This window comes from Nyctibius grandis, chromosome 2 (assembly GCF_013368605.1).
Source record: "Nyctibius grandis isolate bNycGra1 chromosome 2, bNycGra1.pri, whole genome shotgun sequence".
NCBI lineage: Eukaryota > Metazoa > Chordata > Aves > Nyctibiiformes > Nyctibiidae > Nyctibius > Nyctibius grandis.
This window is the reverse complement of record NC_090659.1, coordinates 51556154-51696499: the sequence shown is the minus strand read 5'-3', so window position 1 is coordinate 51696499 and position 140346 is coordinate 51556154. Positions and strand designations below refer to the sequence as shown.

Sequence of the window (140346 nt, the reverse complement as noted above, 5' to 3'; positions counted from 1 at the left end):
CTCCATATCCCAGGTGAGCAGGTGTCCTGTTTCCTTCTGGAGAGGGCCCACATTTTCCCTAGTCCTTTTACCACTGACATACCTATAGAAGCTTTTCTTGTTGTCCTTGACATCCTTGGCCAGATTTAATTCTATCAGGGCTTTAGCTTTCCTAACCTGATCCCTGGCTGCTTGGACAATTTCTCTATATTCTTCTCAGGCTACCTGCCCTTGCTTCCGCCCTCTGTAGGCTTCCATTCTGCTACCTGATCACTCTAGATATATATTCATATATGTTTCCATCCTTAAGTGCTGCTGAAAATTTCCCGCTTTGAGAAAACCATCTTTTCTTCCATAGAATGGTATGTGACAGGCTCAGGGGGGTGGTGTGGACTGGAGAATTAGGGATTTTCTTATTGTCCCACAAATAACTGCAGTTAGGCATGTAAAGTGGACTGGCAAAAACTTTCAAGTAAATTTTCCCAATCTCCTTTTTTACCAGGCCTGCTCTTCATTCTTCGCTGTCATGATTTTGTTCTCTCCCCAGGTACCTTGCTTTTTTGAAGTGAATTCTAAGTACAGTACTTTTCAGTTAGAGCAATCAATTGAATAAATTACTTCCAAAAGTGAATTGACATCACTTGTGTACACTGACAATCTCAGATATTCTTAAGACTGTATCAGGGCCCAGAAATACTGAGAAAAGTTTTAAAATTCTGATTTTTTACAATTTGGGTTCTTTTAATTTACCTTATGGGCTGCAGGCTTTTTGCTTTTAGCAGATGCATCTTAAAGTGTTTTTTTTCCAGACACATCTTAAGGTTTTTTTCAGCAGCCACAAGGATTTGAATTTTTATTTAAATAAACTCTGGATGTGCATCTAAGCCCATGATTCTGAGAGCTGAGGCTTTAAGAAAAAATAACGAGTGTCCTGAAGCTTCTGACAAAATTAGTAAAGCTGGCAACATTGTTGATCCTTTTTATTAGACTTTATAGTTAGCTTATAGGTTGGTGGGACTGTAGTTATTCTGCCTAAATAGCAGACATATCACTCTAGGAAAGTACCACGTTTCCAAGTTATGGCACTGTAGCAGTCAGTCACTGTTTTCTGCTGGTTTACTGTGATCACTTGAAATCCATATTTTGTGAACCACTGTTTTCAAGAATTACAAGGTACATAAAGATACAGAATGGGATGTAACAGAAAAGCTGGAAGTTCTTTTAGACTTTCAAGCTGCCCTCATTCTGGCCTATACTTATGGGCAGAGGTATGTTTTTCCCCATGTGCTTCTGATGTATGTCCTTTTCTTAAATACACCTCAACAGTACAAAGACTTCCATGTATAGTGAACCTTTTATTATATATCTTGTAAATTCAGTATGTGCATAATGAATGTCACCAAACAAATCTATCTGTATTTTCAGCAGCAATCAAAAAAAAAAAAAAGCTGTTTATTTTACATGAAGAGTTAAGAGTTGTAAAAATACATCTTCATCCAAGAGAAACGTTGCCCATCCATTTTCAAGATTTACAGCTCAGGAAAGAAATTACTCATGTAAGGTATTAGGGAGTATGCTTAAGAAAAAATAAACTTAAGGCAATCCAGCAAATTCCCATAGGTATTGGATAGCTCGATAATGAGTAAATTAGACACTTGAGAGAAGGAATATTTGTATCATGTGAATTCCAATGTCTAACTTTTTTGCTTCTTTTAGGAGCCTTTGCTCCCTGTAGAGCGAATACAGCCCTCAGTGGGTGATTCTGGAGACACCCTTGGCTATGCAGGAAACCTGCGTTGCCCTCAGGCACCTACTTTAAATAAGGAGTTAAATAAGAGACACTTCTAAGTTAGAGACTGTGGATATTCTCTCTTGAGCAAACTTTCTTCCAGAGCATTGACAGTTTTCATGTCAGACTCATGATACGCTTTTTGATTATTCATATGCAATAGCCTACTGGATCAAATTTTGGTTCCAGTTAAGAAAATTAGGGGACTTTTCACATTAGCTTCTGTGGGGTTAGGTTATGGCTGGCCATCTACACTAGCATTTATTTCTTTGGGGGTTTTTTGCCTTTCCTCTTCATTTTATTACATTCAAATTACTGATTGCAAGAAGCACTAGAAAACACTTGCACATTGTTCTGAAATAACATTGTCTGAGCTGTGGTTATATTTGAAATCGTAATTACCCCACTTCTTTACTGTCCAAACACAATTATATTTTAGATGCTCTCTTATAACTTGATCATGTTGTGACAGGAACAAAGAGTAAAACTAACAGCCGCACAACACTCACAAAATGAGCACCTGACACTACCACAACACAAAAAATGGTTGTGGGATCTCACAGGATTATAACATCAATACCAGACAGATTATACAAACCACCTGGTTAGCCCTCCAGCTACCCACTACATGCCTCCTTGTATGCTTTTTTAAACATTTTTTGGTGCAGGACACAAAATACATATCCCTAGCTTTCCTACTAGCTATCCTTCTTTAGCCTTAGCTGTACCCCTGCCTTGTTTTCCTCCCTTCCTATCACCATTATATTTTCTTCTATTTGGAAACTTGGGAACATTTCCCAGTAAAGCCAATGCCAGTAGCACTGCGTGATTCATCCTTAGAAATGATGAATCACGGAAGCCGTCCTCCTTCCCAACCTCATTTAAAAACCAAAAATATCCCCACTTGTGTGCATCTTCCATCCCACCACACAGGACCAGGGACAGGGGGTTGCCACGGCTCGGGGGCAGCTCCTTGACCAAAGGAAAATCTCTGTGATACCAGGAGGGACCTGGCGTTTTGGTGTCCCTGAGGGGTCCCTGAGGTGCAGGCAGCAGGGTCTGGGCACTAAGCTCTTTTCCATCTGTTTCCCTTTCAGCCTGAGCCACCCTCGTCCAACAAGTGGCAGCTGGACAAGTGGCTGAATAAAGTCACCCCGCACAAAGCACCCATCCTGACCCACCATGATGGCCCGGCACTGGAGGCCCATCCCTACTACGGTCGCGTGAAGGCGGAGAGGCAGGAAAGCGAGAAGACCCCAGCTGCCGGCCCGGTTGAGCACCGCAGTGGGGAGGGCCACGCCACCACCACCGTCGGGGACGGACCACGGCCCAGGACCGCCAACAAAGCACCAGGCAGCAAGGGCAGCAGGCAAAAGTCACCCCCCGCCGCTGACGGCGGGCCTCCAAGACGGGCGGCAGGGAAGAAGGCACCGCGGCGGGCTGAGAGGACCTCTGCCGGGGACGGCCCCCACTGCCACGGGGCAGAGGAGCCCCCCGGGCGCCACAGCTTTCCGGAGAGCACTGCTGGCGAGGAGCCGAGGGCCCGGCCAGGCGGCAGCAGCAGTGGCAGCAGCGGCAGTGGCTGCAGAGCGGGGCACCGCCGGGAGCCCCGCTCGGCTGTGGCTGGCGAGAAGCGTCGGGCCCGGGGGCCGACCAAAACGGCACCCAAATCCAAGGAGTTCATCGAGACTGAGTCTTCGTCCTCATCATCCTCTTCTGACTCGGGCTCTGAGTCCGAGCGGGAGGAGCACCCGCTGCCCAAGGCACAGGCGGTGTCCGGGGCCGAGCCGCGTGCCAAGGACGTGGGAACCAGCGCCGCCAGCAAACCCCACGGCGGCTGCAGTGCCTTTGGCTCCATTAATGCCAGGACTAGTAGTGAAATAGCAAAGGAGCTGGAGGAACAGTTTTACACCCTGGTTCCTTTCGGTAGGAATGAGCTCCTGTCTCCTCTGAAAGACAGTGATGAGGTAAAGTCGCTGTGGGTCAACATTGACTTGGCTCTTTTGTCCAGGATTCCAGAGCATTTGCCTGAAGAGCCGCTGGCCATGAGTGCTGGAGCAAGCCAGGTGGCCAGCCTCCCGCAGGGTAGTAGTGCTGACACCCCCGCAGAGAAGGGTTTACCAAAATCTAGAAGGAAACGCAAGGTGAGCTTCGGGGGGACCGATCGGGGTGGGTAGGGGGGCCTCTGGCAAGCATCGCTTGCATCCACATCCAGTGCTCGATGGCAGTGTCTTCTTTGGGCCGGCACTTCAGAGCTGGGATTTGTCCCCGCTCACCATGTAGGAACCAGCCAAGCCCCAGGGGAGATGCCATCCTAGGGGGTGAGGAAACTCCTGGCTGTGAGGGATCACAGGCCCTTGGAGATGGCGTTCACTGCTGGCATGCAGCTTTCCACGCCTTAGCGAAGGCACTGCCTTTTTAGTAGGATAGTTTTCTCCTGTGGCTTCTCTCAAAACCTGAGCATTTGGAGGTGATGCTTATGTTGGCAAAGGGAATATAAACAGCTATCATGGTCTGCACGTGTGGAAAAAAGAGAGGCAGCATCTTTTTTCCCCTCCAATTGTCAACAAGAGGCAAGCCCTTCAGTCCCCACAAGGAGCCCAAGCTTCACAGGGGACACGCTCACAGAGACTCAGAACCTGCCTGGCTCTGCAACCTGCCTCCCTCACACTACTGCGGCCCCCTTTTACCTCAGGGCTCTCACACAGCTGTAAGAAGTTGGAGTGTAGTCCATTAGCTGCCCACTCCCCAGCAGCACTGTCACAACAGCCAGGTGGGCACAGCCCTCTGGTCACATCCACCCCTCCATCCTACCTCTGAGCCGTCAGTAGTGCCAGAGAGAAAGCCCCCTCCACTCCATGGCCACAGCTGTCCAACAAGGAGGCTTTCTGGTTTGTTTGTACTGGTCTGACCCCAAAAGTCACTCTGAACTGGAATCACCATCTGCCCAATTTCTGGACAGTTTTACTGTGCAGTCATCTGTTGCCCCCTGAGCTACTGTACATGTGCAGATTGATCTGTATATTTTTGGGGACTGTTTATCTAAAGCAATCTTTCCTTTTTTTTATCTTTTTTCATTTTTGGTTCTTTTTTTAGTATCTGAAAGGTGGCAACCCTGTTCTGGCCACTGGTAGAGCCATAACAGAGACCCTTGATAAGCTTTGAGATGCATTTGTTTGCACTTTCTTTATGAAGTAGCATGGAAGTAACTGCACAGTAATGGAAAACAAGTCAAGAAAGAGTGGCAGAAGCAAAATATTTATGTTTTAGGCCATAGGAGATGCCAGTGTTATAGTGCCAGGCTGTACACCCAGAAGGAAACAGGGGGAGATGATAGAAGAGCAAAATTAATGCAGTCATTCTAGAAATGCTTAACCTGACTTTCTGTGGCACGTATTAACTTTTACTCTTCTGTCTTAAAGCACTGCTGTTGGTGGTGGTTTTAGTGATAAAATAAATACAAGGCATTCCTGGAGTACCAAATTGCCCCTCAGCCTGGAATAAGACCCTCAATGGGACAGCTGCTGTTCAAACTCACAATATGTGATCCCCCTTCCCAGAAGACTTTATGAATAAGAGTAATAAGAACGGATTATCAGGCATAACTGCTAAATTAGAAAGAGGTCCTTATCACTTCCACCTCTGTCATGATCTCAAGAAGATAGGCAAAGTAGAGACGGAGGAGAATGGTTAAGCACTGAGGTGTGAGAAGCCCTTCAGTCCCTGCAACGAGCCCCAGTTTCACGGGGGATGTGCTCGCAGAGACTCAGGACCTGCCTGGCTCTGCTACAACCTGAACCCCATAGCAGCAGCCACAGTGGCAGTGGATAACACAGCAAATGTTGTTGCCATGCAGCAAGGCAATAAATACAGCAGAATCAAAACATCACAAGTAAAACTTAGCCAGCACTGAGCTGTGTTAGAGAAACTGGAGAAAGGTTAGAAGTGGAAAAGGATGTGGACTTTGCAGCAGGTTGGGAAAGCAGAGCCTTTGGGAGCCAATGATAGAACCTAAGGAACATAACATGAAATTAAATAGTGGCAGGAAACATTGGCTATGTTCACATTAGCAGGCCAGATAGGGCCAGGGTGCAGTGTCAAGTGGTGGCACATAGTCAGCCGCTTTGTTTAACTGTTAACGTGCTTACTAACATGGTTTTGGCCTGAGTCAACTTCTGTTCTTCCAGACAGTGTCTGGCCCTCGCTCAGCACCAGACTAAGATCCCTTCCCAAAAGGCAAGCTGAATGTGGCATACCCTGATTTGAAGGAGGAGTGAGATGAGTACATGGGTGCGAGCTGTGCCATACCAGTTGGCCTCAACACCAGTTGCTCTTCTGTCGTGTTTACTAGTATAGGCACAGTCACTGATGCCAAGAAAAGAGAGGGAGAGACAAAAGAGGTATGAGATTGAGGACTAGGCAAGAGAAAAGTGCACGGGAGAGGGGCAAAGAGGGCAATATAAAGAAAAACTATGCCGAGGCGCAAGTGGGGAAGTGGTTGAAACCAAGTTTTATATTTGACTCCTTTGTTTACACATTGCCTGTTTAGATTTTGTTTTTTTAAGACATGGACTAATCATCTCTGATCCATGTTAGGTATATGCTCAAAGAAAGTGTCATCATTAATACCAAACCACCACAAAATACCAGCCCCTGACTTGTTGAAATACTTTTGGATCTGTAGTAAATCCAAAGCCTACAAGATTATTATTTTTCTCTTCTTACAGTGTGAGAATGAGGAAGAGTGCAGAGACATCAAGAAGACTCACTTAGAGCGAGAGAGTTCTTCACGATTAGCTGCCTCTGCCCACAGCATCACAACAGCAAATCACTGCAATATGAATGAAAACAGGTAAGCATTTTCCTTCTTATTTACCACTAAGTCATACAACTAGTTGCAGTTTAATGCTGTGTGTTATTTTTTCCTTTAATAGGATTTATTTTTTAATTATCACATTTTATGTTGAAAAATTACCCTCTGCATTCTCCTTTCTTCTGGTTTAATGAACAAGTTAGCAGCTCCTGACACATTTATATACTTGCATTTTTGTCCTATTGCACAAAGAAGTTGTGAGTTCAAGTGTGAGGCTCATGGAATGAGTAATTATAGCTAGAGCAGTGTGATCATCTGAGACATATTCCCAAACACTGTGTTGTAGGTACCAATTCACATAGGCAACCATCTTATAGCCTTTTCTTCCCTTACAGTGTTACGAGCTTCAAACTTAAAGTTTGACTGTATAAATACAATTATCTATAAACTCTATGGAAAAGACTGAGAAAAATACTCGTAACAATGCCTTCAATGCTCAGTTCCAGAATATACTTGAGATCCACTAATTCTGAGATTACAAGCAATCTATTCTGTGTAATTAGTAGGTATTTCAGGACAAGGAACTCAGACTTTAAAACCAATGAGATTTTCAAAGGATGCAGGGCATGAAACAAATGATGAATATTTAGCATTTGCTGGCATGGTTTATGCACACAGACCCCTGTCAATGTCAGATCAATCGTACTGAGTTTCTCTGGAGGCTTCCAGCAGTCAAACTTAGACATGCATCTTTTCAGAGTTCAGCTGCATCCTGCTTAGTACATGCTGGTCATCAGTATTTAAAAAAAAAAATCATTTTCTGGTAGTATCAGGGTATCTCTTGGGGTGGAACTGCTAAAATTAGAGAATATATCTATTTATTGTAGTAGGCTTTTCTGTTGTGCATATCACTGATGAGTTTGAGCAATTCTTGTCATTAAAACTGGAAAAAATCATGGAGAAAACTAATATATATAGTGCTTATTCAAAAATATGCATTCAATTTCTTTGTCCTGACATGTCACATATGTTTCATAAAGTGAAAACAATACACAGAACTGTTTGTTTTATTGTGGGTGATTGCACGCAGGCATGCCATTCCTGTTACCGCAGTGTCATATGTTTTACATCGCATTCATTTTCAGAGAATAGAATGGCTGTCATAGCTTGCTGTGTCACAGGGTTAATTCTATGCTTCCTGGAAGCAGGACAATAATTTATGTTTTGCTTGACATTATAGTCAGTACTCCTGGTAGCAACTGTACATTAAAGAAACAAAGAAGAAGGTCTTAAGTATATATTTGCCTCCTAATTCTTCCCTGGTCTGCCCTGCTTCCAAGATGTTTCTGTGGTTTATGCTACTGTAGGACATGATATCAAATGCTATTATTCCCACAGCTGAGGATGGGCTGCTGAGGCTGTGGCTAAACCAGCAGTGCAGATGTCAGGACCTCCTGTCCCTCTTGCAACCAGCAGCTGCTCATGCTGGCACATCCCCTCTCCAGCTGTGCCACCATAGCTGCCTGTGAGGCTCTCCTGTAAATTCACTCAAGCAACTTGTCTGAAACAAGAACTCTTTCTTTTTTGGTTTTTTTTTTTTTTTAGGCCAAGCTATTATTATTCAGTTCCCAGCAGAGCTACACAGACAGTTTTGTCAGCACTGCTGAGGGCTGGTAGCAATGAGAGGAGCAAAACCACCTTTTGACATGAGCATTTTCTACTGTGGAATTACAGTCTGGGGTGCAGACTAAACAAGGCCCTGTTTGACAAGAAAGGCTACAGCGTCAAGAAACGTCAAAACCCCCAATATCTTGCACCTATGTCGGGTGCCACAATCTGCCCACTCCCAGCAGACCAGAGCTCACTGCAGGTTGTTCTTCAACAGCTTCTCAGTAGAAGATGATCGTGCTGCTGCAATTTGACTGCTCACAGAACACTTAGGTGGGCCCTACGCGATGTGCCAAAGGCCATGTAGAAGGTCTGCAGCACAGCTAGAAATTGCAGCTACTCCTCACAATCTCTGGGCCAAGCTTTTGAGGCTTGGGTATGCTTCCAAAGAGCTATGGCTTCTGTTGGATGCATTAGGCCTGCACTTTGACAATGACGCATAAGTATGGCTAGTCAAGGCATAGGTTTATGTTTTTAAAAGAGGAAAAGAAATGACAGCATCAACCTGCACGTTCAAAATAGTGCTAAAGATCTTATTTTTCTTAGGGGGAGAAGAAGGGCACAGTTGTCCATCTTACGTACCCTGATTCTTGCTTTCGTAAACAGCATTGGTCATTAAAGCAAAACAGTTCACATTGCGTTTTAAAGGTACTATGCTGTGGGAAATGGGAAAGGTTCTGAACTACAATTCATGGCTTCTTTCACAGCTAGTTTTTAAAGACTTGCCAGATAAATGGACAAATGTATGATAAGAGCACTTTTAATTAGCTCTGTTCCCTGAAATTATGTGCAGAAATAAAGCATGGTTTGTACCATATTCTTTTTTGCGATTCCATTAAGTGTACACTGTCTGATACAGTAACTATAAAGAAGAGAGAATTGTCCATAAAAAAGTAATAAGCTGAATAAAGGGGAATGTGACAGGGAAAGGTATTGTGTTAAAATTGTCTCTCTGACCTTAATCACACTTTTAGTCTTAACACAAACTGTCTCCTTAAAACACCTTTTATTTTGTGTGTGCTGCTTTAAGATTTTCAGCTAAATATTTGCTTCAAATTAGTGCATCTGAAGTTTATTTCTGGGCATATTTTTACAGTCTGTCTCACTTCTCTTCATCTGAAGCTTCCCCCAAATAAATGAAAGCTGAAAATACTGCCTGTGTTATAGCTTTCTTCTTTAGAAGACGAAGCTCACATTTCTCTGTGTCTACTGTTTGCATATGTTTCCTTTTGTCTGCACTACCAGCCTATCTTTCTTTGTCTTCAAAATCTGTATTAGATTAGTATAAACAGTGCTACCAAAGGCTGGGTATTGAGCACAAAGACAAGCCAGTCATCTTTAAACACATTTCCTGTTTTAGTTCACATATGGTTTTATTGCCATGGCTTATAAATTGTCACCTGTAATGGTGAAATAGGGCTCCATAACCTGAACTTACACTTCAGAGCCTAATCTTCGTCTCCAGCTATCCCTTAAGAAATGGTGAGCAAGTGGCCATTTATCTCTGTATTTTTTTTTCAAGTACTCTGATACAGACTTTATATTAACTCCAGAATTACAATTTGCCTTGATGGGAAAGAGGAGGAACATGATACAAATTTGTAAATGAGCTCTTGGTCCCAATACTGTAAGCTTGTTTCCAGATACCAATAGACTTTATCCTGCCAGCAGGTTTTAAATTCAAAGTTTTGGTAATATATAAAACATTTACCTTTCTCCAAGCCGGCTTTGTGACACTCCATTACTGTAATTTCCATTTCCAGCTTGGCAATACCAATAAATAAAAATGAGAAAATGCTTCGGTCACCCGTCTCTCCTCTCTCTGATGCATCAAAACACAAATACTCCAACGATGATTTAACTTCCTCCTGCAGACCTAATGGCAGCAGTCTATTACCTTCCATCTCCTCCAGCAAAAAACATAAGGGTGAAATCCAGTCGCAGCCACATCCCGGAGACTTCAATGTAAGTTTATGCTGTTGTTCACAATATAAAGCCTAGCTGTATATTTTTCACTTTGTATTGCAGTCCGTGATAGTTTTGCAGTATGTTTTGCAAAAAAAAATGTAATAATGAATGTTGTATTATAAGTTCAGTTTTTCTGGTTTGGAGTTGGCAAGGCACAGAAGAAAGGAAAGAGGGCAGGCTGTAAAGCAGGCAAATACCAAAGGCTACATAAGCAAAAGGTAAAAGCTAGTGGCCCAAAACGAATGGCCTTAGGCCTCCAGAGTATTGCTTGGGCACAATGCAAGCTCCTTACATCCAAGAGTGTGGTGCATAAGGCCTCTACTGTATGAGGTGTCTTCTCAGCCACTACCTAACTGTCTGTGCCTGCAGACAAGTTCTCCTACATGTCTTACAACCAACTTTCTCAGACACTTCTACTTACTCTTGACACCGGTGAACAGCTTAGCACCAGCCTCACAACTCAGTTCCATCAGAGCCCAGGTAATCAGATACCAATAAGAGAGTCTTGATCACACTAAACATGTCCAGAGCATGCTTCCAGAAAAGGCCATTTTACTACACCAGCTGGTAGCCACTGTCTTCAGAGCACAGAGAGAGAGGAGTAGATGCTGCCTGCCATTTATGTATGAGCTCTGTGATTAGGACGATGGAGCAAAGAGCCTGTTAGCTCTTCTGGTTGAGGGAATTCACATATCTCTCTCTCTCACCTCTAAAAATCATACCCTACCCTCCAGCCTACAGGATACTGCAGGTAGAAGATCAAGGGAAGAATATTGTCACATCCTCCCCTTGAACCTCTTCTGTTTTGTGTGAAAAAACTAGAAGAAGCAATTTGGGTACCATCATATTGATGTCCACTGCTGGAGCATCTAGTCAGGCTATTAGGGCACTCGTCTGCTGCTACAAAGGCCAATGCTCCTCTCCTTGCTACAAAAACCTTTTATATATTTTATCTTATATCTATTTGTTGTATTTGTTATCTGATACATAAGAGGCTTTAAAAGCCAAAGTATTAGTGCCTAAGCAACTTTCAGGAAAACAAACTACCTGAGCTGTAGCAGTGGTCTCTTCCAGCCGTTTTTGCTGTGGGGATAACTGGTCCCACAGTATATGTTAAGTACATATGTATGTACTTAAATATATTTATTTTTTGAGAGTGGAGGGGGAAGTAGTAACTATAATCTTAATTTTGGACACTTTTTAAAAAACAATTTCTCATAAATTTTGTGTTTCAAGAATATCTCACAGATGGTAAATTGAAATAAAATTGATTACATAAAAATATTCCAATAAAAAGGCATTTTAACATATCATAGCTATTAATTTATTTTTTCATGGATTAAATGTAAATTTTTAAACATTTTAGCTTCTAAAACATAAGTTTAGAGGTTTATAAACCGTTCAGAATTATAATGATATGAGTCTTCACTGGATATCTTGAAAACAATTTAAATTCCTTCACAGGCAAATGTGCTGGAATCAAAAGTAAAAGGTGATTGCTTTATGATCCACACCCTTAGCAACTGCATTTCACTGAGATTTTCTGCATAGCCTAGCAATGCACCATTTGGTCAACACTTTAACAACCCTTGCAATAAAATTCTTACGTATCTGGTTATTCATCTGAAAACTTTAGCCTGCTAAACTAAACTGGATGTGCCACATACACAGAAGATGAGAGCTCATGAACCATAAATGTTAAAGTTAGCTTTGTTTTAGCCCATCTTCCCGTCTGGCACCTAACTGGCATGCCCAAGTGGTCCTTTGAATTTCTGTCAGAGACCGCAAGCCAGGGAGTGGCTTTTATCTGTTTGAGCTTTTTGTCCATTTTATCCATATTGTATTTCCATCTGTCACCTGACAGAGAAGGAATGGTGTTTTCTGGCAGTGATTATCAGCCAAAACCAACCCAGGGCACTCTCTGCTTTGCACTGTACCGGTGTGTTGTGGCCTACACAGGAGGTCACTTGGTGGGACAAAAGGCTCATGAGGCCACATGAAGAACAGGGCTGCAGCTGAGGGAATGCATGAGACCCTGCCAAAAGACATGTGCTTCCACTGTAGCATAGAGCAGTGATCTTTCAAGCTGATCAGGGACCTACGGCAGAAAGAAACCTGGACCTTGGGCTGCAAATTCATAGCACATAGGCACATCAGTTGTGCAGTGTGAAACGAGTCAAACAAGTGAGCCTTGCTCTCCCAAGGCAAGGTACAATGCTAGTTCAGAAGATGAAGACTGGAGATATAACTCGATCTTCTAAATGACCATGATAGATCTATTCTTTAATAATTTCACTTACTGTGTTTCAGAGTGTTTTGATAGTTACTAATAGTTCAGCTCAATTTCTTCTGTATATCACATTGAAACTCGAGCCCTTTAGGAAGTGCTCTGAGCAGTATCTGTGAATTTCTGGCTATCAATCAGTGACAGGACAGTTATACATACTGCTTGCTGAAACAGTAGGGAAACTAAGTGCCCATTTCCAACACAGAGCAAAGATGCTCTGTTGTTTATTAGTTGCTTTTTTGAAGTTAGTAGCCAGTTCCTCAATGTCTTCTCTCTTGTTTGTTGTCTAGAAAGCAATTCACGTCAATTCAGAAAATGTTCTCTGCAATAAGCCCCAGTCCCAAACAGAGCCTTGGTCACCTCTGTCCAGCACACCCAGGGACTGCAGAAGGACAAAGCTTGTCTTTGATGATATGTAAGTACAGATGACTTTAAAATAAAGAAAACAATCTAATTTCCTGCATTTAAAGACAGAAAAATACAATTTGTCCAACAGGAACTGAGACATGACCAGAAGTATTATAGTAATACTGTACATATTGAGAAATAAATGAGACATACTATATAAACTCTTTAATTTTTTATCATAAATTAAGCCTCATCATCAGGGAGCAGTGAGGACTGGCTGTTCCCTGAAGGATGGGGAGCCAGTAGCCAAGGGGCAGAACGTGGCTGACAGGGCAGGGGCCGTGCCAGCGGGGGGTCCAGTCCCACAGTACCCAAGCAAGGTGAGCAGGGCAGGCTCGGGGGTGGCAGTCATGTTCAACCAAGAGCCCAGATCCTCAGACAAGTCCATGGTGATGAGGCAGGTCCAAGGTCAGGTCAGGAATCAGGTCAGGATCAGGTCCAGTGAGGGTCAGACACACCCCAGTGATTGCCAGACATGCATAGTGACGAGGCAGGTCCGAGGTCCAGCCAGGAAGACATTCCCCAGGTCAGGGTCCAGATCAATGGGGGCCATGGCCAGGCACAAGCATGGCTGTGAAAGGGCTGAAGACAGGCACACTTACAATGAGTTGGACAGGGAGTAAAGGCCCAAACCTGAGCTTAAGTGGATTTCTTTAGCCCATGGGAAGAGGGAGGAGGCTCCACATGAGGCAGGTCAAGGCCATTAAGGCTTTATTAGTACCCCTGGGGCTCTGGCATTAATTATGCACACATCAGACTATTAATATATACAGAACCATAGCAAGGTGGGGTGAGAGGGGCACGCTTCTTGTGCACACTTTGGAGCAAGGGAGAGGACATATGGGAGCCTTGCATCCCTGAGACTTGACAGCTGCTACTGTCGTTGCTACTGCTGCTCAGAAAAAGGTATCACAAAGGCAAGGCAAGTAGGAAGCAGCAGTAGTTAGCATGAGTACCTGGAGGGATACCTGGCCCTCCCCATCTCGTCTGCATCCTTCATACGTCCCCTGCTCTCTTCCGCCGAAACTAATTTCATCTTGTAATTGTCTTTCTTTTCTTTTTGGTAAATTAAAATTGAGTTTTGTTTCCCAAGGTCATTTAGGATGTGATATTATTTAAATAAGGTACAAAGGTGAAACTGAAGATTGAAATCCTCGTATCTAGAAAATCCAGATTCTTTTTGACTGGTAATGTTCTGGCCTGAAAAATACTGATTTTTTCTGGCTAGTGTAGAAGAGGTTCTGTTCAGGCTATGCCTCAGACTGCCCGGAGCTCTGTAAGCAATGTGAACTTGACACGCCTTTTGTACTCCCAGATTTTCACTCACAACATCTCCAACTCTTTTATACCAAAGAAAACCCTGGGACAACAGCCCTGTTTCCTCAGAAACTGCTTTTTACCAGAACTGGGATTTTTAAACAATAGCAATAATAATAATAATAGTAATAATAATAGTAGTAGTAGTAGTAGTAATAATAATAATAATAATAATAATAATAATAATAATAATAGTAAGGTTTGTTCACACTACCTGGTCTCAGGGACAACTAGAGGGATGGCAGCCTCTCATAAAGAATCATAGAATCATAGAATGTTAGGAGTTGGAAGGGACCTCTGGAGATCATCGAGTCCAACCCCCCTGCCAGAGCAGGACCAATCTAGGGCAGGTTACACAGGAACGCATCCAGACGGTAAAGTCTCCAGAGAAGGAGACTCCACAACCTCTCTGGGGAGTTTGTTCCAGTGCTCTGTAACCCTTACGGTGAAGAAGTTGTTCCTCATGTTGAGGTTGAACTTCCTGTGCTCTAGCTTGCATCCATTGCCCCTTGTCCTGTCGCAGGGCACAAGTGAAAAGAGGTTGCCCCTTTCCTCTTGACACCCAGACCTCATATATTTATACACATTAATCAGATCCCCTCTCAGTCTTCTCTTCTCCAGACTAAAAAGCTCCAGGTCTCTCAACCTTTCCTCATAAGGCAGGTGTTCCAGTCCCTTAATCATCCTCGTAGCTCTCCGTCGGACTCTCTCCAGTAGATCTCTGTCCCTCTTGAACTGGGGAGCCCAGAACTGAACGCAGTACTCCAGGTGAGGTCTCACCAGGGTAGAGTAGAGGGGGAGGAGGATCTCCCTCAATCTGCTGGACACAATCTTCTTAATGCACCCCAGGATACCACTGGCCTTCTTGGCCACAAGGGCACATTGCTGTCCCATGGATAACTTGTTGTCCACCAGGACTCCAAGGTCCCTCTCCACGGAGTTGCTTTCTAGCAGATTGCCTCCTAACCTGTACTGGTGCATTTTATTACTCTTTCCCAGGTGCAGGACTCTGCACTTATTCTTGTTGAACCTCATTATGTTCCTCTTTGCCCAGCTCTCCAGTCTGTCCAGATCATGCTGAATGGCCGCACAGCCTTCAGGTGTATCAGCCAAACCTCCCAGCTTCGTATCATCAGCAAACTTGCTGAGAAGACACTCTGTCCCTTCGTCAAGGTCGTTGATGAAGATGTTGAACAGGACTGGACCCAGCACTGATCCTTGGGGGACTCCACTAGTTACAGGTCTCCAGCTGGACGTGGCACCATTGATTACCACTCTTTGGGCTCTATTGTGTAGCCAGTTCTTAATCCATCTCACTGTCTGTTCTTCTACCTCACACTTCCTGAGTTTGCTCACAAGGATGTCATGGGAGGGAATCCAGGTTTCCTACTATAAGGTATAAATAATTCTCATAGACTTTAAAAGGATGAAACTTTCTTAAGTCAAGAAAAGAAGACTTGTGAGGTTACTTTCTCTGTGTATTCATGGCAGTCATAAGGAGATGTAAGTTGAATAAATATAATCAAATTTTCTTCCCCTTTTGTAGAAAACTCTCCCCTGTGTATATCCTTATTTTCCCTCCTTCTCCACTTCCCTCCATGTTATTTTTTAACTCTTCCAGTGCATTTATTCAACAATCTCCACTGAGGAAATCTGAAACTGTTTAGAAGTACTACCTAACTCTTCATATCTCTTGAAATACTTTACCATCTGTAATTTACTTGCAACTGTTCAATTTTTCTGCAGTTTAAACATGTACATATAAGGCAGAAAAGTATCAGTGTGCATGATAAAAGTCAAAATTGTAGGACATGCTCATCTGTTTGGATTAGAAAAAAATGCAATCAGAAACAGCTACAACAGAACTATTGTATCTTCATCTGATTTTCCCTCAAGATGCTGACAAAAAACAGGGGGACTGGTTTGTTCCATTTTTTCCCTAGAATACTGTAATAGGAAAACTGCTTTTTTTACTGTCTGTCACGGTTTAAAGCTGGGCCGGCTATTAAACCTGTGGTAGACGCTCTCTGTTAACCCTCCCCCCCCCCCACCCAAAGAGAAAGGGAAAGGGAAAAGGGAGAGAGACTTACGGGTTGGAAAGTTAAAACAGTTTTAATAAACTATAATAATGAAAAAGAGTATAATAGTAATAATAGAAATAATCAAATATATACAAATATATACAAAACCAAGATCGAGCTCCCCCGATGTCGGCCACGTCACCACCGGCACTGCAGGGCAGGCTCCGGGAAGGCCCAGGCTGGGCCTAGCGACGGTCGAGAGCTGGATTCAGGGATGCACGGATCGGGATCGGGGGCAGCAGGAAAACAGACAGAGTCCTCCTTGGACATTGGCCAAAGGCTCAAGCCGCAGAAGCAGCCCGAAGCAGCAGCAGCACCCAAACACAGCAGAGGAAGCAAGGGAAGGCGGAAGGGGCAAGAGAGCGAGACCCTCGTGATCCCCCCACTTTATACTGAGAATGACGTGTATGGGATGGAATACCTTCGTTGGTCAGTTTTGGGTCACCTGCCCTGTCTGCTCCTCCCTGCAGGTGCAACCCCCCTTCAGCTCTTCACTCATAAGCAGTGAGGAATTTAGCAGTGACCTTGGTTTCTCTAAGACTAAGTACAGCAAGAGCCTTTCTGAATAACATCCCTACTGGTGCCTCAGTGATAACTACAAACTTCGAGCGTTATCAGTCCTAGAAGCAGACACTGTCTGCAAAACATGCAGTTACTTTCAGAAAGTGCAGTTACTTAGCAGAGACTTAGCTGAAAGTAAAAGTCACTGAAAGGAAAATTGGCCTGGTTTAGGCCAAACCAGGACACTGTCTCTATCATCTAAGAGGCTTTTATCACTTGCTTTCTCCATTAGTGATACATGTGATTTCTCTGGCAGGCATCTTCAATAAAACTGTTTCACCTTTTCAGAGAGAGACACAATTAAACTGTTCATGTATAGCGCCTTCCATGTAGAATGTCCCCAAGCAACTTGTGGCTCATTAAAAAAAAAACAATCTAAAAAGCCAAAGAAGATAAAACATAGAATCAAATATGTCTTAATTTCCCCTTATAAACCAGAAATAGTTAAATGCCTGTTGTGTTAACTAGAGGAAGGAGATTTTCATGTACTACAACTGTCATACACAACCTGTATCTAGGAAACTGCACCAGAATACCAGCTATACTAGACCTTGGCTCTGAAATTACTGTGTAGAGAAGTCACTGAAATGCAGCAGATTTGACTGGCTGCAAATGTTAAATGTCAACAAATTTGACTCACATGTTAGAAGGATCAAATTAAACATGGCAGCGAGTGTCTTTCAAATTCTTGCAGCACCACAGCAGAGGATTTGAAGAAATGCAATACAATAGATCTAAAATTATGTAGTAATCCTGATGGCAGCATTTTGTCCAAAATGATGCCTATGAAGTATTTCATCCCATAATCCATGAAGTTCGGAATTACTGTAATCCAGCCATGGTTTTAAAGTCTTCATTTTAATCAGAATCTATAGTTTTTAAGAGACTAAATCCCTTATATTTGATTTAAAACAACTCATTTTTTTGACTAATCAATGTCTCTTTGCTTTATTTTCAATTTATTTTCTCCAGATCATTGACAACAGCTGTCACTAGCAATAAACTAGAACACAAGTAGGTCAATAAAAAGTATATCTTGCTTGGCAGAGTGCTGGATACACATACATCACAATATAAAAGTAAATATAGCTAACAGTCTTCAAAAGGCAGGCAAAACCCTACTCCCCTGGTTTGCCATTGTTTACTGCTTGTTCTAAATATGCTTCAAGGTACCCAGCATGCCACATGTATAAGTGACATCAATGCTGTTTCCAGTATTAATTCCTAACAAGATTTCCTGGATTTTTGGACATTTCTGACTCTATGAAGAGAACATTTTCAAGGCTACATAATAATGCTTCCAGCCAAATTCAGTCCTGCTGCAATTTCACTGAATGATAGAATTCCCAATAACCGCATTTAGGAACAAAGTCTGTTGTCCTTGAAGTGATAAGCACAGACGTGCTGTGGGTGCCCGAGGGCACAGTCCCACAGTCCTCAAAACACTGCATGTGTGGTATAAAAAGAGCAGACCATACCCAGCTTCCTAGTTGTCCTCATGGCTACATCATAATTGCTCTTCAGGATTATTTTCTCACTTGCATTGTGGGTTACCCTTTTAAACTTGGGGTGTGGTTTTTTCACTTATATTTATTTTTCTTTTTTCCTGGCCTAATAGGAGCAAGACAATATAACTTCTTCAACTTTTTTTTTTAATTCATATTTTGTTGAATGTTTGTTCCACCTTTATGGATTCAGGTGCTACACACACCCACCAGCTTTACATTGTCCAAGGGACATATCCTGCTGTGAGACAGCATTCCTCTGTTTGTCAACCAGTAAACCACATACCCAGAAAATATTCAACCTGTAAAGGTATTATGCATAGAGCTCATAAAGAGCTCTAAAGAGAACTTCTTGGCACATCTCTTTGTTTTGGCTTGAACCCCAAGTCTCTCATTTTCAGTCTCCTCTTCCTTGTTCTTCTGCCTCAGAGTGGAAAGGAAAAGGTGCTCTTGGGTTGTGACTCCCATACAACATCTGGAAGTCATCTCGCTTTGCATTGCTCAAAATGCCTCAAGGACTCCTTGTCTTCTGAAGTATTTAGAGAGACTTTGTAGTGCTGAGCACATCCTCAGGAGCACAGTTAAGGAAAAGAGCTTGGCTCCTCTTTCTTCTCATCAGCAATTTAAAAAATCACTTGGTCAGATAGACCAACATCTGCTACACTAAGTTTCTCACAAATTCATATGCTTACTTTGGGCTGCTCCCAGTTTCTTGGCTTTGGGGGATTTCAAGTCTTCATCTGACCACCCCATTCTTCTGCTCCTTCCCTTCTTGTGGCACTGAATTTCCTCATGTGTACACTGACCATGAGAAAATAACATTAGACACTGCCTCCCATGATTAGGTAATTAAGCTGCCTGTTGTCTGCAAGACCACCTACCCCCTTTCTTTTTAGGGACACTTTGTGAGAGCTTGGTCTGGTGGGAAATAGATGCTTAATCCACCCTAACAGGAGCTTCTCACGGGGTAAAGAATTTATAGCCACTATTCCCTGTCATCAAAGAAAAGCCAGAGCTGTGGACCTCATTTGAACTTACAGGCTACATCCATGCCCCTCCTCTGTTCCTATGGGCAAGTGGTCCATCACTGCTTATGTTTATATGATTAAACTGTCTTCACTCCCCGAAACAAAGAACACTCACTGCCTCCTGAGAACAGTCCCTGGCCTGTGCTGCCCCCAGCTGTGCCCAGGCATTGTCTGGGACCGAGCTCAAAACTATGCCAGGGAGAGTATTAGCAATTAAACAGCACAGATGATCAAATGATAGAGCTGGTATCCTTGCCCTTCTTATGTCACTTACACAGACATAGCCAAGGAATCATTTTATTGACAGACTCAGATCTGAAATAGCCTCTGATAATTTTGCCACTCAGGGAAGAGGATTTATTTGCATCAATTGATTTTGACATGCCTTTTTCTTACTCTATAGCTTGACTAGAAAATATCTTTCGTCCACAGTGAATCACAACAGTGAGTTGGACAAGGGTCTTCTAATCAGGCTCAGCAAACCCTCTTCCAGGTCCCAGCAGCAGAGCTGAATCTCTCAGATAGGAGAGGACAGTCTCTCCCATCTCCCACCAGTCTCTCCCAGTCTTTCCTCACTCTGCAACGGGTGACCAACAAGCAGATGCCTACAGAAGGTGATGAGCACCCCCCAATGTCCTTTGCAGCTCTTCGACTAGTCTAGGTCTCGTACTGAATATGAGGAAGTCTCATCTAACCTCCCATGGTGTTTACCGTTCTACCATACCTCTGGCTCTTGACAGAGCTTTTTTTCCTCAGGTTTGATAGCAAACATTGGTTCCTCCTTGAAGAGCTAGAATTCCATCCCAGTGTAACTCAGGTTTTGTCTTGCGCTGGATCACAGAGCAGCGCAGGTTTTCATCACTCTCAATGCCGGGATTCACAGGTGTGGTGTGTGAGAGATATTCTAATGACTTTATTTGCAGCTTAATTCCTAAATCAGCTTTACTGTCCCTGTGGCAGTGGTAAATATCTTTACATATGTTTGAAGAACGTGCTTCAAGTCCATTTTCCACAATATGGACATTTCCCTTTTGGACTAGAAGGCTCGCTGTAATGGCCCTAGGGTGCAAAGGCTGTGATCCCCCAATGAAACCTGGGACCTTTCCTGATCATTCCTTCAATATATTTTCGTCTTCCACTGATAATGAACCATACTAGCAAATGATGATAACCACTTTAAGCCTAGAGAATCACAGACAGATAGACTGTCCAAACTCATTTTTAGCCTGGGAATACCCTGTTCATCTTGAGAACCAACAATGAGTCATGGAGCTGGAGAGGGTTTGTGATGACTTAATGCACATGAGGAATATGAATTCCCCAAATCCCTATCAGATTCTTTCCTGGTCTTCTAGTTCCTGATTATGATTTCTTTCAAATCCTAGAATTACTGAAGTTTCTTAGAAAGGCGTTGCAGGACAGACCCCTGGACAAAGTCTCTGTTTCAGGATCACCTGCTCCTTTCAGTGTAGATACCCCATTCATTGACTCAAGTTTCACATTTACTGTCACTCAACAGTTTCACCCACACCTTGGTTTCTCACGCATCAGAGTCGGGAACATCAGAGTTGGCTGCCAAGTAGCCCCTCTCCCAGAAAGATCTCTCTGCCTTTGGTTTTCAGCTGCCTCTCGGGAATTCAGGGTGTGATTCCCTGGCATTTTAAAACAATGTAAATCTGAACTGCTGTGGTCCTGCCGTCTCTCACTACTTCTGACTGTAAAGGCTTTCATCACCTCACTTTCTACTAAAATTACTGGATTTCAGAGTATCTGTTTAACATACAAGAAAAGAGACATGATTGTAGTTTATCTGCAAGGACGTGATGCTTTCCCCCTCTGCTTTTAATACAGGAATTCAAGTACCTATTGTTAATACTTCTTTCATTCCTTTCTCTTCACATGTACACTTTACCCTTGCATGTTTTAGTCTAGATACTGATTTCACATGGATATCTTTAAGTCACGAATCTAGGTCGCACCCAGGAATTTGTAGTGGATTTTGACTCTTTCTCATGGTTTCTCACATTTCACTACACTGACATGGTTAGTCTGGGGGTTTTTGTATATTTGCCAAAATTGGAATCCCCACTTATTTTATCTTTCTTCATTTAATTTAAATTAGGTGCAAGGCTTTAATTTTGTCTGCTATTGTTTGCAACAGTAACTCCCTCTCTAGGTATCTGTACTATTCATCTATTCGTCTGATCTAAGCTATTGATCTTGTTATACTAAGCCCAACAAGATAGTAGTTGTGTAGTTGTACAATCGAGTAAATTTTTCTTACATTTGGCCTGACTCCAATCAGATCCTTTGTTCCTGTCTTTCTGAAATGCCTATAGCATTATCATTTAAACAAGTCACAAATACTCTCTCTGCCCTCTCCACTTGTATGCTCCTCTGCTGAACTTCCCAGACCTGCTGGGTCTGCCATAGTGAGCAAGAGACTCCCATAACTGGGTACCCACCTTGTACAGTGCCATGCACCAGACACAGCAGTGCCATGTCCCATAAACCAGCATTTATTTTAAGTTGTGGAATGGGCAGGAGGTCATGATACATCAGGGGAGAATGCTATTTTGTATAGTAATACCTGCTCCCCAGCTTCAGCTCTGTCCTTTACGCCCAAGATGACCACCCTTATCTGTGACCCAACATGTCAGACATGCTCCTGACACACGTCCCAGCAACTAGGCAGGGCTGTAGACTCCTACTTTTCACTTTATGTGGTTTTCTTGCTCTTACAGGATTTTCTTCTCTTCTTGGACTGAAAGTTCAAGGCCTGCTGGCACAGCTTCAAAACTGGACATGGGCTAGCCCTGGCTACACCAGTTTCTTCTGATTTGCCCCTAGCCCTGATCAAATCTTAAAGTTGCTTATTTCTCTGTTCTGCTCCCTTCCAGCACACTCACTTTTTTTGGATCTAGATTACTAAAGTTGTGAAACTGGTCTTATGTTTAGAATTATGATTTAAAGCTGCTTTTATTGCATGCAGTCGTTGTACACTGAGGAAGCACTAGTTTGTTTTTTTATAACACTTCAGCAGCATTATCTCTGAAGGGTATTAAAACATGCACTTGGCTACATTTATGATGTTTAATTGAACTTTTATTAGTTTTTTTTAATGTATCCTCATAAAGCAACATACCACAGTAAGAAATAATGTACAAGTGGTAGATTATGCAAATGAAGCAGAAAATGCTATAGTTTAGTATTTAGTTCGTATGAAATATAAAAATTAGATGAAAAATGTGTTTTCGAATGCAGTTATAATTAAAATTGTATATTGGAGTCTAAACTACATCATACTCTGTAAATACGAGCAGTTGCGCTGAGTTCCAAGGAGATTATGTTGCAGTAGATGTTGATAAATTACTGTACGAAGTAAGGCTTTTATTGATTCACTTTGATTCTCTTCCCTTTTTTTTACTGCATGAGTTTACGTTTTTGCAATTATCTGCTAAAGTGGAGTAAATTAAATTCAGAGAAGGCAGCAAAAGACAAAGGTGGCAGAGATGTGCTGTAATGACATCAAGCTAAATAGGATGAGAGAGAGAGAAACATATACACACACAAGCATTTCACCTGGGTAATGGTAACACCACTCTTAGGAGCTCAACAGCCTGGAAATTTTGAAAGGCTGCCTCTGGAAGGGGAATAATTACCATGCCCGCAGCCATCTCACCTCACGCTGGGATCCCGTGCGACATAGCAAGCAATGGAAATGCTGTCTTTCCTGCTGGTTTTCGACAAGCTCCCAGAGAAAGCGGTGGCAAAGGCGAGTGAGAAAAATTCTGGACAGTAGCGGATTGTTTGATGAATTTCATCCTTGATTCAGCCACAGCCATGCTACTGAGGCTGCCCTTGTCAAAGTCATAAATGGTTTAAATGCCACTGCTGAAAAGGAAGCCTGGCCTTGTTTGTACTATCAGATCTAGCCATGGGGGGGTTATTCTGTAAAAGGCTGGATTCTGTTGCAGTGCCTAGGTGACTGGGTAGTGTTGACTGAGAATGTGTTGAAATGGTTCCAGCAGTACTTGATTGCTTTCCCCAATCAACATAGTAGGGTAAATTCTCCTCGAGAGCAGCCAGTTTCACATAATGACACTTGATCCCAGGGAGAATTCACCAGTGGCCTGACTTAGTTGGCACTGATGCTTTACGCTCTTTCTCTTGCCTTTCAGAAAGATATATGAGATGCATTACAGCAGTGTATTAGAACTCCTTTTTGGCTTTGTTGAAGAGGACTATATTTCTAAAAGTACCAACAATCAGATATTCAGAAACAAAAGACTTTCTTGTGCAGTCAAGATTATTAATAGAGATAAAACACTTGTTCGTACCTGTTAATTTAAAGTCAGACTTCTTTTTAATTTTTTTTTTTAAAAAGAGGCCTGAATTCTGTTTATAAATCTGGAGTGACAGTGCTGACACCAATAGATACATATAGTTGTAAATAACTTAAGAGAAGAATCTGACTCAAACCAGAAGTCACTGAATAACTTTCTGTGGGACTTCAGTTTACATTCATGACCAGTAAGCCTAACAAAGAGACTCCAGTGCTTCTTCCACTACTCACATCCACTCCAGTTCAACCAGTAGTCTGGTATCATTTTAATCCTGTAGAAATTTTCTCTATTCTCTGGCTTCTCAGGCTGTAGTGGGGCTGTGATCTTCAGAGGGACTACAAACCTTAGACCAAAGACCTGAAAAGGGGCTTAGCCACAGATCTTTCTGAATCTCATCAGTGGGAAAACAGATTTCCTTCTCCTCAATATGCCTCTCATCAACAACGTATAGTATCTGAAATTAGCATCCAATGAAATTACCTGCAAATTCTACGATCTGAGATTATCACCAATGTAACTAAATAGGCCAAGCTACAGAGGAAATTTGGATGAACCTTCACGTTTGTAATAGATATGGGTTCTCAGTCATTATAACTTAACAGTCTGTAAAATCAGAATATGATTAACAATCTTTTGTGATCTCAGTTATGGATCTGAGCATGTTCTTATTGCTATCAGCAAGAATGCTTTACTCATCCATCCCACTGACTTCAGTTTTTAGATCTGTATCTTCTCTGACTCACACAAAACATTTTTTTAAACAACTGCACTGAGAAATCACAATTTAAAAAAAAACTAGTTAGGATTGTGTACTGGTTTGGGCTGGGATAGAATTAATTTTCTCCACAGTAGCTTTATGGTGCTGTGTTTTGGACTTGTGCTGAAAACAGCGTTGATAACACAGGGATGTTTTTGTTATGGCTGAGCAGGGCTTACACAGAGTCAAGGCCTTTTCTCCTTCTCACTCCACCCCACCAGCAAGGAGGCTAGGGGTGCACAAGAAGTTGGGAGGGGACACAGCTGGGACAGCTGACCCCAGCTGACCACAGGGATATTCCATACCATATGATGTTGTGCTCAGCACTAAAAGCTGAGGGAACAAGGAGAAAGGGGGGATGTTCAGAGTGATGGGGGAACGTTCGGTTTGTCTTCCCAAGTAACGGTCAAGCGTGATGGAGCCCTGCTTTCCTGGAGATGGCTGAACAGCTGCCTGCCGATGGGAAGCAGTGAATGAATTCCTTGTTTTGCTTTGCTTTACCTATTACTCTGTCTCTGTCTCAACCCATGAGTTTTCTCACTTTTATCCTTCCAGTTCTCTCTCCCATCCTGCTGAGGGGCATAAGCAAGCGGCTGTGCGGGGCTTAGCTGCCTGCCGGGGTTAACCTACAACAGATTTCTGAGTGGCAATAATACCATATCATTTACAACACCAAGCACTTAAAAGCATGAATGGTAAAAACATCAGAATTCATACACTGACTACTCAGGAATATCTCATTTCCATTAGAAAACGGCAAAAGGATGATACTCTAACCAATACTAAGAAACCTATTTTGCAAGGCAAAACTTCATTCTTTGAGAAGGACAAGGACATGGCAGTAACCACAGTATGAGCTAAGAAGAACTAGGACGTGTTTTAGCTGAGTAGAGAAAGAAGGCAGCCATCTCCCACGTATCTGGGACTGGAAGAATCTGCAGGGTCAGGAAATGTGAAGATTTTTATGAGAGGCAACAACTGAAGATGCAAGGTTATGGCCTGAAACGACACCAAGCTGGGTGCGAGTGTCGATCTGCTGGAGGGCAGGAAGGCCCTGCAGAGGGATCTGGACAGGTTAGATAGATGGGCCAAGACCAACGGCATGAGGTTCAACAAGAACAAGTGCCAGGTCTTACGCTTCGGCCACAACAAGCCCATGCAGCGCTACAGGCTGGGGGAAGGGTGGTTAGAGAGCAGCCTGGTGGAAAGAGACTTGGGGGTGCTGATCGACAGCCGGCTAAACATGAGCCAGCAGTGTGCCCAGGTGGCCAAGAAGGCCAATGGCATCCTGGCCTCTATTAGGAATAGTGTAGCCAGCCGGTCTAGGGAAGTGATCATCACTCTGTACTCGGCACTGGTGAGGCCGCACCTTGAATACTGTGTCCAGTTCTGGGCCCCGCACTCCAAGAAAGATGTTGAGGTGTTGGAGCGAATCCAGAGGAGGGCGACCAAGCTGGTGAAGGGTCTGGAGGGTCTGACCCATGAGGAACGGCTGAGGGAGCTGGGGTTGTTTAGCCTGGAGAAGAGGAGGCTCCGAGGTGACCTTATTGCAGTCTACAACTACCTGAAGGGAGGTTGTAGTGAAGTGGGAGTTGGCCTCTTCTCCCAGGCAACTAGTGATAGGACAAGAGGACATAGCCTCAAGCTTCGCCAGGGGAGGTTCAGGTTGAACATTAGGAAGAATTTCTTCTCAGAAAGGGTTATTAGACATCGGAATGGGCTGCCCAGGGAGGTGCTGGAGTCACCATCTCTGGATGTGTTTAAGAAAAGACTGGACATGGCACTTAGTGCCATGGTCTAGTTGACAGGGTGGTGTCAGGGCAATGGTTGGACTCGATGATCCCTGAGGTCTCTTCCAACCTGATTGATTCTGTGATTCTGTGATTCTGTGATCCTGCAAAATTACATGACAAATGGCTATTCTCCACAATGACTGAGAAAGGTGCAATAGGGAGAGCTTGTGGGAGGAGATGATGAAATTTGCTTCAGCCATGAGGAGCTCACTGAGGTGGTGACCAGACATTGCCAAGACGACATCAGTTTGTGTTTTCAGTTTGAATGGAAATGGTCTGGATCAGAAATAGGCTTGTGAATTTCAGCAGAGAGACAGCAGTTGAATTTGTGCCTTGCAGTCAGTAGGTCAGGTAGGTTAAGGAAGGGAGGGAGTCTCCGAGATCTGTTTGAGGAGAAATCAATGGAGAAATTGGCACGAGCAACGCCAGTGGAATTGCAGCAGGCAGCCCAGCACTGAGTCAGAGATGAACTCCAGGCAGCAAAAGTAAACAGCACTCTCAGTGTGCTTACAGATAAGAGGGAGAAAGGGGGTGAGATGGTAGTTGTGGAGGCAAGCAGGTTCAACGTATGTTTTCAAAGCAGAGAGATTAAACACACACTTTTTTTGAGAGGAGGGAGAAGCCAAGGCAAATGACAATGTACAGAGAGGAGTAGAAAAAGAGGTAAGCAAGCATCAGGGAGAGGAGAAGACAGAATTACTTGTTCCGCTTAATGCTTGCATCCATTTTGCAGATCAAAACTGCACTAATTTGGGAAGCAGTTTATATAATCCATAAAAATGCATTTTATTAGCTCTTTTTTTGCTTTGAATCACTGACTTCTAAAGAAAGAGAACAGCCATAAATGCTATTGTCTCCACAGGCAGCAATTTGGAAATAGAAGATGCATGGTTACATGATAAGTGTGTTTTCTTCATAAAAAATGTTTGCAAATCAGGTTTAAAATAAGGGAAAAATAACTTGAAAACATTCTGCACTTCAGAAAATAATAAAATGTCGTCTTATTTTCCCCTGGTAGGCCACGCAATGCAGATTACTTTATGCAGGAAGCTAAACGGAAGAAGCATAAAGCAGATGCAATGGTGAGAACATTTTCTTTCCAGTTATGTTGCTCCAAATTATTTTTGTAATGCAGTTTCTTCATCAGTGCTGTATTGCTGGGGTAATTATAAAATCTATTATAAGGATGGCTAGGCTTGTTAAATTAAGAAATGTTTATATAATCAAATGTTCATAGCCCAATAAACTATGACTTAACAAATAATGACTTACTGAGATAAAGGCCTGGATAAATAAAACTTACTGTTTATTCCTCTGCTCTAATTAGTAGCTGTAGTAATAGGGGCTGTGTGAGGGATCCACATACCTATCTTCTCAGTTTACCCAGCTGGCTAGGTCCTATAATTGTATCCCCAAATTTGGTCTGGTGGCTGAGGTATTTGTACTGTTTTATAAAGAGCTTCAGCTCTCCAGTGCCAAAAGAATCCTGGTTTCATGGCAGACCTCTCCTAACGTAACCAGAAGCACATGAGAAATCTGTGTAACCCTAAAGGAACACCTTGCACACAAAGGACTGTAGCAAGAAACAAGATTCTTGGCCCTGGCTTTGACTTGTCTAAAAATGTCGCTGGTAACACCCGCTTGAAAAAAGGGAATCTGAGGTTATATGGAGCAGTAGAGAGATGCTTGTCTTTCCAGACAGATGAGTGCAATGAAGTACACAGTGCTCCAGGAGAGCTCCGCTTAGCCATCTCTCAGCTTTCTCCAAGGCTACGTTTGTCCACCACGAATAAGCTAGCCCAGCCTTAAAAACATTAGGCCTCTGGGATGGCAGATGCAATATATCGGGGTGGGACCCTGCATTAATATGGCTATCTTGCAGGTGGGAGTAGCTGCAGTCCTGCCTTGCTCTATCAGACAGGCACTTTGTTGTCACAGCAGCAGGAAAGAAGAAAGGTAGCTCAGAGCTTCTGTTTCTTCACCTCCTTTTTCTTGTCCGTGCAGAATGTAAAAAGGCCAAGGAAGCAGAAGCAGACCCTTAATTTAGGACACTAACACTGAATTTTACACTCTATCTGAGTCTATTAGTGCAAATTTCCATGGTTTATTCAGTTCCCGATTACTCTAAAGTGAGTCTTAAATCAGAAAATATTGTGGAAAAGTACAAATGGTGCATTTTAGTGTGTTGCTTTAAACAGAATGGAAACAATCACTTAATATGCAAAGGAAATTCTTAGCCTGAAGAAGAAAGTTTTTATGGTAGACTCCCAGAAACAGGAGGTGCAAGCATTATTCTCTGCTCTGCCACAAGTTTCCTGAATGAAAGTCACTTAGGCACAGTTTAAATAGCCTCCCATCAGTATTATGTGATTGAAACATCCTTCGCATTCAGCTTCCATATACAGTGGACCGCCACCTTACTTAAACCTTACGTATCACTCTTTGCGAGTACTTCCTCTCCCTCATTGACTGTGTAGGCATCCTGGAGGAATTGCCATATTGCCAAAGTGCCTCCAGACACCTTGAATCACCTTGCTGGGCTCAATACCTCCTACTTTGGCACTGCAATACCTAAGAAGCACTTAGAGTAAGCAGCCTGAAAATTACTCTAAGTCTTTCTGCTCCTTAGTCCCCCATCTGTGAAATTGGGATAATAGCACTTCCACCTGCACAAGAACGCTGGGGAGAGAAATATAATAAAAAGTTTGTGAAGTTCTCCAGTATGATCGCAGTGGGAGTCATATAAGAACCTAAAATAGATTGAAGCCAGTGTGCCATTCCAAAGTTACTATTTAAAATCTTTATCCCTTGGAAAAGAATAAGGTCCATTAACCTTTCACTGTGTGCATCAGATTTCAACCAAATGCATCCAGTCCATTAATGGGCTTTATGTACCACAGGAGTTCTGACTGAAGGAAAGAGAAGTCAGAACAGAGACTTATAGTATGATTCATCTCTAGCCACATCAAAAATGAAATTCTGAGAGCAGATAAGTAGTATGAAGTGTACACATATGAACATTATGTGCACGTTTGCATACACACTGTCATTGAGGACATATATGTATGTGTATCTGTATAAGTACAAAAATACACACAGTCAAAGAAGTACTGAAAATAGGAGAAGAAATGAGGTAAGGAAGAAGGATGGCAGGAGAAGCTGAGGGAGCAGAGCAGCCCCTGAAAGAGGAGGAGGATATAGAAAGCAAATTCCTGACAAGAGAGTGTGGTCAAGCAGTGCTGAAAATGGTAGGGATAAAGAAGACATGAGAACAAAGATGAGCCTTTGAACAAGAGAGAGTTAGTAGTCAAAGCATTATTGCTCATTCTCTTAGTTCATGATAATTATTACTTTTCTTTGTCGAGTGATGAAAAACTACATTTGCAAACATGTGTGAAACCCTTTTTAATGAAAGCTGGAACAAAAGGCCTGATGAGTTTGTGGAATTTCCAGCACTGGAAGATCTTTGACAGAGATCTGTCAGGAATGTCCTAGGCAGAGTTGATCCTTCTTTGGACACAAGAGTGTGGATCAAATAACATCTCGTAGCCTTTTTCATCTCTACTTTCTGTATCTTATGATTTTCACAGATGCACAGGTTTTGATGGGTTTTAGCTTTCTCGTAGGAAAATTTATGAATCTGAAGATGTACCAACTTGCGTGAAGTTTACAATTCATGTTGATAAAATCCCATCAAATGTAACCACATCTTGATGATTACACTATTTCTCTGTGTCCTTATTTTTTCCCTCTAGGTGGAAAAGTTTGGAAAGGCACTGAATTATGCAGAAGCAGCACTGTCGTTTATTGAGTGTGGAAATGCAATGGAACAAGGCCCAATGGAATCTAAATCTCCTTACACAATGTATTCAGAAACAGTTGAACTCATCAGGTAGGAAGGAAGGAGATGACCTCACGAGTTACTCTGTGCAACCATGCTCATCTACATTATCATGTAATTTCCTAGATAAAGTAAAAGAGGAGAAGCAAGGTCCTCCCAAGTGCCTGGTCAGTCGTATGTAATATGTATGTATTATATGTTATTTCTATGGAAATTAAATCAGGAAACTGTGTAGAATGCAAAAAATCCCCAAAGCTTTTCGTATTACTTGAGTTGCAAATTACTTCAAGAGTTTCATGGTATAAGTCCCATGCTACTCAAAGGGCAAAAATAATAATACATAATACCAAAATATTCTCATGGAGTGGTAGTTTGCAAAATGTTACAGCATGTTTAAGACTACAGTTTAACGGTTACCTGAAAGAAGATGTGAACAGTGACAGAAAAATGGACACTCAAGGTCCATTTGGTGTGTATGCTCCTACTGTAGTCAGTGGAGTCCCAAAAGCAGTCCAGCTCACGCTAAAGCTACCCCCTACATTTTGTCACCTTCATGGTTCTCCAAACAGGACAGTCTAGAATTCAGTCCCACCCTCAGTCCCTATGAAGAAAGTTTGTCTCTTAAGTCCCTTCCTCCTTTATAGTTAGTACTAATAGTTAACATTGTGGACAGTGTCGGTGGAGAACACAAAGGTCAAAATCATAGAATCATAGAATCATTTTGGTTGGGAAGGACCTTTAAGATCATCAAGTCCAACCACTAACAAGAGAGCAAGCCCAGCCACAGTAGCAGAGAAAGCTGCACTGTCAGTGACCATGGCATCATTCCTCAGGACAGTCAACCATGCAGCTCACATCAGGACTAAGTTCATAGGAAGTAAAACACTTTAATTTTTAATCATATTCATAATGGAGCAGAGCTTCTAAAACAATTGCATTCTTTTGGACTTAGTGTTGATGTGATGATTTTCTCGCATGTTAACAATTCCATTGGCGTTTTATTCCACTTAGGGCTGTCTTCTCACGCATTTCAGTGGATTGAGGCCAGCTTTCTAACTGGAAGGTTATTAAACAAAATCAATTTTTTTTTTTCAGTAAGAGAATACTACATCCCATCTCTGCAATTCTTCCTCTTTTTTTTTCAAAAGGCAGAAAGCCCTTTCTTTGTCTGCCCTGTCTTTTCTCATGATAGCAAATATATGGTCCTAACTCTGGAAATGAATTTTGCTTGCAGATCCATAGCTTTCAATGATGTGTGTAGCTCTGGTTGTGTTGTAGCGTGAATTGCTGTTGATCTCCCTTGCTGCAGCTTGGAAAAATAAGTGGTTTGCTAGGTATGCCTGTTGAAACGAAATGTTCATACCAAATCTTTGCACAGGTATCAGGATTAAAGTTTGAAAGCAAAGACAAGAAAAAACACAAGCAGCTAATTATGGGGAACAGGTATTTTTCTGGAAGCGAGCCCAGAAGTGCTACGTGTTGTCCTGACCTTGTCCATTGTTCAGATATTCAACTGGAAGCTGAGATTTCCAGAAACTAATTTGCGATTACATAGCACATACATACATTCTTGAAACAGCAGTGCTGCCTCGGTGGATGTTTAATATTTATGGAATTTGAATGTAATGTCATATAAGCAAAAATAGCTCTGAGCCACATGTTCCTCCTCTGCTGTGCTCTGCTTGGAGGAGCAAATCTGGGTAGACACACTCAGAACTGGCAGTGTGAGGGCAGCACCAGCTTCAAGGCAGGCTGTCTGCCTTCAAACGCTGTGAAAACCTTTCTGCATGAACTCTTTGTAACTGGGTCTCCACAGTAGCGGAGGTTATTTCGGTAGGACAGCATCACACCTCCAGCTAGGCTCTCCTCTGGACTGAGGGATGTTCAAGGGAGTTACTGCTGTTTGAAGAGTGCAGGGAGGCACTGTTATTGGCAAACTAGCTCTGAAACACAACCAGATAAGCATATGTATGTTTGGTAACTTGAGCAAATACGCATAAGGGGGCAGATCAAATGACATTGGCCAGCCTAGCTCCCTGATCAGTAATATAAAGTCATCTCAGTTAACTCACATTGGCTTTTTTCCTTTTGCTTAAGGTATGCAGTGAGACTAAAAACCCACTCAGGCCCCAACGCCACACCAGAAGACAAACAGCTGGCAGCATTATGGTTAGTAGATCAAGATTTCCTCAAAAAGCTTGTTTTCTACAGTGAGCCACTTTCTTGACAATCAGATGCTGGACACAGCCAGATAGGATTATGTTGTCTATTGAAATTAAGAGAGTACTTTCTGCTCCAGGAAGGTCCAGCCCTTCTATCACTGTACCAGGTCTGCATTCTGTCTCTGTAAATAAGCAATTCATACGTATTGACTGTGACAGGTCAGCTATGGTACAGCAGCGTAATTAATTTTTAAATTCCTGATGGTTTGTTGTTTTTATGAGTGATGTACTTTTGTACCAATAGCTCGGTAATTTCTTTTGTGGCTGACATTTTAGGCTCAATAATCATAAATTATATTTACATTATATGAAGGGAGATACGGTGCTGGTGATAATTAAGCCTCTTGGAATACCTTCTAAATTGAGATTTCTAGATATATATGCATGCACTTTAGATTCTATAGGATGGTTGCTGATTGCTAATAAAATACTAAAATGTTATTAAAATCAAATCTTAATTTAATACCTATGTAGTTAATACATTAAATACCTATTACATGGTTACTGATTCTCAGTAAGTGGACATTTACAATCAGCAAGTGTGTTTTTAACATCTATTAACCATCTGGTAAAAAATCCAAATTAAATGCATCTTCAGCCTCCATAAATAAGAAGCCCTAATTAATTATTTGTAAAAAAAAAGAACAAAATATTCAGAGATGCAAATTTTTTTCACATGCTCTTTCTTTGTCACTGGTTTACTGTGCCATGGGGAGGAGCGTGGAATGCGTGAATGGCAGTTGCTTTGAAAACACTTAGGTGGGAAAACAACTAAAGATCAGTTAATAAAAAAAATAAAGTCATATTTTGAAGGGTTGCTCAGAAAGAACTGACGGAGTGATTCTGTGCATGAGGAATCACATCCAAATTCACGGAGCCACCACATCTGTTTCAGCAGAAAGGTCAACGCGAAGGAAAGCAGACGGTGCCTTCTCTGGGCCATGAAGAGCAATCCTAACTCACCGTGTGCCAGCCAGCAGATGAGCTGACACCATTCGCATAGGCGCTGTACCTGTGAAGGTGACAGAGGGAGAGCTCGGGTGGCTGCCAGGCCACCGCATCCCCTCGGCTGCTCGCAGCGCCCGCCGGGCGGGCTGCCAGGCACCCGGCGCACCCGGCTCTGCTTCTCCTAAGGAGACACTGTCCTCCAGCGGCCAAAGGCAGAACTTCACCTTCTGCTTTCAGCACAGGAGACAAACCGGTTGAGAAACCCTGGCTGGGATTTATTTTTCATAGAACAGTTTGGGTTGGAAGGGACCTTAAAGATCATCTAGTTCCAATCCCCCTGTAACAGGCAGGGACACCTTTCCACTAAACCAGGTTGCTCAAAGCCTCATCCAGTCTGGCCTTAAACACTGACAGGGAGGGGGCATCCATAGCTTCTCTGGGAAACCTGTTCCAGTGTCTCACTGCCCTCACAGGAAAGAATTTCTTCCTAAGATCTAATCTAAATCTACCCTCTTTTAGTTTAAAACCATTCCCCCTTGTCCTGTCACTACTTGCGCTTGTAAAAAGCCCCTTTCCAGCTTTCCTGTAGGCCCCCTTCAGGTACTGGAAGGCTGCTATGAGGTCTCCCTGGAGCCTTCTCTTCTCCAGGCTGAACAGCCCCAACTCCTTCAGCCTGTCTTCACAGGAGAGGTGCTCCAGCCCTCTCATCATCTTCATGGCCCTCCTCTGGACTCACTCCAAAAGCTCCATGTCCTTCTTCTGTTGGGGGCCCCAGAGCTGGACGGCTGGACGCAGTACTGCAGGTGGGGTCTCACAAGAGCGGAGTAGAGGGGCAGAATCACCTCCCTCAACCTGCTGGCCGCGATGCTTTTGATGCAGCCCAGGATACGGTTGGCCTTCTGGGCTGCAAGCGCACACTGCCGGCTCATGTTGAGCTTCTCATCAACCACCACCCCCAAGTCCTTCTCCTCAGGGCTGCTCTCAATCCATTCTCCAAGAGCAATTTGCTAATTCGAGGGTTTTGCTGAGGTTTGGGCAGCTCCTGGGCGCAGGGATATGGGGAGCGCTCTGTGCTTCCAAACTCAAGGCACCTTCTGGTGCTTCAGGTTGGCTCCGACACTAAATCCTGCTATTAAAAGTAAGGCCTCTGCTGCCAAAGGGAAAGGAAAACACACCAGATTTTTGCTTCGAAAGATTTGTTAATGTGGGGCAATCCCACACTTGCCCATCAAAAAGGTTGCTAGGAAGAGGTGGTGGTGAGTCTTAATTCAGAAAATACCCCAGTGCACCTAAAGCCAATAGCAAAGAAAAGAGTTTGCGTGTCCTGAATGCCAGTCATCAGTTATTGTGATGTATAATTATAGTTAATAGCTATTACTCTCATTTAATTACATAGCATTAAAGATGTGTGGCACTCTGCAGACTAATGAGGAGCAGGAAGGCAGACAGTTCCAGTACAGCACGTTGAGTTTTTCAGCCCGCTGCTGGTTTCTTCCATGGAACAAATCAGGCAGGTGACCTAGGAATAGCCTCCAGCCTCCAACACAATCTCCATTCTGCTTTCCCCCAAAGGAGCTTGGCCAGTGAAATCTGGGCAGGCCCAAGGTTTCCCTGTTCCCCAGGTATCTCCAGCTGCTGGAAGAGACCACTGGGTGTACACAAAATATACCCAGGATGACTCTAGTTCATTATACGGGCTCCAGGATGTTGTAATAAAGTCCCAGGATAAGATACTCCAAAAGGCTGCCTTTGCATTTACAACAAGAAATACAAAAAAAAATGCATATGTTGGGTTCCAGGCCTGTAATGACCTTTTCATGGGAGAGGTCTTTGGATAAGCATGCAGACTTCAAGTCAGAGTCAAGGCCTGGGAACCCAACCCTGCAAACCCTTCTGAGTATGGTTTGTTTAGTATCTCATGGGTAGCATTTGTCTGTGTGGCCTGTCCTGGCTGTAACACCTAGTCTCACTCATGAATCCATGGCAAAGTGTGAAGTACTGTAAACAAATGGTGCTAATAACAGTAAGCAAGGTGCTGTCAGCCTTCCACTGCATGTGAGTTTGAGGATTTAAGATAATTAATTGAGATTACTGTTCAGGGGGCACACTTTACCTTCTGCTCTCCTTTTTTTCTAGTTACCGCTGCCTGGCCCTTCTGTATTGGAGAATGTTTCGACTTAAGAGAGACCATGCGGTCAAGTATTCGAAAGCGCTTATTGAGTATTTCAAGGTGCATTGTTTACTACATGTTTTCAAATCAGTGTGTCATTATAGGAAATACAGGTCCTTACTAAAACAGTAGCTGTGCTGGGCTTAGTTCTTCCCCTATGAAATCAGTGTGAGTTTTGCCATAGGCTCCCATGGCAACATCTGATCCCTAGTCAGTTCTGTTGTCTCCACAAGGGCCCCTCCTTGCAATATACAGGTCACATCCCTTCATGAAGGATGAAAAATTTATTATACTAACAAACAGGTATTTTCAGATCATTCTTCGTCGATCGTCTCGTGCTATCCAGCTCTGTTGTGAACAGGTTTTGCAGATTTTGCTCTAAGAATCCCCTCCAGGATTACACTTCCCGCTAGACTACCTGTGAGTTGAAGACTTTGATCTAGATCTGTCCTCAGCTTCAGGGCTTCCACTTAGCAGCGATTGGTAGGACAGTGCAGCAGGACATGTTCTTACCCAAGGAACTGGCAAACAGCCCATGCTGGCTTCAGTGGGAGATGTACGAAAGCATTGGAGGGCAACCAAACTGCCTGCCATTTACTTGACACAGCACTGCTGGCTTCCCCGTCCTGCTTTGCTTTGCCTGCTACTGCTTCCATTTTCCACTCTCTGCCAGGTCCAAACCCTGGTTATTTTGAATAAGACAGATAGTCATTCAAAGTGGTTTAGTATCTTTTATTTGACAGGCAACCTGTCTCTGGAAAGTATCTCAGGAACAAAACCTTTCAGGTGGAGCCCACGTAGCAGTCAGTCCATCCAGCATTTGATCTACAAACACAGAATTGGCCTTTATCTTTCTAATTAAAAAAAAATAATATGAACATACAAGTGCTTTACGACAAACTGCTTTGAGGAACCTGAACAGCCAGTTGTCTTTGAACACAGGGCCCACTGTTGGGGTTTTTTTTTGCAGAGGGAGGTACCTTGAAATGAAAAACATCCATCCTTTGACATTTTGTTAATAAAAAAATTCAAATACAAGCACGAATGCTCATGACCAGATTCTGAACACATGAAGACAGTGAAGGAAATTGACAGATGCGTTATTGTAAAACTGAAATTGAAGTCACTGTAACTGCTTCTAAAAATTTAGCAATATGTAATTCAACATGTTATGTTTCTCTAACAATGACTTGATTTCAGGGGAAAAAAATATGTGCCTATTACAGCCCTTTATTTTTCTTTACCAGTTCAGAGAATACCTGCATTAAGAACAGGATGGTCAGGCTCTCAACCATGTAAAATGTCTCCTAGTAGCAGACAGAAACTGTTTCACAGCAAACATAAAATGGACTTATACTCTGCTATAGCCAAGATGAGCTTGTTTTTTTGCAGAGCTCCTGCTGATATAATGATAGCGTAGTTTCACATTAGAAAGTATTCTTACCTTTGAAAGTAAAAATGGGGAAAAAAAATTCCATTTACTATAATTTTCAGTGGAAAACAAGCCAATTCTCCACTCATTTCATATTTGGTATCTAAAAGCTTTCAAAACCAAGTGACATTAAATGCTGACTGCATTAAGAACTTCCACATGTATTATCAATCAAAGAAAGATTTTAAACCTTGTCACACACATTTGCAGGGAAAATTAGACACACTTTTCTTTTAGAAAATAAAAAAATTATTATTTAAATCTCCTTTTAAGTATTTTGTTTCCATTATAAAAAAAAAATAATGCAGCAGAGAGTTAAAAAGAAGCCACAGATATTCAGTGGCCAGACACATTTGAGAGCATAAAGAAACCAGAAGAATGGGTAGCAGTAAGCAAAGTGGAATAAGAGATGGTCCCTCACAACATTACTCTCTTTAGAATCCTTGCCCCCACCTCTCTGGTGCAGAACTGAGAGGAAGCTGGAGTAATATAGCTAAAACTTGAGAAAAAACGTGTGGGGAGTTGTACGTAACCAGAGGCTGGTTAAATTTACAGCAGAAGTATCCTTGACTCCACTTCGATTTTCATATTTTCCTGCCTCCAATGCTGTAAGTAAATAACATGTACTTAGTTTCCATTACACTAGAAAGATGGAGGCCAGTAGTTCTGAGACAGATCAGAAAAGAAAAGAGAAAGAAACTATTCTGTAAGAGGAGCAAATGCCGAGGATTCCCAGGCTCGTTCTATTTAGGATGCTAAATGACAATTTTTCATTTTTTTCCTTTCACGCCTTAGCCCTTCCTGCCAAAAAAAAAGAAAACCCATTGAAGGAAGAAACCCCTGTGGGACACTCCAAAGCTTATTTTTCATACCACTTACCTGGGATGTAGAAGGCCCAGTGTCAAAATGCAGGAAGAGTGCCAGGGCACACGCAGCACTGATGTGATCACTGCTAAAATACAGCCAGTGTTGGTGTGCGCATGAAAGATGTGGGAACACAAGAGTCAGTTCAGAGGACACGTCAAAACTGAGAAAACAAATTTTTTGAAGAGAGGCTTGGGAGATGTGTCCAGCTTACTGCAGGACAGGTTAAGAGAGGATGTGATCATTGTGTATATGGAAACAGAGCTGATAATACCAGGTGGCATGCAGTATTGCTGGAGCTGGATCCATTTTCCTAACTGTGAGGCCTGCTAAACATTAGACACAGGACACAGGAGAACAAGGAAGATAAATAGTGTCTTAGGATTTCTACATGACTAGCTATCCTTTAAAAAAAAAAAAAACAAAACAATTTAGGTTCTGATAAAAGCTTCCATGATTGGTGGAAAAGGGAAATTGCAGATTGAGTGTCCTGGAGGATTGCTCCTGACCTTGAAATCTGTGAAGCTCTGAAGCCCCTTGTTTATCATTTTTCCTTCCTAAGGGATGGGAGACCAAGAGTACTACTGTACTGCTGTTAATGCTTGTAACTCCTGCAGCTTGCAACACCTGCAGCGTTGCAGTTAAATGATATCCGTAAACAGATTTCAAGCTGCAGGACTTCACTTGGTCTCCCTCCCTTGGTTGTCAGGAAGGGAGGCTTGTTCCCCAGCACACAATTATCTGGATGTATGGTTTCAGGGGACAGTGCGAGGAGGTCACTTTCCTCTGAAGAATTAGAAACTGGCCATTGCTGAATATGAGGCTGCGGATGGGATGGACCAGAAAAGTTTTGTTTCTTAGACTCCTGTTTTTTACACCCTTTTTTCTCACAGGCCGAGGATCAAATCAACCACTGCATTTGGGAGAGGGAGGAGTTTTTCCACAGGTCAAATGGTCAGGAACCTGCCAGTAAATTCCCACCAGCTCTTGTAGATTAACTGCTAGAATCATTTTAGCTATTCAGTTTCCATTATTGTGGACAACTGAATTTCTCCTGCTCTGTAAATGTAGTGCTTGTGCAAGGTAGCCTCTCTTAAAGCAATGAAATTCTTTAGCCTAAGCACAGTATACTAGTAAGAGTCTTTATGACTGCAGGTATACAAGAGATGACACTAAATGATCTAATGTCCCTTTCTGGGGGATTCTGAGGAACCCTTCAGCTAGAAAAACCACCACTCTACAAGGACAGTCTCTCTGGCCCTGTGAATGCTGGAGGGGCAATCATGAGAGAGATTCTTGAGCCTGATGGTTAAAACACCCACTCGAGCTGAAGGAGCCTCAGATTCATGTTCCTGTGGTCAGCCAGGCTGAGCAGACTTGCACAGTCTCGCAGGTCCTGAGAGAATTACATTTGTCTTTGAGGGCAGGAGAGTGAGAGAAAATCTTTCTAGTTTTCTCTATCAAAAGACAATTCCAGCCTAAACCTCACAAAGAGTCCTGGCACCACTTTCTTCTGAACTCCCAGGATTTCTGTGAAAAGTTTCAGTTTCAACTAAGGTATTTTCCTAATCAGCCCCCATCCCAAGATGTTTAATAGACTGTGATTTGAATCTGTGCTGCAGCACTGCTTCAGTTCATAGTCATATCTAAATTATATGCATTCTAAATTATTTTTTCCTTTACAGAATTCATCAAAAGCTGCCCAGAACCCATCTTCTTGGGGTACCAGTGGAAAGTAAGTACACAGGTCACACAGAAGCTTACATCAGATTGGCAGTCAGAAATTATATTTTCTTACCTGCAGTATGTTCTGGTACTGTCATGTTTTTAATCCCAACACCCTTTTAAATAATTGTATTAACATCTGTTTCCAGGAGCACAGGAACTCCATCCCCCATGTCCCCAAGCCCTTCTCCAGTCAGCTCTGTAGGATCCCAGGGGAGCACAGGGGCCCCTTCCCCATCTCCTATCATCAGCATCCCGCAGCGCATTCATCAGATGGCCGCCAACCACGTCAGCATCACTAACAGCATCCTGCACAGCTATGACTACTGGGAGATGGCTGACAACCTGGCCAAGGAAAACAGAGGTGAGTGAGTCAAGGCAAAGGACTTCCAGAAGACTGTCACATGATTTTGATCAGGAAAATAACTATTTTGACAGGAATCCTGTCTGCAAAGTAGGACTGCGGAGGTGATTTTTTTCTTAGTCTGGTCCTAGTCTGTTCCAAAATGGCCCAAAAAGGCAATTTTTATAGCTGTCTCACTCAGAAGCATCTAATTTTTTTCTTTATTTAGCTGGTCAGGACCGGTTACAGACAGGTCACAGACATAGCTGTGGGTAGCATTCACTGCCATCTGTGTCATTCTGGAGAGAAAGGTTAGTGGGAGGCAAGGCAGCTTCCTGCCTCCTAAAGTCGTGGAGCTGGATGGGATGCGTTTAGCCAGACCACGTCAAAAAGCAGGAGCACCCTTCCTTTCTGCAGAAGGAATGAACAGCCCCCAAGTCCTCCCCCAGTCCGAGCAGACACAGATAGGAACAAGGTGCCTCACTCCCTCTTCGGAGCAAACTTTTCTCAGCTGAACTGGTTTCCATGAGCAAGTGCCTCAGCATCTGACTTGATGATAAAATATTTCTTGGTTTTCAGGCTAATTTATATATTTAAGGCAGGGGCATGAGCAGGATTCAAATCAAAATGAGGACACCTCAGTGTAGGTGTGTATATATGAGTTGGGGGGCTAAATCTCCCATTGCAGTTGTCGGAGCTTTGTTCAACACAAACAGCAGAGTTCAGAGAGCTATTCAGTTCACCCTGAAGGGGAGACAGGGATACAATTCAGTTACCTAACCATAGCTGCCAAATGTCATTTGAGGTATCCTTTCCTTCACTGCCACTCCAGAAGTCTCTTGTACGTTCTGTGTTAGATCTGCCAGTCCAGGCTATATGTATCAACTGCCTGAGAGCATCTCAAATGGGCACTACATGCCTCTAAGCAGGCAGCTGAATTAAGTTCCCACTAGCTAGTTAGCCAAATTCCTCTTTAGGCTGAGTTGACCATGTTGTACAGGCCTCTATTTCTCTGTCATGGTAGCTTAAATATCTAGCATATGTATAGATAGACACTTGGGTGTAGACTTTTTGATTTAGTTGTCCTTCATCTCAAAATAAATCTTACCCAGCATCTGTTTGCTTTATCAAGACTCAATGGAAATTAATGAAAAGCAAAGTTGAAGAACTCACTGTTTTGTTCTTTAAAAAGAAAATTGTTGTGCATCAGCCTGTAACATCATGAACCACAGGGCTTTAAAATTAATCTCAGCATAAACTTTCATTCCCATGAAATGTTCAGCTTGACTCAATTTGCAAGAGAATAAAATCTATTAAAGGGTGACAAGCAGGAAATAAAGCTTCACTCTTCTGATGCTGAACCTTTTTTTTCCCCTGTAGATTTTTTTAACGACTTGGATGCATTGATGGGACCTATCACCTTGCACAGCAGTATGGAGCATTTAGTTCAGTACACCCAACAAGGACTTCACTGGGTGCGGAATAGCACTCACTTGTCATAATGACTGTGTGCCATTCACATGGACAGTATACCTTTCATGGATAATTCAGTTATTCTGGACACTGTGCTACAGAAATAGTCAACCACAGCATTGATCCAAACCAACGTGAATATTTCTTCAATACTGAGCGAAATTCTTCTGAGTGTAGACATGTATGTGTGCATATGTACAATATACAATGATGTCTCTTCAGAATGAATTGTTCTGAACCACTCTCCAAACATTTTCATACACGAGAAATACTAGAAAGAACTGATGGTAATGCACAAAACATACCCTTTCTATTCTTATGTTGAAAAACTCGGAAACCAAAATCTCATGGGTTGACTGAACCAAGTGCAATAAGCACAGATCCCTATTCAGGAAAGCTCTCAATAGATTCTTAACTTTAAGCTTGTACTGAAATCCCATTGACTTCAGCAGAGCTTAAGCACATACACAAGGGCTTTCCTGAACTGGAATGAATGAGGGCAAATCATAGACATGGAGAACTTTTACTGCGAGCACGGACACGTCACAGAAGCTTCAACATTAATATGCCATCTCTCTGTTACTTCCCCACTGGGGCACGCAGAGGAGTTGTGTAGTCCTCCTTAAGTTGGAGAAAGATGGCATTCCTTCATCTGCAATAAGTTTCAACAAATTGCATGCATTTCTTTATCTCCTGTCTTTTTAAATAACTTTACCTCTTGTTCAGCTCCTCACCAACACTGTAACCTACAGTATCAAGCAAAAAGCCTGAAAACAGATATGCTGATAGCAAGACCTTAAAAGAGATGGTGGGAAATTGCGTTCTGTTACTAACAGTAAATAGATAAATGAAAAAAATATGGCAAACTGCAATCCACTTAGTAAAGAAAGTGTGTTCATTTCAGCTGTGTACACACAGAGAGACAGAGACATATCTATTACAGTTGTTGGCTTTGCATGGGAAGGCTTCATCCCGCAGATTTTGACTTTCATATCTTTTTCATCTAGCAGAAGCTTGCAGCATTTTCTTCTAGGCTGTATGGGAGCATTACATGCAATTTCCTTTAGCTGGGAAGCTGAGTTTGCTGCTCATCAGGCTAAGAACTGTTTCTTATCATAATCCTCTCATTCTTCATGCGTAATCCTCAACTAGGCTTTAACGTTTCTTGATTTATGGGATGTTTTCAGTTCCTGTTGACAAGCTGTGTTTTTCATGCCAGAAGAATTAATCCCACAATAATTGGAGTTTAATTTAGGTCAGCTGAGGTCAAGGCCAGTTCATCTCTACTGTGCTTGCATTCAGTGCATTTTTTGTTCATTTTCAGTGGTTTTCACACATTTAGGTTTCTTTTTCTGTATCGGAAATGTAATTTTTTTGCAATCAGATTTGCAGCCTTTATTCAAGTCAGCAGCTCCAGTGACTTTCAATGGACTGTTCTTGTCCGAGTCACCCGTTGGACCCTTTGATTGTTGTTTTCTAATCTAATTTACTTATATATTAAGGAAATGTGAGTACAAAAGACTCTTTCAATAGACAATACAAGTAGAAGTAGCCACTGATATCAATGGTTGATTGATTGGTCCTTGCAGCCTTTTTTTCCTCCTCCATTTTTGAAGAGCTGCATTTTGAAAAAAAAAAGATACCAAACAATGTGGCATGTTTTCTCAGTAAAACATCTTTGGTAACACAAGCTGTATTTACCCTGTGGTAAAGAGCAGGCTTGAGAGCACACTGAGCCCCATGTACCTGCATTTTTTGTTGAAGCTGCTTACCATAACTCCAGCTATTGCTCAGACTCAGAGCATTCACCTTGTTCTTTGAAGCAGCTCAGCGGGGTAGCTACCAAGGGATTGCTCAGCCTAAAGCCATCCTGGGCCAATATTTATGTGCCCATTGGTGCTCAGATGCTTCCCTGAAAGAAGTCCTGAGCTCAGGCTGCAGTTACCTCTTAGCACAGACTTGAGTGTTATAGTGTGGCTGGCTTTAAGAGTGAACATGGACCTGGCTTTAAATGACAAAACAGACATCCTCCGAGTCCTCCCGTCACTCTTAGCACTGGCTGTTACCCACCCCAGAAGGAACACAGTTTGTTTGGTCACAAGTATGGTGGAGAACTTGATTGGTGCCTTTCTGTTTATTACTTGCTTGATCTTTGGCTGTGGAAGCCTGCTATGATTTACTAGACTAGTAGCAACGGATTCTGTCAGCTGCTTCAATAACACACAAAGGTACTACGGGATTTCTCCTCAGATCAGGAAAGTGAAATTCCAATTAGATCAGCTTCTGTTTTCTTTGATGGTGCCTATGATGATTATCTTCAGATACATTTGGGGGTTTGGGAGCCCTTACTGCTATTTAATGTTAAGAAATTTTAGAAGTGACATATATTACTTGCCTTAAATGGAGTTTAGTTTTATTGCACATGTGGCATTTGAGTTTCAAGTATGGAACTTCGAAGCATGTTTATTTTACTAAGATCGGGTTATTTTTCTTAATCACGATGAACTCTTTGTATGGATGTAATATGCCAAGAAACTTCAAAGAAATGCAAGAATTAATGCTGTCCTGTTGTAATATTTCCAAGTACTAAGGATGTCTTGTAGATGATTGTCCTTTCTTGTACATTATTCTTGCATTGATTTATTGTAGCTAAAATACCCATTGCTTCCATGGAAAAACATACTGGTTTTTCGTTTTTGTGCTGGCATCATCTGTGTTGTCTGATGAGCACACTGAGCCTTAATTTCTGGTGGTGTAACAAGATGAAATAGCAGCCATTTAAACCAACTAGACACATAAATGGATTAGAGGTTTTGGCCTTCTCTCCATAGGGTTTCTTGCAGCTATACCATTTTGGTGAGGTTACTTAGAACACTCTTCGGTGCAGACTATTTGCTATCTATGGTTGCTTCTGTTTAGACGACTGAATGTGGCATGGTGAGAACAAATCACAGAATCATAGAATGGTAATACTTCGTTTCATCTTCTTAGGGCCTGGTCTGGAAAAGTGCATGTGGTGCTTAGGTCTGGTCCAATTAAGCATATGTTCCACGTTAAGAACCTGAATAGTCTTAGGCACTTCACCGTGAGTCGAAGGTGCTCTGTGTGTTCTGGGTGGGACTAGCAGAGACTGTCATTCTTTGGAGTTCCATGAAAGCCACTTACTTCTTGTAATCTGTTGTAAAAGTCCGGGAACATGCACGCTGCTTTAAGCCATAGCAATGTTCAGGTTCATTTTGTGAAAGTAACAAGTCATTCTGTACAAATCCAGAAGGATTATGCCTGGAGGGAGAGGTTTGCTTACAAACAGAGGCTTTTGAGTCAGTCAGGGTTGGTAAAGCAATGAGAATGCATTCAAAGGAACCATGTATTGCAGGTGGATGCAACAAATGCAGAGCAGCCTATAGGATCCTCAGAGACAGCAAGATCATACAGACCGCTTGGCCTTAATGCTTTATAGTATTCCATGGTGGCATGAATAACAGGTAAGAACGAAGAATATGCAGAGGTTTAAGTGTGGCCAAAAGCCAAGCATAGTCCTCCCTGTCACACAGCAGGATACCCCAACCCCTCGTTTGCCTATTTCTTTGATCCAAATATCACAGGGCTCCAAAGGAAATTATAGTGAACAGAGGACCTTAGGTAAAGGAGGTTAAGAAGATCACGCCCTAAGTGTAGATACAAACACATATGTATATACTGTAAATCTAAATAGTTATAAAAGTCACTCAGTATGAAGGATATTACTAGTGCCTACCATTGATCATCAAGTACTCACCATTGAGCAGCCATATCGCCTCAGAAGTGCAGTAACCATTATCAAAATAATTTGTGCAGCTAATTAATTTATAAGAAATGCACCTTTGGGACTGTGCCATTGTATCTCTTTTGTAATACAAATGTTCAACTATTTTTCATGGCTACTGACTCAAATCTACATCACTGAAATGTCAGGATATCTTTTTTTCCCTAGATGAGGACATATACTTAGACCTGGCTAATCTGTGCTTAGTTTATCTACTCAAGAGACTTTAGTAGCCACCAGCCTTAACGCATGTACAGTATATACTATTCACTGACTTAGTTGTAGGTTTTAATCCAAATGAAATTGGAATTTGCGAAATGACTTGGATTAATGGCATCTGCCTCAGATATCCTGCAGATGTGACATTAAATGATTCATGATTTTAAGCAGGAAAGGTTGAGTTTTATGTAAATAACAGTGGCTGAATTCCTTGATCTTTTTACAAGAAGATTTTTCTTAAATGGAAAGATTGTCAAAGCAATAGGGTTTTTAAGTCTCCTAAATTTTCTGGAGGGTCATGGGTTCACGGTCAAAGCTATATTAAGAACATCTCCTTCTGCAATATGCCTTGCCTTTACATAATCCTCTTAATGCTTAATATGTCAGAAAGAAATGTTTCTTTTTCACAGCGATAGCAACATTTCCCTCCCCCATTCAGGGAGAATCCTCAAACTAAAGAATAAAATCTCCTGGCACAATAGAAATACAAACAATACCTGAAGAATATGGACTTGCTAAGATAACAACAGAAGTTTGGCTGGCGCAGACCTAACATGCCTCTCATTTTGGTATCTTTTTGTTAGCATTTACATCACATATTTGAACTCATTGTGTTTGAAACTAGAGAATTAGTCTGATTTTCATGTCTTAAAAAGGCCTGGTAGGTCTGATCACTATCATAATTATAATTGTTACACTAGCTTATGTGCTGTGCGCTGAGGGCTGGGAAGGCACATAACCATAGACAAATTTGTCAGAATACATTCAGAAAAGCATATGGATCATCTTTTGTCTAGTCTGTCTTGAAAACTGGAGAACAATGTCTCTCACCCAGTATTGTTAGCATGAAAATTTGGCTACTTTGCCGTCAATAAGGCCAGGACTCCATTTCCAGTGTTACTGGTTGCCATGCTGTAAATTGTTCTTAAGATCAATTAAGAAACAAGGAAAGTCACTTTAGGCCCTGTTTGTGCTTACTTCACTAAAGCTACATAGAGGAAAAACACTTAAGATATGGAGCAAGGCTCCATCACTGTTTCAAAAGACTATGGTTTTCCTCAGTGAGACGGGGAGATTCAGCTGGGGCTATTTCTTCAAGTAATCCCTCTGCCTCTGCTTGCTGTCTGGCTCTGTTGCTCTTGGTAGCCCACAAGTATGCCTGCCCCTTCCGGAGTGTTTTCTACTTTGGCAGCCCAAGCTACCTTTCAAAGGGGGTGCTGGAGCATGGAGCAAAAAACCCACAGTTTGCATAAAGGCCCTTGCTTTCCCCCACAAAACCAGCAGCAAATACAGCAAGGCTCCCTCTCTTTTCTGATCTGTGTAGCTTGAATCTCACACGCTGTAGCTTGAATCCCAGCCCCATCCTTGCTGCCCTTGAAGGACTCCAGAGGGTCCAAGGAAAACAAGAGAATGATGAAAAAATGGGGATTTCCTCTGTCCCAAGGTGCATATTCCTTTTCGGGAGTGAATATAGAGAACATCATGGATCATAAGGCACTCAGGTCTCATGCTTCTCGTATGTACTAACACAGGGATACTTAACACTTATCTGCCTCATAGGGCTTTATGAGAATTAATTAATGTTTGCAAATCACTTTGTATCCTCAGAAGGAAAGCGCTGTAGAAGAGCTATGGAAAAAACTGCTAAGTACACTGGATGAATTTCACCCCTGAGTCCAGAGCTACTAGACCCTCAAAATCCTTAAATACCATGTAAGCTCTCAATGTAAGCGCCAGAGTATATAAAACTTGTGCTTAGCGCTGAGGGGAGTCACAGACTAGGTGAAACTGCCATTCCCGGAGTATCTAGAACTTTGATCCTGGTAGAGAGCAAGAATCACAACAGTACATAATGGGACAAACAGCGTAGGGTAACCAACTGCTGTGTAGCCATGCTAAGAATTTCAAATCTTTTTATGTCTTTGAGCCACTTTGTATTTATGTGAAAGAAATTTGCCTCCCCAGTTGTACCAAGTGTGTTTCTCATAACAGCGTCAGAAGTATTCAGATCATTTGTTATTCCAAATCCAGCTTCAAATAACTTCAAATCAATGGATATTTTCTTTTAGAATGGTGCATTGCAGAGAGGACTAGTCACTTAACAAAATATAAAAAAAACACCTCTCTCTCATAACAAAATATGTGTCTGTTTGTGGTGCACATTACCAGTAACTGAGCTGGGAAGTCAGAGATATGTTGGGAGAACAACATCAGGGAGTTACCTTCCCAAGTCAAACCATCATTAGCCAGCACCCCAGGGTCAAACTCCCAGCTCTGTTCTGACACATTACCTCTAGAAGTCATCAGTAATGTACTTCACCAAGGACTGAACACCAGTCAAATCAACAAAATGTTTCTATTGCTGTTTTTCAGGCAATACTAACAAATCCTTCCTTCCTTAGCACTAGTTATCATTTTCTCCTCCACTTGGCATTCTTAGATACATAATTCTCACCCTGTCAACAGACATGAAAGGAAACACTTCCTGCAGGAACAAGCTAGACATAGATAACATTTACCAAAGGACAGGCCCTTCTTAGTCTTTTTCTCACTTCCATTTCAGAAAATAGTTGTATTGAAAAAGGATATTTTCATTTGCAGTTTAGATTTATCATAGAATCACAGAATGGTTTGGGTTGGAAGAGACCTTTAAAATCATCTAGTTCCAAACCCCCTGCCATGGGCAGGGACATCTTTCACTAGACCAGGTTGCTCAAAGCCCCATCCAACCTGGCCTTGAACACTTCCAGGGACGGGGCATCCACAACTTCTCTGGGCAACCTGTTCTGATGTCTCATCCCCCTCACTGCAAAAAAATTCTTCCTTATGTCCAATCTAAATCTATCCTCTTTCAGCTGAAAACTGTTGCTTCTAGTCCTGTCACCACACACTCTGGTAAAAAGTCATTCTTTGTCTTTCTTGTAAGCCCCCTTCAAGTTGAAAGACCAATAAGGTCTCCCCAGAGCCTTCTCTTCTCCAGGCTGAAGAATCCCAACCCTCTCAGCCTTTCTTCACAGGAGAGGTGCTCCAGCCCTCTGACCATTTTCATGGTCCTCCTCTGGACCCGCTCTAACAGGACCGTGTCTTTCTTGTACTGAGGACTCCACAGCTGGACACAGTACTCCATGTGGGGTCTCACCAGAGCACAGTAGAGGGGCAGAATCACCTCCCTCGACCTGCTGGACACGCTGCTTTTGATGCAGCCCAGGATACAGTTGGCTTTCTGGCCTGCAAGCAAACAGTGCCAGCTCACGCCCAGCTTTTCATCCACCAGTCTCTTCAAGTCCTCCACAGGGCTGCTTTCCATCCATTCATCTCTTTGTCTGTACTGATATTGGGGATTGCCCCAACCCAAGTGCAGGACCCTGTACTTGGCCTTGTTGAACTTCATGAGGTTCGCACGGGCCCACTTAAACCTGTCAAGGTCCCTCTGGATGTCAAGGTCCCTTTGGCAGTCTGCCTTCACACTTGACAAACAAGTCCAACTTCCATTTGCATAGGAAGTTGGACTTCCTATGCATGCGAGAATGGGGATTTCCAGCTTTCCCCAGCTAATCACACATGGCTAATTAGTGCCATGATCAAAATATGAATTTTTTTTAAATTTCCTCAGCCTTTCATCTTGCCTTCCTGGTCCCACAGTCGGCTCTTCCTGCAGCTCTAGACATTTTCTTCCTCAATCCCATCTCCCAGCCTGGGTTTGTGACGTACAGGACAAGGGAGAGCTGACGTTACTGACAGAGGGCAGTGCAGAGCTGCTCCGAGCAGCTCAGGACCTTTCTGCTTTCTTCTCATTCCCACGTCACCTATGGACTGGCGCCCACCTTCTCCCATTATTCCTAGCTAGAAACTTGTTTCCTCATGAGGAAGAGACAGTGAGTGCTGATGTCTCCATGCACAATTTCTGATCATCTCTTCTTCTCTGTGTCAGAAGGCGGGTGGGGGAGACCACTAATCTGGGGACCAAAAGTGGTGACTCAAATATCCGTGTGAAACAGTGGTGTAGCTGGAGAGGTTACAGCAGTGTCTCCTGGCCCAGCACCATTGCCTGACATTGTGTTACTGATCTGCTTGAATGAGCATTGCCGCTTTATGGCCCTACAGTAGAACCAGCAGGAACTGGTGGCCCCACACCTGTGCAAGGACCTTTTTTTAGGCCATCGAGGACACACAATCAGCCTTGCAGCAATTCACTGGGGTTAAATAGCAAGAGAAGGTGGAATGGGAGAGAAAAAAGGTCCTGATTGAAACACAGAAGTTGGGATTCACCTCATCTTGCATTGAAGGTCTAAAATAAGCGCAATGAATCACACCCTAGAAGTGCTTGTTTCTGTCCACTGGCTACAAAGGGAATTTAGGTGATGAGCTCAGGTATAAAGAGGATATAAATCCCACCTCAGGATTACAACTGTACCTGTTGCTAACGAGACCGCCTGCTGAAATTGGTAAATATCTTAGGATGCGCTGATGCAGAATGGGGCTGAGATCACGTTGAGAGGGAGCAGATATGCAGGAAAATAGATATGCGGTAAATACATTTATTTCTGAGATGTTTAAAGCATACGTTTTGGACTTGGACCATCCCTTGCCCACTCTCTAATTCACTGGGCCCAAATCCAAAGAAGTAAGTAGTTCCTCAAGGACTGAATGTGCACCTTTCTTCTATTAAGATTACTGAATTATCAAGAAAATATATTTTACAGTTTATTAAACACTCAAAGGCACTTTTTCCATATGTTGTCTGGAAGTAGAGTTGGCTTCCTTTAAACAGAAGAAACAGTTTTTCTGTAGATGGTGAAAGAGATGAGATTGGCCATGAGCCCACGAGGCCAATATTGCTCTTTTTTATGGAAATTCAATGCGTTTTTCTATTCATTATGTGAAAAAGGCAATTTTATCCACGATGGAATGGCCTGTAGGCCACCCAGGGCCACCTAAAGCTCATGGCCTGCCTGCAGACCAGCAGTCCCATAGCAGCTCTTCGGGCTGGCTGGCCAGGCAGCTTCCTTTGCTGTCGGTGTAGGCAGAAGGAGCAGCATTGTGTTGAGAGCTTCAGAGCAGCTGGGTTAAGGTGTGCTTGTGGTGCCATTGGTAGGCTGTCTCTTCCCGTGGATGGCAAGAGGAGGGGTGGGAGCCGAGGCAGAGGAGCGAGCGATGTGAGAGCTGCTCTCTGGGCAGGTCGAGGCTAAGACCCGGTCCTTCTGTGCAGGGACATCGCTCCGAGATGATACCCAGTGTAACAAATCACACACACACTTCACTTACGGCAACTCCCTGCCTTCCTGGACATGTTATTAATGGAAACCTGGACTGCAGTGGTGTCTGCTGAGCAGGGCCTTGTTGCAGTAGACATCCTACAGAGACTCTCTTTCGCAGAGTTGCCACCATGCAGAAGCCAAAATCAAACCACGCTGTGGGTGGGCGAGGGAAACAAATGGGTGGGGAAGACAGTGCAGGGCAGCCAAGATAACAGGATGCTTAAATTTGTCTTTACTTCTCCAGCCCATAGCAATAATCGCAGTAGTCCTAAGTCCCTCCCCATTTCCCATCCTGCACGTAGAAGCAGTGGCTGAAAAGGCAATGCGGCCATCCCAGTGTGGGGTCCAGGCACCGACTGCCTCCTGACGGGCACGCTGGCAGTGCAGACGACGCACAGCACGATACTGCCGCGTTGTGACTCTCCCCCACCTCCCCTTTTCATGCAGTGAACTTCTAAGCGAGGGTCCCTGGCCAGCCGAGGTATGCAAAGATCAGCTTATGACCAGAACTATTTTTGTAACAAATTGCAGAGATTCATTTCCATGTTTCATTTATAGCAACAAACGTCAGAAGATTTTTTTGTAAAATTATTTGAGTCAGGATGGCTTTATTTGCAGCTCATAAAATATCACTCATGTTTCTCTCTGAGGGTGTGCTACCCGAGGCCTCCCCCACCCAGACAAAGCTGTCGTAGTTTATCCTTCCAGTGAGCATAATCCCACAATATGTCCCCATACATCAGGCACTATTGTTTACACAGGTTAATAAACGGAGTATTTTGTACAGTAATTTATGCTGTAAAGTATGTACATATATCACGGTAGCAGTCACAAATGCTTTTAACTGCCTTATTTATTAGATCGGTTAGCATTTCCCCCTTTACTACAGAATACTGTGAATTATTTTTATCTTTTGCGTTAGGTATTTTTTTAGTTACTGCATTTTGACCCAATTATTGACCAAAAAAAATGGTCCTTACAGTAAATAGATATCTAAAATTTAAGTAGAAATAGCAAATTCACTGCCCATCCAACTAATATAGCTCTTATTATGATTAAAAATAAATATGGTATACTCTTATCTGTGTATCATAGTATATGCCAGAAATCATATTCCACTTGTGATCAATGCAAAGAAGAGCTTTAGTAACTTTCACCTATTTCATTCTTCCATTGTGAGACAAAAAAAATAATAAACTACTTAATCTAAAAAGTTCCCCGTGGGAGCCCTGGTCTTATTCCTCCCTCAGGCAAAACTCACATTGGCTTCAGTGGGAGCTTTACCTAAGTAAAAGTACACATAGGGACATTACAAAAATAAATCTATCACATATGAGTAGTACTTGTGCTTGGCAGTCCTTCCTTTTCTCTTTAGTAAGAAACATTGGGTAAATGTTACATCTGTAACGCTCCTCTGTCTCGCTCCTTCTTTTTTTGCTGTACGAGTGAAAAATTGAGATTCAAAAACAATTGTATTTGCTCCATTCACTCAAGCGAAATAGAAATCTTTTGGGGATCAGTTCCAAGTCAAACTAGAAAATACGAGAAAATTTTGCTTTTGTTCATTTTCATGTTAAATTATGTTACACAATTGAACAGGTTCATGGGTACAAAGGCAATGAAATTATTAATGACTTGTTTTACTGTTTGGAGATTTTGCTATGTCCACAGTTCATCTAAAACTCATGTAGCACAGTTTCTGGGATGGTGAAAAATCCTACTGTAATGTAACAGAATGAGCCTTAAGGATTTGTAAGAATAAGCACTTTTATATTAAAAAGCAAATATTAATTCATCAGTAAGATTACTTTTTTAATGTGACAATAAACCATGAAATCAACATCCTTCTGTCTCAATTACGCCTCATCTGTCTCTTTCTTAAACCTTTTTTCTGAGGGAAAAAATTGCCTGGTTTTGTGTTTTGGCTTTCGGGTCCCATCACAGTCACTTGTGCTCCTGCCTGTTTTTAGCGAGGCACAGGATGAGCACATAACCAATCCAAACATTAAATAATGCTGCTTTTAAGTCACAGAATCACAGAATCACAGAATGGTTAAGGGTTGGAAGGGACCTCTGGAGATCATCTAGTCCAACCCCCTGCCAAAGCAGGTTCACATTTCTTTATTTAGATTCAGAAGACAAGCCTGTACCTTAAGACCACTAATGTCTCTAAGTAGTGCCAAGAGAGCCATGACCTCAGCAGTTGTGGAGCAGCAGTTCACAATTTATAGGCCAGTATTATGATAAAACCACAAGAAAAACAAATACCAAGTCACTCTCCATCCTGCCTTCCCCTGTCCACACACACACATTTTTCACCAATTATTTCCCGATTTCTACAGCTCCTTCCCGCATAGGATTGCCATCTCTCAGAATCCCAGAATGCTTTTTTGGGACAAAACCTACATGCTGCTGTTTTAACGTGACCACTTTGCACGTGGTAGATTCTGGTGGTTCTTTTCTGCTGTCAGTACCTGGGGAGGGGTGAGTTGGATGTTTTGCTACTTCTTGCTGGGGAAATCACGTTTTCTCAAGAAGCATCTGACAGCCAGGGCAAGTACTGGCTGAACATCTCAGGGCCAGGCCAGAAGGAATGAGCTTCCCAAGAAATGTTCTGCACTTTTGTGACTCACCACCGTACCTGAACATGTGCCTTTAATGCACTGTAACCATCGCATATTGAAGCACACAAATGGAGAGCTTTTGCTACTGAGGGCAGGGAATGTATTTCAGAAACAAGCTCTGGCTTATGACATGCCATGGTTCATGATGGGCTGACACAAGACATCGCTGCTCCCCATCACTGCCAGGAGTCTCCTGTTGGGACGGTGTCCCCAGGCACTGCCATCGTCAAAGGATGGAGACAGCTTCCCCAGGCATTGCCTGCAGCAGCTGAGGAGCTGACATACCACGCACCAGAGGGACAGTTATGTGTAGCTGTATTTCCAAGACCACCGAGGCTCAGAGTGAGATCACTTCTGCCATCTCCCACACCAGTGCCAGGTCAGTCCTTCATACCACACACAGCTCCATTAACTTCTGCAAGGCTGGGCCTGCTTGCTTCAGCACTGCCTTTCTCCCTCAACGCCTCAGCGGTTTGCTGGTTATCCTGCAAAATAGTCATGCAGAACTTTACTTCCTGACTTGTTCCTTGAAAACCTCCTCTTCTCAGCATAATTCAAGGTCAGGAAAGAAATCAGGCACCACTGAGCTGAAGACCTGGAGGGCCCATTACAATGATGTAGTCTTACTTCCCAGGAAAACACAGGCCATAACACTTCATCAAGGGATTCCTTTATCAAAGGCTAATAACTTGATTAAGAGAAGCCTAACCTTTTATTAAGGCACCCAATCTTGATTTAAAGACACAGAGCAATGAAGAACTTACTGCAGCTCTTGGACTGCTATTTGCTAAAAATTCCGCCCCAGGGCTCCACTTTGAATGATACCAAAGCTAACTGCAAAGCCAAAAAGAAAAAAAAGAAAACTCAAAACCTGAAGATGGAATATGTGTACTGAAAGAAAGGGGAAAATAATTATGGGGAAACTTTGCATTTTAGGGGAGTCTCTGCTCTTAATCTGAAGAAAGTATGCATAGACAGTAGTATTTGCTATTCTGAAATAGAATAGGCTGTGATCATGTTCACTAGATGTGCAAGCCCACAGACAAATCACAAAAGGAAACGTTGCAACAAGTACTGCTGAAACGCAGACCCTGTCATGGTCCTTTCACATTTGCATCAAGCTCATACTCATAATAACATGACTCTTATGTTTTCTTTAAGAATAGGAACCAGCAGCATGTGTGGATGTTTCTTAAAATGAAACCCAGGCTGCCCAACTGTCTGGATAGGGATTATTAGCTTGAAATCTCCTGTACTATAAGGAATTACAAATCAGTAGAGATGTACTGTTATAGTGTCTCCTAGGACCATTTATGCAACTCCTGACAGTGTGAATTTCTACTGATTTGATTTTCTGTAGGCATTTTTCAAACACCAGTATGACAAATCAGCTATGAGAAGCTAAGGTTACGTATGTCAAGAACTATGACTTAATAGCACATATGCCTACATGTAGCTTAAAATAATGAAGAACCCAACCCTACAGATACAGATCTTTCTTTTTTCTTTCCTGTTCCCCAGAGAATAATTTCTCAGACCCACAGTGCTGTGGACAGCTTATGATTTACAAATCCCTCCAGGTAAAGCAGAGAGAGGGGACACTAAGCACAAGGAGTGTATCCATTTTGAAAAGCAGCTGGGGAAACGGTATCTATCTTTAAAAGATTGCCTTGAGAGATATCCCCAGCCCTCTCACTGCTAGCATGCTTCTCAAAAAGTACTAAAAGCAAGCTTTGGCAGGTATGGCTAGTTAAGGGTTTAGGCATTGGAACAAGACACATCATTTTAGGTGCCTGGCCCCAAACAGAGTACAAAACCCTGTGTCAGGCCCAGGCCACCCTAAGCACTACGTGGAGGGATCTGGACAACTTGGATGAACAATTGAAAACCTTCACTTGAGGGAAGAGCTCCTGGATCCAAGCAAGTAGCGGTGCCTGAGCAGGACAATAAACTCCAGTCCCTTCTAAAGCATCAGCACCTGATAGAAGATCCCCGACAAGGCCTTCCACCCAGATGGATCTAGACAAAGTATGTTCCTACAGGCATTCTTCAGGGTACTGAGCAAACGTTTTAGGAAATGAGTGAGCCAGGAGGCAATAGTTCCAGTATTTATTTTTTTTGCAGATCAATATAGCAGGTTATTTGTTACAACCTAGAAGCAAGCCTTTCTTAACATAAATAGGCCCTCTCTCAAGAAAAGACCCTCCTCCAAGCTACACATTGTGACCGACAGATGTGACTGTTCTGACTGAAGCTGTTCAGCCCAGAATGCAACACTCAAAAGGACAGAATGATAGAAAAACAGTGAGAGTTTGACTTTGAGCCTTAACAGCCATGGAAAGCTCCTGAGAGAAGTCTGATTTCTGATCTGCTCCCAAGATGGGCTCCACAGTCCCAGCACCAGCCACAAGGCACCCTCTGCCAAGGGCCTGGGACATGTACCACCACAGCATGTGTGCTCCATCCTTATGCCCATTCTTGCACATCCCACACTGGCAGCAATCAGAAAAAAATCAATTAGGCTAAATGGTCCTTTGATGTGATCAATAGAGTAGTTCTTACTGGCAACCTAAACTCACTGATAACCTGGAAAGAGAGGAAGTTAAGAGTGATAAAAGTTCTTTAAACTTCAAGGACACAAAACAATAAACAAGGTATTATCTGTTCTCGCAAGCAGCTGCCACCTGGCCAACCTGGACTCAGTGGATTGTTTTTATAGCTCTCTTCATGATGCTGCATGGAGTAACAGATTCAAAAAGGTTTAGATGGAGCAGACATAATTTGTTCTTGCTTCATCAGAACACAAATTTTGACTAGGGAGGGATTTAAGGATCTAGGCTTAGGTCCTGTTATCTAGCTTGAGTTAATAGTTTCTAATCAAAACAAGATGAGGTATGCTCTGCTGTGTATTAAGTTGTTTGAGTTAAAACACTGTAAGAGTAAAGGATTTAAGCTTAAACTCAGTGAATGAGGCATACGCAAAAAATGTATTATGTCTTGTCTTGCTGCTTTAGGTCAGTCTCACAAAACTCACCATCATCATCCAGACAAAGCCACAAGAAGAGGATAAAGATATATTGTCTGTCTCCAAGCATAAGATACGGGTAAATTGATACCCACTTCACATGCTTTGATAAAGCTCCCGTGAAAGCATGAATAGGTGCTTTGAGAAGATAGAAGGCAGCTGGAACCCTGAAAGCAATCCAAATTTTACTTTTGATTATACCTTTATTGTGTGTGTGTTCTGAAAATTTTACACTAAAGAAAAAGAAGTGACCCAACTGGGTTTGCTTCTTCAGCTCAGCTATTCTATTCACTTTTCCATTTGCCTTACAAGTGCCAATTTAAAACATGTGGGTCAGGCACAACTGGTTCATAATGAAGGGAAGAGATGACATTCAGATTACACTGCATTTATTAAAGTAATAAAAAGACTCCGCTAACTGGTGTCTTCCTAATTTTAAGTAGTGTTGCAAATTGTTCACCATCTTAGTTGCCCTCTCTAAGATTAACTGGACAGATCCTAATATCTCTACTGCTCCTTTTCAAGCAAGACGACAGAAACAAATTATTTGTGGATTTCAGCACAGTGCATCACGACCTCAGCACTAAATCCTCTCAGTGGCACTTTCCCAGCTAATACTCTTCAAGTACCTCTTCAACTTCACTCAGTCAACTTCTAATTCACTCCCAAGTTTCCAACTTTGAGAATTTAGTCACTTCCAATACTACATACCAATATGAAAGACACCTTGGTTTATCTAGTCAAGACAGCAGAACAGCACTGTAGTATGAAGTAGGCTCAAAAAACAAGAAACATTTGAAAGTCAATTCCTTTTTCTGCTTCAAGAATGTTTGGGATTTTAGCTCTAGAAGACAGGACTTTGCAAACAGGGCTCCTAAAAACACAGCCCACAAGAGCTGCATGGGAGCGACACCTTCAGCTTCAAAACTCCAAGAAAGCTTTTGCACTAAGTCATAACGGGATGGGGAGTGGGATAATAATCCATGTAACTGAGATGCATTGGAGTGCCTGGCTCCCCTGACAGCCCTGGAGGTCACTATCTAATCCTACATTAATTATTTGTGACTTTCCAAGGAGCAATTCACATGAGCAAGGAAGCATAGCCAGAAACTGGAGTGCCTCACCATCAGAGCATTTAGTACATACAGGCAAACACACATACGGTGAAGTAGTTGTGGCTCTTTTGACATGAAAGGCACAAATTGGCTTTGCTTGTGCTACAACGCCGTTATCAACCTGGGCTGAGTGGGTTGGAAGGGATACACCTTCTGCTAAATATCAAGGGGAGCTCCACCTTCATTGTGCTGCATGTGCTTTCACATCTAGGCATGTCTTATAGGCATACCATGGAATTCCAGATGACCCTGCATTACTGCCCTTCACTGCGTCTTGGAGGTATTACCAGAAAACTAGACTTTAAGGATGATCTGAATGACTATGAAGTGGTAATAATAAGAAATCTTGTAGGTCGGCATGGAAAAGCTCTTGCGATGGAGACTGACTGGGCAGTGTGGGCAAAGCATGTCAAAACTACTAATACATGAAAAGGAAGCCACAAACAGCTTGAGAATGGCATAAAAGCAGGCAGATAGCAAAAAGAAGCATTAAAAAGGCCTTTTTAAAATAAGGGTAGGACCTTTCTTCTTGGTGTGGTAGAAAAAAGGACTCAGGAGGGTGAGATAAGGTCAGGTTAGTGGGTAATGCAGACTGCCTGGGTAGCAAGATATCCGCCAAATGAAGTGAGACAACATGAATGTTAGAGATGCCAGAGAGGAACTGGTTACAGTAATTAAGGTCTAAGGTGATAAGCTCAGCACCAACTGCCTAAAAAACATTACAGGCAGCTCAATGAAGACATCTGCTCAGGGTACAGCTGCAATCCAAACGGTTAACAAGATGTTGAGCTACTCAGTGAATGAGATGGTCAATAATCCAGAAAATATTCTCTCTTTATACCAGTCAGTGCTGAATTCTCCTCTGGCATACTGTCCATGCCCTTCCCCAAGCTCTAAAAGACCCTGCAGAAACACATGGAGGTCAGAGAGTAAGAATGAGAATAAGCAAGTGGGGGGTGGAGGCAGAGGCAGGGACTATCACAGGAAGAGACTGAAAAGAATGAGATTTGTTTATCTCAGAAAGGAGACAGATAAGAAGGGACACAGCAAGATAAAATACTAAATACTCCAGAGAAAAAGTCCCTGACACTTCTCTTTACCTTGCTGCATATCACAAGAATAAAGGAACGTTCAATGAAATGAAGAGCTCATGTATTCAAAGCTGATCAAAGGAAATTCTCTTTCACATAATGTGTAATTGGACAGTGGAAGATATCACCACAGGAAGCACTGAGGTCAAGAACTGTACAGGATTCAAAGAAGGATTGGACGGCTATATGGATCACAGGAATATCCAGTCAGAATAATTATGCTAAACTTTGGAAGAAGTATAAAGACAGGCTTTCAGAGTTTAAGCCAGTACTTGACTATGGGAGAATTAAAATTAGGTTTCTATAGGGGTATTATCTCACATCTTTCTCTGAGGTCCTTCTATCTTCCCTGCAAGCAGTTGATGCTGGTCCCTTTAAGGCCAGATCATCAGTCTACGTGAACTACACAATTTCTGTTTTCCCACTTCCACATCAGCTTCAGAGGCACTGAAAAGCTTTGTCTAGCTGCAACAATGCCAGCAAATTCAAGCCTGCATTTTTCCACTAGCGATACAGCTATGGTACCACCTGTAGTAAATCAGCACAAGGCATTTTTATCACAATTTCCTTTAACATAGGGTGGCTACGACTGTGGAAATGCAGCCATGTAGACACAGAGTGACAGAGTTATCTGCCTTCCTCACCTCACCTCAGAGTCAAGCTCAGTCTTCCCTGCTCCTTTTCACTGTCTTCCATTCCCTTTTACAGAAAGGGCAAAGCTTGATCATGACCTAAGTTTAAACCACAGCAAGTAGCTCTCTCTTAGGAGGCTTGTGCAAATGAACCTCCTATTTCCTGACGATATACCGCTAAGAACTAACCTTTTCTAATAGAAGTGGTATATACTGTCTTCTCTGGCCATGGTGCTAAATGAAAGGAGCCCAGGCTTTCTGTCACAGTCCATATAGTTAATTGATATGCCCTAAACCACATCTAACAGCTTCAGGACCTCAGGGCTAAGCAGGAGATGGGGGCTCCACCCAGTTCAGCCCAGCTGCAGTGTCAGCAGTTCTGTATCTGCAGCACAGCACATGTCAGTAGATTTACTTCAAGTGCCTCTCTGATATCTATACAACCAAACACAGATTTTCTACATAGTTCTGGTAGGCTTGGGTGCCTGAAACCTATTGCAGTTTGAATCATAGAATTGTTTTGGTTGGAAAGGACCTTTAAGATCAAGTCCAACCATTAACCCAGCACTGCCAAGTCCACCACTAAACCATGTCCCTAAGCACCACATCTACACATCTTTTAAACGCCTCCAGGGATGGTGACTCCGCCACTTCCCTGGGCAGCCTGGTCCAATGCTTGGTAACCCTTTCAGTGAAGGAATTTTTCCTAATATCCAGTCTAAACCTCCCCTGGTGCAACTTGAGCCCATGTCCTCTGGTCCTATCATTTCTTACTGGGGAGAAGAGACCAACACCCACCTCGCTACAACTTCCTTTCAGGTAGTTGTAGAGAACGATAAGGTCTCCCCTCAGCCTCCTTTTCTCCAGACTAAACAACCCCAGTTCCCTCAGCCGCTCCTCATAAGACTTGTGCTCTAGGCCCTTCACCAGCTTCAATGCCCTTCTCTGGACACTCTCCAGCACCTCAATGTCTTTCTCATAGTGAGGGGCCCAAAACTAAACACAGCATTCGAGGTGTGGCCTCACCAGTGCCAAGTACAGGGGGAAATCACAGAATCACAGAATCAACCAGGTTGGAAGAGACCTCAGGGATCATCGAGTCCAACCATTGCCCTGACACCACCCTGTCAACCAGACCATGGCACTAAGTGCCATGTCCAGTCTTTTCTTAAACACATCCAGAGATGGTGACTCCACCACCTCCCTGGGCAGCCCATTCCAATGTCTAATAACCCTTTCTGTAAAGAAATTCTTCCTAATGTCCAACCTGAACGTCCCCTGGCGAAGCTTGAGGCTGTGCCCTCTTGTCCTATCGCTAGTTGCCCGGGAGAAGAGGCCAACTCCCACTTCACTACAACCTCCCTTCAGGTAGTTGTAGACTGCAATAAGGTCACCTCGGAGCCTCCTCTTCTCCAGGCTAAACAACCCCAGCTCCCTCAGCCGTTCCTCGTAGGTCAGACCCTCCAGACCCTTCACCAGCTTGGTTGCCCTCCTCTGGACTTGCTCCAACACCTCAACATCTTTCTTGAAGTGCGGGGCCCAGAACTGGACACAGTATTCAAGGTGCGGCCTCACCAGTGCCAAGTACAGAGGGACGATCACTTCCCTAGACCAGCTGGCTACACTATTCCTAATAGAGGCCAGGATGCCATTGGTCTTCTTGGCCACCTGGGCACACTGCTGGCTCATGTTTAGCCGGCTGTCGATCAGCACCCCCAGGTCTCTTTCTGCCGGGCCGCTTTCTAACCACTCTTCCCCCAGCCTGTAGTGCTGCATGGGGTTGTTGTGGCCGAAGTGTAAGACCTGGCACTTGTTCTTGTTGAACCGCATGCCGTTGGTCTCGGCCCATCTATCTAACCTGTCCAAATCCCTCTGTAGGGCCTTCCTACCCTCCAGCAGATCGACACTCCCACCCAGCTTGGTGTCATCTGCAAATTTACTGAGGGTGCACTCAATCCCTACATCTAGATCATCTATAAAGATATTGAACAGAACTGAGCCCTGGGGAACACCGCTAGTGACCGGCCGCCAGTTGGACTTTGCCCCATTCACCACCACTCTCTGGGCTCGGCCATCCAGCCAGTTTTTAACCCATTTAAGAGTCCACCCATCCAAGCCCCGGGCAGCCAGTTTGTCTAGGAGGATGCTGTGGGAGACAGTGTCGAATGCCTTACTGAAGTCTAGATAGACTACATCCACAGCCCCTTTTGCAGGTACACATGCTTCCAGTTTTCCCTTCCTTCCCTAGCCTTGTAAACTACCTGCTGACCTCAAATTCAGCCTGTTGTTGTCCTATCTTCTCATAAGCAGCAGCCCAACAACTTTCCTGTCTTAACCAGACCTGAAGCTAGCTTATTTTCACATGGCATGATCCTGAGCAGGATCAAGAGGGCAGGGCAGCATTTACCTTCCCTCTCCCTTTTTCTCCTCTTTGAATGTGGGTTGGGGAACTCACATGCATTATGGCTTGTGTGCAAAGATCTTTCTATTAGCAGAGAGATACACTTTAGGAACCTGCACAAACTGAATCCACATAAAAACAAACCCTGAAACGCTGGGCAGGGATTCTTCCCCTAAACCATTTCACTGTTTTTATTTGGGCCTTTACTCTCCTCCTGCTGCTTGTTCCACAGGACAGTTCCATGTACTGTAATTGTGCATCACTCACTTCACTGAGTTATGTGTTGCTGAAGCTGTATTCACCCTTAGCTAACTCAGTGAAGTCAGAAGGTAACTGTCTTTAATTTATGCAGCAGTTTGTGAAGTTTCTGCCCTCTGCTCAGTACCACTTCCTTAATTTTTATAATCTCATAGCACTATGAGTAACTGTACTGATCATTACTATAATTTTAAAATCTCTTTAAGGTCTCTTTGACCCCTCAGAATGAGCCTCTTAACTTTGCCTCAGAACTGAAATAATCAAAACCATTAGAGTTTAGTTGCTTTATAATGCACCTTTCTCCAAACATAACCTTCCTGAGACACTGGCCCATGCTCCGTGCAGTATTCTGGAGGGGCCTAATAACCATCTTCCAGAGGACTGTATTGCCTCTTTCGTGGTGCATTATAGCTCACTGTTCCATTGGTCTAGTGTCTTGTTTGCCTTTTTTATTGCAGCTGTGCACTAAAGTGACGGTTTCTATGATTTTTTCCCACAGTAACCTCTTTCTCTCTCTGATCCATGTGCTGGTTGTAACACCCATTCCCTACATTTGCTCTTTGTTCCCAGACTAATTACTTTTCATTTTCTATACTAAGCAATATTTGCCATCTGCTGGCTCATCAGCTAAATGATCCAAATCCCTTTTGAATCCACTTGCATTGTTCCTTATCGCTTTCTCTGTGCTTCCAGTTTTACCATCCAACCAGTGGAGATTTCACACACACAGAGCTCAGCTGAGGCACAGGAGCAGAGACACAGGAATCCACGGGATCTTCTCACACCTTGGGCAGAGCATCCTGCCTGGATTTGCCACTTGCTGCATTCATATAGAAAAGAAAGGTTAGCTTTGGCAAAAATTTGGCTCACATATGCTTCAGGCTGCTTGAGATAAAGGACAGCTTTAAGCCCAGGCCCTGCGCTGGAGGACAGTGCAAGGCAGTGTCTTACACCACGGATCCCAAAGATTGTGGATGGGCTGCTGCAGCTTTCAGAGACCCCACCTGGTGTGTCCACACCAAGATATGGCACGTAGTCCACTCCCCACCTCACAGCCCTCACTCCTAGTACTGGAAGGAGAGGCACATGCCACGTCTCCTCCTCGCACCGTGTCCTGTTTGTGTGTGTGAGCGTCTCCACATGTGTGCGCATGGGAAAAGGAAGAAAGGAAAGAGGAACCTGGAAACAAAACAAGACTGCATCCATCCAGAAACCAGCACTGCTATGGCCCCATAGGCAAAAGTATAAATTTCCTCTCAGCCCAACAGCACAATTTCTGAAAACCCAGAAGAAAGAACTTGTTCTGAATCCCCTCAGGAAATGTCCCATGCATGGAAGGCCAGATGTGTGCGGAAGAAGCAGGGGTCAGCTGGGGACACACACTCTTTTCCCAGCTCTGAACACCAGAATACTGCGGGCTAAGCACTGACGGTTTCAAAGCAGGGTTTATGGGCAAGCCTTATGTTGTGCTGATGCGTGTGCCACATGGCATTCTCTTGCAAACTCTTTTCTGTCTCAGCAACAGCAAGTCTGACTAGCTGGTCTATTGCTTTCACCTTATTTTGTTTGTCATTTAAGGAAAAAATTGTCTCGGAATACCCAGAGTGAGTAATCTTTTGGATGATCCTTTCCGGTCTTCCCTTGAAAGCATTGCACACACTTGAGGCATTGCCTACCCAAGATACATTCAGGTAAGAGAAGAGCTAGACAACCTGTGCATTTTCTTGCAAATTTTCTAATCATTTATTTATGTGGAAAATGACCACAGAGTGGTCGGTTCAGAAAGTTAAGATTTTGCAGCTATTCTATGGTCCACATGTAAAAAGAGCTATTTTTTCTTTAAAGTGCATTGACTATTCTGAATGCCAAGTTCAGATAGACTGGGCCTGATTTCAAACAACATTTGCTGCTCCCATTTACAGTGTTTTTACATGGTGATTTGAGTTAGGAGGGCAAAACATTGATAAATCTTTAACAAGCTACAAGCATCAGAGGAAACAACTTGTGCTATGCCTTTCTCAGGCAGGAAACCAGCATACCCAGCCTAACTAACTTGCCCTTGGCTATAATTGTGATTGGAGATACTACATTTTACCCCAAACTTTCCACACACTTAAAATCAGGTGGAGTTCTAGGTGCTCAGTGTTTCTGAAAAACAATTCTTACCTCTATTTGAGCATGGAAAAATCAGCATTCGCGCCATACTACACTCATATCCTCTGTTCTGCTAGGACAGAGTAGTAGGAAAAAAGAGTTTTGCTAATTCATGGCAGCATTCTGTTACTCTTTATCAATACATAAGTCAGAGGAATTCATCACAGGCATGAGTGGAAAGATTTTTCATAGTCCTCCTCTTAGACTCAGGTCTCTAAGAAGAGAATGAAGCTCCAAGCCGAATTTCACTTAGTTTCAATTCTGAAGAGTTTGCATTCCAGGAGAACAGTGACAGCCAAAATTCAGACTTTTTTAACAATAAAACACCTGCAATCTGCTTTAGACCTGTTCCTGTACTTTGCAGCTGTATGATTTGTGCAGCATGCAGCCTCATAGAACTGCCTGGAATTCAGGAGTGTGATTTGAGCATGCATCTGTAATATTATTCAATTCACTGAAACTTTTGAAAACCTCCTCTACCATAACATTTAGACACAGCCTGGCACCTCAGTCTTGCTTTCCCTTCTGGCAAATTTGCATCCAATGAAAGTAAGACAGGAATCTTGCAAAAAGAGAAGGATTCCAATGTTCCCTCAATGAAAGTATGATTTTCCCTATCTCACCATCCAAAGCAATTGCAATTCTCTCCAAGAGCATTGCAGAGGCCTTTGCCTACATGCTAAAAAAAACCTGTATTGATCAGTCTCTTCCTCTGGCTCACAAACATCCTCCAGATCTTTTCCTACCTCTAGCCTCAGCACAAGCTTTTTTCTTTTCTACTACTTTCCACTACTATCTCAGTTGTAACGATCATGCCACTTCATCTTGCTGATGTGCTGTCCTCTTTTCCCCATGTTACCATCCACATTCTACTTGTTTATCCCTTCCTTTAGTGTTGTGGCAATTCTCTCTCTGGGACTCCACACTGGGCTGGGAGCCAGCGCAGGCCAGACCAGTTCAAGAGACTGCTTTCTCAGGAGCTGTCAGTGGGTTTCCCAGTAACCCAGAACAGCCAAAGGATAAAGTGGTCCCTATTGCCTTTGATGCATCTTTGATGCACTGAGACTTGCAGGATTCACAGGAGTGTCCAGAGTTGAGTTTGAAGACGTTGCCTTACTTACCAAGTTTTTCTCATTTCAGACTCATTAATTTATCCCACAGCACATTTCCCAGGTAGCCATTATATGTGATACTTGAATTTGTAGCAAAAACATTTGCTTTGCCTTATCCAATTGTTTCTTTTCTCCCTGCCCCTTTCTTCTCATGTATCTTTTGCAAATAAAACAGAGACAGGTTCTGATCCTGTAGCCCATAATCTGACCTCATGTAAGAAGACTGTGGTGCATGGCAGAAAGGTGAGATGAATATAAGAGACTGACTTTTATGAGCAAGATTCATCTTAGTTAATATCAAACATTCCGGAGCATAGACCTTTACATATGAGATAGTCACCCTAGGGTCTCTTTATAGTCAGTGGAGACAGGTACATTCAAGGGTAGCTCAGCTGTAGGTATCTAAATTAGGAGAAATCAATTCAATCCTTCATTTCTCGTTCCAATTGCATCTTCTGTGTCAGCATTCACTAAATCCACTGCATCCACTTCACTGACGTCAATGGCATTTTTCAACACTCACATTTGTGGAGATACCACAAGATGTATCATGCAAAAATATGCCAGAGTGCAGCTCTGTCTTCCAAATTACCTCAGGATCCTTCCTGACTGTTAACTGGAAGTTGCAATAGAATCTCTGTAACTTGTTTTTCTGGATATGGCACTCACCATTATTCAGGTACCTCAAACCCTGAGAGACAGAACAAAGGTATTGACTAATTTCCACCACTGGAAAGCTGAGCTCTTCTAGGGCTTTATAGAGAAAGAACCCCAGCAATAATGTCTTACCGTCTGTGCAAAGAGAATATGTAAGCCTGTTTGAATGCTGCCAATGGCACCTGTTAAATCCCTGATCACAATGCGAAAAAAAACCCTTGGCAGCACTGAATGGAAGTAAAATGTATGGATTTCCATATAACTGCGATCTCAAACAGTTCTGAGTAGACACTGACCCCAAGTAGACAAAAGGAAAAAAAGTACTGGGGGTAACTGACCTTGTAACAGAAAAATCCTTCCCCTGCCTTAACACAAATACAGACTACCTGGAATTTACAGCAGAGAACTAACATTCAGAGAGTAGGAACTCTCCTCCCATGCAACCTGCAAACAGGCCAACAAGGGTCTGCAAAGTCCTGCAGTCAGCAGGGAGCCCATCTGCTTGGTCACTGCAAAGAGAGATCCACGTCTCTGAATAGAGAAACTGGGGAGTTAGGTGAGAGGCACAGCTTTATTGCAGTGATCCAACACACCTACCTAGTGTTTTGTTGTTGGTTTGGGTTTTTTTCCAGTTGTCTAACAGTGACTTTGCTGTTTTGAATAGACCATCCTGTGTTGTAGCAAGCACCTGCTTTTCACAAAACTCCGTAAGAATCTCTGTGTCCCAACAACGCTCCAAGATCAGTTGGAAATGATGAACAAACTATAATAAGACACACAGCAATTGTAATCAAGGACTCCATCTCAACTTCTCTTTGAAGTGGAGATGCAGAACTGTCGTTGTGTAACCCCAGCCAGCAGCTCAGCCCCACCCAGCTGCTTGCTCACTCCTCGTGGTGGGATGGAGGAAAGTATCGGAAGAGTAAAAGTGAGAAACCTCATGGGTTGAGATAAAGACAGTTTATCAGGTAAAGCAAAAGCAGCACGTGCAAGCAAAGCAAAACAAGGAATTTATTCACTGCTTCCCATCGGCAGGCGGCTGTTCAGCCATCTCCGGGAAAGTAGGGCTCCATCACACATAAAGGTGACTTGAGAAGACAAACGCCATTGCTCTGAACGTCCACCCCTTCCTCCTCCTTCCCCCAGCTTTATATGCTGAGCATGACACCATATGGTATGGGATATCCCTCTGGTTAGTTGGGGTCAGCTGTACCAGCTGAGTCCCCTCCCAACTTCTTGTGCACCCCCAGCCTACTCACTGGTGGGGTGGTGTGAGAAGCTGAGAAGGTCTTGACTCTGTGTAAGCCCTGCTCAGTGATAATGAAAATATCCCTGTGTTATCAATGCTGTTTTCAGCACAAATCCAAAACACAGCCCCATACTAGCTACCATGAAGAAAATTAACTCTATCCCAGACAAAACCAGCACAAGAACTTATAAACGATAAGTGAATATTAGCCTAGAAAGACTATGAAAAGGTCAGCTGCATAAAGGCACTCATTATATCTATCTATATATAGGATATTATTACCTAACAATATCTTTAAGTACTGAGTCACAGTTTCAGATTCATTGAAAACGGAGCTGCAGGTGGCAATCCATTCATGTATATTTGCTCTTCACAAAACCAATTTTGCATTGAGGGAGCTGCTGAAATGGAGATGCCAGAGCACTATCAGGATGATGTAGAAATCTTTGCAGATGTGCAATTTTCATCTAAAATAAGTTCCACTGCAGTGTCCTAGACTGCTTCAGCACAAAATTAGCAAGAATAAAACTTATATTTATGTAGTTTTCCTAGTTCCAAGGGCAGATGCAGCCCTGACGTATGACTGGGGGAGGACTCTTCACCCTTCAGCTGTGATCACAGAATCTGTACCAGTTAGGAGTGCTGCACCCATCACTGGTAATGAGCAAAGGGAGAAGAGGACTGAGGGATCTTTAGACTCTTCAGTATATCCACACTTCATGCAAAATAGGCCTGATGCATTGGTCCATTCTGGCCATTTCTGCACCGCTTCAAAATGATTACTGGGGAGTAAAGTAGACTGGTAAAATAAAGCCATCAGAACAGGCTCACATGCCAGCATTTTTGCTCTTCTTAGCAGGGCAGGTTGAAGACACAGGAGAAGTATCCATTGATGACACTTTTCCCTTCAACCACTCATCTTGTGGACTGCAGCAGTAACTTAACAGCCATATTGCTCCATCATTAGCAAAACGCCCGGAGCTAACTCTTGGCTCTAATTCTTTCATACAGAATCACAGAATGTTAGGGATTGGAAGGGACCTCGAAAGATCATCTAGTCCAATCCCCCTGCCGGAGCAGGATTACCTAGATCATGTCACACAGGAACGCGTCCAGGCGGGTTTTGAATGTCTCCAGAGAAGGAGACTCCACAACCTCTCTGGGCAGCCTGTTCCAGTGTTCAGTTACCCTCACTGTAAAGAAGTTTTTCCTCATATTTATGTGGAACCTCCTGTGTTCCAGCTTGCACCCGTTGCCCCTTGTCCTGTCAATGGATGTCACTGAGAAGAGCCTGGCTCCATCCTCATGACACTTGTCCTTTACATATTTATAAACATTAATGAGGTCACCTCTCAGTCTCCTCTTCTCCAAGCTAAAGAGATCCAGCTCCCTCAGTCTCTCCTCATAAGGGAGATGTTCCACTCTAATCATCTTCGTGGCTCTGCGCTGGACTCTCTCTAGTAGTTCCCTGTCCTTCTTGAACTTGAAATCGAGATAGACCACATCCACTGCTTTACCATCATCTATCCACCGGGTTATGTCCTCATAAAAGGCTATCCAACAGCCTTTCCAGGTTTGTCTGTTCTTCATAATTGTTTTGTCTTCCCAACATTTTTTACCTAGATCTTTGTTCTTGCCTTGAGAGTGCCTTCTGTGCAAAGAGCCCCACAGCCATTTCCCCTAATGCCAGGCCCAAATGTAGACTGCTGCTCTCTGCAAGTTTTGATCTTGTGTTGTTTTATCCTTTCTGAACTGTTCTTAGTAACATAGAATCACAGAATGGTTTGGGTTGGAAGGGACCTTAAAGATCATCTAGTTCCAATCCCCCTGCCACAGGCAGGGACACCTTTCCACTAAACCAGGTTGCTCAAAGCCTCATCCAACCTGGCCTTAAACACTTCCAGGGAGGGGGCATCCACAGCTTCTCTGGGAAACCTGTTCCAGTGTCTCACCACCCTCACAGGAAAGAATTTCTTCCTAAGATCTAATCTAAATCTACCCTCTTTCAGTTTGAAACCATTCCCCCTTGTCCTGTCACTACTTGCCCTTGTAAAAAGTCCCCCTACCGCTTTCCTGTAGGCCCCCTTCAGGTACTGGAAGGCTGCTAGAAGGTCTCCCCGAAGCCTTCTCTTCTCCAGGCTGAACAACCCCAACTCCTTCAGCCTGTCTTCACAGGAGAGGTGCTCCAGCCCTCTGATCATCTTTGTGGCCCTCGTCTGGACTTGTTCCAACAGCTCCATGTCTTTCTTATGTTGGGGGCCCCAGAGCTGAATGCAGTACTGCAGGTGGGGTCTCACAAGAGCGGAGTAGAGGGGCAGAATCACCTCCCTCAACCTGCTGGCCACGCTGCTTTTGATGCAGCCCAGGATACGGTTGGCGTTCTGGGCTGCAAGCGCACACTGCCGGCTCATGTTGAGCTTCTCATCAGCCATCACCCCCAAGTCCTTCTCCTCAGGGCTGCTCTCAATCCATTCTCTGCCCAGCCTGTATTTGAGCTTGGGATTGCCCCAACCCACGTGCAGGACCTTGCACTTGGCCTTGTTGAATTTCATGCTCAGAAAAAGAAAAAAAAAAAAGATTGTTTGCAAGTGTAGATTATCTTGCAGAGGTTTCTTTTTCTTTCTGCAATGTTTAAAAATCATGCAAGTGAGACAGGGATTTCTATCCCCGGCTAGAAATCTTCCTTCGCTTCTTTCACTCTTGAAAGAGCAAGAGCAGCTCTGCTTAGCAGAACTAATTAATTATGATTGTAATAAAACGTATTCCGCCTAAAAATATCTGACTGTACTGTGTTTTAGGAGCTAAGGAAAATTGGCATTATTGTTAAAAAGCGTGTGTATGCAGCTGTAGGCCTTGTGTAACATATTAATGCTAGAACCGAATGCTGCAGATCAGCTTTTACACCAGCAGTTTCACGGGTTACCATGAAACAACAGTGCTTGGTCAGGAAACGACCGCAATAACCCTGCAGCTTTCACACGCCGATGTTTAGGGCATCACTACAGCAGGCTGCGTTACTACGGCATTGCGGGAGCTGCGAAACGCGCCTCCGCCGTTCATCACCTCTACGCTGCGAGAGGCGCGCGACACCGCAGAGCAGCACGGACCCTCCTTTTCCCCTGCCGCTGGCTGACGATTCACCGGCGGGGGGGGCGGGGGCACGACGGGGTTGTCAGCGGGACTGTTCAACCGAAACCCCGCAGCATCGCTAAAGGGCATCAGGGGAACCGCAGCGCCTTGCCCCCGGCCGCCGCCCCTCGCTCTCGCTCCCTCCCGCCCTCCCCTCCGAGGCAGCACCTTGCCAGACCCACCGTACCCGCCCTGCCGCGCCGGAGGGGCTGCGCGCCGCGGGGCCGCCGCCGCGCTGGCGAAGAACGGCGGCCCTGGGACGGGCTGTGCCCGCAATGAAGCACCGCCGCGCCGGGAGAGCCCAGCGCCGCCCGGGCCGCCCCGCCAGGCCAGGCCAGGCCAGGCCGGCGCCGGCCCGTGAGGCGTTGCTGGTGGGAGGCAGCTGCAGCCGCCGGTCCCTCCGCGCTGTGCCGGGGCAGGCCGGGCCTGCGGGACGGGGACTGCGTCCTCCCGCCCGCCCCGCGTGTGCCGACCCGCTTTGGGTTTGGCTGGGGGTCAGAGTCGGTGCAGCCCTACCCGCAGCTGGCTGGTGTGGGACGTGTCTGTGTGTGTGTGTACACGCGTGTTTGCACGTGAAATAGCAGCAGGTTGATGGCCACAGCCTGAAGAGAATCACAGAATCACAGAATCCTCTTGGTTGGAAAGGACCTTTAAGATCATCAAGTCCAACCATTAACCTTGCACTGCCAAGTCCACCACTAAACAATATCCCTAAACCTTGTCCCTAAGCACCACATCTACTTGACTTTTAAACACCTCCAGGGATGGTGGCTCCACCACTTCCCTGGGCAGCCTGTTCCAATGCTTGATAACCCTTTCCGTGAAGAAATTTTTCCTGATATCCAATCTAAACCTCCAGTGGGGCAACTTAAGGCCATTTCCTCTCGTCCTATCACTTGCTACCTGGGAGAAAAGACCAACACCCGCCTCGCTACAATCTCCTTTCAGGTAGATGTAGAGAGCGATAAGGTTTCCCCATGAGTCTCCTTTTCTCCAGGCTAAACAACCCCAGTTCCCTCAGCCACTCCTCATAAGACTTGTTCTCTAGACCCTTCACCAGCTTCGTTGCCATTCTTTGGGCTCTCTCCAGCACCTCAATGTCTTTCTTGAAGTGCGGGGCCCAAAACTGAACACAGTATTCGAGGTGCGGCCTCACCAGTGCCGAGTACAGAGGGACGATCACTTCCCTAGTCCTGCTGGCCAGACTATTCCTGATACAAGCCAGGATGCTGTTGGCCTTCTTGGCCACCTGGGCACACTGCTGGCTCATGTTCAGCCGGCCATCAATCAACACCCCCAGGTCCTTTTCCACCAGGCAGCTTTCCAGCCACTCTTCCCCAAGCCCGTAGTGGTGCATGGGGTTGTTGTGCCCCAAGTGCAGGACCTGACACTTGGCCTTGTTGAACCTCATACAGTTGGCCTCGGCCCATCGATCCAGCCTGTCCAGATCCCTGTGCAGAGTCTTCCTACCCTCAAGCAGATCAACACTCCCGCCCAACTTGGTGTCATCTGCAAACTTACTGAGGGTGCACTCGATCCCCTCGTCCAGATCATTGATAAAGATATTGAACAGAACTGGCCCCAATACTGAGCCCTGGGGAACACCACTTGTGACTGGCCACCAACTGGATTTAGCTCCACTCACAACTCTTTGGGCCCGGCCATCCAGCCAGTTTTTTACCCACCTAAGTGTACAGCCATCCAAGCCACAGGCAGTCAGTTTCTCCAGGAGAATGCTGTGCGAGACTGTGTCAAAGGCTTTACTAAAGTCCAGGTAGACAATATCCACAGCCTTTCCCTCATCCACTAAGCAAGTCATCTTGTCATAGAAGGAGATCAGGTTAGTCAAGCAGGACCTGCCCTTCATAAACCCATGTTGACTAGGCCTGATCGCCTGGTTGTCCTGTACGCGCCCCATGACAGCACTCAAGATGATCTGCTCCATAATCTTCCCTGGCACCGAGGTCAGACTGACAGGTCAGACTGAACACCTCACAAGTTGTTGCACTGGGCGTGTTTGGGGATAATCATGCACATCCATACCCAACAGCATGGCAGGGGTTGTGCTTGGAAACATACCTGGGGAGTGGGGGCAGATATGCTGTGTCAAACTGCTGAATTACAGGGCTGAACCTATTGGTAGTAAAGGGTCCAGAGAGCCAAGCCTGCACTTGGAGGTGAATTCAGTGTCCCCTATTCTCATCTCTGTGCTGCCTGAATAAAAAGCACCCCTGCATTTACTGCTGAAAACTGAACTTGAGTTGTGGCGTCCCCCACCTGGCATGAATTCAACACAGGTGACTCTTCCATGAGCTCCTTGACCAGGAGAGCTACAGGGTGAGAAGGATATACCTATGTACAGCAAGGAAAAAGTCCATTAGCTGTCACACTGCAGCCGTTCTCAACTGGTTATTTGCCTGTTAGGGGACTGCTGCCACAGAACAAGAGCTACAGAAGCTGCAGGCCGGTGACTGGGATGGAAAATTAGAGAGCAGCAGCTGGTTGTCAGCTTCACCTTATTTAGCCTCTCTGTTTGGAGTTGGGATGAGGGTGGTGAGCCTTCTTTTACTATATGAACAGCTCGGCTCTAGTACAGTCAAGCAACTGGCAGTGCTTTTCCCCTTAAACATAACTACCTACAGAGCAGCAAACAAGCAAGCAGCGGAATAGCCAAAGCACAGTTTTCTCCTTTCCCTATGGAATAGCAAAGGATTGACTCTCTGTTGGCCCTCGTGTTTATATGTACTGTGACAGCCCAAGATCACTCTGGGAAATGCACGAGACTAGAAGGAACACACAGAAGTATCAGCACAGGGAGAGATCTTCCGTCAGTAGTTTTACGTGCCTTTTCTGACAATAAGAGACCCAGAGTTGTTCTGTATTTATGACAGCAGCCTTCAGAGGCCATCACAGCCACAATCACTGCTCGGTCATGTCTCCCAGATTATGCTGCAAACAGCATGATGCTGAGCCTCTCGTATTTCACCTGGAAATTCCTTTGTGCTGAAGTTACTGAAATTACATAGGACGTACTTTTTGCAAGTTGGAGCAGATTTGGACTCAGAAAGTGGGATTTGTATGTAAAGGTTGCTCAACAACAATGCTTCCCTCATTGAGATGCCCCAGCTCAGACCATAGTCCCATTGAACTGAGGCCTGTACATACGGTGCCTCCCTCCCCAGCCCCACATTTGAGTCCAAACTCAGTGAAGACAGCAAGAATGCTCTCCCCAAAGTCAGCAGGCTTTGAGCCAGGCTTCACCCTGTAAATATTTACCAGCGAATAAGCATATCTGGGCAAGAACAACCCCATGTACCAGTACAAGTTGGGGACAGATCTGTTGGAGACCAGCATAGGGGAAAGGGACCTGGGGGTCCTAGTGGACAGCAGGATGACCATGAGCCAGCAGTGTGCCCTTGTGGCCAAGAAGGCCAATGGCATCCTGGGGTGTTGTAGAAGGGGTGTGGTTAGCAGGTCAAGAGAGGTTCTCCTCCCCCTCTACTCTGCCCTGGTGAGGCCACATCTGGAATATTGTGTCCAGTTCTGGGCCCTCAGTTCAAGAAGGACAGGGAACTACTAGAGAGAGTCCAGCGCAGAGCCACGAAGATGATTAAGGGAGTGGAACATCTCCCTTATGAGGAGAGGCTGAGGGAGCTGGGTCTCTTTAGCTTAGAGAAGAGGAGACTGAGGGGTGACCTCATTAATGTTTATAAATATGTAAAGGGCAAGTGTCATGAGGATGGAGCCAGGCTCTTCTCAGTGACATCCCTTGACAGGACAAGGGGCAATGGGTGCAAGCTGGAACACAGGAGGTTCCACATAAATATGAGGAAAAACTTCTTTACGGTGAGGGTGACCGAACACTGGAACAGGCTGCCCAGAGAGGTTGTGGAGTGTCCTTCTCTGGAGACATTCAAAACCCGCCTGGACGCGTTCCTGCGTGATATGGTCTAGGCAATCCTGCTCCAGCAGGGGGATTGGACTAGATGATCTTTCGAGGTCCCTTCCAATCCCTAACATTCTGTGATTCTGTGATATGCCCCGGTTCCCAATCTGTCTGCTATAACCTAAGATGTTTCCCTGTCAGCTCAGGAGCCTGCTGGTGCAGATGCGTTGTAACACGAGGGCTTTACAACACATAGAAGAAGATCATTTACTCCTGTTAATACTTGGCCCTTTTCCTAAACTTCCCTATTTTTATCCTCTTTTCAACATTAATTCCTTTCCTTTTTTCCGTTTCTTCTTAAACTAATATTGGCCTATTTTAACTAATTGTATGTAATCTTTGCTGAAAGTATAGTATGGCTACTTCAGGCTTTTTCACTGCCAACTCTTACCCCAGCTTTACTTCACAAAACCGTTGTCCCTGCATGCCTCTCTTAAGTAATTGTTGGTTCCTCTTACAATTTGCTTATATGTCAGCTTCTATTTAAAAATAAAATATAATCATTGACTAACCATTTTAAAGCTGTTCTTGCTAACCTAAATTAATCCCTATTCCACTTGTCTTTCTGCTCCACAACTGCCCCCTAGAGAAATAGCTCTGTAAGGAAAAAATAATACACACATCCAGTCACGCAGTACTTTTAACAGTAAGTTTGCTCCAGGCTGGCAAGGACTGAGATTGGTAGAGGCGTTTCTCAGCAAAACTGGAAAATGCTGGCCCAGTGAAATGGATATACTTCAGATAACATAACTTTTCTGAAAAAAAAGTATTTTTCAGAGCCTTTTTTTTCAGGCAATATAATTGCTGATGAAAATGATCCAGAAAGCAGCCAGACACAATGTCTCTAAAATTTGACAGGTTAAAGCTAGTGAAAACTCTAGTTAGTGCTTCCTTCTGGCAGGGAACACACACATTTTGAAGGAGCTTCATTAAAATACTGAGTGAAAGCCATATATTTGGGGTTTTCTCATGAAGGTGCTAGGTGGTTTCCTACAAATATTTTTCTAAGCAAAATGAAGAAACCACATCCTGGTTAAAATAGCTGCTGGTCAGCCGACCTAGGTAGACCTGAACTTGACTTTTCCTTATCCTACCTGGATACCTTGAGCAGTATGTAACTAGCTATGGGGAAAAGTCTGGACAGTCATAAAGGTCTTGGTTTTATCACACAGTGCAGAGCGTGAAAATACTTGACATTGTAATGTCTTTCACGGAGCAAGACAACTGTTCCTCTGTTCTGGCAATGCAGGTGGAGAAAAGAAGGTTCCACATAAGCACTTTTCTTGCAGAGAGACATGTACAGCTTCATCCCCAAAACTGAGTCCATGTGCACAGGCTGATGTGCTTCTAGCCAAAGTGGAGTTTTGCCCAGTATCAATCGGGACTCCTAGCAGATCTGTCTATGTGGATACAATTGCAGGACTTGGGGTTATTTTCTATTTATAAAATGAATTGCATATAACAGAATTGGAACAAGCAACTCAGTAACAAATAAGTTTTCTGTAAGTAGCACAGCTAATAAGGCCTGGTTTCCTAAGGATTTGTGTCTTATTTCCCCTACCACATGTTGCCATACCACAATAACGCCCACTTTCCTATACAACGATCCACACATACGCTGTCTTCCCCAACTGGTTTTTCCTTCTTTCAGCCTCCCCACAGACACACTTTACAGTATCCCAAATGCTCTCCCATGAGCTGTAGACAGGGAAGAACTGGAGAAGCGCCAACACATGCTGCGATGGTTTGGTACAGGGGCGTGCTGGCTCATGCTAGAAAGCTCAGTGAGGAAATCACCTTGGGCTCTCATGCTACCTCACTGCTGCTCTAATGAAACTTGTAAGCTTCTTATTGTTGTGGCTGAGATCGCTTCGTCAAACTGGGCTGAAATGCCCAGTGGATTCAAAAGTTACCAGGGACCAGCAGGTAGCACCGTTGCACTTCTTTTAGAAACCTGGCTAATTAAAAACGCAGAATCACATGCGAGGAGCCAGTGGGTGTTACTCCCGTACCCAGCGAGTGAGGGGAAGAAGCAGACCTTCTGCCCGCGGGAGAAATCCCTTCCACCGTGAGGCTGCCGGGGCCTGACCCTGGCTCAGCCCCACTTCAGCCACAAGGACCCAGCCAGGGCAGGGACAGGGCTCGGCATTGATTCCCTACCCGCCATCCCCTCCAAGGGTCCCGAGCGGGAGGGGTGGGTGCTGCAGGAGCGCCCCCCGCCACAAGTGCCGCCGCCGCCACCACCCAACTCGGGCCTTCCCGCGCGCTTCTTCCGTGAAGGGGCGGGGGGGGGGGCACGCTGCCCCTCGCCGGAGCAGAGGCTCTCCCCCCTCCGCCCCAGGCAGCGGGCCGTGCCAGTGCCGGGAGCGGCAGAGCTGCCAGCCCCCTCCCCGCAGGCCGCCCGTCCTCACCGGGTCCCGCCCGCCGCCACCGCCTGCTGCTGCGCTGACGAGGAGGCGCGGCAGCACTGCGGGCGGACGCGCACGCCCCTCGCTTCCGCTGGCCGGTGGCTCCCGGCGGCCCTTGGAAGCGGGAGGGCCGGGCTACACTGAGCACAAAGATCCGCTCCCCTCTCTCCTCTCCTCCCCGCTGCCGTCCCGTCCCGTCCCGTCCCGGTGTGAAACGCCTGCCCGCGCCTCCGCTGCAGCAGCCCCGCGCTCGCGGTGCGCCCTTCAGACCAACAGGGGGCGCCGCCGCCCTGCGCCCTCCGCAGCCCACCCAGGCGGGGGGAAGCCGGAAAGGCGCGCGAGCTGCTCGCGCCCGCCACGCCCCGCCGTCACGTGACCGGCGTGAGAGCTCCCTGGCCTTCTCCGGCGGCGCCGCACGCGACTTTCCGCGGGGGCGCGAGCCGCTAGGGGGCGCGCCCGGGGCGGGCCAGGCCGGGCCGGGCGGCTGGCCGGCCTGCCCGGCGCGCGCCGCTTGTTGACCGAGCGGCGGTTGGTGGCGCGAGACTCTCTCGTGACGCGCTCGCAGGAAGGGCGGGGGGAGGAGGGGCTGCTGCTGGGGACACCGAGAGGGGGAGGAGAAGGGGGGGGGAGAGAAGGAGGAAGGAAGGAAGGGAGAAGGGAGAGAGGAGGGAGAGCGCGGCCGGGGCTGAGCGCTGGGGAGGAGAAGGAAGGCGGGCAGGAGGCGGTGGTTGCGTGCGTCCGTGCCGGGTGGAGCCGCGATGTGAAGCCCCCCCACACGGCCCGGCAGGGCAGGCGGCGGCGGCGGCGCCCCGGGAATGTGTGTCTGGGACGCGGCGAAAGGTGAGCGGCGGGGCGCGGGGCTGCCGGAGCGGGCGCCTTCCTCCGTTTCGCGGCGCGGCGGCCGCGGCCCCCATGGCCGCCCGGCGCTCGCGGGCGCGACCCCTTGCGCGCGTGCGGGGGGCGGCTCGGGGAGGGGGAGAGGGAAGGGGAAGCCTGGGGCAGGCGCGGGGCCCGCAGCCCCTGCCCTCCCTCAGCCCCTCCCTGGGCCCGCGGCCTGGTCCTTCCCCCTTCTCCCCGCCGCAGCTCTTCCCCAGCGCGGGGCTCGGCGTGGCGGGAAGGGGCGACGGGGGGGGTGTGGGTGGCGCGCGGGGTTATGTAACTGTCGCGGGAGCCCCGCTTGCCCGCGCGCGGGAGGGTGTGTGCGCGGGGGGGGGGGGGGGGAGGACCCCCTGGGCGCGCGCGCGCGCGGTGGAACTTGCCCGAGGGTGTGCCAGGTGTGTGGGTGGGTGTCTGGGTCAGCCGCCCCCGCCCGCCAGCCGCGGCACCTGCGTGCGCGTGTCTGTCACGGGGGGGCTGCGCCTCAGACACAACAGGGCTCCCGAGGCGGAGCCGGAGCGGTGCCGCGAGTGTTGTGCCCAGCTGAAGGGGTCATTGCGGGGAAATAGGCTGGAGGGAGGAGAAGGGCAGCCCGAGCCCCGGTGCAGCCTTGCCCACTCGAGCGCACCACGCGCCGTGGCACTCGGCTGTAGCAGCGTGTGTGTGTGTCTGCGGTTTTCCATCGTGTGTGTCACAAGTTGTATTTGCTGAGCAATAGGGCCGGGTATAACCAGTGTGCTGGAAGGATGAGGAGCTGTGCTTACAAACACCGAGGGACAAACGTGGTCACTGCTGCTGCTTCATCCCTTCCCCATCTCACGTTGATGCGTTTTGCTATATAGTTGCCATTGACTCGACCTGTGACGCTGAGCAAAAAGCCCCTGATGGGAGATGGGCGGTAGTGGCATGTTAACCTTAAGGGGGAGAAAGATAATCTCACAAGCACGTAATTTTTTTGGTAGAAAATCTGTGTGTTGTATGCTGTAATATTCCATTATTTCTGATGCTTTAAAATTGGAGTCTTCAAAATTACAGGACTGTGAATATTCGTGTTAATGGGAGATTTTCTTCATGAAAAGACGAGTTGATGTTTGTTCTGCATCTTGATTTAAAACCCAGGTCCAATCTCAAATTTGATACTGTAGTCCAAAGAAGCAAAACCAGGGAGGGGATTGTAATTTTACAATCTGAATTCTTTATTCATTTAGATGCTAATGTTGCTCAGATAGAACTGTTTTAAAGAGTTGCCTAATTACCATTAGTTGCAAGAGGTTATAGTTAAAATTTATTTCTGGAATAGTTCTGTCTTACAAAGATTTATGACATTTAACACAGAAATCCAAATCTCTGGCAGATTCTGTGCCATCTTGTCTCAAGCGTGTAGTTATTACCCATTCCCACCATATTGGTCTTTCATTCAGTCCATTTCTTCCACTGGACAAGGAACCAAATCCCTGTTAGTAAATAATGCCGAGCTGTCAGACTGGAGGTCATTGGTAGGACAGTATTAGTAGAGGCACAGTGCAGGCACCTGCCTTGTGACTCACTCATGTTTAACTGCTTGAAGATAGGTTGTTTTAAAAGTAAAGCTCTAATAGGAAAAATACATTAGCATATTTCAAGCCTCGATAGTAAACTGATTGTACATTTTTTTGTGTACAGTATACATGTCTTCAGTACATTATTCAGTAATCGGCCCTTCAAACGTAGCACCAGTCCGTCTTTCTGGATGGTATGTATGTACTCTTACTTAGTCACAGCCTGTTCTGATGCAGTGATAGTGTGTTGTAACTGAGTGCTGATTTTGATTAGTCTTTTCCGATCCCTTGACCCAGATGTCTGCTTTAAATAAGTTTCATGGCAAATTTTCAATCTTTCTACCATCCCTTTCAGTTGCTAGAGAGATTTAGGAAAAATTAAGAATGATTCAAACACAAAACCAGGTTTTGAGTAGGTAGAAAAATTAATACGATTACACCGACTTTTTTTTTAATAAATCAGTTGTTCAGGACAAGCAGGAAAAGAATAACTTGCCTGACCTGGCCATGTGCTTTCCCGATTTAGTTTGTTAGCTATTGTTTATTTCATGGAGAATTAATTTTTTTGTATTGAATATTTTTCTGTTTTAATTAAAGGTGTATAGTGTTATCACTGAGATCTCTGTCAGCTCTTAGCAGCATGTTTGCCTGTTATAACAGGGGAGCTAAATATCCAAATGTTTAAACACTCCCTCAAGAATACAATGTAGATTAATTTGGTGATAGTGGCATGTGTTTACCTAAGCATAGAAAAATAAGGAAGAACTGGAAGCAAATAGAAATGAGAGTGGCCATGGAGTTATAAAGACAGTTGAAAGTAAGAGAGCAAATCTTAAGTGGATGCAAAAAAAATGTGAGGAATTCTCAAACATGTGAGATACAGTGTACTTGTGGAAGTGTCTTTTTTTTTGAAAGATAAATTTGTGTAGTGCTTCTCCCCAAGAGCAGCTTTCTGCTCTGTTGTGGAAACCAGACAGCATTTGAATTGAAGACAGAAATGTTTTTAGGGAGGAGGGCCTCTCATGTCTGTGGTCCTCCCACTTATTTATTTCATGTGGAGTTACTGGTGCTCATAAGATAGAAGTCAGAAATCGGAAACCCTTCTTTCTCACTCTTCAGTGGAAGAGAGGTGAGTGTGTAGAACAGCTTTAAGTTCTGGGCTGTGATGATAACTTCCATTCCTGTGGCTTGTATTTTCAAAACTAACTGAAGGACTGCTGCTGCTGTAGTTAAGGAGTCTGTGACTGTTAAATTAATCTAGGAGATACTTTTAGTTTAGTATACCCATGAAAAGGATTGTTCTATCTTCCATATTCTTTGTTGTAAATGCCTCAGCAGACCATGGTCCCTGAATTTCAGTGTTCTCTTTTGGGGAAAGTAGTATTTTACATAATGTGGAGGGGTTTGTTGGTTTGTTTGGGTTTTCTTGGCGGGGGCAGGGGGGAACTCCTTTCCTATCTCAAAGCTTCAGGTCTCTCATTTGGTATTCTACCTGTTTAATAGTGCTGCAGCTGGTGGTTTGAAATTTGGTTGCTTGCCTAAGTAAAGCTTGGCCATATTGTGGTTAACTCTTCTGTGTTGGTTTTGCTTTCTCTTCCCAGCTATCTGCAAATACTTTAACCAGATCCCAACGTAAGGGAGTTATTGATTGTAATCTCCTTATTTGTTTTGCTTGAATTCATGCAGACCTTTTCAGCTTCTTGATTTATGAAAGTAAATAATCCTGAAAAAGAGAAAGCTAATTTCACTTAGGAGAAGACACTGCTCAGGTACCTTGCAGAGTCATTCTTGCAAATGCAAGTGGATTGGTTTGAATGCCAAAACGTGAAAGCAGTGCTGAAGCTGCGCAGAGTAGAGTTCAGAACTGCTCTAAGGTTTTTCCATATTGACTTAGAGATTGGCGGTATTCTGGCAGGGTGAGGTGTGTGGTGTGTTTTGGCAGGATCCTGGGGACCATTGCGAACATTTTTGATCAGGTTCTAGTTGCCGGTGAATATCCAAAGTAAAATAAAGTGCTGTCCACCATGTTCATGACTTCATCTTTTTGAGGTGACTCAGATCAGCTATTAGTCCAGGGCATGGTGAGTCAGCATCTTGGACAAATGGTTGTACTCCACTTACATAATTTTGGAAACCTAGGAGCTGTTGCTGTTTAAAGGGAGTAATGAAATTGCTGATAATTCTTACAAATAGGAAAGCCCGTGACCCCATGGCATGTAAAGTAAATGATTAGTGCAGTTTACAAAGTAGAGTGAACCATTTTGTGCTTTTCAATGCAACTCCCAGCTGAAGGAAAGAACTAAAATAATGGTCTGGATTGAAATGCTACTGTTCCTGGTTTCTGAATCTGCCTGTTGTTTTCAATTTAGAGCACTGGGAAACGGGAAAGACTGGCTTTTCAGTCACTATTCCCTAGATTTCCATGCTTTTTTGTAAGCAGTTCCAAGAATCCTCTTATAAAACAAAACTGGAGGAGAGGTAGGGGTAATGACTTTTTACTCTTAATTTCTGGCTGATCACGAATTTGAAGTTGTAAGTGTTGCCCCTCCATAATGATTGCCATAACTTCTCTGTTGATTTTTAACCTAAGTTCTACAAGCGTCACATTTGCCTGGGATAGGCCATTTTTGTCCTGTGGCCTTTTTGTATCGATCTGTCTCTGTTAAGCAGCAGTGTAACGCCGTTGTTTCGATGTCAGAGGTACTTAAAACACCAACTTAAAACCCCTTCAGACCAAGAATGCAATTCAGATTTGAATTTTATTTAGGGATCCTAAAGAATTAGAGCATTTTTGTTTTGTCCTTAGAACTGTGTCTTTAATGGAAAACAGAGAAATGCTGTGCTTTATCTTTTCAGTTTCCTCTGAGTCTGGAAGGAAACTTGAGAGACTATACTGGACCAGATCAGAAGTTTTCCTAGGTAATAGTAAAGAAACAAACATACTGAGATACTTTGCCTTTATGTTCTGAGCTCCTGTGGTTTGTCAACTTCTTTAAAAAAAAAAATGGAATGTTTTTTTATTCCATTAATCTGTTCAACCCATATGGATGTTCAGCAACCTTGGTGTGCTGTGTCAGAGAATCCACAAATAAACTAGGCAATAGATGAAAAAATATCTCCATTTGTTTTGATCTCTCCACTTACTAGTTTCATCTGATTCCTCCTAGTCTTGTTGGTCTGAGTTGATGATAAAAGTAATATCCATGGACTAATGAAAGATGTAGAAGACTTTAGTAGAAACTTAAAACTTCAAGGCTAAGCATAGAAGCCATATCTTGTGAAGATTTTACTTCAAAAAAGATGTAGCAGCCTTGAGAGTTTCAAAGGCAAATCCAGAAAAAACATTTGGGAACCTGACTACGCAGTGTCAGTTGGAACTAAGTAATGTCATTCAAAAGCTGCCGTGAACAGAAAATCTAGCTATTTAAATACTGAATCTGTAGTCATCAATACTTTTGCTGGTAAAGTTACTTGAGTTCTTAGAGTTTTGCTGCTGTATGTGTTTAGAGCTGTCCGTATGTGAGTAGAGAGATGGTCCTCCTTAGTATCTGATATCAGCTACCACTTGAGATTCACAAACTGCATGTCTTATCTTTTTCCCTGAAAAGCCCAGCCTGATCAGCACCTGCTTGATGTACACGGATAACACTGAGTTGAGCATAAAATACAACTGCCCTAGGCATTAAAGAAAAAAAAACAAAACCCAAAAAAACAAACAAAAAAACCCCCAACAAACTTGTAGAGAAGTGGTGTCTTCTCATTACGTTAGTTAGAGCATTGGCCCAGAGAGAGAATTTGTTTCCGTGCCATTCTCTATTGCCAAAGTGGTTAATATGGGTAGCGAGCAATCAAATTGGCCAGCAACAAAGATGTTTGTTGTGTGTATATACATGCACACATGTGCGTGCGTGCGCACACACACATATATATGCAAATGAATACATAAAATCAATCAAAAATATGTAGTCTCTTTTGACAAGATTTCGCTAGTCTGCTGACCTGAAGTGTAGGGAATCTGGGGAAGCTGAAGATAGTGTATTGCAGGGGTTTTCACCAGCACAGTTCCTCTGAATTCACTGTAAACAAATTCAGAGCGTTCACAGATTCCTTGCTTTGATCACCGCGTGAAAATGTTCCAGTTATTTATTTTCGAATGATTATACCTCCACTTACCAACTTTTCCTGCCTTGTTAAGTTTTTCTTTAGCTTTACAAGGACACTTGCTTCAGTTGTGACTAGGAAGTCCTAAATCATTCAGCAGCAGCAACTCTTCTCATTATTTGGGAGGAGGGATCATCATGGTTTACTTACGCTACCTGCTGACTGCTTGACTTACACCTCAGCATAGGCTTCTTGTGTAAGACGCAAGTTGTGGGACTGGGTTGTTGTCAGACTGAGGAGTGCACAAACTAAAAACTTCCTAAGAAATGAACATCCCGCTCTTCCTTCTCAAAGAAAAGAGTAACACAGTTCTCTGTTCTCGAATACTATAGACAGCTAAACATAGGGGCCTGAAGGAAGACTACCCAACTCAGATACTCATCTCACTTATTGTTTCAGGTACTCAAGTCCAACGGAGAAAGAGAATTTCCTTTTGATAATTTACAATCCATTCACTGTGTTGCTATTGAAAGTCCTAATTCCACAAGCTATGCTTCTTAGTCTGATTTTACTTAATGGATTTTATTCTGGAATCTAGGCATTTAGACGCTGGCATAAAGATTGTGAGCGTGCTAAGTCCTCTTGGGGTTGAAGCCCCAAAAGAATACAAGTGCAGAAGAGAAATAATGAAGCCAGTTGCTGAAGTCTGCTGAAACTTGCCAGTGTGTTGTGGCAATAAGAACAGTTGTATCAGAGAGGTGATATTTGAACTAAAAAGTGAATTGAGCTAAGTGTTTAAATACAGCAATGAAAATTTATGAAGAAGAGCCACTCATCACTGAGGAACTGTGAAGGAGGGAGGTAAACTTTACCAAAAAATGCAGAAATGTTGAAACTGAAGCCAGTCTTCTGTGAGCAGAAGAAAAATTCAACCAAGTTAAACCAATATTTGTGACAAGCCCTAAATGGACTGTAGCTGCTACTGTTATTCCTAGAGGGGAACGAAACGTTGACAGTTGGTCTCACATTGAATCTGGCTTGTTGTTTTTCAAAGAACTAACCATCTCAAATGCCATGTATAAAAGCAAAAAGAGTATCGTCTTGAAAACAGATTGCTCAAAGCTGGTGCAAACTGTGTAGTGATGCTGTTCTCTGTACCTCGTGCTCATGGTTCCTTAAGTTGTGACAATTAAAACAATCATCTGTCCTGGACTCCAAGTCAGTTGTGAAACGGTCTAAACACTTTTGTCCTGTACAGCACTCTTATAAATGGTTACCTGCTGTACAGCTGCTTTAGGTCATTGTGATGATTTGCCAGCCAAAGAAATGTGTATTTCTTAGTTGTTACTTGTATGTAAAGTATTTAGTCCTTGATGTTAAAGCAAGCTGATGTGAAATAAAGACCATTTTGAGTTGCAAAAATAGTCGGTTTGGAAACTGGATTAGTTTAGCAAAGAGTTCCTGCGTCTCTTTCTGGGGAAGTGATTGAACTGAAGGTCAGAATATCATTTCTTTGCTGTCAAGCTCAAATGAAAGTATGCATGGAACACAGTTTTAGAATAGTCATCTACACATAAGGAGTTGATTCTGAAGGAGTTGGGTTTTTTCCATGCTTTATGTGGGTTGTATTGTATTTCACCTTTCTAGCAAATGCCATATTTTAGGAAAATACTATTTCTAAATTTCTCATACTCACTAATAGTTTTGTGTCTAATATTTAATTTGCCCAAGATTTTAATGGTTGTTCTTTCCTAGTTTATACTCTTAGGCTTATTCACAGGAGATGGGGGTGGTGTTGGGTATTTTTGGGGACAGGTATTTTTCAAGTGTCCTTCAGCTAATTTTATTTCTATTCCTTTAAAATATCATCAAAGATTGAACTGCAAAACAGAACTTGCTGGTTGACCCTGTAACATCAGGTGCTTGTAGTTAGAAGTGATTATTGTATGGGCACATGTGGCTTAAGATGGGGAGCTGTTCGATTGTAACTGTCTTTGAATGCTCTTGCCCTACAGAAAAGGTGAGGTAGCATACCTCTCATGTTTATTGGGGGGGAAAAACATAAGGAGGGCTAGTTAGTGAAGACTAGCTAGCTCATTGCAACTCCGTGTCCACATTTACGCCACAGTTGGTTATAGCCATGACCCTAAAAGCCAGTTTCTAGAAATGGCTAAGATAATTTTAAGATCCCACTGGCAATGAAAGGAACAGTCCAATCCATTCCTCTTTTCTGGCCTGTCTGATTTGGCTTTGTCTGATACTTTTGTTAGTCAGTTCAGCTTGCTGAACTGGCAGGAAACTAACCCGTAAAATGATGTCAATTTTCTGTTGATTAAGTGAGCTGAATTGCACATAGCACCAGTATGAACATAGGGGCCATGTGAGTTCGAAGGTAGAGTACAGGTTGGGAAGAAGGGATAAAGCCTGTTAGGCCAGCAGAGGTTGCAGAGAAGAACCATCCCTTTTGGTAGCAGTCAGCCATCAAGTTGACTCAACCATCTTATGAAATTTCACCCTGAGAGTTTATTTCCTGCCTAGAATAAAATTCAGTTGCTTTGCAACATACTGACTAGTTTATTTTAATATGGAACAGTAGCATTAACTCTGAAGTGTCTAAAATGATGGGGATTTAAAAATAAAGTATCTTAAAAAAAACCCTTTTGAACTGTCTTTTTTACTTTTATTTTGCTGGATTCTGAACTTTTCAGTATGTGGTAGAAAACAGTTTTAGACCCTGTAGCAGCAGCTCTTTTCCACAAGACTCAGCCAAGAATAGGACTCTCTGGTGCTGAGAAATGTGTAAACACGTAAGACAGTTCTTTCCTCAAAGAGCTTGCAGATTAGTGCCAAGTAGAGTGGTGAGCTTGATGTGGGAGCTGGAATGTAGATGCATGAAACTCAAACAGGCCACAAAATACCCACTTGATGGAAACAACTTTTAAGCCCTGCTGAGCTGGGATGGATTCAATCTACAGCTCAAGGAAAAGGTTCTGATATTCATTAGCAGTGGCCCGAGATATCCATACTTCCGTTAGCGGTAGAGTTACACCTTCAAAAATAAGGCCTGTGGTGTCTGAATGTATTAATTAAATCAAGTTCTTTTGCATTAGAGGACATGAACAAGATGTTCACTCTGGTCAAAAATGCAAAATAACTGCTACAATGTGTTACACTTTCACTCAGCTTTCAGTTACCTGAAATTGGATTATCTAGATTAGAAGTTACTTGTGCCATGTATTTAGACACAAGTTTGTCAGTTATTCGTTGAGTCACAGTGCAACCTCATTTTGTCTTTGGAAATAGTTCATATGTTTTCCTGTAGTGCAGAGCCATAAAGTGTATATTGTGCCAGATTCAAGTTGGCTACTTGAAGAGGCAGCAGAAATGTCTCTGTGCCATACACCTGGAAAAGTGAATGCTGAAGAGCATGGCAGAGACAACACGGATTTGGGCAGGACTAGTACTGACCTGGAATTAAAAAGCCTGTGAGGATCCATGCTCACTTATTACAGGCACTGAGATCTATATTCTGTGCTCCCAAGCATTTTTTGCCCTGATACTTGTGGTTTTGGTTTGGGTTTGTCTGTTACGTGTTATCCCAACTGCCCAAGATGATGGAAAGCCACTTGTCTTACAACCACCCTACCCTGATTTTATAGTATTTTAAAGAAATAACTTTCCTGCATCAGACAGTGCTACAGATGAGATTAGAACAAATATTAACATCAACTTTCACATCTACATTCCTTGTTTTGCGATCTGAAATCTCACAGTTGCTGTGCAACTCTTCTGTACACACAGACATGTTTACAGAATTCATAAAATGTAGACTTAACAGTTCATTCCATTAGTTGATCTGTAGGCTTTGATTATCAGTCTTTAATAATAGGATTAAGTGATTGTAGATTGGGAAGTACAATGCTAGGCCTATGAAGCAGTGCTCAAAGGGATGTTACATATCTTTTCCTAGTGGGTTGTATTGAGTATTTCTGAGCCTGCAATCATGTACAAAGCATCAAAACTCCTTGTTTCTTTTCTGGCTTCAGTTTTGAAAAGGATCACCCCATAGGAATTTGAGTTGTAGTTAACCCTATTTTGTAGAACAGTAAGACTTCACCATTTTTATGTGGTCTAGAAGGAGATGCAGGGCCAAATTATGTTAATTTTGATCACAAGAGTTCTTGACTTTTTTTTTTTCTTCTTGAAAGGTTGTTTCTCTTGCACTGAAAACTTGAATTCTATTCCTAGGAATAGTGTTTCTACCATCACAGGCTTTTGTCCAGTTTCAGAGTTTGTTGGGATTTTTTCTTTAATTGCTGAAGATTTCTTTGTGTTCACAGGTCCAGAATATGAGCGTTTCAGTTTTATTTAAAAAGCTTTTCCCTGGGCAAAGGGTCACTTCATAGCTTGTCCTTCAGGCTCTAGAGATACCCTGAAAGCTAGTAACTGTGGTGGTTCACTTTCACTGACTCACTGCATGTGTGCTCTTGAATTTGTGAAAACAGTGAAAACTGTTCTGAAACAAGTTTGATACTATAATCACAAGAACAATGAACCCTTGTCTGAAATTGACCTGCTTGTGGTGGGTGTTTAAGTCCGCTGTCTTGATTTCCACCACCACCCCCCTCCACCTCCACCTCAAGGGTCCTTTACAAAGTGTTTCTCTTACTCATCCCTTTATCATGATTCCCATAGAGGGAGCATCGTATCATCCTTACATTTCTTATTTCTTGAACCAGTGAGCATGTTTCAAATCTTGCTTAACTTTTCCTCTGATATAATATATCATGTGCAAGGTGTCTCTCATGCTCGTTTGTTCCTTAGGTTTCAGCAAGGCAGCTGTAGAGGTCTTCATTCTCAAGGAAAAACTCATACTATATAAGCTTAAGTCTTCAGCAGTGGGAATTCTCCTTAGTCCAGAAACCTTGGTTCATCATTCAGTTCCTGGAACTACAAAGGCAAAAAATTAGTCTCCCAGGTTTTCATATCAGCATTAAGAAAATAATCCATGACTCTCAAGACTTGAGCCAAAGACATCTAGTAATCGCTGAAGTACCACACTCCTAACTTGTGTGTTTAGATTCTAAGTGGACTGAGTCAAAAATCACATCTGCCAAGGAAATGGTAAATCATTATCAGATATTGTAAGTAGGCATTACAGCCTAGTTTCTCTAGTTTTGCAGGCTCTAGGAAGACAACTTTTGGAAGTTGATATGTCGTGTTTTTAACACACTAACCTAAAGTAGTTTTGTTTTTCTTATATCTAGTTGTAATCAAACTAGGCACGTACCCATGGTTCTGATTTTAATTGACCCCACTGGTTGTGGTGTCCTGATATAATGGCTTTTTGACTAGAGATCTTTCTTCTTCACCTCCCAGTGTCCTGAAGAAAAATTAAATGTGTTTCAAGGTTTCAGAAAAGCTGACCCTCATGAAGGCAGTTCTTCAGTTTATCAGGCATTAGGTATTTTTGTTTAAGCAAGAGGTTGTCTACATAGGGGTCAGAGTAACTATCTATCAAATCCTATCTTAAGAACTCAGTGATTGGAATAAAGCAGATCTTTGTTAGACTGTGGTGACTTACAGTGTGCATTTCATACAGTCTTGAAGGTTCTTTGTTATTTTTTTTTCAGAGTAAGATTTTCTTTTCATACGAGATTTGCTTTTTGATAGACTTAAAATCATAGAACAGCCTAGATTGGAAAGGACCTTGAACGACTGACTAGTCCACCCTTTAAGGGGTAAGGAATCGTAGATAAGATTATCTAGTACCCTGTCCAGTTGCAGCTTGAAAACCTCCAGTGATGAGGACTCTACTGTGTCCCTGGGGAGGTTGTTCCAGTGATTGACTGTTCTCACGGTAAAAAATTTCTTTCTTATATCGAGATGAAACCTCTCCTGGTGCAACTGGCACCCGTTGCCTATTGTCCTCTCCATGTGGCTCCTTGTGGATAGAGAGCCTCTGGCCTTTTTGTAGCCATCCTTTAAGACTTTGCCATCCTTTATTAAGAAGGAGAAAGAGTAATCAGTAGTTAAAATTCTGGTGTCTCTTGTGAGCTCATACACTGATACTTATAATACCTAAAACCACTAGATAACATTTTCATGAATGTTTTTTTTTTCTTGAACTTACACTTTTCTGCTTTCTCCAAGAACTTCTTAGCCAGAAGTGATAGATTTGAATTACAGTTGACTTCAGCTGATGGAAAAACACAAATTTTCATATTAAAGAAATCATCCAGCCATTTATAGTGTGTACTGACCTCTACAGGAAAAAAGTCAGTTTTGTATTTCATGTGGTCACCTAGCTTATCTCCTCTCATTTTTCTCACTGCTCCTTAAGAGTTCTGTGGTATCTATTAGATATAATCCAAACCACTAAAAATTAATTCCACAAAGCTCAATGTCTTGGAAATTGGTCTCTGGGTAAGAAACACAGGTACCTAGAGAGAAAATACAACATACTGAGGAGGGGTTGCTTTGTTTTGCTTGTTGGTGTAGAGCTCACCTCCTTGACATGTGATTAGTCTTCATAATTATATACATGTGTGTAGGTTATGTATCAAATTACAGCAACTACAAGAAGAATAAAACCAGGTGCATCATAATCTTCCTGTGTTTGCAGAGGTCCTGAAGCATACAACTGAAGCTTGTCTTTTCAAAGTAGTTATACCTACTTTGACTATAATTCTGTGGTTGCCTGATTTGGCATATTTGCAGTCTTCCATGAAGATGATCGTATTTATGAAAACTTTCCTGCAGCTATGTCTTGTTCTGCGATCAAACTTGCCTGGAATCCAGGGTAGTTTAGCTGGATTTCAGAGTATGCCTGCTTGGTAGCTCTAGAACAAAAGGGATTTAAAAGACGAAAGCTAGAATTCAACTTTCAGCCAGGTTCAGAGGAAACAAAATTTTAATGTGATAAATTGATGCAGTCTCCAGAACAGTGCAGTAGAAGGCCTGGATAGGAAAATGACCAAAATGTGTTCTTATCTCCATCCACAGCTCTATGTGCTTTCTGGTAGTCTGGAGACTGAGTGAAGCATCTGTGCTCTGTTACTGGATGGTGCTATGGATAGTCCAGAGAATAGGTATCTTCTCAAAAGCAGACAAGGATGAAAAAAAAACAGTTGACTTCCTTCTGTGTGTTAACTGTAGTTTTGTGCAATTCTATGGAGGGTAAAGGAATAGAAATTAAATTTTTAATAAAATAAAGGTGACTGACTTAAATCTTCTTACTGTTATTTCAGAGTCCTGTCCTCACACTCTTAAAAGCTGATAGCCCTAAAAGACAAAACTGTTGCTATTTAGGGAACTTGTTAGAGTAGAAAGTGGGAAATGTAATAGCAGGCAGCGACCCCACGATCTTGCTACATCATTAATATTTTAAAAACGGTATTACAACAACTATAGGTAATGTGAATCACCTGGGTGCAGTGAACAGTTGGCTACAGTCCAAAACATTTCTTTTTCTCTCCACGGGTTCTGTTCTAGCCAACTAATAGCTCATCTGGGGACACTGCTGTGTACAGCTCATGGTCCAGGGATAAGTGTCTTGCATAAAGGAAAACTGCAGTTTGGCTGGTTGAGTATATTTGTTTATTTATTGTTAAACAACACAAGCAAACAAACCCCAAAGAAACAAATCATAAACTTAGCTGTAGACCATACTAGATCATTTAAACAACTGGCTTTTCATTGACCATGAGATGGCCTTTGTTTTTTTTTGCTTTTATGTGATGTATTGCATTGGAGTAACAAGTGTTTGGAGATTTTATGATTAGCTGTAAATCCATTGGTGAAATTAATGCAGTCTCTAGTACTAGGAGGTGTTTGCCTGTGTCCCACCATGTAGATAAGTGTCAAATAGGAAATAAAATACTATTCCTGACTTGGGCAATATTTTGCGTGAATGGTAGCAATTGTATTTGAGAAGCTTTTATTACTCCTGTTTTTTAGGAGATATATGATGAACAGGAAGAATTTAATAAACCACAGTGGAAACTGAACATTGTAATGAGTTTTTTGTATTCTGGGTGAATAGAACAAAATGTGTATGTGTGTTTTTTGATACGTAGCAGCAGCTACAATATGCATTACTACAAAACTGAGGAACTAGGTTTTTATGCAATTTTTCATTTCTAGGTTAACTGTGTAACTCATAATTCAGTGAACCCCGTTGAAAAATGTAATCTTTCTGATAATCTGTAGATGGCCTGTAATGCATCATTGAAATGCCACTGATGATATTACTAAACATCTGATTGATCAAGCATTGTTCTTCCTATGCAGAAGCTTCAGTATGAGCCGGGGTGGATGGCGGAAACGAGCTGGCGATGGCGATGGCTGGGGAATATGGGTAAGTTCAAAACCAAGTGGGTTTTGGTTTTGGTTTTGTTTTTTTTTAAGAGGTAAATGGCAGTGTGGTTTGAAAGGGTTTACAGTTTTGTTATATATGCTAAAGGTGTGCTATAAATTAAAACCTTCTGATTCACTTGAAATTAAGTTCAAAATAAATTTTTTAAATTGCCAGGTTTTGAAGCCTTTGTTCACAGTAATCTGCTAAATTGCATTATTAATAAGTGCAGACCCTTGAATAGCTTTAAATCACCATTTAAAACTAAACTAAATAATTTTTAAACTATTTATGGTTGTCTCTACCACATTCTATATAGTTGGACAAACAATAACTGAGGCATCTAATGTATATAAGTATTTACAATACTACTGTCTCATATATATTTAAGAACTGAAAATAAGTGGAGCTTAATGAATATTCTCTGCATTATTTCTGTAAGGAATGAGCCTCTGATTTATCATCCAAACTTGCATCATTCGCTTATTTCTTTTTTCTTATTATTCTACAAGAATTTTTATATAGACAGAATCTTTTTCTTATAGAATAATATAAAAGAAGTATGAAATAAATCCTGCCATATTAGTAACAAGATGCAGTTATCTTGTAGCTAAGAATTTAGGGTGGAGGATTTGCTGTTTTTCATTTGGAGAAAGAATATGTCTTCTGTATATCAACCAAAATAGATTTGAAGGAATGCTGCTTACCTGACCAGTTTCTGTTCGTAAACATAAGAAAATAAGACTAGCATCATGGGTGTCATTTTGTTTTGTTTTAACTTAAAAACTAGGGTGGGTACATGTCGGCAAAGGTTAAGAAATTGGAGGATCAATTCCGGTCAGAGTCAGCCATACAGCACCAGAGGGATGGAAATTCATCAAGTATCTTTAGTGGAGTCGCCATCTATGTCAATGGCTTTACAGGTGAAGCTTTTACTTTTTTAAGGATCCGTTCTGTTTTGTTCTAGTGTCTGTTTACCATCTTAAGTGGAGTAAAGAACTGTAAAACACATGAGTTTGCAGCTAAGTAAATATATAACCATTACTGTGTCTTTCATGATTAAGGTTTTCAGTATAAAATCAGATTTATGTTCTGAATATAAGTATTACTTTACTAAATCATTTACATGGTCACTGATAGGAATAGTAAATTTTTCACCTTTCTGCGATCTTACTATTTGAAATGAAACCTTTTAACTTCCTCCATACTTCTACGTATATTAAATTTTTAATTTTCCAGACTATTTATGGTTGCCTTGGACTTGGAGTGTATGCATTAAATTTATGTTTGGGTGGATATGTTGGGGTTTTCTTGCTCGCAGTGACATAATGCTTGAGACAGCGATCCCATTAATAGTGGAAGGAGGAACAAGAGAAAACGCAAGACATATATATGCATTGTCTGTGATGGACTGATAGTGTATGTTAACTTCAGTAAGATTTTTAATCTACAATACTTATGTTGATATTTCTCCTGGGTTCTGTAAAGCAGCTTAATGACTTTTTGAAACTTCCCAGAAGGCTTTTTCAGGGACCTATGCCAGGAATGTTGTGACTATTACATAACTGTTGTGTACAGGTTCTGTGGTATGGAGCAGTGCTGGTTTGAGTGCAGGGCTCAAACAGACTGAAAAAGGTTAAGGTGGACATGTTAAACTGTTAATGCATCTGAATCAGTTATTTAATACAGGCAGTTTGCTTAGTGAAAATCTAGTATTTGCATATTCTTCAAGGTACTAATTCCTAAACAGAGCTCTACGAGATGGTTGTCCAAAAGGCTGGAATAGGAACACTTGGAGATGTGTGGTCTTTTCAGTTAAAAGTTAGAGGTATAATCAAGTGTTAGAAATATTTTGAGAGTTGACAGTAGGCTACTGGAAGGAATTGTAACTGTATTCTGTAAAAAAATTTTCGTCCTTCTTACATTGATAAACTTCTATTTTTTTTTTTTTTTTTTTTAGTAGCTTGTGCCAGATTCACTATTCAAAACATTTTATTTGTGCTGACCCAAATCTTTTGGTGCCAGTGTGACACCATTGCAAATGTTTTCCAAAAACTAAAACTTTTTTTTCCCCAGTTCTGCTTGCAAAATAAGTATTGTTTTTAACATGATTGGGGGATAAGAAGAGATGTTAGTTTTTAAGGTATTCGCTGTTCCCTGCAGCAATTCAAGAATAACCTGGTAAGGAAAGAGTGAGTTAACTGCTTCAGTAAATCAGAAATTGTATAGTAGGAGTTCTGTGCTGTTGCTAAACTCTTTTGATATTTATTCTTTTCTGAGTGTAAACTGCTCTACCAAACTCTGGTGAAAAGATAAGTGAGTTAATCTAATTTTGTGTTACGTTGATGTAAAATGTTTTTAATGTAGTTTAGCATTAAATCTACTGAGTACTTTTTCCCCCCTTCGATCATACATGTTGTGGAAAGATCCTCTATAACAAGTACAATGTTTACATTTTGAATCAGTCTCTTCAGAAACACAATTTTCTACATTTCTTCAGAAATGTTTTCCTGATTTGTTCTTTGAAGAACTTGTAAGTTTTGTCAGGAGAAAAACAACAGTTTGCACTCTTTCTGATCATGGCATCATATTTCTCAATTAAAGTTGTTTTTCTTACTGTATTTGCTGACACAAAACAGGAATATTTCTGGTTTTAATTTTATAGATCCCTCAGCTGATGAATTAAGACGGCTAATGATGTTGCATGGAGGCCAATACCATGTGTATTATTCCAGATCAAAAACAACTCACATCATTGCCACAAATCTACCAAATGCCAAAATAAAAGAATTGAAAGGAGAAAAAGTAGTTCGGCCAGAATGGATCATGGAAAGGTAAGTTTAGGTCTACTGCTTTTGGAGACTTCTCCTTTTGGGAAAAAAAAAAAAAAAATCTGGAAAATCAATATTATAGAAGATGGCATTTTGAGATTATGGTTCAGTTAAAAATAAATCTGTCCTTGCAACAACTGAGTAAAAATACCACTGTTACATTGAAGATGTGCTTCTTAGTGATTGTTCCTTAAGAAACAGTTTAACTAAGAACATTCAGAAAGTCTCAGGCATATCAGGAAAGTGAACATTATCCTGTTCATTCCTTTTAATACCCAATTAATTGACTAGCCTTCATCTCAGTATGTTTGAATAAGTACCAGGTGATTGTTTTTTAACCTCTTGCCTTGTTCATTGCCTAAGTTTCATTCCATCTGTACAGAAGAATGTCAATTGAAAAGCATTTTCATAAAATTGAAATTAATCCATCTAAACATTTATTATGTTGTCACTTTGTAACAAAACAAAATTTTAAAAACCCCACAAGTTTTATTTACAAAGAATTTATGTTCTTTGGTTCCTCCATGCACTGGAATATATAGGATCAACTAAAGTTGTCCACAGGTTCTTGAAAAAGACGATAGCCAGGCTCAGAGCAGTTAATCTGGCTTGCATCTGTCTTCTTCCATCTAAGGAACCCATGGGAAATAGAACAGGCAGGAATATGTTCTGGAAATCATTCTGTCAGTGTCATGCTATTCTTAACTAGCCCCCTTCCTAGACAACCAGCAGAAGCAGGCAAGGAACGATTCTGCATACATACTTGTAAAATCCTTTTTGCAGTTCATAGTTTTGGTTTGCTGGTTTGGATTCAGCTGTTTCATATCATGTATCTTTAAGGTAAATTTTTTAAACTTTAGTCAGAAATGATACGTTCCTCAGTTTGAAAAAGACTTTAGGTACATTTTTTAAACCGTTTTAGGGCCTCAGGCATGAGTTTAAGGACTTGGAAAACTTGTAGTAGGTGTGTCTCTATTTGAAAGATGTGGCTGTTTTCATTGATGCCATTAAAGCTCATTATGGTTTTAACCAAGTTGGAAAAATCAGTTTGTATGCATTCAGTAGAGACTTGCTAGAACCTAATGTATGAAATCTCCTAAAATTTTGCTTATGATATCTTGTGTTCAGGTTGTGCATCTCCTGGTTCTGGAAGGTTGTACTGTAGAATAAGTCAGAAGAACTGAGTATAGACAGATACATGGGGTTGGGCACAAGTTGACACTGTCTCAGTAGAGCAGGGTTCATGTCAGAATCTGGAATAAAAGCTGATTTCACAGCAACCCCTCATTTTTCCCCTTTCTCTCAGCAGTATTGAAGAACACTCATTGGTTAAATACTCCATCTCTGTGTATGGAATAATAAACGATGTTCTCCTCAGTAGATCAGCTGGTGAAAATCAGTGCAGTGGATGTAGAGATTCCAAATTTGTTTAATATTTATGTGCACGTCATGTTAGTGCGGTATGATGGATTTGGTTTTTTTTAGTTTGTTAAGAATCAACCCTAAAATATTACTGTCACAAATTGCTGGTAAAGCAGTGTTGTTAGATCGTCAGTCTTGTCATTCAAGGTTGCAAAATGAAAAGGTCGTTTGTCTGTGGAGCTTTGATTTATTTCTTTGTGTGCAGACATTGTGATCTAGTCCTTAATTGCATGATCACATGCTATCTTTTTTCACTATGGTACCTGCCACATTCACTTCATAGAAAAGACTGAATTCAGGTTGCAAATTGCTAATTCATTGTCTTTGTTTTTTGCTGCTTCTCTCTGTAACCCTGTTCCTTACTTAGTGCATGTGACTTGTATTCTTTGCTGATAACAGAATGAATAATTAATTCCTGTCTTTTATTGGTGCTTATCACTATAGCATCTGTCTGCTTTCCAAAGATTAATGAATTTACCATGGCACTTACTACAATGGCTATTATTTTCATTCTTTGTTTGACAGCCCCCAAAAATACATTAAGGTAAAACACCAAAAATGTCAATAATTTGGAATATGCTGTGTGAACTATGTGAGATAAGATTTTTCAGAGTTACTTATACAAGGTTGGTAAGGCATATGTTGAAGTTCATTGGTGCATTAAAAGCTTTGCATATTCTGAACTGTGAACATTCTGAACTATGGTCTAAAGTCAGACTCTCATAAAATGGTTGTTAAATGCAGGTAGCTCTAGAATTTTGGTTTAATTAGCATCACATAGAGATCCTGTGGTAACAGTAGTTGCGAAATCCAGTATTGCAGAGTAATGTGTGGTTGCTTCAGCGACAGAATCATTCTTTCCTTGTTTCGTGTTTTTGCTGTATCTCCATTTCTGCAACAAATGAAGGAAGACACTTGCAGGCAGACCTCCTTTCTAAATCTGGAGATTTAGATTCCTTTATTTGAAAAATACACAACACAATTATGTAGCTTGGAAAGGTTGTTGTGCAATGTCCAATAGAAGCCAAATTAAGGTTATTTAGGTGGTTTAAATTTTGACATAACCTGTTCTGAGAGCTTGACTTTCAAATTTGAATATTCTTCTAAAAAACATTCTTTGACTTTTATAATAAAATCACTTCTCAGAGACTGAGGATAACTAACCACTAAAATGAGCTACCAGTAGAATTTCTGGATTTCTTATTTTGATTTTCAAATGGAGTGAATGGTTTTTCTAAAGATCTGTGTAAATCTAACACAAATGTGAAGAAAATAGTTTAAAGTAATTTCCCCAGAAAAACAAAAAGTTAGTCTGGTACATCACACTTCATTTCTCTTTTCTGCAAAATATTTGATAAATAAAAGCTACCAGTCTTAAACCAGTACAGTTTTCAGAAGAGATGCCATGTTACTTTAACACAGTAGCTTTTTTTTGGAAACTAGAAATATATTGAGGGGGAAGGAGATGGCTTTTATAGCTATACCAGAAGCAAATGGAACAGGCCTGCTGTTCAATGGCAGGGCAACCTCGTGACAAAGGATATGGAAAAAGTTGAGGTACTCAATACTGCCTTTTCTTCAGTGTTTAGTGGCAAGGTGTACTTTCATGCCTTGAAGGCTTGTGTGCCTAATGGCAGAGCTTGGAGAAAAGAAATGCTACCAAAGCATAACTAATGGTTCACTTAAGGAAACATGACATTTACAGCTCTACAGTACTGGATAGAATGCATCCAAGGGAGATGAAGAAGCTGGCTGATGTCAATGCTACACCACTCTGTCATCTTTGAAAATGCATGACGATCAGATAAGATTTTCCAGAAGTCTGGATAAAAGGCGAGTGTCATGCCTGTCTTCAGAAAGGGAAAGAAGAAGGATCCAGGGAACTGCACTGTGACCAGCTTCACCGCAGTCACTGAAGACTATGGAAGATGCCCTCCTGGAAGCTGTATCTAGGGTGGCAAATCATGCCTGACCAGCCTGGTTATCTTCTGTGATGAGATGACCAGACCAACGGGAAAGCAGTAGATATCATTTGCTTTGACTACAGTAGGGCTTTTGACACAGACCTCCATTGCATTCTTCTGGTCAAGTTCGGGAGATATGGATTGAATAGTGGGCTGCTAGCTGGGTGAAGAACTGGCTTAACTGCCTGGCTCAGACAGTGGTGGTCAACAGTTTGGAGTCGAACTAGCAAATGGTTACAAGTGGCATTTCTGAAAGGTCGATACTGGAGCAGATGCACTTTAATGTCTTTGTTAACAATGTGGACATTGGTGATGCAGTGGAAGTACCTTCAGCAAGTTTGTTGATGATGGCAAATAGAAGGGAACAGTTGATATACTGGAGAGTGGGGCTGCCTTTTGGAGAGTCTCAACAAACTGGAGGAATAGGATGACAGAAACTTTATGGAATTCAACAAAGTCAAATGCAGAGTCCTGCACATGGGACAGAATTAATTTCATGCAACCAGACAGGCTAGGGACTCACTGGCTAGGACACACCCTTGTAGAGAAGGACTTGAGGGTCCTGGTGGACTACAAGTCGACCATGGAGCAGCAGTTGTGCCCTTGTGGAGATAAAGGCTAACAGCATACCGGCTCGCATTAGCAAGACTGTAGCCAGCAGGTCAAGGGAAGTGATTCTTCCAATCTATTCAGCACTTCCAAAGCTACATCTGGAGTTCTGTGTCTGATTTGGGGCTTCTCAGTACAAAAAAGATGCTGACAAACTGGAGCGAGTTCAGAGGAGAACTACCAACATGAATAAGGGCCTGAAACATATGATATATGACAAGAGGCTGAGGAACCTGGTTTTGTTCTGCTTGGAAAGAAGAGTAGGAGGGGATCTGATTGTTGTCTTTCATTACCTATATGGAGGTTACAGAGAGCGTTGAGCCAGATTCTTCTTCAAGATGCACAGCAAGAGAACAAGAGGCAATAGTCGCAAGTTGCAGCAAAGAAAATTTTTACTATCTGGAAAAGATTTTTCGTAGTGAAAGAGAGTAAGCAGTGGAACAGATGCTTAGAGAGGTTGTGGAATCTCTGCCCGTGGAGATATTAAAAATTTGGGTGGACTCAGCCCTGGGCAACCTGATCTAACTTTAAAGATAACCCTGCTTTGAGCATGGGCTAGAGACCTCCAGAGGTCCTTTCCAACCTAATTTTTTTAGTGATTATGAATTCTGTGATCCAGGGAGTGTAGAATGGGGAAAGACGCTGAATGATGCATTTAAAATTTGATTCCTGTTGCTGCGTCTTAATACAATTTGAAAAAAAACCAAACCAACTGTGTATTGATCTCGTAATGCAACTACTCCAGTAGCTAAAATCTTGGTATGAACAAGTTCTTAAATAAATGTGGTTTTTTGTCATCTTGAAATTGCGGTGATGATTTTGAAACATTACCTGGGTGGCTATGCACCCAGGTTCACGCAGTGATACGAGAAACAGTCTAACAAGGCATTGTAAAAGCTTAGTTGCTGCATCACCACTTTCTGTACAAGAAAGCTTTGGAACTCTACCATGCATATTTTTAACTCTGTTTGGCAATGTTTAACATAAATGATGTTCCTTTATGAATGCTATATGTTCATGTATCAAACAATATTTAATTGACATATTTTTAGGGCTGTTTTTACCATCCCATTCCCATAGAAACCTTACCAGGTCTCTACGTATATGCCTAACTAGTTTTAATTTATCTAATTGGGAAATGTGATCTCCCACTATATTCTTCTCTAATTGCTGCAAGAAAGCTCCTAAGGGCTTTTGTTCTGCTGTCTGGCTCCCTTGACAGTAGTACCGATTTGAGCTAGTTAAAAAGCACATCTCCAAGAGAAAGCATTCAGGTGTTAAAGACCAGGAAAAACAGTATCTGTCACTGGGCTAAATTCTCTTTAAAAATTTGAATCCAGTTGTATCTTCAAAACTGAATGCTAATATTAAGCTTCTTCGATATGAGAGAGGTTCGTCTGCTGCAAGAAGTTTCAGCATCTCTGACCCAGTGTTCAATATGAAGAGTTGTATATGAAGAAGCGGTGGAAGTATAGGCTGGGAAGGCTGTTACCTCTACTGCCGGCAACAGGTGTTGGGGTGGAGAGATGAAACCATGCTGTGGTGTATTTTTGAGAGGATTCCACTTCAAAGTCCATGACTTCCCTAAGGAATTTAGCAGTTACTGAAATATAATTGCAGTTTCAGTGGAAGAAGAAAAATAAGAAGGAGAAACAGTGGAACACGTAGGACAGAACAGGAATGATTGTGGTAGATATTTATGGAAGGTCTATTTAGAAATTATTCTTCTGTCTAGCTTTCTTCAGTGAATTTTCTCACAAGAAGGGGTAATTATCCTTTTGGAATGAAAAAAGTTGTTCCTCCTTAATAGTGAACCACATCCTAGCTGACCACCTTCAAATTCTACCCAAATTTGCTTGGAACACATGCATTTGCATTGTTCCAAGTTAAAGAGCTCAGTCAGCATTGTTAATCACAGAATCAGAATCACAGAATCAACTAGGTTGGAAGAGACCTCTCGTATTATCGAGTCCAACCTTTGACCTAACACCACTGTGTCAACTAGACCATGGCACTAAGTGCCATGTCCAGTCTTTTCTTAAACACCTCCAGGGATAGTGACTCCACCACCTCCCTGGGTAGCCCATTCCGATGCCTAATAACCCTTTCTGTGAAGAAATTTTTCCTAATGTCTGACCTGAACCTCCCCTGGCGCAGCTTGAGGCTATGTCCTCTAGTCCTGTTGCTAGTTGCCTGGGAGAAGAGGCCGACCCCCACCCCGCTACAACCTCCTTTCAGGTAGTTGTAGAGAGCGATAAGGTCTCCCTTCAGCCTCCTTTTCTCCAGGCTAAACAATCCCAGTTCCCCCAGCCGCTCCTAATTAGCTGCTCCTCATGTTCAGTTAGAATAACCTGGACCACTCATCAGTTTGTTTTTTGACTGGACATTGTTTATTTTGGTGTTGAAATTAAATATTTGGGGTTTGTTTGTGTCAATTGGAGAAGATAAAAGTGTGTAGGCAACTGACGAACACAACTGTGCAGATATCTTTTGTAGTACCAGTCACCACATCACAAATTACTTTTCAGTTCAATCCAGTTAGTAGTGGGAAGGGGGTTGTGGAAGGGACTGCAAGTACATATAGCAGAACAGCAAAAGGTAATGACAAAAGTAATAGTTTATTGTACATGAGGTATTTTTTTAGAATAGGTTGGGTTTTTTTCAAATGTCTTAAGTAGTAACCTGTTCCTTTTTTTTTTTTGTTTCAGCATTAAAGCTGGACGTCTCCTCTCACACATTCCGTATCAGCTTTACACCAAGCAGTCAAGTGTTCAAAAAGGTCTCAACTTTAATAGCATAGGCAAACCTGAAGATGCCATGCCAGGTCCAAGCAATATAGCTAAAGATCTCAACGGGGTGTAAGTGTTTCTGATCTCGTAATGCAGATGCTAATCATTCACCTCTAGTGGGTTTGCGTTTATAACTGTATAGCATTTTTGAAATTCATTTCAGCTTTATAAGAGGGAAGCTCTGAGGCGCTGAAATTTAAAAATAAGGTATAGCTATATAAATGGTTGAGGACAGAACTACAGTTACCTTGACTCCAAGCCTTGTCTCTAGTCTTTGGACCACACATTGCTTGATAATGTGACCTAGGAGTCCTAGGATGTAGCACATCTGTATGGAAGCAGCAGGCATACGTTAAAGGATTCTGACTAGTGAAAAGTAAGTGTTTATTTCAAAAACAAAAAGCTGGTATGATTTGATTACTTTTGCTAAAGGTGCCTAGGAACAAACGTAAATGCATACTAGCTGTTAAGTTCTTTCTTTAGCTGCTTTTTAAAAAAAAAGTCACAGCGTACCTTATGTGTGTGAACACCAAGGTTTAAGTCACACTTGAGAGAGAAGATGGATTAAAAATCCATTTACAATATGAAAAATTCTTCTAAAAGACCTTGAGAATGGAATAGAACAGAAAGCACCAGTGAAACTCTTAACTGCAAGAGGAATTGGAGTTTAGAAAGAAACCTTCCACTTGAACAGACTGTTCTGTAGATATTTTTTTTAAGAGGGTTCCTGCATCTTTTTCAGAAGCACGCTTGTTGTTTAGAGGCAAGAATCATAAAATTATAGAATGGTTGAGGTTGGAAGAGACCTCTGGAGGTCATCTGGTCCAACACTACTGCTCAAACAGGGCCCAGGATACTGTAAAAAATACTGTACTTTGTGATTTGTAAAGGTGATCTTGTTCTTCCACAGTCCAGTTCTGCGTAATGCTGAGGAGACTTTACCACCTGAGTGGGATTTGTCTGTGTTTAGGAAAAATAAAACCAGTGCCACAAAGTGAATATCCTAAGCAGTATTTCTTACCCATATTTTAAACAATGTGTGATACAGGCACCATCACCTCTTATTATTGCATTGTTAATGTTTTTTAAATGAGAAGAATATTGAGACTTCCAAAAATATCAATTTAGTCTGAAAAGCATGAGTTTAAAAGCCTGCGCTGTCCACTGATACTAAATATGTACCACTGGATATACCATTTTCAACCATGCAACTCCTCAAACATATTATGTTTAATATAATTTATGATTGTGATAATCTTAACCAAATTGTTGTCACAGTTAATTGGCTTTCTGGTTTCACTAGTATACTGTGTAGCTAATTATTTCCCACCTTTTTTTGTGAACTTAAATTGCTAGCTTTGGGAGTTGGGAGCGATGGTTGTTTTTTTCCAGCAAATCAAGAGTATGCATAACTCTTGAAGGTTTAGGTTTTAATTCCACTTAGGGTTTGTTACAGAGTTAATTTTTTGAATGAAAGCTTTGCCACTACACTGTCAGAGTAAATGTAAATTGCCAGTGCACTTGTGGCAGAATACTTTGTTTTATATGCTTAAAAGATGAAAAGTAGTTTCTTTGGGATTTTGTCAAAAGCTAAGAATATGTTTGATTTATAGATCTTGAACAGATTTTTCCTTGAGAGAAGACAAAATAAATCTAACACATTAATTAAAATAATTTTCTAAAAAAATAAAAGTTTTCTCTGTATACTTTCTTTTTTCTTTGTTTGTTTGTTTGTAACTAGATAAGGAAGATCACATCTCTTGATAAAAAAGATAACTCCTTCTGATGGTTTGCATATTCCTGCACCATTCATGCTGTCCATGGTAGTACAGTTCTGTTAACAAATAAATAATTATTGTAATGTGATTTGAGACTGCTGGTCAAATTAAAGGCCTTGGAAATAGCATTTCACATGAGCATGAATTCGGTCACTCCCATGTAAACCTCTGGTAGTGCTGCGTTAATAATAATACCAAATCTGTGAAATCTTTTGTAAGGCGATACAACGTTTTGTGACATTGAAAGGACATGGCTCAGAGTTTGAGATAATTATCTTGAGAATGTAAAAACCACTCAAGTATGTACTGATAACAATTAGGAAGATAAATACTTAGCACTTGAAATGACCTGTAAATGTGCCTTTTTTTATAAAAGATATGGTATTAAATAATCATATCTGTTTCAGAAATCATATTAAAAAGTGTGAGATGGAAAACGAGATCACACCCAATGGAATAAGTAGCTGGAATGAAGAAGAGGAAGAAGAAAGTGATGATTTTGGATTTACGAAGTTGCAGCAGATCCTTCCTGGACGGAAACAAAATGGGATTCAGTCTCACAAAGACAGCACTGCCATTTTTAATGGACACACACACACTTCTACCAGTGCCTTAAAGACGCAGGATTGCTCGGTGCCCTCCGGCAATGGTGTTGCAAGTAGGTTCTCTCCAGGCCCTGTGCAAGAGGACGGGAAGACTGAAAAAGGCATGGTTGACTTTAGAGACTGCACAACGCAGCAGTTGCTGCAAAGCAACAAAAATACAGACTTTTCTTGGAATCCACATAGGACTATGAGTAATTCATCCTCGTCTTCATCTTTGCACAGTAATACTAAAATAAATGGTGCTCACCACTCCACTGTTCAGGGGCCTTCAAGCACAAAAAGCACTTCTGTACCTACTGCTAGCAAGGCAGCTTCCTTACCTGTGTCCAAACCTTCAGACTGTAGTTTTATTTCTGACTTTTATTCACGTTCAAGGCTGCATCATATATCAACGTGGAAGTGTGAACTGACAGAATTTGTCAACAGCCTGCAGAGAAAAAACAGTGGTGTCTTTCCAGGAAGAGAAAAATTAAAAAAATGGAAAGCAGGCAGGTCTGCTCTTAAAACTGACACAGGTAGATACTTGTTTAAGAAGGTTTATGTTGAGAAGGTGCCTTATATCTTTGTACATTAAATGTCTAACTGAGACTAAGTAGGTTAGTATTTGATATTCACATTACAGTCAGGTTATCTGGAAAAGCTTGATGACTTTGATGCACTAAAAACTAAAGGATCCAACTGCTTTTGGTTTTGTTTGTTTGGGTTTTTTTAACTTAAAATGTGACTTAATGTGATACTCTGGTCTATATTCAATTCCTCCTTGTAGAAGTAATATTCCTGACTTTACCAATATACATGGATTGATCAAGAGGAAAAAATATTATATACATCTAAATACGCAAGTCTGTAGTTGCTGTGTGAAAATCTAAAGGGAAAAAATAGAAGAAAAAACCTTGCTGCTTATAGTTCAGTGTGAAAATTAAAAGATGAGTAACATTTGGAAGTGAACTAAAATCTAAATTTTTTTTGTTAGTAGGAGTTTTATATACCTCTGGATCTGTTTAAATGGGTAGCAGTGTCATATGAGACTTCTGAACCTGGCTTGTCACAGAAGAGAAATGTTTTATGTCATTACGACAAGGGCCAAAATGAGATATGTGTAATTCATGAGATTCAGTGTGCTACAAGTATAGATGAAGTATTGCATTTTTAGAATCTCTCATTTACAGTCTTATTCAATTAAAAGGCTAGCTCTGTACCATCAAAGAGATTCTGACTCTGTTGTGCTGTGAAAATATTCACTTGTAATCATATGAAAATATGCTTGATGATAAATTACCACATCCTAAAAAATTGTTGTTAGATAATTAGCTGAATCTGTGTTTGTGCTAGGACACCCCAGTTGTAAAACATGTTAGCTTACTAACTACCTTAATGCGTATTTTTTTCCATCAAAATATAAGCTAATATATTTTTATTTTCTCTTTGATTTGGCCTAGAGTATTCAAGTAGTTAATGACTCTGTTTCCGCTGACAAGTAGCAGCTTCTTAAGCATTAACTTGATCGCTTGATTTGTAAATATGCCCTTTATAAGACAGTCCTTATTTTCCAAAGAATGAGTTTAAATGGTAAATTATTAAAAACAGGAAAACATTTTTCTGATTACTCAGTAATTAACTCAGATGTTAAGGAGAACAATTCACTTGATGTATTGAAGTATTTTTTCACTGTTACACTTTGCATTGTTCAAATTAAGATTTTTTTGTTGTTGTTATTGATAGATATAGCCTCCTCTGGTAGGTCAGCAACATAGACATGCAGACTTGAACTTCTAGAATGCTTGACACAAGTATTTCTAGTGCTTCAGGCATGTAAGTTTTTCAGTCTGGAACTATCTTGCTCATCTTTGCCGAATGTTTGCATGAGTGTAGGTATAGCAATGAGAAAATCCAATTGCATGGGAGGTTTAAAAGTAATTTTGATGTATTTCATGAAGAATTAATGATAGCTGTTAGTGCAGATAAACGTTTTATTAATCTTTTGGAACAGTCTCCTGATTGATGAACAAAAAGAAGTGAAGTCCTCTGTTCCAAATTCAGTGTTAACATAGCGAAATTAAGATCCAGTTCCCACAACGTGCATTAATCTCCTTGGGTTGGGGGAACTTGTTAGGTAGAAGGTGTTAATTATGAGAAAATAAAATAGAAACTTCTAAGTTGATGCATTGTTCAGGCTGTTTATGTTTACATTTCTCTGAGAATTTTGTAAGTGTAAATGTCTTCTTGGTGAGAAGAAACAAAAATCTTTATAATTTAAGGTGGTAAAAACTTGATAGTAGTCCTACTGTGAGTAGTACCAAAGTGTATAAATTAGGGTTGAAGTTTTCTATTGGTGTATCTTCATACTAGGTAATGTGTCTGTTGCGAGCTCAGCCAAGCCACAGAGCTGTATAATGCACGTGGATATGGATTGCTTCTTTGTGTCTGTGGCTATCCGAAATAGACCAGATCTCAAAGGTCAGTATTTAATTCTACCTGTTACAGTTTACTCAGTTAAGCCTTGAAAAACAAAACCAAACTTACACACTTACAAAAGGAACTTTGCATGTTAATCTTTTTTGCTGGCATCTTGGATAGTCAGACCCTGCAACTTTCGCATTCCTGCTTACTTTCCTCACAATCCAGAAGCAAGTGGAAGAGACAACTGGAATTCTCCTACTGTCTTCTTTCAGTATGTAAAGTAAGAAGAGAGAAGTGAAATCTGGAGTGAGCATTCTCTATAACATTGCACATATCTTATTGAGACTTAAATCTACCATATTGGAAATTGGAGATCAAACTCTAGTTGTACCAAAAGTGGGTTTTGGTCACTTTAAAAAAAAAAAAAAAAAGAATGGGATATCCTAATAATTTATCCTGAAGTAATGTAACGAGCTTTGTTTAACTAGAAAAGTGGAAGGGTCAAGGCTGAGAATTAATTGTCTCTTTGCCTGATTCATCTTTTTCAAGGAAAATTTGCTTCTCCTTCCCTTTTCTATCTAAGCTCTTACACAGGAAGTATTATAAGACCTGGAGGATGAACAATTCAGTTGGCGCTTAGAAATCTGAGTTGTGTGATCATCCTTAAGGCATAGGAAGAGTTATTGGAGATCCTTAGCAAGTTTTGGTGATTTTTTTTTTTTACAAATGTACCATTCAGAAATGGAGATACTTGTTGTTCTGTGCAAACACTGGACCTAAGTGCTGCACAAGTCTGAAGACTTGGTGCAGTGGTGACCATCTGACACCCAGCTATGGTAGACCTTGGGAAAGAAGAGTAAGCTGTATATACAGTTCCTTTGTTCTCTTCTGTCCAAAGGCAGGAGCAACTGTATCAAAGATATTCCTGGTATGTTCCTGCCAAGTTTCAAATATCATTACTGGAATATAAAGAACCTAGGACTTTTCTGCAGGTATTTCTTCTGTTCCACAGAAGTCTGCCAGAACTTTCAGTGTATAAATTAGCTTCCTGTAGAAAAATTATGGAGGTGTTGATATTACTAAGAAGTCAGAAGTTTACTAAAGATCTGATTTTGTACAGTTAATTAAATAAGTGGAACTGAGTGTGTTGGTATGTGTATACTCTTCTAGTTTACATAAGCTAATAAACATGATAAAGTATTTAAAATCAGTACAGTGTTTGCTGTGTCTTAAAAAATGGTGAAGTTTTACAGCTTCCATTTATACTTGTTATTAAAGACAAACTAGTATGGCTGTATTTTCACTCTTTAAAAAGCTTTTCTTCTTCACACGTGACTGCAATTAAGACAGCAGATTCATAGTCACAATGCAAGGTCACTTTCATAGCTGTTGCCTCCTTAATGCTGTAAGAGTATGAACTTGAAAGAAATTATAAAAAAACAAAGCAGACATCTTCATGATCTTACCTTAGTTGTGCTATTATTAAAATGTAAGCTATTACAGGTGTTGACTTACAAGTACATGCGTTTCTTCTCCACAGGAAAACCAGTAGCTGTTACTAGTAACAGAGGTGCAGGAAAGGCACCACTGCGCCCTGGTGCAAATCCCCAGCTTGAACAGCAATATTACCAGAATAAGCTGTTGAATGGCAAAGCAGGTACAGATAAGTCTGTTTGTTCCTATGTTTGTCTGTATGTTTTCAACTTTTATTATCGAAGACTTTTTCTTTAAAGTTATTAGTAAAGTGCACAGTGGATAAATTTGTTTTTTTCATGCAGAGGATTTCAGAAAAGAAATATCTTTGGACGCCACAGTGCTCTGTGGCCTCAGTAATAACATACCACTGTCACTTCTTGGTAGCTTTGCTCAGCATGGGTGAATTATTTGAGAGTCATTTTAGGTTTTACTCACTTTCACTGAGGTTGAGTATAAGATACAGTGTTAAGTAATTATTTAAAATAAGAAACAAATACAGGTTGTCTGGGATCACTTCGTTCTGAGTAAGTCTATTATAAAGAAGGTAAAAATAAATTTTGAAAGGCTATTAATTTTTTTTACTATAAAAGTAGAAATGATAGCACATGGCCAGTGAGAAACTGATTGTTTGAAATTGGCTTTTGAATTGCATGTGTACAGTATCTGTGTACAATTAGTTAATTTGGGTGGTCCTTAGAGCATTTGAGGTTTCTGGAAAGTCTGTGCAACTTTGATGAGTTCTGTCTCTCCAGCACTTTGTGTCCTCAAAACCAGGGCATCTGTCGTAGTCTGAGAATTCCTTACTTGCCTGCAGTAATTTAGAAATTTGTGACTTTCTGTGTGCTCAAGTAGTGGCATACTAATGTAAACAAAACATACTTTTATTAACCAGTTTTATTATTATTATACTGCCTGAACTGCATTTAGTATGAGAAAGTATATTGCTGAACATAGGCAACTTGTTTCTCTTTTTTTTTTTTTCTCCAACAGTCTTCTTAATCAGCTTGAAACTTAGTTTTTACCACAAGGTTGGTAAAAAGTGCGTATACAAGGGGCAGCTGCTATTTAATTTCGGTTTAGATTTGAAAGTTGAGTTTCTCTTTTGCCCCTTGTATATGCACTTCTTGCCAGCCTTGTGGTAGCAAGTACAATTGTTATAAAGTTTATGCCTCAGTGAGTTATTTTGTTGATAGAAGAGGTGGAAAAAGACAGGTTGTTCTTCCATGGTTGTTTCTGAAGTGTTAGTACTTTTAAAAAAAAGAAAAAAATTAATAAATTTTGCCAATTTTCAAAGACATTTGGAAACAAGGTATTACAGGAAGTGATGCCATTTTATTTGTCTTTTTGCTGTAGTTTGAGAATGCGTCAAAGCTGAGGTAGAATATATGTTTGTGGAAACCACTGACCTTTACCTTTTTAAGGACTTTTCAGGATGCTTCAGAGTTAGCTTCTGCTGTGTTGTTTGCAATGCCGTATATGACTGCATTACAAAGATAGCTGTGGTTTTTATGGAGTTGGATTTTCTGTAGTATAGCTTGTGTATGAACTATTCATTAGTAGCTCAGTTTTATGCAGTGACTTTGTTACTTACACTGGGTAAGGGCATGACTTCATACAGTCAAGTGATGTTTGGAGAGTGAGGCAGTTAAATTACAGAAGGTTAGCTGGTACCTAGCATGTTCTTTGTGATTCACAAATTCAGTAGTATCTCTTCTGCTCTATTTATTGCTTAAGGGTACAGCAGATTTCAGCCTCATTGTATAACAAAGTCAGTTTCTTACTGTAGCAGCTTTTTCTGGCTATCCACACGTTCATTTCTTTAACTTCAGCATCCAATCTCACTGGCTTGCACACAGGCAGGCAGCTAGCTTGCTCTTTCTTGATACTTAGTCCAAATGTGCAACCTGTTGTTTTGGTGGAAGGATTTTTTCCTAACACTCTTTTTACAGTTCTGTCTCGTTAGCTGCTGTTCATAATATTTTTTTAGTCTCTTTATTCATTTTTATCTCCATGTACAATGGTTTTGTCAACAAAAAATACAAGCTGTTGTTTCTGCTTGTGTTCTCATAAGTACATGGCTTGTCTTCTTTTTGGGGAAAAGAAATTACAATTAGTTATGGTCTTAGATGAAAAGGTGGAATTGCAGGTTAGGCTTTTCTACATCACAGTATCTTAGAAAGTGTTTGTGACACACTTCACAGCATGTGTTTGATTGTGCCATGCCAGAGGTAAATATGGTACAGCAGACACACATATCACATGGAAAAGTACTGTTTCTAAAATATCAAAAATACAGAATGCTAAATTATCCTGTTAAACATACACAATTCTGTTTGGGGACATATTATACAAATGAAATAAAAAGGTAGTTGGGACCCGCTTTGAACACAAGCGTATTTTTACATTCATGCTTCAACATGGAACCCACTTCATTTTTTGATGCTTCATGCTTTCCAGGCTGTTCTGTGATTTTGCCTTCTCCAGGTCTTGCTTATTAGAAAAAATGTTCCAAATTAAAAAAAAAAAACAGAAACAACCCAAACAAAACAAAAAATAAAGAAACAACACCAAACCCTTATGAATGGTCAAACTTTTGACCAAATCCTGAATTCTGCTGCTTTAGCTACTTCTTTTTTTGCAAATTACTTCTTTAGTGATACTGGTTCCTGCCATTGATCTGCATTGCTAGACAAATATCTAGTGTCAATAGAATCTTGACTCTTTTACAAAATGCTTTCTTTTTCTTGTTTTAATTCATCCAAAAATGTGTAACTTTTAAATTTAAAAACTCGCTATCATTCTCACTCTCACCCTGAATCTCCAAATTGGAGACAGCCTTTCTGGGCAGTAGAAATGACTTCTCTACATACGTGCCATCTTTAACATTCATGTTCTAAAGCTAGAAGATTAACATATGTTAATCAGGATTCATAGTTTGGGGTCACTTTTCCATGGCCAGGATGCCCAAGATGTGAATGTTTTCTAGGCTTCCTTTCCCTCAACCCTAGTATCTCCTTTTTTTCATTCTAAAGAGCAGCAGATTTTAACCATCATATTAGTCACAGATTTATTCTCAGCGATTTCTTTTTCACAGACGTGGGTCCTGGCCTCTGATTTCTCCATCCGTTGCTCCACATTCACCATGTGCCTGTCTAGTTTCCCAGCTTTTGATGAGAGGTTCTCTACCTCGCCTTCCATTGAGGACAATGTGTTCTGCATTGCCCTGAATTTCACATGAAGTGACTCCATCAGCTCATGGGGGGATCTGCTCTGCTGCGATGTGGAAAAACTCGACGAGTCCCATGAAGATAGACAAGATGACAGCATCATCTCAGGCCAGGGCACAGGAAGGCATGGACTGAAGAAGTTGTTCTTGTCATTCTTATCTTTATTTGGGGCATAACTTTGCTCTAATTTTCAGTTGCAGACATCTTAGGTAACTTACTGAGCTCATCATACATTAAAATATTTAAGACCTTAAGAGGTGCACAAATTTAGCAGAAATTCTGAATAAAAGTTTTTCTCATGAGTCAGGCTCTACCCCTGCTGTCTCCACTCACTCATTACAACACTTTCTCTGGTCTGATAACTACTTGTATATGCACATAGCACCATGTTTTCTTTCAGTCAAATAGTCAGTGAGTAAGTTGTTAGTACCATGAAATATAATTAGGCATTGTGGCACTCTGAAGAAAACTCCCTGTTTATTATATTACAAAGGTGTATGGTATTAAATAGACTATAGTAATGAAAAAGAACAATAACATGCATGTTGGGTTTCATTTTAAGTAAATAGAAGATTTTTGTCTGTATGATACATTGTTGTTTTGATTTTGACAGGGAGTTTGGGAGGGCATAGTAGTTTTTTGCATTTAGGCATTTTTTTAGGCTGATCTGTATTTTAAGAGTATAGGCGGGTATCTTTCAAGGTTTACATACTGTGAAAACCCAAATAGAAAGGAATAGAAAATGCTTTACTTGATGCCAGTATTCATTGTCTTGGAATTCTGTTCTAGTGCCTCGTACGCAGTAGGCCTGGAGGACTCTAAAATTTACCTAAAAGCATGCAGTAAAGTTGTATAGAATTAGGGAAAGTCTGTCTCATTTTAAGTCTGGGGTTGCAGTATTTATAATTCTATCATTTTGATCCAAGATAAATTTATGGTGATATTTGAAAGAAGTTGATGTATGCTAATAAGAGAATTACTAGGAGGTAACAGCAGAAGTTTTGTCAATTAATATCCCCATAATAGTGTTAAAGGAAATGTAAGTTTCTAGCGAGTGTTTTTTAAGTTGAGCTAATTAGCATTCTGGTTATTTAAGAAGTGAAATAACCAGAATAGAAAAATAGTTTGAAGTAAGAGGTTGTAAGTATGATAAAAAGTGGGTTTGTATTCTGAATTTCATTTCTGTGTTCTGGTTGTAGTTGTGCTTTTTGTAAAAAGGAATGTAGCTAAGTGTCTTGTTCAGCCAAGCAGTTGGTAAATTTTTGGGTGTCTTGTATTTGTTTACAGGATATGGTTGTAGCAGTTAGCCTCAAGTGTTTGATCGATTGTATTGTTATTAAAGCTGACTGAGATCAGTCTTATTTTACAGTATGGTCTATGTGGTCACCATAGCTGCTGTCTAGTAATTTGAGGGAAAACAGAAACAGAATTTTTCTCTAGCTTAATACTCTTCTCAGTAATATGTACAGACCTATCTCAAAGAGAGATTACTATGTGGGGGAGTTCTGTTTTGGTTTTTTTTTCCTGGACTATGATACAAATCAATATAGTATTAAGAACATCTTCATGAACAGGTAGCAGTATAGGAATTGTATAAAATAAAATCCATAATTTTTATTTTATTCTCATTCATTCTGTTGAACTCTTAAGAAAAATAACATAAAAACACATATAAATATTATTTTCCAAGCAGAAATTAGAGTACCTGATAAGCTGGACGACTCAGTCTGGGAGCATCCAGATTCCACACATGTGAATGGAGCTGACTTCGATCTCACTGTGCTGTCCATGGCTGAAATAGCTTCTTGTAGTTACGAAGCCAGGTAGGTAAAAGTTGCCTATCAGGTTGCTTGAAAATCTCATACAGATAGGCATAAAATGTCCAAAAATAGCAGCTGTTAAGTCAATTTCTTTAAATTTATCTAGAGAGGATTTTTTTTATGTTTTCAGAAGTTGTAGTTATATAGATTGTTAGAATTTAACACAAGGTTTTCCCTGTGGATGCTGCTGCTTTTTAAACACTGCTTAGTAGCTCTCAACCTTACATGTTACTTGAAACAAAGCCTATTAAGGAAAAACCATATGCCATTCACTGTGATACTTTTGATTTCATAATCTTATTGTCACTTCTTTGTATCAAAATCTCATTCTTTTATGGAATTAAGAACACTTTGTTACTGAAGGTTTTAGGTAAAATCAGACAGTAAGTGTGATTACTAAACTTAAAACTATTTCTTGCACAGGTTATGTTGAGCATCCCCAATAACATAGCTTATAAATGTTCAGAGTATGAAACAACTTGTTACAAGCATGGTGTTGGAAATACAATTTTCATCCCTGATGGAAATAATACTCCAGAAATTATTCTTTCATTGGAACCTTTCTCAAGCATGCTAGGATAGGCATGCTTATATTTGTATCTCAAGAAGTTAGAGTTTCTTTATTACGGGAGCATGATTTTGTAAGCTTGCACAGTGGAATATAAGATCCAGTTACCTTAGTCACTGTAGTATATGCGTGTTTTTAATTTGAAACAGAAAACAGCAAGTAGTGCTTTCTGGAGACTTTTTGTCTTAAGCATGTTCCCAAAGGCAGGCTGTCCATGCTGGGTGCCTGAATATTATACAGCTAATTGAAATATTCTATTTGCAGTTATTTTGCTTACCTATTAAATCTCTAGCAGTTGGACTAAATTCCTTTTTATTGATAATTCATTTTTGTGGGAAAAGAGAAATACTTCATTTGAAAATACCCCATATTAATTTGTGGAAAAGTTGGTACTGTGTTTATTTGGAGTTTTTTTATTACTTAATTCTAGACAAGTCGGCATAAAGAATGGAATGTTTTTTGGCCAAGCAAAAAAGTTGTGTCCAAATCTTCAAGCAGTTTCATACGATTTTGATGCGTACAAAGAAGTTGCACAGACAGTATATGAAATATTAGCAAGGTAATGTGCTGTTTGTTTACATGATCTTTCATAGTAAGGTTATCAAGCATATTTTATTTGCCACCGCTGAATGCCGTTATTTGATTTAGTATTTTTATCTCCGTGTTACACTTCAGCTTCAATAAAGGCATGCCTATTTGAGATCTTCCTTTTGTAGTATTTTTGAGCACCGTGTTTCTTCTAAGCATTCTTTTTATCTTGAAGACAAATCCTGTAAACAGCCAACATGTGACTTCCAAAGGAGTCACTGTTAAATTTTTTATTGATTACACTATAAGAAGCAGGTCCCTGCTTAGTAGTGAGATTCTTCCAAGAGGTTTTTTTTGAGTAACTTAAGAATGGGTTATTGGAGTAACATCTATCAGAAACTACTTTCTGGTTTAAAATGTACTTGAACAAAACTGAAAATTTGTTATTGTCAATGAAGAATAAGTATTCAACTCCTTCTCCAGCTGTTCCTTTAAAATCATGATACATGTTGCAATTAGTCCTACATTAGTAATGTTACTGTAATTTACTGTTTTAGCATTTTTAATATGTAAGTGATGTATGATACAAAATAAGCAGGGAAATGCCACCACAAAAGGAAGACTTTATTTGCTACATATTTGTTTTAACAGATGGTGAGCTGTTGCTGGTGTTTCACCTCCTTTACTTTGTGTTGATAGCTATACTCATAACATCGAAGCAGTCAGTTGTGATGAAGCACTAGTAGATATCACTGAAATCCTTACAGAGACCAGACTGACTCCTGATGAACTTGCAGATGCTATCCGCACCGAAATCAAAGCCCAAACTAAATGCAGTGCTTCTGTTGGGATGGGTAAGTACCTTATTTCATTTCTGTTTACAAGCAGTGCCTGCTGTTGTTAGGTGTGTCGAAGCTCTGTAAGATTGCTAAAACTCTGAAGTATTTATGTGATATAGAATATATTGCCGTTTACACTAAATTAGTGTAATTAAAAATGCAAGAAAATCTTCAGAAGTGGAAAGTTTTAAGCAAAAATTTATGAGGTTGCTATCCCTTCTCCTTTGTTATCTGAACAGTGTGCTCAAATTCCATGTGTATGATATTCTTCTATTCATTTTTATGAAATACTACTGTATTTTGCCAGTAAATAGAAAAATGAGCACAGATTCTATTCCTTATCAGAGATAACAGTAAGAGTTTATGGGGTGGCATGATTTAGCATAATTATTAGAAGGTATTGAAAGCAAAGATTTGTGTGATTTGTAGTAGGTATTGTATATGAAATCACACATCTGAAAAGACTTCCTTGATTTCTTTTCACTTGGCCCCTTCCTTTGTACTTTTTTGTCCCTGATTAATATTAGAGTTGAATATCTGTAAATAAATATACTGAGTGTATATAAGTGTATGAAATCCACTTGTGAGACAAGCTGAAATTCATTACCGTAAGCAGGATTCTTCCTTTGTTTCTAACGATATCATAGTACAGAGACTGGAATTCCCTGGATTCCTGTTTGTGTCTTGTTTTGACTTGAAACACATTTATAATCTCTATTATATGCTTATTTAGTGTGTTTGTTTTTTCTATAGAAAGAGCAGAATTAGTTTTTAAAGCATTATTTTCTGATCTGATATCATAGTTCTCTTACTGGTGGAAAGAGACAAATACCTATGAGCAATTTTCTAATAATTTGTGTGAGATATTGGAAAGTAATTTTGGTATGCTTTCTAGAAATTCATATGGTAGGTACATGACACGGACTTTGTCTCTTCACTCATAATTCATTGTTAAATAAATAAATCAGAGGAAACAATTACGCTTGTACTATTACATGAATGTAGAGACCTTATTTCAAAAACATGGTCTGCCAGAAACATACATCTTGTGTAAGTGATTTATATGTTGCCCAATGGGAAAGTTGTACCAGTATAATAAAATGTAAATTTGAATAGATACTGTTAGACTATTGAGATCTCCTCTCAGCACTGTTGTCTGATTAGAGATAAATTGAAGAAGGACGTGCCTATGCCACTTGAATAAATTTAATTTTTACCCTAGAGATTTTAGTGGCTAAAATAAACTGATCTAAACAACGCTAGTGGAAGATTAAACACTCATCTATAAACATCCTGTACCTTGGTTTCTCAGTTGTTAAGTGAGGTATTAGTTTTTTCTACTTCAGTGTTGTGGGAATAATACGTTGCAGAATGTAAATCACTGAGATTTCATGGTATTAGAGGCTATGTCGGTATGTTTGATAGATAAGAGGACTGAAAATCTTCAGTACTCTACAGACAAAACATGGATCCCCAAAGTTAAATAGGAAATTGAATGAGGAATCTGCCATTAATTGTTTCATCAATTTAACCTCTCAGAAGAAACAGTGCACATAAAACTCTGTTGGTGTCCTTATTGACTAAAATTTTAGAATAGACAAAAAGAATGTGAACATAGGTGGGAGGAGAAGAGCAATTAGTAACACACAGTGTGAGTTGTGAATTCCCCTGGCCTTTTATTAGTTTGCTTTGTCTTAGAACAGGGTGTTTGAGTGGCAATAATGAATGTGTTTGGATATCATTTCAGAGATCTTATTGGCTGTGAATGAATAAGCCTATAAACAGGGAAGAAAAAATGCAGAAATAGGTCTTGTTCTCACCTCACTTTATGAGCGCATATAATAATTTAATAGAGTCGTTGGATTTTTTTAGTGAATAATCAGGCCCAAATATTAGTTTGATTCCAGTATTTCACATGTAATATACTTGATAGAATTGTCACCGAAGTATTATTTATATTGACCATAGTGGATTTTTTGACGTTCTGCTGTGTTAAAATATTACACTTCTGAATTTTTTAGCCGTTTGCACTTAACTGTTTATCTGTACCTCTACATGTGTAGAACATAACTGAGACAAATAAATTCAATGTTTTTAGTGAAGTGTCCCACTCTTACTTCTTGGTTATTTTGGGTTTTTTGGTGGTTTTTTTGTTTGGTTGGTTTTAACTTTGCAATTGCAGTTACCACTACAGTTAACACTGCTATAATAACAAATACTGCTAACTGCTAATTTGTAAGTAGATACTGCAAATATATATGAGTATATTTCATTAAATTCTTTGTAAAAAGTTAAGAATTTGAATGTACTTTCTGCATTTTTTCCTTGACTGTTGAACTGCAGCATTCTACTCGAGAAGACGGAAATTGCCACAGACATACGTTAATTTGTTGTTTTTACAGGTTCCAATATTCTGCTGGCCAGAATGGCAACTCGTAAAGCAAAACCAGATGGACAGTATCACTTAAAACCTGAAGAAGTGGATGATTTTATCAGAGGGCAACTTGTTACCAGTCTTCCAGGTACTCCTTTCTTTTAGAGGACATTTTGCCTCCTGATATTAATATAGTTTCAGCTACAAATCTGTGTTGTTGATCAAACAAGGTTAGATGCTATTCGACGGTTATGATCCAAAAAAAGAAGATGTACTGATTTCTGAAAATTTCTGAAATTTCTGAAAAGAATCTCTGTGACCTTTTTGTATCTTTGAGAAGCATCTTTTTTAGTAAAGAATTTTACAGATGCACACAGCATGATCTACAGAAGCAGCCCAGAGTTTAGTATGTTTGGCAACCTTATAATCTTTAATAAAATTATTTAGATGAGTCATTTCAAGTGAGTGCTAGCTTGCTGTATCATAATGAATGTAACAAAATTAGTACCATCAGGTACTTCTCACTGAGAGAGGCAGGGTTTGCTTGGAACTGAGAACTAGCCCAATAGAGTATTCTTTTAAAAAGGGTTGTATGAAGTCAAGAGTTGGAAAAAATAGCACAGATGCCATGGTAAAACAAGCGTGAATGAAGGGGGGAAAGGAGAGAGAGGAGTTTGTTTCATCTCTGCTGCATCTAAGAAACTCTGGGAGATTTCGAAGAGAATAAGGACTGAAGGAGAATGAAGAAATAAAATTTGGCAGTGGAGAATGTTACAGAATTAGAGAAGCATTTCTGCTCACAACATGAACTGTATTAGAATGGCTGATAAGTAGAGAGGAAGGTAGAGAGTAAGGCTACTGTGGGAGTATTACCACTGTTATGCTCTGCATCCAGCTGTAGACAGTTCTTGGTTCTGGTAGACTTAGAATACACAGTAGGCATTTGTTACACAGGTAATTATTTTTTTGTGTAGGGGTCTTTAGTTAATGGTATACTGCAGACTGTGACAAAATGTGTTGATTCTTTTAAAGAGCAACAAGAAGTTTGTCAAATTCCAACTGGTTTTTGCCTAATTGTCTGAAGATATGATTGTGACAATGGTTATGATTTACAATTTGCAAGTATGACAGTACTAATAATTTTATGAACTGTTTGGCAGTTTCAGCCAAATCTTACTGAGAGAGAGAAGTTCTGATGACATAATATTTCCACAAGTTTTGTGGAAAATGACAGCTTGACAGAGGAGAGGGATTGAAATGAGTACATCCTTTGAGGAACAGGCAGGCAAAATTCAAGTATTGTACATTTTGACAGTAGTTTTCAGTCATCCTACGTATAGCTAGAGTACGTCTTTTCTGTCTTGCATTCCTTGGTCAGATAGGAGAGAGAAGGATATTTCAGTAAGGGAGAACTGGAGCGATTGAGTGGGATGCCTGTGGACATAGAGAAGACCAAGGAAAAAGCTGGAGGGGAGGAAAGAAGCATTTCTGGCCCACAGGTTTTAGGGAGGTTCTCCAAGGCATAGCGGGATTCACAGAGAAATGGCAGGGAACTGGAGTTACTGTGCTGGGAGAGTCGTAGACAGTAAGGGCTCATTTATACTTTGTATGTTAGTGATCAGCTGAGCTCAGCCTGTATGTGTACACACATATTTAGTGTTAAATATTCAAAACAGTATTTTTCTCTGTTTAAGAAAAAAAGAAGGGAAACAAAAAATAGACAGCAATAGACACTGAAATGGAAAAGTGGTAGGAACAGCATACATAGACAGGTCCAGGTTTACCAGAAATTCTCTTCATATATCCCCTTCCATGGCCAAACAATTTGCAGCACAGCACCATTTCTCTTTGGCATAACTTACAGGAGATATTTTTCCTCCGGAAGAATACTCATATAGTACTGTGCTTTGACTTGAGTGCTCTAAAGTTTTCAAAATTCACTTGCATGTTCATAGTAAAAACTTTTTTGTGTTTGTGTCAATAACACCACCTAGACAAAGAAAGAGGTTATGAAAGATAGAAGCTGATTACCTGAGATTTCTAACTTTTGCTGGCTTCGGTAGTGTAAACTCATAGGACTAATATTTTTCAGAAGTAACAAGCCATCTCTCCAAAACCCAGAAATATACTTAAGTTTATCACACTTACATATGTGCCGTTGCCATGGATACCTACAATTTCCAGTGCTTGGTAGTTCAAAGCACAAGTGATACAGGTATGCTATCACTTCTACTCGAAATATTATTTTTCTACCTAGGAAGCAGTAGAACAGTAGTCAAAATATTTGTTGGTTTTCATTTAGATTAAATCACTTGTATATGATGGCAAAACGTATTACATGTTGGACACTTTCTGAACTGAGCGTTGCGGTGTTCAGAGCTATATATTCTGTAACAGGCAGTACCTTGTCAAGAAGATGTGCAAGCAGGAGTCATTCACATTTTACCAAGAAATAAAGAAACATACTGTATTATGACATCTTAATCTAAATATGTAAAACAGATCTAAAGAAATGCAGGTGAAGACAGTAGAAGTTTCCATTTGAACCATGTTTTATTGAGTGGAATTTATTTTTTATGGTGTATATTTATTTATTAATTTGATAACAACCTAGTGTATGTTTAAAAGGACGAATTTTATTTGCTCAAAACCTGACTGGCTCTGAATTGTGCAGAGCTAACAGAACTAATTGCTTTGTTGTTAGGAGTTGGCAGGACGATGGAATCTAAGCTGGCTTCTTTGGGAATTAAAACCTGTGGAGATCTGCAGTGTGCTTCAATGTCAAAACTGCAAAAAGAATTTGGTCCAAAAACAGGACAGATGCTTTACAGATTTTGTCGTGGTTTGGATGATCGACCTGTTCGTACAGAAAAAGAAAGAAAATCTGTTTCAGCAGAAATCAACTATGGAATAAGGTTTACACAGGTAAATTCAAACTTACTTTCTTTTCTGCAGTGACTTCTTTCAGCTGTAGAAGAATCTTCTCATATTCTGATTGTTTTCACTTACACTTTGATCTGTTAGAGCACCATCTTAGCCACCAAATAGAAGTGAGGAAAATGAAGAAGTAGGAAACCAAACGATAAAATGGGAGGAGAGACTGCAAAAGTATTGGACTGAAAAGAAGCTTGCACAAAATTAGCTGGCTATTCTGCATTCGTTACACAAGTCTGGTACAGAAAAAGAGAACTGCAGTAGGTTTGTCAGCACGTAGCATTCTCTTTCATTCAAATGCTGATTATTCAAAGGTACCAGTGCCTGAAACCATCACCAGCTGCTCCAGTACAACATTTCTGTTAGACTTTTTACAAATATTGTAGCGGGGGGGAGTGTTGTTGATGAAATTGTGTTAAAAAAATAACTCAGCTCTTTGTTGAGAACTTAAGCATTTATAGAAACTATAGAAAAGTCAGGTTGGGAGAGACCACATGATGTTGTGTAGTCCAACCTTTGGCTCAAAGCAGGGGAAGCTATGGGATCAGACCAGTTGCTCAGGACTTAATCCAGTCTGGTGTTGGAAACCTCCAAGAACGAAGATTGCACAACTTCTCTGAGCAACGTGTTCCACGCTTGACTTTCCTTATGGTGAAAAAAATTTTCCTTATAAGCCCTACACTCTTCATCTTCCAGGTGTGTGCATAAAGTTAGAATTGCAGTTCTGTGTTGGGGTTCTAAATACTTTTTTTTTTTATTAAGACTTACTTCCAAAAGGACTTAGTATTTCCTACTTATTTCAGCATTAGGATAGGAAACTAGCATCTCACCTAACTTCAGCAACCTCCAACATAAACAAAACACTTAAATAAGACAATTGCCTATGAGTCAGCTTGCTCTTTTCAGTTTGCACAATCTGGATTGCATTAACCCTTAGTGATTTACCTTCAATATTTGAAAACTAGTAATTGTCTAAACATGTCATTGTTTTTCCCCTTCAGCCTAAGGAAGCAGAAGCTTTCCTTCTGAGCCTCTCAGAAGAAATCCAACGTAGACTTGAAGCTGCTGGTATGAAGGGTAAACGATTGACCCTTAAAATTATGGTCAGAAAGGCTGGGGCACCAGTCGAGCCTGCAAAATACGGAGGTCATGGAATCTGTGATAATATTGCCAGGTAACTATGCACGGGAAGAAGAATGGTCAGTAGTAGGCATGAGCACACTTCTGCAGGATGTTGAGCACCAAAACTTATAGGAAGACAGGACAGAAATTTTGAAGTGCTTGGTACCTCTTTGCATATCAAACCTGCACCAAAATCAGAAGTAGAATATTATTATCAAAAGTCCTCTGTGTTTGGGTTGTACGTATGTGGTCTTTTGATCATCAGCATGGAATGTAAATCCCCCAATGATAAAAAACATGGCATATTGGGAGGAGAAAGAAGGAAGAGACTAAGGTGTCCAAAGCAGAAAGAGACAACAATTTGAACAGTCGTCTTTTGCCTTTGAGTTTCTTCAAATAGAAAAATGGGGAAAAAAGAAAATATCTCAGAAGTTGAAAAGTTTTGGGTGATAGAAGAAACAATTTGTGGTTTTCAGAGGAAGCAGGAATGGGAAAGAAGGAATCTGATTCCCCAAGTGCATTCTTCGTGGTTTGAAATTGCTTTCTTGAGAATATACTCTTGCGTGTCTGTGGATGCTACTTAAAAATTAAAAGTGATTTAGTGAAATATTTTCAATGAATTATTGTGACTTTCTATTTCTCTTGGTAGGAAGGTACATTTTTTTCTCTTCCTTTTTGACTTTAATAATCTGTAGTTTAAGTTTGCTCTTAATTTGATAATAGTCTCATTAAATACTAGCTAATAAAGGCATTTGATCTTTTAAAGGGTTTGTCTTCAAACAGTAATACATATGTACATGTATATTGTTGGTGTACATTTCTCCAGCTTGCTCAATATTTTAGCTGTTTTTCCTTTTGCAGTACTTGTAGAAGACACATATTTACATCCTGCACCGTGACACGAATGCAGCAGCATTTTTATTTATTGAAGGGACCAGCTGAGTTGAAATGTTCTGCTGCTGCAAACTGTTTCCTTTCCCTGAGCTGTGTAGTGTTGGGTACTTTGCTTTTTTTTGAGGGGCTTTCTGCTGTTCCTTGGTAGGTTGTTGTCACATGCTGATTGTGACAGTTGGAGTCAGTTCTCAAAGAAAATTGTCTTTGTACTTGTCATGAAGGAACACGATCAGTACCGTTCTCCTCCAAGTCTAGAGCGCGTGGGTGACTAGGGCAGTATTTGCAGAATTACTTGCTGCAGAAGACTGAGAGGCCGCTTTGGATTCTGAAGATTGGAGCTGGCATCAGACACTTTGGACTGCAGTTGTCTGTCTTAGTACAGACAAGTTTCTTTGTGTCGAATCTGTCTTTCCTGTTGTTTCACCGATAACTCTTGCAGAGGATTATTTGGGTCCTGGAAGAGAAAAGACAATGAAGATCCAAAGTGGAGCTAAGAAAGTTGAATCTCAGAATCTCAAGGTCAGAGGCTGTGTCCCATGTTTCAGCTGTTCAAGAAGGCAATTTGTTCATGGCTCTTGACCTTCACGTTATTTTTTTTTCCATATAGTCATAAGTTCCTAATCAGAAGTGCCTTTGTTTTCTTGTGGATCATTATCAGCATAATAAAGTCTCTTTCTACTTGGTCTCACTGAAGCACTGTTGATCTCATTAAGATGCTACCTGTGGTGGCTGCCCATCCCTGGTGAAATGGGGTAACCCAGTTACTCTGCTTGGGATAGGCAGTTGATGGGTCAAAGGAGTGAGACCCTCGGCTTCCACCAGCAGTGCTGTTACTTTTACTCATTATTTATTTCTGATTCTTCTTTGTTTCCTGTTGTTCAACTGCATGATGTTGACTAAAGACTTTTTTGTCTCAAATTTATTTTTATGTTTGCATATTGGAAACACAAGAATGAAGTCTAAGCATAGATGATCATGTAGCTACATGCTGTTTCGTACAATATTGTCTCAGAACCTTCTAAATACACGGTTATTCTTCAGGCAGACGCTTCTGTATCAAAGCAGTTGTTCCTTAGGTAAAGGGATGATCCTGCCTTTTGTGTGAAGGTGCATTTGGCATCTTCAAAGATAGGTCTTTTCTACTTTTCCCTCCATCTCAGGTTGTTGTAACAGATGAATCCCTCCTGAACTGAAGGGTCATTTGCTCAGGGTTGCTGATAACGGAAGAGGTGGGGTGTTCTTCCAGTGAGTTAGAGCTCAACAGTAGGACTTGCATGTATAGGGTCTGTCTCATACTTGTGAGCTTGTGACATACAATTCGGTTGTATTAAAAAACTGAAACTACAAATTTCACCTTTCACTGTCAGAAGCTCATCAGCTTTTGAGATTGGTATATCAAGAAGAAAATCCATCAGTCTCTTCTTTTGTCTTCTGGCTATCCTGAATTCTTTGAGCTGAAGATCTACTTTAACAGCCTAAGAACATATTTTTAGGATTGAGGGTGTGTTGAGATAGAGCTTTATTCCTCCTTTATTGGAACTAGTGCCAGACTGGTTTCTCATGAACAGGTCAATGCTTTGGACCTCATTTCTCTGGTCAGGAATGCTAATGTACATGTGTCCTGAAATTTCCCTGATTCATAAAGTCCTCATTAGGGTAAGATGACAGGGCACCCAAGGATGCTGTTGTTAACACATAGCTGAAGCAGTTCTGATCCAGGTTCTTGTTTGGCAGTGTCTCTGTTTCTGCTTGTGGCTTTACTAATGAGCTTGGCAACCCCAGTCAATCCAAATTATGCTATTTGATTATGTAGGTGCTGTATTCCTGTGTTTGTTACAACATTTCTGTTCAGTGCAGTGAAAGGCTTTTAGAAGCAGCAGGGTAAACTCTGGAAGTTGCATCCAGGCAAATGCATTAGAATCTCACGGTGGTGTTCCCTCAAGTGTGCTTGCCCTGTGTACAGCCTAGTTCCAACAGTTTGGGATTATTTACTGGAGCTAAAAGTGACAAGTTTCTTTCTTCAATTTAAGACTTTCTCTGTAGCTATAGCTCATGACCCATTTCTTGGCCCCTCACCTCACAGGTGAATGAGTTGCTATGCTTTCTCATCCTACAGGTCAAGATTCCCTAGAATGATAATCATAGTCCTACAAAAGATTCAGACTCACAAACACTCTTAAAATCAAATTCAGCTTCTGAGATGTTAATGGTATTTTTACTGCATCATTGATATTAAGTCTTGATAGTACAGCATAGACCTTTGTAAAATATTCTTCTGAAATGGTGTGTACCTTTAGACCCGTCCTGCATTTTTCCTTAATACTTTGCATAGTTGCATCTTAATGGTGATATTGGTCTCCTTTTTTGAAAGAAAAAGTTAACATGTAAGGCTCAGGGAGGTCTTCATATCATTCACAGCAGGAAGGTTTTTCCTTTTCATATTGGCAGAACCAGACCTTTGTGGAGATCACGTGGCTGTTCGTGGTGCTTTCTGACAGATTCAAAAGTAGAGTAAAACTTAAGGAGACACCATCAAAGTGTTTAGTAAGTTGTCGGGACGTTACCCTGTCAAAACACCAAGGTGGAACTTCTGTTGTCCATAGAGCCCACTCCATCAGAGTTAAAACTGCATCGCTTACCTTGGTGAGAAGACTTTACATCACTCACATACGTTTGATTAGCCACCTGAAATTGTGTCCTTATCTGTCTCAAATGTTAGGCCATTAGAGAAGCCAGAACTACCAAGCATTACTACTGCCCTTCCAAGGTCCCAGGTGGCAATTTGTAAAACTCAAAACCAGGTAATTTTGTGAGAGTTGTTGCAGAAAATTGCCCCGAGTGTAAGATGTGTATTTGGAATGTCGTTTACAGTTAAAGTTACTTACCATTAATCCAAGTCCTTTGTTATTTGTAATCCACGTGCACATGCCTGTATCTGCTTCTCCCTTAGAGTTCCTTCTGAAACTCTTGCTTTAGATATTTGACACTTGACAGCTGATATAATACTGAGCAAACTCTTTATGAACTAAGCTTGAGTGAAGGATAGTGCATGAGGGCATTTCTATGAGTACTGTAAAGAGAAACATTTTTATCTGGCTTCAATAGATAGCATGGATATAAATACATACTCTATTTGACAATTTGATGCGTGGACTGCACGCTGAGAATGTTCAATTAGTAAGTAATCTGCTTTTTGTCTGTAGAACATGCTTAGTTCTAATTACCTTTGAAAAGAAACCACAGAACAAAAAATCAATGTTCAGTTTCTGTATGCCAAGAAATTATGATCTGTCTTTCTTTGGGGTCTTCTGTGGACTAAATACAGAATTGTTGTTGTCTTTAGGATTTGTGGAACAGATTTCTTTTTAACCATACTTTTTTATTCTTTGTAGGACTGTGACTCTAGACCATGCAACAGACAGTGCAAAAGTAATTGGGAAAGAAACTCTGAACATGTTTCACACAATGAAACTGAACATATCAGATATGCGAGGGGTGAGTTAATGGGAAAACTGGAATTTATTCTCTTTATCAGCCTTCTTTGTTGTCTTTCATGAATTTTCAGTTCTCCAGGGTAGACGATAACGAAACTTAAGCAAAAGTGTAGATAATACAAAGCTTATGTAAATTAGGCAATGCCGTCATATTATGTCTTGTATGTTTACCTTTGAAAAACATGGTTACAGAGCCATAAATGTAAAAAAAAAGAAAATTTTATTGTGGTGTGGATTAATCCACAACTTAAAACAGCCTGAGGTAACAAAGTTAGACTGTATCTTCGACAGTTCTATTAGCACATGTACATTTTATTTTGTCTTAGAATATTGTGTAAACTTTTGCACAGTTATAAGTTAAGTAACTAACAGAAATACTGCTTGTAATGCCAATCAAAGATACAGATCAGAGGAGTTTTTGCTCTAGATTGAAGGTCTTAGAGCCAGAAAAGTTACCAGGCCTTGGTTTGGCCTTTGTTTGAAGGTGAATTGCTGGCTCTTTTGAATCATGGTTTATTTTAGAAGACTGTTGCTCATCTCAGTGGTTTTGTCATAGCAATGTGAACCCATGATAAGACAATTTTGGCATCAGCCATTTGTTACAATGGAGCACAGAGGCTTTTTAAAAAAAACCCTGCATTTATTGGTCATCTAGATGTAGAAGTAGGGTTTTGATTCACAATGTTGCCTTGCAAAGTCAGCTCCATGGCTTGAGTTTCTTCTTGGTGTTAAGGAAATATTTATCATCCTCTCCCTGTCTAATTTCTTGTCTGTCTCCTTTGCTGTCTTTCCTGACTTCTTACATCATTCTATTTCACTTGATTTCTTTAGCCCTTTGTTTTAGAGGATTGTTCTTTAAAGTTAGTATCCCCTGGGTGTTGCACATGTGGTTTTGCAAAACCATGTACTACTTCTGACCAGGTGGCTCTGTTCAGTTCTGGAGGGGCCATTCAGTTCTAAATTATATAATAAAGTGCAGATATATCCCAGGTCCCTCAGTCGTATTCCTTTCAGCTGACTTCAGTCACCTCCAATGCATATGTCTGTGTTGGAGCTAGTGCCCTTAAGCTTTGCTTATACATGAGGTGAGTCATGCTGTAAAGTGTCCTTTTTCTCTCAATATCTAGAAAAGGTCCTAAAGTGATATCCTTAGCTGTTCGTGCCTGCATTTGGGCAGATGAGTCCACTCACTTGTCCTGAAGACTTCATATAACACTTTAACTCAAACGCTTGTCCTAAAAGGCAAAAAAAAAACAAGGTGAGGTTGTTGTACAGCACAGCGAACAGTATTCCAAAGGGTTCTTTAAGTTATAGAACTCAAATCTAGACGTATTTCAAAGCAAAAAGATAAAAGTGCAAAGAAAAACTTTTTACAATGATATATTAATGTCCCATTAATTGCAACTAAGAAACTGTTTAACAAAATCCTTGCTGTGTAGTTATATGAGAAGACCTGGTGGAAATACATACGCTAGCTCCTTCATGCTTTCTGAGTCCTACATACAATTTTTTTTAATTGTTGAGTTTTTTCTCGATAATTATGGAGGATTAGCAGTAAACTTGCACAATGTACTGATGCATTCTTAGGTGGACACAGTTTTTGAACCCCTGTTGATGTGGTATGTAAAAGTTAATGAAAAGTGAGGATGTCTTTCAAAACGAGGAACACCTCATCTGATAAAGACTGCTTTCACCAAAGTATTTTCGTCCATTGAGACTTTGAGAGAACCACGTCTAGAAGTGAAACAACATTATTTTTCTCATTTGTAGACTGAAGTGATGGATTGAGTATAGATTGACCTCAGGAAAAACGTTCCTTTCTTGTACGGGTAGCCAGATTTAATACTAATCACTTCCTGGTCAGTACTTCTATATTTGTTAGCGTCTAAGAAAGTTCATAATGAACACATTGTTCCATGATCATGTTGACAGCACTTTTCTATCTCAGAGAAGTTAAGATGGTATTATCTTTGTAATTTCTTAGTTGTTGGATTGTGTTGGATAACCCTGGGATTTGTTTGGGATGTTTTTAGTGGCTATGTATGTGTATTTCAACATACTTTTATTTGTTCTCTCCCCTACCCACAGTAGGCAGCCAATTTCAGAGAAGGCAATGCTATTATGAAAGCATTACAGATTTTTATTTTTCTTTAAACTTCATAAAATGAATGTATTCTTGTTTTGGATTTAGGTTGGAATTCAGGTACAGCAGTTAGTTCCCATCAGTAAAACCACTTCAGCTCACTCAACAGTACAATCTGGACACTTACCTGGTGGATCACATTCAGTTATTGATCTTTTTCATGTTCAGAAAGCAAAAAAGTGCTCAGAAGAAGAACATAAGGAAGGTCAGTAAGCTTTGTACTTTGCATGTGTGATAATGATCAGTTTTGAAGGGCTCCAACATAGATAACCTGTTGGAATACTCATTCAATATTACACCAGTACAAATTATTTAACATGAACTCTTTGAGAGTGAGCTTTGCTGCTGCAAATGAAAATGCTACAAATAAAACTCTGTATAGGATTATTCCAATCTTTTTTAAAAGTTAATAGTAACAAAGGATACTTTGAAATAGGAAGTGTTATAATTATGCTATATATCATACAAATTATTTAGCAAAGAAAACTGGAAATTAGCTTCACTGTATCTTGAATCTTCAGAGTATTTTTAACTTTTAGATGATCATTCTTTATTTTGTTTTCAAATACATAGTATTTGTGGCTGCTATGGACCTTGAAATATCTTCTGATTCAAGAACTTGCACTCTTCTTCCATCTCGCGGTACCCATCTCACATCTGGTCTCAACTCTAACGTTAACAACACTGAGTCTGCTGTCAAATGGAATGGCGTGCATTCTCCTATCAGCGTAAAATCCAGGCTTAATTTGAGTATTGAGGTTCCATCTGCTTCCCAGGTAAAACCGTAGAATATGAAACATCTGCAATATATTGTAATAACTTGGAATTGTTTGTCTTATTTGGATAGAGCAAAAGTTACTTTACACTTTTTTAAAATAAAAAGAGCTCTAGTAGAGTACAATGCACAGTAAGAAACTGTTATTGATGCAAAAGTACTTTGTCTTAATAAAAGGATTTTTTAAAAGCAGTCATTTAAAGATTATATTTATTCAAGGAAAAGAAATTTAATTTTCCAATACCTTTTTCCCCTCCCAAGGATTGCAATGGAATGGAATGGAAAAGATGCCGAGAATGAAGTATTAAAAAAACATTATCTTCCATCTTTCATAATCAAAGCCCAGAGCCTAATTATAAAAAACATACAATAAACTTTAGGAAGACTTCCATCAGAGAAATCAGACACATTCTGTAGTTAATGCTCAATGTTTATGTGATTATGACACGATGCAGATTTGTAAATTCTCTTTTCTTATGTTAGCTCTTAAAAATTATTTCTGATTAGCTTTATCTCTGATGAGTGACTCAGGAAGAATTTTGACAAGTACTTTGTGTCATTTTCACGAAGACAGAACTTTTACATGTTTTCCATCGCTCTTTATGGCAGCAATATTCTTTGCCACAGATGCCGATAAATGATAATCAGGTAGTCTTCTCCACATAATTTTTTGAAGTCATGTATTCTATACCAATCTTTAAATTACACTGTAAATCTGTCTTTAAGCTTTAGTCAGTGAGAAGGAACTGAACAGCAACTAGGCTTACACTGCCTCATATACTTCTACAATGAGTGTGCTCTAAGTTTCTGCCTAAAAGAATGGCAAACTTGTATTTAGATTTAATTATTCATCTTCCTGTGTTTTTTTCAAATTTGCTTCTAATAATATTGAAGCTAAGATGCATACTTAACATTTCTACAGGATATCACCTTTTAGATGAGAGGAGGACAGTCTTTATTTAAGTAAAATATTTCTCTGTGGTTTGGGTTTTTTTTGTGCATTTAACAAAGGAAGAGCTTCCTTATTTGCACCCCACATGTTATTCAAGCGGACATCTGTTAGAAGGGTCTGCTATGAGCAAGCTGCACTGAATTCTGTAGGTATTTTAGGTATAAGCAGATTTACATGCTTTTATGTAAAAATCTGTAATTTTAATTTCTGTAATTTAAATCTGTAAAAGCATTTGTTGATGTTCTGTTAACAGCTTTCCCAAATATTTATACATTTTTAGAAGCAAATTATGGTTTTGGCAGAAAACTTTTTTCTGTAATGTAATACCCAAGCTAGCTCAGGATCTAAAAGAAACTTGACTGAACAATGTGAGGCTCCATACACTCAGATTCTGCTATAGGAGGAATACGTACTAACAAGAAAAAATGCACTGGCTGTGCAGTAGGCTTCCTAAAGCTTTGGTGGCCTTATGGCACAGTATGCTCATCTTTCCTTCTGCTTTATAACCATGTTGTGATATGGAATATAATACGGAATTCGGTACAGGGAAGGAGTGGTGAGAGTTAGTCCCATACTGCTGTTTGTGTACTGTGTGCTAGGAAAGCAACAGCAAGATACTTTACACCCAGGATTTCCAGAAAATGTTTATAGAGGTATATACATAGCAAATCTGGAATTGCGGGAACACAAACAGAATGCAGAAGAATAACTGAAGAGATTAATAATACAGACAACTTCCATCAAAACCTCTCAGTTACCATAAGCCAAGTAGCTTTTCATAGATACTTGTAGTTCTTCTCTGTAAATCTGGAATCTGGTCACAAACTTCAAATTTTCTTCTTAAAGGTAAAAGATACAGTTTTCTAACACTGCTATGGAGTCTCATTTAGCAGAACTTCAAGGCAAACATTGGCATGTATCTACATGGTTTTACTCAGATTTTACCTGTGAGAAAAATGATGCTGTACATCTGCTTAGCAGTTATATTCATTCTGTCACTTGTGCAGCTGTCATTGTATACAGCAACTTTTAGGCACTAAGGGGTCATTTCAGTTGTTTCAAGTCGGTAATTGATGGTTAAGTAGCAGTTACAGCAAGCAAAAATGTGAATCTAAAGCTTATTTCATTATCAAATCTATGACAAGAGTCTGACAGTATGCAAACATACGTAATACCATTAAAGTAAATTAGTAACATGTATCCTAGAACTATTTAAAGAAAGAAATTAATTGCTTACTGCTTTGTACCAGGCACCAATTTAGTATTCATATCAACATGTTGCCTATATAATTTGAACTCAGAATTTGAGTTTCCTTATCACTAAGTAGTTGTAGAGGAAATGTTATATATGATTTGTGATGAGAACACTGAACATTGTGAAAAGATAAAACTGAGCATTCATATTTACTGAACTACTTAGTCTTAATCGATTTTTTTACATTTTGTTGCTGCAGAGTGTAACTGCCAAGTTCTTCAGTATGTTTGCATACACAGATTAAAATGATTTTTTTTCTAAAATTTAAGAACTGTAGAACTAATTTTTGATTAAAATGAACTCTTGTTATCTACTCCTCAGAAAAATCTAAAAGCTTTTTTATATTTGTAGCTAGATAAGTCTGTGCTGGAAGCTCTGCCACCAGATCTCCGAGAACAAGTAGAGCAAATATACACCATTCAACAAGGAGAGAGTTACGGAGATAGCAAAAAAGAGCCAATAAATGGATGTAACACTGCACTTCTGTCACAGCCAGTTGGAACAGTGCTTTTACAACTACCAGAGCTCCAAGAACCAAATACCAATACGGGAATTAATGTAATAGCCTTGCCAGCTTTCTCACAGGTAGGATGTTTGCAGAGTAACAATAAACATCACCTTTCCACCTACAGGAAGAGTTAATAGCTTTTTCTTGAGACAGTATTACTAGAATCTGTGACTTTCCAAAATTATTTGTAGCCCTTTAATATCTTTTAAAAGTCTGCTTTCAAATGTTACTTGATCTATCACAAACATAGTATGATAGTATTTATTAAAGATTTATAGTCATCAGTATGCCTATGTTTTTGCTGTTGTTTAATGTAAAACCTCCTCATTTATACTTTGCTTTGCAATCCAGTGTGTAAATAGCCTTTTTTCTGCATTGCAGCTGAGTTACACTGCACCATAAGTCTGAAGCAGTCCTAAAATCTGCTTAGCTAGTCACAGGAGACTCGCTCTGTTTAAGTGGATGTTTTGATGGTGTAAAGCCATTCTCTACTAGCTTCTGTAGATGTGATTGTTTATATCACATTCCTGGGAGAAAGGCAGGCATGACTAAGATCGTGCATGTCTCTGTAATTTTTAAGTGAGCTCATATACAGCATGTCCAGGATGAAGAAAGTGCAAAGTTGTTTCTCAAAATAGGGGCCTGAATGGGGAGCAGGTAGCAGTTATGATGCTTCTAATGATATTCCACACTTCAATCCAAGAGGGTGCTGAAGAAATGTAAAAAAAAAATAAAAAATCAAAGATTGGTTTACCCAGAGATATCTTGCATGTGCATCATTTAAAATAGAGCAGTATTTTTATTTTTCTATTTGCTGTGCCGTTGCTCCATTGCTGTTCTCAAACGAAGTGATACCACCTAATCAGATTTATAGAGAGTTATTTGTTGCTGTTTCTAAGGCATAATGGTGCTTAGCTGACAAAGAATCCAGAGAAAATTAGATAAAATTCCTGATCCGTTTTCAATGAATAGTAATTAATGCGTAATTGTTATTTAGAAGGTGTGTAGTCTATTCTACTACTAAAAATTTCTTCACTTTGATTCAAATTCATTGGTTCACAAACATTTGTGTCAGTTTTCATTCCTGAACTGCAAAGTTGGGTTTCCCCTGTGGAGATATTGTGCGAATAGTATATGAACTCTCCATACCTAAGCTGTTTTAAATTATGTAGTTACATTCATTCATAGGCCAGAGTTTATCTTGGGCTTGTGTGTTAAATCACGCTGTGCTTTAAAGTACATCCCTCCACACGTGTTTTACCACTGAGTACTCTTTTTCAGGGTAAATTTTAGCAGCATGTGGCTTTCTATAAAAATTACATTTAGTTTGTATTTGTGCTTTATCTATCTATTAATTAGGTAGATGAGAATTGATTGGGTTTTTTTAATAACAGTATTACTTCTTGAAATTGTCTTAGAAATACCTAATTTACACATGCAAATGCACTGGTCTTCCTGTCTCTATCTCCTAGTGTACTTTGTGACCCTGTTATAAGATCAAAAAACATCAGCTTAGCAGAGCAGCCTATTTGTTTGCAGATGTAGTTCAAGAAGAATTGGGTACTTCCTATTTATTTTTCAGGGATATCCATACTATCTATTTTAGAATGCCTTGTGCTTGTACTCCAGATTTTCTCCTGAAAGCTATTCAGCTTGCTTTATTGGCAAAAAGAGAACTAAAATTTACATTTCATTTTCTGAGTTAGGTCCAAGTTTAATACCTAGAATAGTACGGTTGAATAGCTTCCTTAGGCTTGGTGAAAAAAATGCTAAAACCAGTTCACTAATACGGGAGGATTTTTTTCTGTGTTAAATCAAATATGATCTTAATGCAAAAACATCGTTTTTGTCTAAATGTAGTTTGACACAATTTTTTTTATTGCTAAAGTCTCTGTGGGAGTGTATATTATGTGAGTGCACACAAACATTTAAGATTACTTTCTTTCAAATGATGCAGTGAATTAAGTGGTAATAGGTTTCAGGTATAGAAAGGTTGCAAGCCACTCCAGATTGAGTACTTCAGCTACATCAACTCAGCAAGTATAAATGATGCCATGCCATCTTTTTGTAGCTTAATGAGGTTTGGTTTTCAACCCTTCATTTCTTTTGTCTGAACTGTGTTTTTATGACCAGGTGCCAAGTTAATTGTCTGATAGTGATTTATTCACTAGAAAACATGGAAAATGTCCTTTGTTGGGTAAGGTTCTCCCATAAAAAGAATCCAGATAGGTTGCATGCATTTCCATCAGCTGCTGAAGTAATCTTAAAATTTAGAAGAATCTCTGTAGCAGCTGAATCCGGTAAAAGCATAGGATGCAAGAAGTAAAGATTACAGATGCCTAGAAATGAATGGCATTTGTAGTAGTGGAGTTAATTACTGGCGGCAAATCTGTACCTCATCCTTACGTTGTCTTATCATGGTATGGATTCCTTCTAAAGAAATTTATACAGCACATCAAAAACACTGATAGCTGTATGCTGAGGTAATACATGAATTTATAAAATCAAGGTTCTCCATAATGTGAATGTGATACAGCTGTGTGAAAGCTGTTTTAGGACACTCTGGCTGTACAGTAAATTACCCCAAACTCCAATTAATTAGTGTAGAATTTATATGAACTTGACTGATGGTTCTTCTAACTGAATTTTCACGTTACACTTTCAGAGGGCAATGATAGGGGGAATAACAAAAACACGTCCAGTTCCCCGTACTGCATTATTTCTGCATGAACGTGGTGTACACAAAAAACAGCGTTAATTCAGGGCCTCCCAAATTCCTGACTCTCGAGTGCTTAACCAGAGAATACTAACCTTTTTAAAATAGTTTTATTAAATAAAATTTATATTTAAAAAATAACTTAAGCCTCTGGATTTAATTGGCTACACTCCACTACAATGCTTTGTTCTGTGCAATGTATGCAGTAATTGAGGTCAGGGTTGTTCCCATTTCCTCCTTTAATTAGTGCATATTTTGTGTGGTGAAAAATTTGTGTTGGCACATGGAATTCTAAAACAGAAAAAATGTTGTGCTAAATTGATGAGTTTTACCTGTGGGATCGTGTTCATGTTTATTATCTATATAATTTAGACATCATATGCGTGAATAGCACAACCTACCTTCCTGACGTAACATACATATTTTGGTTCAAAATAAAGATCAAATCTTTATTGAAAATAAGAGGTAACTTTTAATGTATATGCATACTGACATATAATAAATACAGTATCATCTCAGATAATGGTAGAAATTGTATTGTGCCCTTAGAATAGTAATAGTAGTTTAGAGTAAACTTTTTTTGTTTGTGCACATCTCCGAATTTTACCACTGAAATGAAGGGCACTCTCCCACTGGGCAGATTTAATCCTCTAAATGATAGGTTTGCTTTTTTGAATTAGATTTTGCAGATGATGAGCTGAAAACACTGCCCAATAATATTGGGAAGCTCAGAATACGTGACTAGTCTATCACTAATTTGCTCCTTCAGAGGAAAGATAACTGATAATACATTAAATTTTGTTCTGTCCATGTGAGTGTGTATGGCAATTGGCAACAAATTATTTCCTGTCTAGAGTTCAAGCCCCTAGGACGGTTGGAAGGGACTGCATTTTTATGGGTCGAACGAGGGGTGAACGACTGTGGGAGAAAGAAATTAAAACGCTTTTGTGCTAGTTCAAAATATGGAGTAGCTGTACTTGCGTTTCTCATCCTTAAAGAAGCAAGACTATGTCCAAGCGTATTTTGTTTGAGGAGTGTAGCAGCTTCCAGGCAATAGAAGTATCAAAAGAAAAGGAGGAACAAAAGTCTGATTGTCACGGTGCCTGAGTTTGGAAATTTGAAGGAGGTGTTCTCGTGTGTTAGGCTTAATTGTGCTGTTAATATAGCTGTACTATGTATCAGTAGGTGAATAAAGACAGTGGTGGATAAAAGGTGGTTAGTGTATTATAGGCCCATAAATAGTAATTTTATAAAATAATAAATGTAGAGTAATATTAAATGGAAAACTTTATGTTTTTTACAAGCTGAAGTACATGAAGAAAATGTACAACATATTTTACAGTATTTCAGTTATATCTCATTTATTTTTGCTTGGCATAAAATGTAAATACCTTTCTCATGTGAGTGACCTAGAGGAAAGCAAGCAGTGTTGCTCGCTGGTAAATAATCAAATGAATCTTTTGTTACTGTTCAGGTGGACCCTGAGGTTTTTGCTGCACTACCTGCTGAGTTGCAAGCAGAGCTGAAAGATGCATATGATCAAAGGCAAAAGCAGTCAGAGCAGCAACCTGGCAACACTTTTGGTGAGTATATATAGTTGTACAGTAATTTTGTATAGGAGTTGTTTACTATTCAAAGAGTTATGCAACCCTAAATAACAAACTGGAAAATGTAACTAAAGCTTCTCTGAAGATCCTGTGTTAAATCGAATTTCTGTATTTATTTTTGACAGACTGTCAGTTACAACCAGCTGTGGTCTCATTTTGCAAACAGATGCCTAGCTTTACTTAAATGGGTAATTAATTCAATTCATGGGGACTGTGACACTAAACTTACCCATGTCCATATGTTTGCAGAGTGGAATCTAAACTTGATATGCCTTGTGATGTAAAGTATTGCATCTTCAGAACCTAAGTTAGTTAAACTATGTTCAGATAGCATTCTCATGGTTCCCTGAAACCCATAGCACTTGGTATGGGTTTCAGGCAACTAGGGATATGATACATCTCACCATATGTCTGATAGTCAGATGGTTTCACTCTGAGCTCATCACCCAGGTCTCCTTTTTATAATCAGTAGAAATAAGATTAATTCCCTATGAACATGCTTTCTCATAAGTTGGAAATGTCACTGGGTTCATTGCCAGTTAAATACTGCATTATTATAATGAAACCTTGATTTCATAGTCAGTGGACTAATGCAGATCCGTTAGCATGATGGAACGAGAGCGGTTTCCTTGATGAACCACAATAAAAGCAGTTGGGGGGGCTTTTCACTGCTGGTTTCGCTGATAACCACTGGTGGGAAGTCTTAGCTGGTATCTAGGTGGGACAGTGCTCTGACTGAGGCAAAGCAATTTATCCAGTAGGCTTCAGATTTCACCAGCTGCTCATATTCAAGCACTGAAATGCTTGTTATTAAAAGGCTTATGAATAGTTGAGTATCCTCTGAGTACACTAATGTCTAGCAGTGCTTTTCAAAGAGATATAACATGGCCCATATCTGGAATGGCATGTGAGTGTTAAAGTCACTTTATCTAGGTTATGTTCTCCCAATTGATCCATAGATTTTTATGGAGAATACAGAGTCCCCCTTTCAATGGAAAAGTGTTAAATTTTAAATGTATCAACCACTGACTATTCCTGTGTTTTTCAGTATCAAAAAATCCTTTCCTACACCTGAAGCATGCAACAATGAAAAATAAGAAAAAGATCAGGAAAAAAAATCCAGTCAGTCCTGTAAAAAAGATTCAGAGTCCTTTGAAAAACAAACTCATTGGTAGCCCTGCAAAAAACATGCAGGCTACATCTGGAAGCCCACAGAAGCTAATAGATGGTTTCTTGAAACAGGAAGGAGCAGCAGCTCAGGTAATTTTAACACTAACAGTTTTCAGTAAAGCCATATCTGTTTCTTTAGACTTAGTCCATGTTCACAAATGCAGCTTGTTTTCTTTACTGCATTCTTTACTAGACGCTAATCTATGTGTATATATGGTGTTACCATATTTGTCAGACTGAGCATTGTCAACCTTTGTTTGGAACAGCCAGAAGCAGTTCTATCGACTTCAGATTCCTCAGGCCCTTCAGCTCTGCAGACTGAACAGCAGCCTGGTTCATTTAGGCCACAAGCACCCAACCTAGCTGGAGCTGTGGAATTCAATGATGTAAAGACGTTGTTGAAAGAATGGATTACAACTATTTCAGGTACAGGATGTCACGCTAGTGGTAATCTTGCATGCACCACAAGGAGAACTATTTTTTTAGTAGGCTTTTTGTACTTTCTTCCTTCTTCCTTCACTTCTTCCTTTCACTGGTTATTTTTCACAGTAATCTTGCAGTCTTGCTGCCTTACAATCTTGGGAGTAACTTGATTCTTCCTACTCAGTTGTTATTCTGTGTTTTTGCCAGCTCCTGTTTGTGGCTTAACCTGCTCTCTCTTCAACCCATTTGTCAGGCCCTTTTCTTATGCCTTGATGTCACTTGCGTGGGAGGTTTTCCTTGTTTTGTCCAACAGGATACAAGCACTAGGATGAAAGCTATTGAACGGAAATTCCTCTTTTATGAAGATGTTCTTTTTAGAGGCAAAGAAATGCATTTTTTTTCAAAATAACTGCTGGAAAGAACTCTAGAATAAAGTGCAGAAGTGTAATACCATTGCTAAATCCTGATTTGAATTTTAACATTATGTCAAACAATTAGCAATGCCTTAATTTGTTGGGAAATCTGACCTGCAAGATGCTTTGTGCCCTGGCCATTACTGTTCTTCTAAGAGTTTCAAAACAGCCATTCCATTCTAAATCCCTACTTCTTTTCCCTTTCATTAATAATAGCTTGGCTGTCATTTGTTCTTACTGAAGAAAAAGAAGAGGTCTACGAGACAGATATTTCAGGACCTTGCAGTCCTTTTATGTACACAACTTCTGATGTTGGGGGGAGGTACGGGAATACAGCAATTGTCAGATTGGCCCCTGATGCGCTAACACTGCAGAATTTCTTTCTATTACATTCCAATTATTCTATATTCTAAGAATATATTCTATATTCTAAGTATACGTAGAGAAAAGTTCTCCCTTTATTTTTTATTACAGATCCTATGGAAGAAGACATTCTACAGGTTGTGAAGTATTGTACTGATCTAATAGAAGAAAAAGATTTGGAAAAGTTAGATCTGGTTGTTAAGTACATGAAAAGGTAGCTTAATTGCTAATATTTGTGACATTTAGACTATTTTTGTTAGAATTTATGCAGTAGATGCTTCAGTGTGAGGCCACAAGCCCATTAGACATTCCATTGATGAGTGTAAATATTTTAAGCTTAAATTTTATTCAAAAACTGGGGAGGGGGGGGCAGGGCGGGGGGGGGGGGGGGGGAGAAGTTCAGCTGTTAAAATAGGTCATTTTTGAAAAGTACAGAGATAACAGCAATGCTGAGTACAAATACCACATTAGTCTGTCAACCAGTAATTTTATCGTGTCGTAAGCCAGTGCTGCTCAGTACAGCAGAATGATAGCCTTAATCCAGCCCCAGAGGTGATAAACAGCACAACAGGGAGCATGTACAGCAAGTGAGGTGTTCCATAACACAATTCTGAGAACAAGCACAACAACTGTGAGAGCAAATAAATCAACACTGTGACCAGTGACTATTAAACTAGTATAATGAATGCTTACAACAGATTTGTTTTAACACACTCTGGTCAGATCTGTCATTATCTCAACACTTGGTGCCCCACGTTGGGCACCAAAAAGGAGTGTTGTGGTTTAACCCATCAGGCAGCTCAGCACCAAAGCCTGGTAAGAGGCGTAGGACAAGGAATCAGGAGTTGAATGTCCGTATGATACTGATGTTAGGTCTTCCAAAACTGTAAGTGTAGGAGCCCTCTGCTCTCCTGTAATAGTGATCTAGAAGGGGATTTTGAGAGTACAGAACTGCTTTGTTTTCCTTGGGCATTTGCTTCTAGTAGCAGCTGAATAATAGAGGTAACTCATAGCTCTCTGTGGGCTTCCATGATTTGGTTCCATTTTTAGCAGTAAATACAATATAGTGCCCCCAAAACCTATTATTTAAATGTCTTAATCACCCTTGGTATTTGTTGGAAGAAAAAAGTAGCATGTGTGTCTTGTGATGAGGAAAGATCAGGATCCAGAAGCTTGCCGTTTCTGCTTCTTCAGTATGAAGTTGGTAGAAGGTCACCGCTTTGATGGCAGGCTTACAACCACTGCAAAATGCTAACATTTACTAGCCGGTGTGGCACTGCTCACATCAAAGGTTTCACCACTGAATAGCAGAGGAATCTGTGGTGTTACGTAAGACTTGGTGTATTTGAAGAGGTAGGGCTTCACCGAGATCAAAGCAAAATACCATTCATAGTGAACTGCTGTGATGTTGTTCTCCAGTATGAAAACCAAAAGTTATTGTAGAAAGGACTGGTTCTGTAATGGTAATTTTCTCCCTCTTCTTCCTTTTCCCCTTCAGGTTAATGCAGTCGTCTGTGGAATCAGTTTGGAATATGGCATTTGACTTCATTCTTGACAATGTTCAGGTAGTTTTACAACAAACTTACGGAAGCACATTAAAAGTTATCTGAACTTGTAGTAAAGAGCTTGATGAGAGCCTGGAGCTCTCTGCTAGCTGTGCCATAAGTGCTTGTGAGGTATTTGCAAAGTGCATGATAGTAATGCCCTGAGTTTTTATAATTTCAAATTTCTTTTTAAACAACAACAAAGTGTTTTGTACATTTCTTTTCAGAAAGTGCCAAATTTGTCAGTATTGCATGTAAATAATTGTGTTAAAATTCTTTTATTGTAGTATAGAATCTATTTACAAAATGTTTGTTTATAAAGTTTTATGGATTTTTACAGTGAAGTGTTTACAGTTGTTTAATAAAGAACTGTATGTATATTTTTGTACTGATTCTATTTTGTGATGCTTCAGTTTGAATGTATCTAACCCCTTTGATTAAAGCTGCAGCTTTGATTCATTTCACATTTTACACAGTGACGCTGCCTCACCACGCGCAGGAGACTGCTCTACATTCACCTGGCTGCTTTTTGTTTCTTCTCCGCTGACTTCATTACAGATTTTAAGCTGAGGGAAGAATATTACTTCATTTTCTGTTTCATCCTTCAAAGACAGAAACCAGCGTGACCCGGCCACTCCTAAAGCACACACACGGTGTTAGCTGGAGCGCAAGCGCTCTCTGAGCTCTGTGTAGTCAGGTGTAGTTACCGCGAGAGATGTGTGCTGGTGGAGGGAAACAAACGGAGATCTTTAAACAGTCACCCAAAAGCAGCACTGTAAAGGAGCTAGGGAGTAGCTGACATGGAGCACTGTTTAGGCCTCTATCGGTCTTCTGCATTGCTCCTACTCGGGACAGAGCCACATTCCACTCTTAAAATACCATCGTTCTCCCCAGCCTGTGACATGCGTTTCCTTTATGCAACGTAACAAAACAGGTTCTAGTGAGTAGCAGAAGTGCAATAAATAGCCCTGTCTGTGTCCATGCTCAGGAGGGGTGTGCTTGCATCTCTACAGTTTGTGTTTGGGGCAAGTCTGCTTTTTCCAGATGTACACCAGCCTCATATAGTCATATTTGCCCCAAGAGGTAGAAGCGAGGCTGTTCAGGTGCCTGGAAAGAATGACAACCACTTGAAGAAGACCCAGGGGGGGAGAAAAATCTCTTTATTTTTTTGAAGAAATGATGGAGCGGGGGGAAGTCAGAAGTACCCCACAGAAGCGTGGGTGGGTGTGGGCCCACCTGACTGTGGAATTGAAAGCTGGAATGCAAACTGGAGTGAGCCCTGGAGCAGGATTTGCACCACCAGCTTAGCTGGAAGCATCTCCACTAGCACAGGAGCTGCTGCGCTCAGGTGAGCTGCAGCTGACAGTACAGCTAGAGCAGGGAACGTGCTGCACTCACTTCACTGGCTGCAGCACAGGTTACAGCAGCGACAGCATTTTTTAGCTTTTGGTTGTGCCCTCAGCTTCCCTTGTAACAGACGCTGGGAGAGGTACCAGCCTGGCAGCCTTCTACAACAAGGTGGTGGATAAGG

General features: G+C 41.1%; 2 protein-coding genes across 6 annotated transcripts in view; both read left to right on the top strand.

Annotated features, from left to right (window-relative positions):
* Nucleotides 1-41347, top strand: part of AFF3 (ALF transcription elongation factor 3) — a 294827-nt gene extending 253480 nt beyond the window's left edge. Inside the window, exons 12-22 of the mRNA XM_068395291.1 lie at nucleotides 2866-3912; nucleotides 6496-6620; nucleotides 10013-10214; nucleotides 12795-12919; nucleotides 27319-27382; nucleotides 30056-30192; nucleotides 32239-32310; nucleotides 35448-35541; nucleotides 39463-39512; nucleotides 39652-39866; nucleotides 41226-41347. Coding sequence (XP_068251392.1) covers nucleotides 2866-3912; nucleotides 6496-6620; nucleotides 10013-10214; nucleotides 12795-12919; nucleotides 27319-27382; nucleotides 30056-30192; nucleotides 32239-32310; nucleotides 35448-35541; nucleotides 39463-39512; nucleotides 39652-39866; nucleotides 41226-41347 — 2253 coding nt within the window. The remainder of the gene's footprint in view (nucleotides 1-2865; nucleotides 3913-6495; nucleotides 6621-10012; nucleotides 10215-12794; nucleotides 12920-27318; nucleotides 27383-30055; nucleotides 30193-32238; nucleotides 32311-35447; nucleotides 35542-39462; nucleotides 39513-39651; nucleotides 39867-41225) is intronic.
* A 35697-nt stretch (nucleotides 41348-77044) lies between these two features.
* Nucleotides 77045-139348, top strand: REV1 (REV1 DNA directed polymerase). 5 transcript variants are annotated; one of them, XM_068425364.1, is made up of 24 exons: nucleotides 77045-77241; nucleotides 91209-91275; nucleotides 92063-92195; nucleotides 93938-94106; nucleotides 100807-100956; nucleotides 103073-103785; nucleotides 105620-105727; nucleotides 107211-107327; nucleotides 112064-112196; nucleotides 113192-113320; nucleotides 113989-114143; nucleotides 116531-116650; nucleotides 119207-119427; nucleotides 120438-120610; nucleotides 124845-124947; nucleotides 127138-127294; nucleotides 127663-127865; nucleotides 130423-130656; nucleotides 134770-134878; nucleotides 135951-136162; nucleotides 136339-136498; nucleotides 137383-137485; nucleotides 138770-138836; nucleotides 139292-139348. In XM_068425364.1, exons 2-24 carry the CDS (start codon nucleotides 91219-91221, stop codon nucleotides 139292-139294), a joined length of 3729 nt encoding a protein of 1242 aa, XP_068281465.1. In that variant the 5' UTR covers nucleotides 77045-77241; nucleotides 91209-91218; the 3' UTR covers nucleotides 139295-139348. The 5 variants fall into 5 exon arrangements, with proteins under 5 accessions (XP_068281465.1, XP_068281464.1, XP_068281463.1 ...); XM_068425363.1 differs by lacking the exon at nucleotides 139292-139348 and having other exon boundaries at nucleotides 112067-112196; nucleotides 138770-139147; XM_068425362.1 differs by lacking the exon at nucleotides 139292-139348 and having other exon boundaries at nucleotides 138770-139147.
* Nucleotides 139349-140346: the final 998 nt, after the last annotated feature.

Coding starts and splice junctions, on each gene's coding strand:
- REV1 (XM_068425362.1), top strand. CDS start 91,219: ATGAGCCGGGGTGGATGGCGGAAACGAGCTGGCGATGGCGATGGCTGG. Junction 119,428..120,437: donor ATGGAATAAGGTTTACACAG/GTAAATTCAAAC, acceptor TTTCCCCTTCAG/CCTAAGGAAGCAGAAGCTTT. Junction 134,879..135,950: donor GCAACCTGGCAACACTTTTG/GTGAGTATATAT, acceptor TGTGTTTTTCAG/TATCAAAAAATCCTTTCCTA.